Raw genomic sequence first — 115,156 nt, forward strand, 5'->3', positions numbered from 1 at the left:
CACTACGCTAACAATACGCTACGCTAAATACGCTAAAACTGTGCTAATGCTACACTAAACTAAATACATTAAAACTGCGTTAAAACTAAGCTATGCTAAATACGCTAAAACTGCATTTACACTACGCTAAATACACGAAAACTGTGCTAACACTACATTAAATACACTAAAACTGTGCTAACACTACGCTATGCTAAATACGCTACAACTGCGCTAACACTATGCTATGCTAAATACACTAAAACTGCGCTAACACTAAGCTACGTTAAATACACTAAAACTGCGCTAACACTAAGCTACGCTACAACTGCGCTAACACTACGCTGTTAAAAATACGCTACAACTGCACTAACACTATGCTACGCTAAAAACTGTAAAACCGCGCTAACACTAAACTAAAGCTACGCTAAAATTGAGCTAACACTACGCTAACTACTTTATACCTGTGTAAAACTACAACTCCCAGCATGCCTGGGCAGCCTTTAGCTGTCTGGGCATGCTGGGAGTTGTGGTGACTTCACTGCACTACAACTCTCAGCATGCCCGGGCAGCTTTCAGCTGTCTGGGCATGCTGGTAGTTGTGGTCCCTTCACTGCACTACAACTCTCAGCATACCCGGGCAGCTTTCAGTTGTGTGGGCATGCTGGGAGTTGTAGTCCCTTCGCGGTCTAATCTAAGCTAAACTACAACTACTAGCATGCCTTGGCAGCCTTTAGCTTTCTGGGCATGCTGTGAGTTGTAGTCCTAAACTACAACTCCCAGCATGCCTGGGCAGCCTTAAGCTGTCTGGACATGCTGGGAGTTGTAGTCCCTTTGCTGTCTAATCTAAGCTAAACTACAACTCCTAGCATGCCTGGGAAGCCTTTAGCTTTCTGGGCATACTGGGAGTTGTAGTCCTAAATTACAACTCCCAGCATGCCTGGGCAGCCCTTAGCTGTCTTGGCATGCTGGGAGTTGTAGTCCTTTTGCTGTCTTATCTAAGCTAAACTACAACTCCCAGCATGCCCTGGCAGCCTTTAGCTGTATGGGCATGCTGGGAGTTGTTGTCCTAAACTACAACTCCCATGCTGGGAGATGTGGTGCCTAACCCCCTTTCACTTTTAATACTAAACTATGCTAAACTACACTAACTACAGCCCTATGCAATTTGCGTAGTGCTGCGCATGTGCAGTACAAATTTAGCTGCGCTAGAACCTACGCATGCGCAATGGCTAGCGCTGCGCCCGAAGAACTTTAAATCTGTTTCCCGTTCCCTGAGCTAACAGGGAGCGGGGAACAGAGCCACGGGCGGGCGGGGTGGATGGCTCGCGCAGGCGGAGGACACACGTAACACTGCTAGCGGGCACAGCAGGGGTCCTATTAGCAGTGAACATTGCTCGCGCTGGCAGGTGACACTGACTGTCAGCTTGTGCGAGGGGCACACAAGCTGACAAGCGCAGCGGGGACACATAACACTGCTAGCGGGCACAGGGGTCCCGTTAGCGGTGAATAGTGATCGCGCTGGCGGGTGACACTGACTGTCAGCTTGTGCGAGGGGCACACAAGCTGACAGGTGCAGCGGGGAGGACACAGTAAATGGATTGACTTCTGTGGCTCCATTCCGCTCTCGGAATCGGGCCACAGACGCCATAAGAGCTCCGTGCAGTTTCGGGCTATCACAGGGAGAGATCCTCTCCCTGTGATAGCCCAAGTGAGACTGCCGTGAGCTGCGATGCCTGATGGTTAAATATGTCACGTGACACTCGCACCCCCCCCCCCAGCCCCCGCAGTAACCAATGGTTGGGGGGTGGTGTGCGAGTGTCAGCCTATAGAATGTGATGGAGGCGGAGCGCTCGAGCAGGGAAAACTGCTGAGTCACTCCATCACAATCTATGGCAAATGACAATCCACGGCACTGCACCGGGACTCTTAGATTTAAAGGGCCAGTGCACCAGTGATTGGTGCCTGGCCCAAAGTGGTTATTAAGGGTTAAGGTTTGTGAGAGGCAGTGCTGTTTTGACTTAATTAGGCATTCACCTGTGCACTGCCTATAAATACCTTTTCCTCCCACAGCCTCCTGCCGGATCTTTGTGCCTTGTGCCTAGAGAAAGCGTACCCTATTGTTCCAATGTTACCCTGCCTGTTGCCGACCCGTTGCCCGTGACTACCGCCTTAGAACCTGTGCTACCTGCCCTGACCATTGCTATGTCTGACTACGCTTCTGCCTATCCCTCCTGTACCGCGTCTATCTCAGCAACCAGAGGAGTTGAGTCGCTACCGGGTGGAATGACCTGGGGATTACCGCTGCAGCAAGATCATCCCGCCTTGCGGTGGGCTCTGGTGAAAACCAGTAATCCCTTAGACTCCGTTCCCCTGGTACGGCCCACGCCATCTCTCCTCTGGTCCAGTGGATCCACCTCTTGCCATCTGACCGGACCGTGACACTGGCCCGCCTGGATTGTAGACACAGGGACTGGAGAATGTAAGCAGAGTAGCAGCACAGAACTCACACTGTCACAGAGGATTAATGCTATATGTAAGTAAACCATTCTTTTCAAGTTTTCAATAAATTATGAACCAATCAGCCATAAAATTGAAATCACCTACCTAATATTGAAAAGATACCCTGTGTGCCATCCAAACAGCTCTGATCCGAGAATAAATTCCACAAGACCTCTGAAGGTGTCCTGGGGTATCTGACACCTAGATTTTAGTAGCAGATCCAGTAAGCTGTGGGGTGTAGCCTCTATAGTTTGCATTTGTCTTATCACATTCCACTGATGCTTAAAAGTACTTGAGATGGGGAGAATTTGGAAGCCAAGTCAACACCTTGATCCATTTGTCATGCTCCTCAGACCATTCCTGAACAATTTTTGCAGTAAGGAAGGGCGCATTATCCTTATAAAAGAGGTCACTACCCTAAAAAAAACTGCTGCCACAAATGGGTGCATTTGGTCTGTGCAATATTTAGGTTGGTGGTACACATTAAAGTAACATGCACATGAATTCCAGGACCAAAGGTTTGTCAGCAGAACATTGTCCAGAGTAGTTATACTGCCATCACCATCTTCTTTCATCTTTCCATGGTCCTGTTCTGGTGCCCATGTGCTTATTATACAGTATGTGCTTATGGAAGTGGATACAGTTAAGTATGGGGACTCTGACTGCCCTATATGTCTTAACACCCTATTATTCACCCTTTCATTATAGCAATCAGAAAACTTTTCAGCAAATTCTGTTGCAGCGGTTCTTCTGTGGAGTCAGACAACACAAATTAGTCTTTACTTTCAAGTCACGTCAATAACTCTTGGGCGCTCATGACCGTGTGTCTGGTTTAGCGCTTTTCCTTCTTTGAAGCACTTCTTGTAGGCATTAACCACTACATATTTGGAACACATTTAAAGCTTCATTCACACCCAGTCAATAACGGCCTTTAAACTCTCTTTTTTTAGTTTGACGGTCGACATTTTGACAGGGCTCGACGGGCAATAACGGGTTCCGATGGACCCTATTAAAGTCAATAGGGTCCGTCAAGCGCCGCTATTTTCAGAGAGAATAGCGGGAGAAAAAGATGGTGCAAACACTATTTTTCCTCCCGCTATTCTCCCCGGCGGTACTAATGGCCGTCACACTACCGGGTCATAACGGTAGTGTGAAAGGAGCCTAACAAGACCTGCTGTTTTGGACATTTTTTGAACCAGACATTGAGAAATGACAATTTTGGAATTGTTAAAATAGTTCAGATCCGTACAATTACCCATCTTTCTGCTACTATGCATGTCTGTATAAACTAAACTGAACTCTACAAAGATTTCAACCACAATATATGCCAGTTTTTTGTTGTAAATTATAGTAAATACAGCAAGCGTAAGATGCCATTACCTCTTTACGACCTGTCAACTTTCTAAACGGTAGCGAAGGCAGCATAAAAGGACAAAAAGCTTAAACATTTGGTGCATAGTGAGGCTTGCACAAAAAAAAAAAAATATACAACTTTAAGAAGCCAAACAATTGGCAAATGATTTTAACAAATTCCTCCATTAATTTTAAGAACTGACTATTTACCTACTGCCTAATTTAACCCATCTCGTGACAGGCGCCATTGTCACAAGATGTTCTACAGTGGTATTCACTTTACCTGACACTGGTTTTAATGGTCTGGTGCCATTTATTTATTTATTTATTTATTTTTTTTCTTCTTATTCGGCTTCGTAATACATTATATGATAAAATAAAGTAGGCCGATGAAGTACAACCTGACCCACAAAAATAAGCCTTACAACTTTTTCAGTGGAAAACTAAAAAAATTTTATGGTTGGTTCTTGGTGAGGAGGAAGAAAATTCAAGGCACAAATCATAATTTACTGGGTCATAAAGGAGTTAAGTTACATCATGAACTTTGTTGTTATCACATAGGAGGTATCATGAATAGGATCAGGTGGATTATCTATGAATCAGCCAAAGAAATAACCTTCATTGGCAAGTGTAAGGTCCAGAGAAAACTTCAACTGGGCTTGTCTTCTGCTGGAACTGGTACTCAGACCTAGATGGGCCAGTGTGACCCTGTTTTAAACAATAAAGCGTTAATTGTAAATCTACAGATACTGCATGGACTAATGGAAAAGCTATACAAATAAGCTGATGATCAGCACAATGCAGGGCTGGTGCACGGATTTTTGCCACCCTAGGCATAATCTCATATGTAAATCTCTCTTTTCTATCTGAATAACACTGACTTTCTAGAACAGAACAATATCACCATACCGTGACTGAATAACACTGCCATACCAGAACTGAACAATATCACCATACCATAACTGAATAACGTTGCCATTCCAGAACAGAACAATATCACCATACTGTGACTGAATAACACTGCCAAATCATGACAGAAAAATACTGCCATACTGTGACTGAATAACACTGCCATACCAGAACAATATCACCATACCGTGACTGAATAACACTGCCATACCAGAACAGAACAATATCCCCATACCGTGACTGAATAACACTGCCATACCAGAACAGAACAATATTACCATACTGTGACTGAATAACACTGCCATACCAGAACAGAACAATATTACCATACCGTGACTGAAAAACACTGCCATACCAGAACAGAACAATATTACCATACCGTTACTGAATAACACTGCCATACCAGAACAGAACAATATTACCATACTGTGACTGAAAAACACTGCCATACCAGAACAGAACAATATTACCATACCGTGACTGAATAGCATTGCCATACCAGAACAGAACAATATCACCATACCGTGACTGAAAAACACTGCCATACCGGAACAGAACAATATTACCATACTGTGACTGAATAACATTGCCATACCAGAACAGAACAATATCACCATACCGTGACTGAATAACACTGCCAAATCATGACAGAAAAATACTGCCATACTGTGACTGAATAACACTGCCATACCAGAACAGAACAATATTACCATACCGTCACTGAATAACACTGCCATACCGGAACAGAACAATATCACCATACTGTGACTGAATAACACTGCCAAATCATGACAGAAAAATACTGCCATACTGTGACTGAATAACACTGCCATACCAGAACAATATCACCATACCGTGACTGAATAACACTGCCATACCAGAACAGAACAATATCCCCATACCGTGACTGAATAACACTGCCATACCAGAACAGAACAATATTACCATACTGTGACTGAATAACACTGCCATACCAGAACAGAACAATATTACCATACCGTGACTGAAAAACACTGCCATACCAGAACAGAACAATATTACCATACCGTTACTGAATAACACTGCCATACCAGAACAGAACAATATTACCATACTGTGACGGAAAAACACTGCCATACCAGAACAGAACAATATTACCATACCGTGACTGAATAGCATTGCCATACCAGAACAGAACAATATCACCATACCGTGACTGAAAAACACTGCCATACCGGAACAGAACAATATTACCATACTGTGACTGAATAACATTGCCATACCAGAACAGAACAATATCACCATACCGTGACTGAATAACACTGCCAAATCATGACAGAAAAATACTGCCATACTGTGACTGAATAACACTGCCATACCAGAACAGAACAATATTACCATACCGTGACTGAAAAACACTGCCATACCAGAACAGAACAATATTACCATACCGTTACTGAATAACACTGCCATACCAGAACAGAACAATATTACCATACTGTGACGGAAAAACACTGCCATACCAGAACAGAACAATATTACCATACCGTGACTGAATAGCATTGCCATACCAGAACAGAACAATATCACCATACCGTGACTGAAAAACACTGCCATACCGGAACAGAACAATATTACCATACTGTGACTGAATAACATTGCCATACCAGAACAGAACAATATCACCATACCGTGACTGAATAACACTGCCAAATCATGACAGAAAAATACTGCCATACTGTGACTGAATAACACTGCCATACCAGAACAGAACAATATTACCATACCGTCACTGAATAACACTGCCATACCGGAACAGAACAATATTACCATACCGTGACTGAATAACACTGCCATACCAGAACAGAACAATATTACCATACCGTGACTGAATAACACTGCCATACCAGAACAGAACAATATTACCATACCGTGACTACTATGCCATACCAAAACAGAAAAATACTGCCATACCGTGACTGAGTAAAAATTTATGTGACCGTAGTGTGATTTAATACCGTAATTATATAAACACAGGCATTCAGTATCGTACAATTCCCAGCAGACTGGACAAATAATTTTTGTGTAAAGGTCATTTTCTGTGCTGTGAATTTTTGTTCATAATATTTTGGGGTAGATGGAACTTTCTTTTATCACTTTTTATTCATTGTTTTGTTAAATGTGATGTGATAAAAAAAAATTCTGACATTGGATATTTTTTCAAGTACGGAGTTCACCATGTGGGATCAATAATGCTCTATTTTAATAGATTGGACATTTCCATGTGTGCCAGTACCAAATATGTTATTTTATTTTTGCAGATTTGGATATTTTTTTTTGTCATTGCAATTTCTATGGGGGTATATTTTTGAAAACTTTTCTTCAATTATATGTACTATTTCGTACAAGCCATAATTCTGCATTATAAGGGTATGTTCACACCTGCATATTTTGCTGCAGGTTATCTTCAGTTTATTTTGCTAGTCAATGGGTAGTAAAATCCACTGCAGACAATCTGCAGCAAAATATGCACATGTGAACATACCCTTAGGCATAGAAATGTAAACCTGTTCTGAAAATCTTAAATACAAAGGCTGCTGGCTTTTACAGAAGTATGAATGTCAGTAGCTATTGAGTTAAGCAACCTTCCGTGCCACTGGTACCCCCCCCCCCTATATAAAGACCTAATAACAAGACCCCAATGAAGGTTTATAACAGTATTTTTTTTCCTTCATTTTGTCAGGTAGAGATAAGAAAGTTATAGAATTGTCTGCTGTAAAAAAAAAAAAAAGGAAAAAAAAAAAGCTATTCACGTAGGCGCATAGTATTATATTCTTCCTGCAGTTCTATGGGGTTCACTTGGCCAGTCAGGGAAGCTTTGGATATCAAGGCTTGAAGTTTTATCTCAGTGATTTTTGAAGCTCAGCACATAAGAATAATGCTGAGCTGTCATATAGTGATATCTGCTTGTACATTGACATTGGTTTAATACTTGAACGTTAAGTGGCCTGGAAATCCTTCTGAAGTCTGATGTCTTGTCTACTTACAAAGAAGAGGCAGAGATTTGGCCTTGGAAAATGTGTGTGAATATTCTGGCTGGAAGTGGACAGGAATATAGATATATTAAAAAAAAAGCATTACAATATACTTTAGGCTTTCAAGTAAAAGACAAAAAGGATGGAAAGGGAAATATTTATACACCATAATTGGATCAGCTCCATCTTATTGTAGCTATACAATATATGCATTTTCAACGGTTTATGCAAACAGTGTCCAAAGTACAGTTTACTTCCATTAAAAATGTTTCCATTTTTCCACCGTAACAAAACATGCTGTACCTGTTGTTAGGCTCAGTCAGTCTCCAATAACAAAAACACCAAGAAGGAACAGAAGAAGTGGGGGCAGGACTATCGTGATGATAGGCTCACTGCAATACGCAAAGCCTGTCCCAGCTGTAAGATTGCTCCTCTGTATCTGCTGAGAGTCATAGGATTGCTGCTTTGCTCAAATACAGTTACCAAACCCTTCCTCCTCTCATCTTATGGATCTACAAGCTTACTGTGTGTGTTTTCTGAGCTGTTATACTATAATGTGTCTGCTAGCACACATTTGTCTTAATAAACAGTTACAGTAAAACTTCTTTAGGATGACCACCCAAAATTGCTCAAAATTGTCTTGTTAGGGAGGTGATCAGAAGATAAGTATGCATAGGATATGATGAAACCAAAAAGTCACTGGAAACCTGTGTAGATTAAGTGTGTAAATATCGGATAGTTTTGAAGGAACCAAAGCCCCTTCATCAAATGAAGGAAGTCCGTCATGAGTATGAAAGGAAGAAGGGAAACTCAGGATTGGGGAAGGACAACATGTAGAGAAGCCCAAGCATAATAACTATGAAAAGCAAAAAATACAGACCACTTTGCAAAGCAATAATCGTCCATCACTGGATGGCATAAGAGAGAGAGTTCTTTGATGGTGAGAAGACTTCTGGGTTTTCCTCTGAGAAAGTCATTCTGGTGCAGGCTTCTGACGCTTCTGTATGAAAGAAAGTATCCAGAGCAGATCTCAGAGGAAGGCGCTTTATTTAGGCAAAGCCTGTAGGAAAAAAGACAAGTGCTCTGGTGAGTAGAGAGTCACGTTAGCATCCCCTTTGCTTACAAGCAAGGCAAAAGGGAAACCCCAGCTGTAAGGAATAAGTATAGTCATTGAAATCGCCAAAAGAGGATTCAAAGTAGACCTTCTTTCTATGAATAATAATGCAGTCTGCAGATAACATCTCTGGGATAAATAGGATCTGGATTCCTTGACCAATGAGCCCTATCAACAGCAACAGTGGAAGTAGGCAGGTGGCCAAGGATGTTATCGAATACAGCTGAGAGAACTAGCAACAGCTTCTGGGACACCCTGCATTCTTATTTTAGTTCTACAATTTTTGTTTTTGAGATCGACCATGTTTTATGACAGAGAATGCAAAACTTGACCATCTCTCTCTCCCTCTCTCTCTCCCTCTCTCTCTCCCTCTCTCTCTCCCTCTCTCTCTCCCTCTCTCTCTCTCTCTCTCTCTCTCTCTCTCTCTTCTCTCCCTCTCTCTGTTTTTGTTGAAAGTCCCATGTAAATCAATGGGAAATGTATGTTCTCACATAACTTCCGTACGACTGGAGATATTTCAATACCTGGTACACAAATTACTTATATGTCAAATAAAAAGATATGATAGTTAAATTAACCTTTATCTACACCCTTATATAAAAGATTGGTTTTTGTTTCAAGTCCCATGCAAGTATATGGGACTTCCAGTACCTTACTCCACAAGCTCTGCTCTGCATCTCCTGGTGAATGTGTCACACCCCATCTCACAAAGATACGCCCACATTTTAAGCCCCACCCCTTTTATTATCTACCCCTTTTGTGCATCGGTCTGACTTGCAAATCACGGCCAGTCCTACAAAGCCACGCCCCCTTCTATTTCTAGCTTACAGTCTCTTCATCACAAATCAGTCCCACTTGAGGACAGGATATGAGGATGGGACATAAGGACGGGATATTAGGTTGGAAATGAGGTTGGGATATGAGGGTGGGAAATGAGGTCGGGATATGAGGATGGGATAGGAGGTCAAGATAGGAGGACAGGAAATGAGGTCAAGATAGGATGACTGAATAGGAGGACGGGATAGGAGGTCGAGATATGAGGATAGGATATGAGGTTGAGATAGGAGGTCGGGATATGAGGATGGGATATAAGGTTGGGATATGAGGTTGGGATATGAGGACGGAATATGAGGACGGCATATGAGGTTGAGATAGGAGGTTGGGATAGGAGGTTGGGATAGGAGGTTGGCATAGGAGGTTGGCATAGGAGGTTGGCATAGGAGGTCGGGATAGGAGGTCGGGATAGGAGGATAGGATATGAAGTTGAGATAGGAGGACGGTATATGAGGTAGGGATATGTGAAAAGGATATGAGGATGGGATATGAGGTCGATATAGGAGGACGGGATATGAGGATGGGATATGAAGTTGAGATATGAGGACGGGATATGGGGTTGGGATATGACAACAATATATGAGGATGGTATATGAAGTCAAAAGCTTCCTCCTATGTTGATTTTCCTCCCCAACAAGGATTTGGAAGGAAAAACCGGGCCCCACCGGGTAACTAGCTAGTCTTATATGAAGGATAGCCTTATGCCTATCCCATGCATGTTTAAACTCCTTCACTGTATTTGCAGCTACCACTTCTGCAGGAAGGCTATTCCATGCATCCACTACTCTCTCAGTAAAGTAATACTTCCCGATATTACTTTTAAACATTTGCCCCTCTGATTTAAAACTATGTCCTCTTGTGGTAGTTTTTCTTCTTTTAAATAAGCTCTCCTCCTTTACTGTGTTGATTCCCTTTATGTAATTAAGTTTTGATCATATCCCCTCTGTCTTTTGTAATGAGATCTTAGACACCTCTAATTTGGACACTGCTGCCTTAGGTTGAACATCTTTTAGGACCACTTGAGGTCCACAGCCAAAGCTGACAATTCTGCCATAGTTGGATGCAAGGTCAATAAGGCTTAACCCCTTAAGGACCAGGCCATTTTACACCTTAAGGACCAGAGCGTTTTTTGCAAATCTGACCACTGTCACTTTAAACATTAATAACTCTGGAATGCTTTTAGTTATCATTCTGATTCCGAGATTGTTTTTTCGTGACATATTCTACTTTAACTTAGTGGTAAAATTTTATGGTAACTTGCATCCTTTCTTGGTGAAAAATCCCCAAATCTGATGAAAAAAATTTAAATTTAGCATTTTTCTAACTTTGAAGCTCTCTGCTTGTAAGGAAAATGGATATTCAAAATATATATTTTTTTGGGTTCACATATACAATATGTCTACTTTATGTTTGCATCATAAAATTTATGAGTTTTTACTTTTGGAAGACACCAAAGGGCTTCAAAGTTCAGCAGCAATTTTCCAATTTTTCACAAAATTTTCAAACTCACTATTTTTCAGGGACCAGTTAAGTTTTGAAGTGGATTTGAAGGGTCTTCATATTAGAAATACCCCATAAAAGACCCCATTATAAAAACTACACCCCCCGAAGTATTCAAAATTATATTCAGTGAGTGTATTAACCCTTTAGGTGTTTCACAGGAATAGCAGCAAATTGAAGGAGAAAATTCAAAATCTTCATTTTTTACACTCGCATGTTCTTGTAGACCCAATTTTTGAATTTTTGCAAGGGGTAAAAAGGAGAAAATTTTTACTTGTATTTGAAACCCAATTTCTCTCGAGTAAGCACATACCTCATATGTCTATGTTAATTGTTCAGCGGGCGCAGTAGAGGGCTCAGAAGGGAAGGAGCGACAAATGGTTTTTGGGGGGTATGTCACCTTTAGGAAGCCCCTATGGTGCCAGGACAGCAAAAAAAACACATGGCATACCATTTTGGAAACTAGACCCCTCAGGGAACGTAACAAGGGGTAAAGTAAACCTTAATACCTCACAGGTGATTCACGACTTTTGCATATGTAAAAAAAAAAATATATATTTTACCTAAAATGCTTGGTTTCCCAAAAATTTTACATTTTTAAAAAGGGTAATAGCAGAAAATACCCCCCAAAATTTGAAGCCCAATTTCTCCCAATACAGAAAACACCCCATATGGGGGTGAAAAGTGCTCTGCTGGCGCACTACAGGTCTCAGAAGAGAAGGAGTCACATTTGGCTTTTTGAAAGCAAATTTTGCTCTGGGGGCATGCCGCATTTAGGAAGCCCCTATGGTGCCAGGACAGCAAAAAAAAACACATGGCATACCATTTTGGAAACTAGACCCCTCGGGGAACATAACAAGGGGTAACGTGAACCTTAATACCCTACAGGTGTTTCACGACTTTTGCATATGTAAAAAAAATATATATATTTTTTTACCTAAAATGCTTGTTTTCCCAAAAATGTTACATTTTTAAGAAGGGTAATAGCAGAAAATACCCCCCAAAATTTGTAACACAATTTCTCCCGAGTACGGCGATACCCCATATGTGACCCTAAACTGTTGCCTTGAAATACGACAGGGCTCCAAAGTGAGAGCGCCATGCGCATTTGAGGCCTAAATTAGGGACTTGTATAAGGGTGGACATAGGGGTATTCTACGCCAGTGATTCCCAAACAGGGTGCCTCCAGCTGTTGTAAAACTCCCAGCATGCCTAGACAGTCAACGGCTATCTGGCAATACTGGGAGTAGTTGTTTTGCAGCTGGAGGCTCCGTTTTGGAAACAGTGGTGTACCAGACGTTTTTCATTTTTATTGGGGAGGGGGGTTGTATAGGGGTATGTGTATATGTAGTGTTTTTTAATTTTTATTTTATTTTGTGTTAGTGTAGTGTAGTGTTTTTAGGGTACAGTCGCACGAGCGGGGGTTCACAGTAGTTTCTCGCTGGCAGTTTGAGCTGCGGCAGAAAATTTGCCGCAGCCCTAAACTTGCAGCCGGATACTAACTGTAATCCTCCGCCCATGTGAGTGTACCCTGTACGTTCACATTGGTGTGGGGGGGGGGGGGGACATCCAGCTGTTGCAAAACTACAACTCCCAGCATGTACGGTATATCAATGCATGCTGGGAGTTGTAGTTTTGCAACAGCTGGAGGCACACTGGTTGTTAAACACCGAGTTTGGTAACAAACTCAGTGTTTTGCAACCAGTGTGCCTTCAGCTGTTGCAAAAGCTACAACCCCCAGCATGTACGGACAGCGGAAGGGCATGCTGGGTCTTGTAGTTATGCAACAGCTGGAGGCATACTACTGTGGCTGGGGATGCTGGGAATTGTAGTTATGCAACAGCTGGAGACACACTGGTTTGCTACTTAACTCAGTGTGCCTTCAGCTGTTGCAAAACTACAACTCTCAGCAGTCAGACAGCCAACGGGCATGCTGGGAGTTGTAGTTATGCAACCACCAGATGCACCACTATAACTCCCAGCATGCACTTTAGCTGATTGTGCAAGCTGGAAGTTGTAGTTATACAACAGCTGAAGGTACACTTTTCCATAGAAAGAATGTGCCTCCAGCTGTTGCAAAACTACAAGTCCCAGCATGCCCATAAGGGAATGCTGGGAGTTGTGGTGGTCTGCCTCCTGCTTTTGCATAACTACAGCTCCCAGCATGCCCTTTTTGCATGCTGGGAGCTGTTGCTAAGCAACAGCGGAAGGCTGTCACTCACCTCCAACGATCCAGCCGCATCAGGTCAGTCCCTCGTCGCCGCCGCTGCTCCTGGGGCCCCGATCCCAACAGGGACGCCGGGGATCGGGGTCCCCAGCACCCGGGGTGCACGTCCCGCACCCGCTCACATCCTCCAGAAGAGGGGCGGAGCGGGTTGCGGGAGTGACAACTGCAGCAGGCGCCCTGATTGGTCGGCCGGTAATCCGGCCGACGAATCAGGGCGATCATGAGGTGGAGCCAGTGCCACCTCACCCCTGCTGGCTCTGGCTGTTCGATCAGCCAATAATTCCGGGTCACTGGAGACCCAATTGACCCGGATTCCCCGCAGATCACTGGACTGCAGCCATCGCCGACATGGGGGAGCATAATGACCCCCCTGGGCGATATGCCCCGATGCCTGCTGAACGATTTCAGCAGGCATCGGGCACCGGCTCCGCTCCAGATGGTTGCGGGGGGCCAGTAAAACACATGACATTCTCATATGTCATGTGTCCTTAAGGACTTGGAAATGGAGACGTATGAGAACATCATGTGTCCTCAAGGGGTTAAAGGGGTACTCCGGTGAAAAACGTTTTTTTTTTTTTTTTTTTTTTAAATCAACTGATGCCAGAAAGTTAAACAGATTTGTAAATTACTTCTACTAAAAAATATTAATCCTTCCTGTACCTATTAGCTGCTGAATACTACAGCGGGAATTCTTTTCTTTTTGAAACACAGAGCTGTCTGCTGACATCATGAGCACAGTGCTCTCTGCTGACATCTCTGTCCATTTTAGGAAGTGTCCAGGGCAGCATATGTTTGCTATGGGGATTTTCTCCTAGTACTGGACAGTACCTAAAATGGACAGAGATGTCAGCAGACAGCACTGTGGTCATGATGTCAGCAGATAGCTCTGTGTTTCAAAAGGAAAATAATTTCCATTGTAGTATTCAGCAGCTAATAAGTACATGAAGGATTAAGATTTTTTAATAGAAGTAATTTACAAATCTGTTTAACTTTCTGGCACCAGTTGATTTAAAAAAAAAAGTTTTTCACCGGAGAACCCCTTTAAAGTTCAGGATAATCACTAAAATCTCTAAAAATATGGACTATGGGGGAGATTTATCAAAACATGTCCAGAGGAAAAGTTGCTGAGTTGCCCATAGCAACCAATTAGATTGCTTCTTACATTTTGCAGAGGCCTTTTCAAAAAATGAAAGAAGCAATCTGATTGGTTGCTATGGGCAGCCAATCAACAACTTTTCCTCTGGACAGGTTTTGATAATTCTCCCCCTATATCTTCAGATTTAAGTGATGGAGCGGAGGAAGTTGAGATCAGAATCAGGTTAAGGATTCATATCCAATCATCTGTGGCATACTGTACGTATGCTAGAACCAGAATGAGAGTAACTAGAGTAACAGAAAGAGTCCTCCATAGAAGAAGACCCCTTATAAGCATACTTAGTGGGAGTTTTTGGACTCCATCCCCAGCAGTGGCTCCTCATCTCAGCATTTCCCCTCAGTGGGGAATACTGGAATGAAGGAGATATGTGGTCCATTATGGACATTTCTCAACGGGTTTAGTCAGGTTTTCTTTACTATAATTGTCGCAAAATTGTCGCAACTGCGACTACGCGATTTTTCGTGCAACATTTTGACTGGAAAGCGAGAAAAACAAGTTTTCCAAAAATTAACTACGTAGTTATAATTTTAAAATGGACTACGGGTAGTCAGGTATTTATTAACTGCGACAGTCGCAACTGCGCAAAAAAAAGTCGCAACAGGGTTAAAAATTGACTAAATTTACTCCAGCTCAAACATGGAGCAGAAAAAGCTACTACCAAAGTAAAAAAGGAAAAATTGCTTACATGAAAGAAAATTATCAACAGGCTGAAACCAGTTGATAAATAAGTCACACATAAGCAAAAAAAAAGTAAGGAAAAAATTACTAAAAAAAAGAATACAAAAGCAAACATTGATAAATGTCCCTCCATATGTGTAGAGTCTGGTAGAGTCTGGCACAGGACTAGGACATGCCCTCTTTAGAATCTCCGGGTCAATCCCCTCACCAGGTAGTAGAGGGATAGCGACCTGGAAAGTGTCAGGTACTTGGAAGTCAACAGAGGGAAGAAGAGTGTCCTGGGTTAAGAGCTGCGCCGCTGATGCCACCAAGCTGAATGGAGGAACAGAAGCAGAGGGTAAAGACGTCAGTACTCCAGGAGAAGGCCACGGTGGACATAGGCCCCAATATGCGGACTGGAACTTCTGAGGAGCCCAGGTGGAAGAAGGAAGCAATGGAGGGCTACAGGCTTGGTAGGTGGGGCATGTTTACAATGCTTCCTATGTCTGTTCTTTAACATAAGCAGCTGTTAGGTCCCTATGAGGATCAGCTCCAGCAGGAGCTATATCTAGGTGCGCACAGCCGCCAGTGTGCCTAGCCACACCTTTTTTTTTCCTGTTTTGTTCACATTTTTCACTGTGTGGGATCAATAACATTATTACACTAGCTGAGAGCCTGGTCTTCCTACCTAAACCTTTTGGGAGAGGAAAACAACAATAACGCTCTTATCTTCATATCCCAACCTCATATTTTGTCCTCATATCCCATCCTCATATTCCTACCTCATATACCAACCTCATATCCCATCCCTGCACTAACTATTATCTGCACCTGCCTGCCAGACAATTGTCAGGATTTTTAAATGATCCAGGCAATCTCTGCAGCCTGAGAGTAACGTGATCAGGAGATGTACCGGAAGTCCCATAGACTTGCATGGGATGTCATACAAAACCCCCAACCATCACAAATGGATTAGGGTTTATTTAAGGGGGTACTCCCCTGGAAAACATATATTTTTTTAAATCAACTGGTGCCAGAAAGTTAAACAGATTTGTAAATCACTTTTATTTAAAAATCGTAATCCTTCTAGTACTTATCACCTTCTATTTGCTCAACAGGAAGTTCTTTTCTTTTTGAATTTCCTTTCTGTCTGACCACAGTGCTCTCTGCTGACACCTCTGTCCATTTTAGGAACTGTCCAGAGTAGGAGCAAATTCATATAGAAAGCCTATCCTGTTCTGGACAGTTCCTGACATGGACAGAGGTGTCAGCAGAGAGCACTGAGGTCAGACTGAAAAGGAAATTCAAAAAGAAAAGAACTTCCTGTGGAACAAATAGAAGCTAAAAAGTACTAGAAGGATTAAGATTTTGAAATAGAAGTAATTTACAAATATATTTAACTTTCTAGCACCAGTTTATTTAAAAATAAAGTTTTCCAGGGAGTATCCCTTTAACTCTACTTTATTTCTGGTTGACATATAAGTAACGTGTAACAAGGAGAGTACGTTGGAACATACACACATAAACGCACACATTTGGGGAGATTTATCATTGTTGTCTTTAGGAAGTGTGTTTTGAAGAAATGTTTTTGCTTTGGTTTTGCTTACATATGACATATTTATCATACTATTGAATGGGGGTTGATACATTTCTTGCATGTTAGTAAAAAAATAAAATAATTCAGAACACTACTATGATTCCTCCCCTGCGACACTTTGTGACCTTTAGAGATGAGCAAACTTTTGAAAAATTCAATTTGGCAGATTCGTCGAATTTTACCCAAAAATTGTTTTGGGTCGAATTTATTTGCGGCAAATCTATATTAAAAACGGCTATTACTGGCCTACAGAGAGCATCAATAGAGGTGTAGAACACTTTGCTTTGTTCTAACATGCATATGGAGTGTGCTGGGGTAGTGAAATAATACTGTTATTCAGTATGACATGCAGATTACAGGCATATCTATTAAAATTACCGTTGCAAAGGGGCACAATGACAGAGCATGGAGGTGGCATCAGTATGAGGAGACCATATAGTGGCTGAATGACACAGCGTGGAGGTGTTGGCAGCATGAGGAGACCATGTAGTGGCTGAATGACACAGCTTGGATGTGGCAGAAGCATGAGGGGACCATATAGTGGCTGAATGACACAGCGTGGAGGTGTTGGCAGCATGAGGAGACCATATAGTGGCTGAACGACACAGCACGGAGGTGTTGGCAGCATGAGGAAACAATATAGTGGCTAAATGACACAGAATGGCGGTGGCTGAAGCATGAGGAGACCATATAGTGTCTGAATGACACAGCCTGTAGTTGGCAGAAGCATGAGGAGACCATTGAAATTTAAGATTTTGAAATTTAAATAGACGACTTTGAAATTGAAATTGTAACTCCAAAGTTTTAGTGTCCCGGGCCCCAGCGTGTGGGTACAAAGGACCAAATCTAACAATGTCAAATGTCACATGGCAGCACAATGACAGAACCCGGAGGTGGCATCAGTATCAGGAGACCATATAGTGGATGAATGACTTCCTGGAAATTGTGGCAGCATGAGGAGACCATATAGTGTCTGAATAGCACAGCCTGGAGGTGGCTGAAGCATGAGGAGACCATATATTGGCTGAATGGTACAGCCTGGAGTTTGTGGCAGCATGAAGAGACCATATAGTGGCTGAATGGCACAGCCTGGAGTTGGCTGAAGCATGAGGAGACCATATAGTGGCTGAATGGCACATTCTGGAGGTGGCTGAAGCATGAGGAGACCATATAGTGGCTGAAAGGCACAGCCTGGAGTTGGCTGAAGCATGAGGAGACCATAGAGTGTCTGAATGGCACAGCCTGGAGTTTGTGGCAGCATGAGAAGAGACCATATAGTGTCTGAATGGCACAGCCTGGAGTGTGCTGAAGCATGAGGAGACCATATAGTGTCTGAATGGCACAGCCTGGAGTTTGTGGCAGCATGAGAAGACCATATAGTGTCTGAATGCCACAGCCTGGAGGTGGCTGAAGCATGAGGAGACCATATAGTGGCTGAATGATACAGCCTGGAGTTGGCTGAAGCCTGAGGAGACCATATAGTAGCTTAATAGCACAGCCTGGAGGTTGTGGCAGCATGAAACAACCATATAGTGGCTAGGTGGCACAGCTTGGAGGTTGCAGCAGCAGCAGCATCAGGAGTCCTGAAAGTAACTGAGTGTTGTGGTGGGTGGCAATACCAGCAACGAAGGTGGGTGAAAAAAGGTCTGATGTGGAGGAATGTTTGTAACGGGGGAGCAGCGCCTTAAATCTGTTTTGAACTATCCATATTTGTGAAGTGAAGTCAATCTACTCTGATGTATGAGGCATTGGTGGGTGGAAATCTTGGCTGATCCATGCCTGATTCATCTTCACAAAGGTCAGTCTCTCCACATTTTTCGGGGACAGACGAGTTCTCCTTGGGGTGACAATGGCCCCCGCCGCACTAAACACCCGCTCTGAGGGCACACTACTGGCCTGGCAGTACAGCTTTTTCAGGACAAACTCTGCTAGTTGTGGCCACAAATCAAGTTTGGCTTCCCAGAAGTCCAGCGGATCTTCAAGGTGTGTTGGCATGGGCAAGTCAAGGTCCTGCTCCAGGTGTACCTGCTGCTTAAGAGTTGCTTCAGTATGCGGGTGAAGAAAGCTACTCATCACCGACTTTGGACTCAGGCTGCTGCTGATGGAGATGATACTGCTCCTGCACCCCTCCCCTGCAGCCTTGGCAGTGGAAGGTGAGCGCAGAGGGCCCCCCGAGTCAGATCTACAAGAGGATGGACGATGGCGCTGACTACGTAGGATATCTCTGTAGTAGGTCAGTTTGCCCTCCCTCTCAGTGGGTGTAAAAAAAGGCCACCATTTTGTGCCAGTAGCAGGGGGGTCCTATAAGGTGGAGAGCCAGAAGTCATCCCGCTGCCGAATGGTGATAATTCAGTGGTCAATTCGCAAGCAAGTGAGCATGCATGGTGCCATTTGTGCAAGTGACTCGGAGGAACTCCCTGCCTCCATCTCTACTGCATACTGCCACGGTGTGTCGGGGTCCTCTGTCTCGCCTTCCTCATAACCCTCTAGCTGCTCATGCTACTGCTCTCCTGTCAGATGACAGATGAGAAAAACCGCCCATCTCACAAAACCTAAACTGTACTCCAAAAAACTGTACTGTGCTCCTCCTAAACTGTACTGTCCCCTCCTCCTCCTCCAGTTCAGCCCCCACAGAGCTCATGTGGCCTTCAAATGTAGGCGTCACGTCTCCAGTACCCTGACCAGCCATCATTTCCAACACATGTTGTAGTAGATGAAGCAGTATGAGCTCGTATGAGTTGCCACTGGTTCACATTGAAGTTACACAGGGGAGTCTCCCTATCCGCTTGGATCATGAAGAAATCCAACATATGGAGGGTGGAATTCCAACGTGTAGAAACATTGCAAATCAGACTATGTTGGGGGATGCCCTTCTGACGCTGCTGCTCAAGGAGGGTGTGCTTTGCGGTGTACAAGTGGCTGAAGTGCATGCAAAGTTTCCTTCCCATTGTTAGGATGTCTTGCAGATGGGGGAAACACTTCAGGAACCGCTTGACAACCAGATTGAACATGTGTGCCATGCAGGGCGCATGTCTCAGTCTTCCACTTCAGCTCGGCACAAGCCATCAGTTCTCCGAAAGGTGCAGAGTCCACCACTTGAAAAGGAATGGACTGCGGCACCAGCAACTTAGACTGGAGCACATTCAGCTTCTGCGCCTTTGGATGAGTGGGCGCATACCGTTGTCTCTTGGACATGGCTTCACCAATGGATTTCTGGCAGAATGACTGACTCACAGTAGGAGGAGCAAGAGCATCTGGAGCGACAGAATAATGCAGCCGACTCCAGGCAGTCATTCAGCCACTATATGTTCTCCTCATACTGCCACCTCCAGGCTCTGTCATTGTGCTGCCATGTGACATGTGACTCATTGTTAGATTTGGTCCTTTGTACCCACACGCCGGGGCCCGGGACACTAAAACTTGGGAATTACAATTTAAATTTCAAAATCCTCAATTTCAATTTCAAAATCTTAAATTTAAATGTCAAAATCTTAAATTTCAATGTACTCCTCATGCTTCAGCCAACTCCAGGCTGTGCAATTCAACCACTATATGGTCTCCTCATGCTTCAGCCACCTCCCGGCTGTGCAATTCTTCTGTGCCATTTGTGTACAACACCAGCCGGTGAGTACTTTTGCCAGGCTTTTCACAGTATCTAGGCCCTTGAGACTTAACAGGAACAAAATGGTATAACTGTAACGGCTGGTGGTGTGGATCTGCTGTACCTGTGTGGATGATGACGTGAGCCGCATCGGGGAGTGGAGTCTAAGAAGCCGCTGGTTTTCACCAGAGCCTGCTGCAAAGTTGGATGGACTTGATGCGGAAGGTGGCTCCCGGGTCGTTACCCCTGGCACGATTCGTCCACAAAGGCAGCCAAGGTGATGCGAGGCACATAAGGAAGAGATGTACTCAGAGTTGGGGAAAGGCAGGTAGGTCAGGGCTGGCAGCAAAGAACTGTGGTCAGGAAACATAGCAAGAGAACTGTTACACGGAATAGCAGATCACACAGGGAACGCTTTCACTAAGGAAGCATGGCACAAAGATCCGGCAGGGAACAGGAGGCAGTGCGGGGTTAAATAGGGTATTTTACAGGGAAATACCAATCAGTAGTGCACTGGCCCTTTAAATCTCTGAGAACCGGCGCGCACCCTAGGAGGCGGGTTCACGCGTGCCAGCCACCAGGGAGGACAGAGGAAGCAGGGAGATGGCAGGACAGGTGAGAACCGGTGGACCGAGCGCTATAGCATTGCATCATGTGAAGAGCATTGCGGTCCGTGCCAGGACAAGGGCAGAGAGTGCGCCCACAGACAGCAGCACTATACTTAACAGTACCCCGCCCCTTAGATCTTCCCCTTTTTTAGGATGCAGGAACCTACGCACAAGATCCTGGTCCAAGATGTTTCCATCGGGTTCCCAAGATCACTCTTCCGGCCCGAACCCCTTCCAATCAACCAGAAAGGACCGTCTCCCTCTGACAGTCTTGGTGGCCAGAATCTCCTTCACCTCAAACAAATGAGAAGGTGAAATGTCCCCCTGGGAAAAATGGTTAAGATCAAGAGGCTTAAGGAGGGAGACATGGAAGGAGTTTGGGATGCGAAGGGAAGAAGGCAGGCAGAGTTTGAAAGAAACCAGGTTAATATGGCGTAGAATTTTGTAGGGACCATGGAAACGAGAACCTAGTTTGTAACCAAGAATCTTTAAATGAACATATTTGGCAGACAGCCAGACTATCTCCAGGAGAAAAGATCGGGGTTGGTCTTCTTTTCTCATCCTGTGACTTCAAGACGGTTGAGGCATGTACTAAGGAATGCCGGGTTTCCTGCCAAATAGCCAGAAAGTGCTGGGCCTGAACATCCACGGCAGGTACCCTAGAAGAAGCTGGTAGAGGAAGAGGAGGGTGAGGATGGCGGCCATAGACTATATAGAATGGTGGATTTTCTAGTAGCCTCAGAATCACGGTGATTATAAGAAAACTCCACCCAAGGAAGTAGGTTGGACCAATTGTCCTGTCGTGCCGAAACAAAGTGTCGGAGATATTCTCCCTAAATTTGGTTCACCCTCTCTACCTGGCCATTGGTCTGCGGGTGGTATGCAGAAGAAAAGTTCAACTTGACTTTGAGGCGAGAACAGAGGGCCCGCCAGAACTTGGTGACACACTGGACCCCTCAGTCAGACACAATGTGTAACAGTAAACCATGTAAACAGAAAATATGCCGGAAGATTTGATCTGCCAGCTGTGGAGCTGAGGGAAGTCCAGGCAAAGTAACAAAATGGGACTTTTTGTAGAAATGATCTGTGACAACCCAGATGACCGTGTTGTTAGAGGAGGGTGGAAGATCAGTGATGAAGTCCATGGCAATGTGTGTCCAAGGACACTCCGGAATGGGCAGAGGTTGTAGTAGACCCACAGTTCTAAGTTGAGGCGTCTTGTCACGGGCACAGGTAACACAGGAACGGACAAAATCTGAAACATCTCGCTCCAAATTCGGGCACCAATAATGTTAGGAGATGAGCTAAGTGGGCTTTCGTATTCCCGGATGCCCGACCAGTCAATACCATAATTCTAAGGTGAGAGCGCACAAGTAATTAGCCTAATTGGCTACATTTGTGGGAGTGGTGTGGGGTATAAAACCTCCCCTATCCCACAGGTAGGGGCGTATGTATCGTTGGCGGTAGTTCTCTTGTCAGTCTACCGTATTAGGTCATACGTTCCCCGGAGTGTAAGTCGTTGTGGTCCGGTTCCGTCCCCTCGTGTTTTCCTGTTAGGTAAGTGATGGCTTCGGCCCCTGCTGTGCCCTGATGCCACCCGGCCCTGTCCTCCAGAACTGCTCCCCGCATTGCAATTCCAGCCCGGGGCGGGCCCCGCTCCTGCCGGGCCTGGTGCTCATCTCCACCCGCTGGCCCCGCTGCTTGTCATGCGTTCGGCCGGGGGGAGGAGGGGGGTTTTCCGTGTCCCCGCGGCGGGCAGCTCGCCCCGGCACTGCCTCGGCCTTGCGCTCATTTCCCTGCTCATTTCCGGTCTGCCCAGGGGAGGGGGGGGTGCGTTGCTGCACACCGGGCCTGGGGCTCCCCAGTCCTCCCGGTGGCTCCGCTCCACGAGCGTAGCCGAGCGGGGGGAGACGGGGCCCCCGGTTCCCCCGCGGCGCGACTCCAACCCAGGGGCCGACAACCGCGGGCAGTTCCCTTACCTGGTCGGTGCCCTGGTCCTGCCAGGGGGGGGGGGGAGGACCGCTCCTCCCGGGCTCAGGGCTCCGTCTCCTCCTCGCAGCTCCCGCCACTTCGTGCTCCCGGGCGTGGGGGCGGGGCCTCGGGTCCCACTGACACGACGTCATCCCCCGGCGCCGCAGTTAAACACTGCCAGCCGCGCCGAGACGTGGAAAACCCCCTTGGCACGGCCTGTCCTCTCCTCCACCAGCCCGCTGTAGTTCCCAGCGGGGGGGGGGGGGGGCAGGAGGTGTCATGACCCCGGTCCGCGGGCTCGGCTGCCGGACCAAGCAGGTTCGGCGACACCGCATCTCTGGGGCTCCCAGCAGCCGCAGAGATGCATCAGGTTCAGCAGGTGGCCCTGACTTCCCCTTCAGCCCCCCCCCCCTTTTCTGTTTCACCCGTATAACAAGTGTTGTCCATGGGGGCCACGGCAAACAGCAAACAACATTTGACATCATGTCATCTAGAGTACTGGGGGAGGGACGGGGGGGAGGGGGGAGAGAGCAAGTGGGGCGAGTGCAAATACTATGTTGGGGGGGTTCAGACTGTACAACGTCACCGTGTTTATGGGTCGGTGGAGGCTCCTTGCCAGTCTTCTCTGTCTATGCCTCCATCTCAGCGTTGTATTTTTTTTTCCTCCAGATTTTGTCTAGCTGGTTGTTGGTCCCAGTCCCCACAGTGACTCCTCTCTCAGTTGTCAGCTCAAGGTATTAAAAAAAAACACACACCCACACTCACTCCACCCACTCACTAAACCTTATTTCCACGGCGGTACACACCACGTCACGCAAACAAGCTGCTACTGACACGTCTTCAGAGCCACGGGCGTCATTTCAACTGTCAGTCGGCCCAGGTCTGACTCTTCTCCAGCCGGGGCGCTGGCACGTGTTATTGTTTCTTGACTCATCTTCAGAGCAATATGATGCATTACACATAAGCAGGGGATCACCGTGTCTGACACGCCTTCAGTGGGGTCCTCAGCGTATGCTGTTCTGACTCTTCTTAAGCGCAACAGAATACACATAGCCTTAGTCGCTTGCTCACGTTTAGCCTATCACACCCTCAAATACCCACGTACTCACTCAGTCTAACTGTCCAATGTAATTCCTCAGTTGGAAACCAGGTCGTGTGAGTCAGGCTTCTTGCTCAGAACAAACTCAGGATACGCAGCAGGTCAGTTGTAAACTCAGTTGCCAGGGTCGCATAGGAGTTCTAACCAGCCAATTTTTGTTTTCTATCGGCACCCTTTTCTGGCCCGGACAGGTTTTGCCAGAGACATGTCTCAACCTTCGGACATCGAGGAAGCCCTCTCCATCCCAGATAAGGGCAGCTTACCCTCCTACCGCGCCTGGACCATCCCCAGGCTGATGGAGGAACTTAGGAGGAGAGGCATCCCTTTCCCTGCCTCAGCCAGGAAGGGCGAGCTGTTCCAGTTACTAAACCCCGGTCAGGCCCCAGGGGGAGCCCGGGAGCTTCGGAGGCTCAAGCCTCAAGTGCCTCCCTGTCACAGCCCCACACCATGATGATGGAGGTGCTCACCTCAGTATCTGGGTTCCAGGCAAGACTGGAACTCATGGAGCGTTCCAGGAGCATGGAAGTAGCCACGACCTCGACCGCACCTACGGCTTCTACCTCTCAACTTCCACCTAACATTACACTTGCACACTTTATCCCAGCAGCCATTAAAAAGGACATCCTCGAGGGCAAGGACGTCAACCTTGCCTCTCTACTAATTGCAACTACTGACCTTAACAGCACCAAGACTGTCTCCTGCGGTGACCTAGCAGTTGCCTTTAAAATGCTAGGCTCAGCAGGAAGCTAAACGTGGCAGAGTTCATGATTGCCTTTGGGCTCTTCAGGGACGTCATCTGTTCCGTCAGCCCCGGCCGCAGGGAGGAATTAGACTTATAACTGCATAAAGTCACTCAAATGGCATACAAATACGGAGGATCCACTTTTTACGAATATCACAAATCGTTTTCTGCCAAGCAGCCGCCGCTCACGCGCAGTTTAACTATGCCACCAACTGGGGTGCTGTTGACACAGAACTGTACTGTGAACACTTTGCTGGTCTAAAAGCTCCTGCCTGCAGCTCATGCGGAGTCACAACCCCTACACCCCGCCAGTCCAAAGGAACACGGCCGCCCTACACAGACTAGGCAGGCCGGTGAGGTATCTGGGTAAAACCCAGATATGCAACAATTTTAACCTTTCAACCTCTCTGTACAGCAACTGCAGACTGTTACACGTATGTTTCAATTGTTTCAGGGCCCACCCCAGCTCCATCTGCTCCCAGAAGGGTCCTCAGGTGTGACTAGGCGTAGTGCAGGAACAGGTCCTAGCCCGGATCCTCGCTAGTCACCCTGATCCCAACTGGGTCAGTTGGCTGGTGGTGGGTTTCTGCGACTGTTTTCATACTGGTCTAGTCGCGTTGCCCCAATTCACGCATGAATGCGGTAACTTGTTGTCTGCCCTTTCTGAGCCAGAGGTCGTGTCCAGTCTGATCACCACTGAACTGACCAAAGGCTTTATGATTGGGCCATTTGATGTACCCCCCTTTTCCTGTTGGAGAGTCAGCCCACTGGGGCTCGCCACAGGGAAATTTTCAAATAAAAAAAGATTGATTTACGACCTTTCAGCTCCTTACTCCTCTCCTATCCCCAGCATCAATGCCCTAATCCCTTCTGATGAATTTTCCATGAAATACTCTTCAATCGACCAAGCGATCCAAGTAATCTTACACTTGGGCAGAAACACATGGCTGTCAAAGGCAGACATCACGGACACCTTCAAGCTACTCCCCATAAAGTAAGACCTCCGGCAATGGCACGGAGTCAAATGGCAGAACAAATACTATTTTGCAATTGAGCTCACGTTCGGGGCAAAGAGCAGTTCATGGCTCTTTGATCAACTAGCCACTGCACTACATTGGGCGCTACAGAACATCTCCAATTGCCAGCACACAATTCATTATCTGGATGATTTCTTATTACTAGAACATCCAGACTAGACCCCCAGCAACCTCGGTGCTCTACAGACTCTATTTTCAGAACTCGGAGTCCCAGTCTCTCCTCACAAGACTGAGGGCCCCGCCACGCAGCTTACTTTCTTAGGCATCATCCTGGACACCACGAACATGCAAGCCAGACTTCCTCAGGAGAAACTGGCCAGAACCCGTGAACTGATCCACAAGCTGTCCAGATGCCGCACAGTATCCAGGGTTGAGCTACAGAGTCTCTTGGGTATGATGGCTTTCGCCATGAGGATCATTCCTCAGGGCAGATCTTTCATATCCAGACTGTTGGATCTACTTCCCTCAGTCTGGGGTCAGAGGCACAACATACAGTTAGATAATGAGGCCATGGCAGACCACCTTATGTGGGACCACTACTTGGTAAATTGGAAAGAGGCCTCTTTCTTCATGCCCTCGGCAACTGAACAATCCCCCACAGTAGTTTCTGACGCCTCAGCAATGGGTTTCGCGGCCATACACGGAACCTACTGGCTGGCAGGCCCCTGGCCTGCAGACATCTTACTTATCCCCAACTTCAGAGAAACGTCAGCCTTATTTGAAACCTACCCCAAGGTTGCTGCCGCAGCGGTTTGGGGGCACTCTTGGACCAACACCACTGTTCGGTTCCTGTGCGATAATGCTGCCACCGTAGAGATCCTCAACAAGGGTCGTTCCAGATCCCCCCCAAATCATGCGTTTTGTCAGGAGGTTTGTTTTGCTTTCACTTCATCACAATTTTCATTTTATTTTTGAACATATTGAGGGTAGCAAGAATCTGACGGCAGATGCCTTATCCAGGGCTAAAATGAATGTATTTTTCCAGGTCCAGCCAGATGCAGACCAGGCTGGAGTTCCAGTTCCTCCACTCCAGAGCCTTCAGATGGATTAGCCAGCTACATCACCATTGCCAACGACCTGATCAGAAGGTCACTAGCACCCAGCACTACTCGAGCCTACGACGACGCCTATGCGTCTTTCACTTCTTTCATGCACAATCTAGTACTTCAAGCCACAATTTCCGTGCATTCTTTTCTAGCTTTTGTTGGATTTTGCCATTCTACACTGCATCTATCTCACAACTCCATGAAACTGCACTTAGCAGGGCTACAACACCATAGATCACTTGCGCATCCCAACGCTCCTTCACTACTTTCCGTCCGGCCTATCAAAGCAGCACTTAAAGGTATCTTCGTTCTCAGTCACCCTACTACCCCTTCTCGCGCACCGGTCACTGGGGATCTTTTTCGAGCCATGTCTTCTCTACTAGACACGCACCCCTTCGGCTATCACCTCCGCACTATCATCAAAGCCGCCATTCACTTTCTACCAGTTCCTTAGACCAGGGTAGTTCACACGTCACGGTCACAGGTCACCTGGTCTAACCCTGAGCCAACTCTCACCAAACGGACCAGGTTTCACACTCACCCTACTCACTTCCAAAACCTCCAGGTGGGGGGCCTCCATACTCTACTTCCCCACTGCACACCAATGGTGCCCTGTCTCCACTCTCACAGACCTCGTCCACATGCTGTCTGGACACGCGGCAGACAGTCCTCTCCTCTCGATCGATGGTCGGACTCTGTCTTCCTCGCAGTTCTTGAAACATGTCCGCTCACTAATTGTGATTCTGGGCCACGACCCTACTGGCATCACAGGGCACTCCTTCAGAATCGGAGCGGCCTCGGCAACCTCAAAACATAACGCGCCAGCACACATCATTAAGAAACTAGGCCGCTGGAACTCAAGCTGCTTTGAACGATATGTACCTGACCCATCAACTGAGATGGCAAACGTATTTAAAGTGTTAGCTTTGTGACTTCAATAAAATAGTGTTGCACCCTACTTCTGACTCTTTGCCCTCTATAGGCATACCCCCGCTCGCGGTATTTGGGCACACTTCATCTGCTTCTGTTCATCATTTACTTTCTATGTCTATCAAGGCTTCAAGTCTTAGGTTGGTAAGTACTGTCATACATGCTTATTCCATAGGTAAGCCACTCTCGGCCTTTTCAAGCCACGACCTCAAGTAATTAGCCTAATTGGCTACATTTGTGGGAGGGGTGTGGGGTATAAAACATCCCATATCCCACAGGTAGGGGCGCATGTATCGTTGGCGTCACCCACCCAACCCCCCCCCTTTTTCTATCAATTCACACCAGGGTATGCCCTCTATAGGCCTACCCACGCTCACGGTATTTGGGCACACTTCATCCACTTCTGTTCATCATTTACTTTCTAGGTCTATCAAGGATTTAAGTCTCAGGTTGGTAAGTACTGTTATACATGCTTATTCTATAGGTAAGCCACTCTCGGCCTTTTCGAGCCACGACCACAAAAGACTTTCCTGGTGGAACTTGCTGTAGGTCGAGAGGAGCGACTAAGATCAAACGCTCAGGAGGCACGATGTGCCGAGGGGGAGGAGTCCAGACCCACCACATTAGAAGCCCTGGAGAGAGCATCGGCCTTAATGTTCTTATCCACAGGCTGAAAATGAATAAGAAAATTGAATCTGGAGAAGAAAAGAGACCACCTGGCCTGCCGGGGATTCAGATGCTGAGCAGACTGAAGATACAAAAGATTCTTATGATCTGTGTAAATACTGACTGCATGAGAAGATCTTTCCAGTAGATGACGCCATTCTTCCCAGGGCGAGCTTAATGGCCAAAATTTCACGGTCTCCAATTGAAAAAATTCCTCTTGGCAGGCGAAAAGTTCTTGGAGAAAAACTCACAAGTCACAGTTTTACCCCTGGAAGTCTTTTGGGTCAGTATTGCTCCGGCTCGGTTAGCGTGTGCACCCTAAAGCACTAAACTCACGCCGGGCATGTGCGTACATATAACAAAAAAGGATCTCTCCGCAGCACACGTAGTATTGTGAAAAAGATTCAGTGATTTATTCCATAATAAAAAGTGTTTTCACAGCAAGCGACGTTTCGACCAGTCTTTTTCAAGCAGTGCACATTCAAAGGGTTTACACACATATTAAAATGGGTACCAATCAACTGATACCAAGGTGCATCAATTACATAATTATGTGAATAGCATTAGAATTTTTACAATATATAATATATATATATATATATATATATATATATTTATGTACACTTTATGCAATGTATGCACTATATACATATAATATATTTGGTGCATACAGTGCATAAAGTGTACATAAATACATATAGTAAAGTGCTCGTGATAAATGAAGTCATATTAAAAACTGTTACTGCCATAGAAAGTTAATAGATCATCATATGTACACGTGAAAAACAATTCCATGATCGGGGGGGTGGAGATATCATAACTAGTGTTGCTCGCGAATATTCGCAATTTGAATATTATTCGCGAATATCGCATATTCGCGAATTCGCGAATTTCGCGAATATAGCGCTATATATTCGTAATTACGAATATTCGTTTTTTTTTTTTTTTTTTTCTTCACAGTACACATCACAGTGATCATCCCTCTCTGCTTCCAGCTTGTGTGGTGTAAAGAAGGCTGTAATACTACTGTGTGAGACTGACGTGCGAAAATTCGCATATACGGAAATTCGCATATGCGAACATTAGCATATGCTAATTTTCGCATATGCGAATTTACGCGCGTGTTAATTTTGTATGCCAATATTCACATGTTAATTTTCGCATACGCAAATATTCGCATATGCGAAAATAAAACAAGAATATAACGAATATGCGAATATTCGCGAATATATGACGAATATTCGTCCATATATTCGCGAATATTCGCGAATTCGAATATGGCCTATGCCCCTCAACACTAATCATAACCCTCACTGATGCAAAGTTTGTATATCGGATCCACCATTACCAACAAACAGTAGCAGCTGTGCATGCCTGTGCCACGAACAGGCTCTCTATGACACACTAGAGGGCATGTGTGCTATCATCCAATCGGCATTCACGTATGGTCACGTGCCGCACGTACAAGGTATGCGCGCGCAAGTCACATACAGAGTGTCAGGCTACACTGTTTGCGCCTTCGCACTCCGTATTTAAGGCTCACTGGTGACCTATTTGATGTGGGAAAGCTTTACCATACATGTTTTTTTTTACAGAAGACCATAACTTTAAGGTAGCGGTTGTTAACTATACATAAGGCCTGCAGCAGCATCAACACGCACACAAGTAGAGCATTAGTATATTTATGGGCATGAACCCCATGATGTTATCAACATTCATGGGTCACTCCCTGTTTTAAGATCACGGCAAAGGCAGCCGGTCATGACACAATGAAGTGACAGGTCCAGCATGTCAGCCTACGATCTATCCCTTAACTCCAAGGCAAAAGTAGCACACAGAGCCTCATCATTACAGGCCAATTCAGAGGCAAGAGTGCAGAACTGGACCGCGTAGTCACCAACAGTAGAGTCCCCATGGCGGAGGTTCAGTAGTGCGGTTTCGGCCGAGGAGGCCGTGCAGGCTTTTCAAAGACACTGCGGAATGCAGAAAGGAAGGCTTGCAGATTGGAGGACACCGGATCATTTCTGTCCCAGAGAGGTGTGGTCCAGGCCAGGGCTTTCCCGGAAAGAAGACTGACCACGAATGCCACCTTGGCCCGCTCCATTGGGAACTGATCAGCCATAAGTTCCAAATGCATAGAACATTGGGTCACAAACCCCCTGCCCAATTTAGGGTCCCCTTCGAAACTTCGTCATCAGAGACAGATGTAACTGGGAGCCAACGGAAGCCACGGAAGCTGCAGACACCGGAGGAGCCACTGAAGCAGGTGGAGGCTGATGCAGCTGTTGAGCAGAGAGGAGCTGCTGAATCATTGCGGATAGCTGATTCAGGTGTTGCGCTTGTTGCTCAATCTGAAGAGATTGTTGTGCCACTATGGCAGATGGATCAGCGACATTCGGCAGATGAACCTTTGCGGGATCCATGGCCGGATCTTACTGTAACGGCTGGTGGTGTGGATCTGCTGTACCTGTGTGGACGATGATGTGAGCAGCACCAGGGAGCGGAGTCTAAGGAGTCGTTGGTTTTCACCAGAAGCTGCTGCAAAGCGGGATGGACTTGCTACGGAAGGCGGCTCCCGGGTCGCTACCCCTGGCACGATTCGTCAACAAAGGCAGCCAAGGTGATGCGAGGCACAAATGGAAGAGACGTACTCAGAGTCGGGGACAGGCAGGTAGGTCAGGGATGGCAGCAAGGAACTGTGGTCAGGAAATGTAGCAAGAGAACTGGTACACAGAATTGCAGAAAACACAGGGAATGCTTTCACTAAGGCAACAGGGCACAAAGATCCAGCAGGCAATGGGAGGAAGTGCGGGGTTAAATAGGGTTCCAACAGTTCCAAGGAAACACCAATCAGTGGTGCACTGGCCCTTTAAATCTCTGAGAACCAGTGAGCATGTGCCCCAAGAGGCGAGTATGCACGCTATGGCCACCAGGAAGGAAAGAGGACGAAGGAAGACGGCGGGGCAGGTGAGAACTGGCGGACCGAGCGCTATCGCATTGCATTATGCGAAGCGCATTGCAGTCAGTGCGGGGAGTAGGGCAGAGAGGGCTCCCACAGCCAGCGGCGCTACACGTAATAACACCACTTAGATGTTTGTATTTATGAGGGGAGGACAATGCGCTACAGTACACTTCAAAAAGTACTTTTGTACAACACCAACCAGGCCTTTCACAGTATCTAGGCCCTTGAGACTTTAACAGGAACAAAATAGTACACCACTGAGATGTACGCATGTGGTATGCACTTATGAGGGGAGTACAATGTGCTCCAGTAAACTTAAAAATGTATTTGTGTACAACACCAACCGGTGTGTACTTTTGCCTGGCCTTTCACAGTATGTAAGCCCTTGAGACTTTAACAGGAACAAAATAGTACACCACTGAGATGTACGTATGTGGTATGCACTTATGAGGGGAGTACAATGCGCTCCAGTATGCTTAAAAAGGTATTTGTGTACAACACCAGCAGTACACACCAGTGCTGCAGCACACAGTCGCTGCGTACTACACCCAAAATTGCACTCTCTCAATCTCACTCCCTTCCCTATCAGTGCTTCTAGGCAGGATTTATGCTGAGCTCAATCGCTGTTGTTCTGTGCAATACACTGCTCTCTGTCCCGCTCTGTAATAGAACGCTGTAGACAGTGACTGGGTGAATTGCTGCAGTAAGAATGCTTTTCTGTGCAACATACACTGCTCTCTGTCCCTCTCTCTGTGCAACAGAACGCTGACTTGACTAGGAGGTGAATCACTGCTGCAAAAAACGTTTCTGTGCAACACACAGCGCTGTCCCTATCTCTCTGCAGTGAAAGGTTGCAGTGGCTGCCAATTATATAGGGCTGTGACATCACAGGGGTGACTGGCTGCTGATAGGCTGCATGCTGCATGTAATTCAAGGTGATCCTGCCTACCCTTGTTCCTGCCTTCTCAGGATTCCTTGCCCCATGTTCTCACATGTGGATCCACCATTTTAGATTCCCTGGAACCTGGACTGCTCTAAATGGAGTTTAATGAAGAGAATTGTGGTGATATTCGCATTCATTGCGAATCAAATTATTCCTGAAATTCGTAACGAATTCAGATTCGTCAGAATCCCTAATAGCAATGTCTCTCAACAATAAACCAATCAGCTGAAAAGGAATGTGTTCAAATTTCCTGCAGGATCACCGCAGGATTCTTGAAGTATTACACAAGATATACTGAAATCAGTGGCATGTCCATGACATGCAGGGTCTTGCGGACTGAAAAATGTTGCATGTTTCCAATCTTTATGTTGACCATCACCCCCACCATCAACTTTTAAAGGGGTATTCCATGAAAAAACTTTTTTTATGTATCAACTGGCTCCAGAAAGTTAAACAGATTTGTAAATTACTTCTATTAAAAAATCTTAATCCTTTCAATAATTATCAACTGCTGAAGTTGAGTTGTTGTTTTCTGTCTGGCAACAGTGTGCAGTTCCCGAGACAAGCAGAGATGTCAGCAGAGATGTCAGCAGAGAGCAGAGTAGAAGAGGTTTGCTATGGGGATTTGCTTCTAAACTGGGCGGTTCCCGAGACACGTGTCATCAGAGAGCACTTAGACAGAAAAAAACATCTCAACTTCAGCAGCTCATAAGTACTGAAAGGATTAAGATTTTTTAATAGAAGGAATTTACAAATCTGTTTAACTTTCTGGAGCCAGTTGATATATATAAAAAAAATTTTTTTCCTGGATAACCCCTTTAACTTTAATTTTCTAAAAAGAGTGTTTAAAATAGTTTTTTCTCTAAATCTATTTTGAAACTATATATGCACAGGTTACTATAAATAGGTAAAAACATAGCATTTTGCTTAGATGCTTGGTTCAGCACAATGGACAGCTTTAGCGATTCCCATTTACTACTGCACAGCCATTAGTTGGAATTTAACTGACAGGACTATGACTGTTCATCAGCACTGTAATCACTGACTGACACAGATCCTAAATATTTACCCCCGTCTCCTTCTCCACTGACATAATGCCTTCACACCTTCACTACTCTACCCCACATAGTCTGGTACTACAAATCCGCCATATCAAGCGAGAATGCTAAATGGAAACTTAGCTGGAGTACCAAATGCAGCCAACTAAACTATGTCAGTACTGTGTTGTATATTGTAGTTCAAGGGGCCCTGGAACAAAATAGGGGTAAAGAAATCATAATATCCCCCATAACCCATAATCACCTGCAACAAAAGAATGTGTTGATGTTTGATCACCTATCTTTTTTCTTTGATTATTGGGTTAAGTTTCCACAATCTTGTTTGATTTAGAGCCTGTAGAGTGGGAGTCCCCATACAGGTTCGGCTTGGCCATAAAGAAGTTTCCAGAAAATTCAGACAAACTGAAAATGTGTAATACTGGTTGTCTGGTTACCCAATGGAAACCCCAATTATAGCTTTTCTGCTACCTTAGAGAAAAAATGATCCCCCCCCCCCCCCTTACTGGAAGTCATAATTAAAGGTTTGCATGCAGTAAATCTGTGGCGCAAAACAGTACCAGCAAAGAGGACTGTATATCTCTGATGTTATATCTCTACGTTATCTGGTGAAAAAGGATAGGGGAAAAGTATCTGATCACTGGGGATCTGACCTCTGTGACCCCCCACAATCTCCCGAATGGAGCCCAGTCTTTTACATCTGGGTGCTCCTTCTTCCCACTGGGCACTCCACAACTCCGGCCTCAACCTTCCCAGATGGCCTCTCAGCTGTTGATTGGCTGAGCGGACTGTCACTGCTGTTCATTACGTTTAAATCTCTGAAGTGGGGGCCAGAGCCCTCAGGAGAAAGCAGCTGATTGGTGAGTTGACTGGCGAGAGGTGGGCCTCGTTCAGGAGATTGTGGAGGTCCCAGTGATCGGAACCCCTGTGGTCAGACACTTATCCCTATCCTGTGGATAGGGGAATGATTTTTTTTCACCAGATAACCCTTTTAAAGGTCAATTAATACCACCACACTGACTAAAAATTATCACCATTCTGTTACTGCTTAAAACCCAGCATACCAATACAAATAATAACACTATACAAGGAACAAGTAGTATCATCCCATCCTGACCACATATTACTACTGCCTAATGACTGAAAAATACTGTTACTTATTAAAAAAATGTTATGCACAGAACAACATTACCCCCAAACACTTAAAGGGGTTATCCAGGAAAAAGCTTTTTTTTATATATCAACTGGCTCCAGAAAATTAAACAGATTTGTAAATTACTTCTATTAAAAAATCTTAATCCTTTCAGTACTTATGAGCTTCTGAAGTTGTTCTTTTCTGTCTAAGTGTAGGTTCCTGTGTCGAGAACTGTGCAGGGTAGAAGCAAGTCCCCATAGCAAACCTCTTCTACTTAGTGCAGTTCCCGAGACAAGAAGAGAGCACTGTTGCCAGACAGAAAAGAACAACTCCTCTTCAGCAGCTGATAATTATTGGAAGGATTAAGATTTTTTAATAGAAGTAATTTACAAATCTGTTTAATTTCTGGTGCCAGTTGATATATATATATATATATATATATATATATATATATATATATATATATAAATAAAAAAAAGTTTTTTTTCCTGGAATACCCCTTTAACACAGTATGGGAGTGATTTCAGTCAAGTTACATCCAGATACTTACAGGTAATGTCTTTCTCTGATCAGAGTTGTCATCTTTCCTTTCCTACTCCATCCAGCTCAGACCATGATATAAAATTATTTCTAGCCATGACTAGTTTCTGCAGAATATGTCAGACATCTAAGGCTCTGCACTTTTCCAAAACCATTCTCATCTTTTCCCCACCTATAGTTTCCCAAAATGGTAAGAAGGCCCCTTTAGGTAGATAGTTTGCCCTGCAGTAGGGTGGATAGTCATCCCCCAGTAGATAGATAGTTGCTTCCCTAGTATGTAGAGAGTTATTCCGACTTGGTAGATATTTTTTCTCTATAAAGTAGCTGTCCCCCACTAGAACGTAGTTGTTCCTTACTAAGTAGACAGCTTCTTCCCAGTAAACAGTTGCCCCCCACTAGGTTGGTGGTTTTCTCCCCCCAGTAACCAATTGCCTCCACTAGGTAGATAGCTGTCCCCCAATAAAACAATGAATCCTTACTAGGTCGGTAGTTGTACCCATATGAAACTGTTGCCCCCACTAGGTAGATAGTTGCCCCCTATATTGAAAAAAATGTCTACCACTATTTAGATAGGTCCCCCCATCATTAAACAATTGTTCCCCTAGGTAGATAGTTGACCGCCGCCCCCCCCCCCCCCCCCCACCACCACCACCACCACCACCATATTAAACAAATAATACAAAAAATAAACTATAGCAGGGCCTTTTCTTCTCTTTTCATTGTCCTCTATTGAAAGTGCTGCAGGAAATGCACAGATGACAACATCATTGTGCACAGCCTGAACCTTTGGTGCCTGCCACCTCTAAGAGGAGGAGGATAACTGTCAGACTATCAGTGATTGACGGTTGTCCAGTGCCAGATGGTTCTCCTTTACAATCAGACTGTGTCATTGCGGGCAGAGGGGAAAATCAGTACAGAAACAGCACTCCAAGCCCCACCACCCTCTCAGGGGACCCAGCAATCGGCCACCTGAGACAAGATGCTCATCTCGCCTCATAGCAGATGCGGTCATGTCTCTTAATTTATTATGCATTAGCTGTTTGCATAGTAGAGTTAACAATAGACTTCTCAGTAAATTGGAAGTAACATCACTGAAAATTCCCCACCATTAAATAATCCATCTCCCTGGACTTTCCTGCTGGTATACAGTACTAAACAGTGAGGAGAGCCATTACTTTGATATATGGGAACATGACAACTATAAAAAAAAATAACAGTATCTTGAGAATGTTTGGTGAAAGAAGTGGAGTTTACAGGACGTTAATGAGCTTAGTGACCACGCACCAGCCCACAGGCGGAGAACTCGTACACAGACATGGATCTGAGCAAGCATGTTAGCTGCTGTTATTTTTCAGTAGGGAGTCTATTATGCCTTAAAATACACCATGTTGTTAGAAAAACAAAACATTACTGGATTTATTCTTTACTTTATAGAAGTTATATAAGACATATACAGGATAATCTACCACTTACTGTTAAAATGAATCGCACAAAAAGTCAGATTACTCCAGCTGTGCTTCCAGGGTAAGAAAGTTTGCTGCTAATGTTACTAAATGTTATAGTAGGGGGTTGATTATGGATTATTGTTTTGTGACTACAAAATTAGAATATTTTAGTACAGTTAATGCCATGGTGATAAACAATTGTGTATAAGTTTACTGCTAAAGTTTTCAAGATTTTAATAAGAAAGAATGTTACTCTCCTCTGAGGTCTGTCTACTGAAGCATCACATATTGCTAAGAGGCACTTCAGGCATAACTAAAATTCCTATAACAGGGGGTCACTGGGGTGCCCTGTAATGTGATGGGATAGGAGCAGGGGGAGACACTAAAGCTAGGGAATAGGGAAAATCATACCTCTAATCCAGTGTTTCTCAACAAGATCCATTTAGAATTTGGTGGCTAAACCCCAGGATGAGGCCCCATTTTCCTTGCTTCCCACTGTATATTTCCAGTGCAAAACCCAGTTGTACACAATTGCATTACACTGGTCTCACACTGATACTGTGGAGGAGTGTGAAGCTCTGTTATATAGTGCCTGAAAATATACAGTGGGGAGCGGGGAGAACAGTGCCTTTTTGTTAAGGCTTAATGCACCAAATCTTTTACAGTACTGCACAAAAGTCATTAGACTAAAAGACATTAGAAGTGCCCTTTAAGCTTTAGGAAGTATCTTCGAACATTACCTCTTCAACCACAGTGCTCTAACCAGAGACTGTGGATGTTCACAATGTGGGTGTCTCTCCTGGGAGTGGAGGCACCTAACTCATGGATCTCATATAATGGGAGTCTGTGGGTCACAGTAGATGTAAACAACTACCACACAGAATCACTGAGGACTAATCTTTTAGTCTTTGGTTGCAAGTTGAGTTCAGTAAAATTCACCAAATGCCCCCATGTGGGTCCTTGTGGTGCTATTGCTGCCTTTTCTAGAATCCACTCTCACCTACAGCAGAAGCCAGTAGAAAAGGGGGCCTGCCAGCTTGGTACAGCACAGAAGCAATGGGAATCTAGTCACCAAATGATGAAAAGTCCATGAAATCTACTTGTGCTCACGAGACACTTTGTTTCATCCATATACCCGAGAGGAAATTAAAATAAAACATTTTGCTACCTGTGACTCGAAGAACGTGGTCTATGTAATTAAGTGCCCGTGCAGTCTCCTATACGTTGGGGAGACCACCCAGCGTGTAGGAGACCGCATAAATCGACATAAGTCAAGCATACCGTGTAGAAATTTATTAAATCCGATGCCCCATCATTTTGAAAAAGCAATTCATAACATCTCCCAACTAAAATATCAGGTTATAGATAAGGTGGAGCTCCCCAGGATGGATGGAGATTTAAAGAAATTTCTTTAAAAAAAAGAAGCTTATTGGATCCATAAGCTGGACAAGGTGGAACCATTGGAACCATTGTTCGTGGTTATGAGTTAACCCAGTTATTATAAATGAAATAATAATTATTCCCTCTTCTCTCCTTGATTGGTGTAGTTTTCTTTAATATAATGTACTGTATATATGATGTATTTATGATGGTCTAGTTGCTAATATTTAATGTATCTTATTTTAGATACAACGTAGAGAGTAATGTAAGAAAAATACAGTTAAGATGCAGTGACCTGGAATATAGGTTTTCACGTTCTTTTTAGTTGCTTTGTATATATCAGTAGATAGGATATCTATCCATCTCTCACCTAGAATAGAGATTTACCTGTACAGTATAGCATTAGGACTAAAGAGAAGCCAACCGGAAGGGGCTGGCCTCTACCAGTATAAATTACTTTCTATATCGACCTGTGAGCATAACAGTTGATAACGGCGTGCTAGCCGAAACGCGTCCTGTCTGTAAATCGTTTACATGTGTGAATAAACACAAAGAATTGCAAAGAACAGTGAGTGCCGAGACCTATTTTCTATACTATTGATCTGTTTGTCTGCGAGCACCACGACCTTAAACACGAGTGCCGACTCCATAACTGACAAATCATGTCCAACACTGACAGATGTCCTTTAATAATCGGATGTTACTAAAAAAAAAAAAAAAAAAGGGCACAATCCCAGACATGGATATCATATACTAATGATAGATAACATTTTGCTTTTACTATTTTTGTTTTAAGTATGAAACTATTTTTGGGCATTGCACACAGTAATTTGACTTTTTTGATTAAATATAGAGTGATGCTGCAAACTTTTTTGTGTATTTTGTATTTTCCATGGTAGCATGCATCGATGTGTTTGGTTGTTGTTGCGCTGGCTACTTCTATGTGCTTTTTGCAGTAGATTTTCAATTCTATATGGAGGTTACTTGCTCAGTACATAATATAATTAGATTATTTTCTCCTTCACATCTAATGCCCAGATATCACTCACTGCATTACACGTCAGGATTTTCTCACTATACTGTGAGCACCTGTTACATTACCACTTGGCTCTGTGTCCACTTCTCTATTATGTTGGTTGATGACTTTATCTAGACCATTTGTTTTAGGCCGCACTGTTAAAGACTATGTTAAATAGAGCTTAATTGAATCTAAAGTAAATAATGTCAGGGGAATATCATGTGTGAGACTCGCTGTCTTGGCAGAGGAATGAGGCTCATTTTCTGCGGCCTCGGATTTTAATATTTTAGCAAATGATTTCCTTATTCATTCCAAGCTGAATTAAGTGAAGAATGGCACAGATGGTAATTCTGCTCATGTTGCCAATGGTGCCTGGTCCGAAGGCACTGGCAGTACCAGAATACCTGGCAGGAAAAACTTGATTGACTCACAGTTTTATGATCATAGAACCTAAAAACATTATTGTTCAGCTGTCGCACCTCAGAAAGCATAATTCAGCCACTATGTTTTCCTTCAAAAAAATATCAACTAATAGACATCAGCAATCTGCTTGTCCTGTGATACTGTATCCCATCTGCAAGACCTGCTGCAACAAAGAGCTATCCCAGAGGCCCCATACATTGCCATCACACAAGCCTCATTTCTTACTAATGATAATCACATTGCATAAAAATGTATCCAATTTTCTTTCTTTCTTCTTTCCACAACAAAGAGTAATTTTGTAAACCAATGTAAATAATGGCCCATAGTATTTTGTATGGTTTTACTGGATATCTGCATAGCCCGTTGTGTATCTTATCTGTGGCCATGTCATACACCGTGGACAACAACATTACATTCTATACTACGCATCTATTATGCACCACCATCTTCTATATTCTATTTACTAAAATATCTACATAGGCAGAGGCAATTGTTTGAGTGTTTTAAACATTTTAAGGAGAGGTTCTGGGTAGAGATGTATGAGCCGAGCCCGTTCTTGCTCAGAAATTTAGCGTAAAAGTGGCTTGCTGAACTTTACCAGGCTCAGCTTGTGCAAGCCTGGCAACAGCGCTATTATATCCAAAGGGATGAGGAACATATAGGAGCACATTGGCATCTGAATGCATAAAAGGATGAGGCAGTAACACTAAGATGACATCAGGGTAGCCCTTTGAATACTACTTTGCAGCTACCAGCAAGATCCCATGAGCCCAGGTTAGCCAATCATTGCTTGCATTTGTCAGTATCATTGATCATACACAATGGTGACCCAACTTTTGCTCTAATCATTGATCTCGTTAAAGGACCTCCAAAAATTTGGGGAGTCCGCATACGGACCTCCTCATAATTGTGGGAGGAGATTATGCACAGTGAGACCAATATTCATATGTAAATCATCCCTGTGGGCAACTCCCTGAATATAGGACTAGTTCCCCCCACTGGATGACCCCCATATGAATATTGTGTCTATCCCACTATGGCAGGTGGTCATTACGTCATTGTGACATCATGACCACAGTCACCAGAAATGTAATATATGTGATCTTAAGAACTGCTAAAATATCTAAACAATGCAATTCATATCTCTGGGCCCAGCTATTTACCCAGAATATTTAATTGCTCATTGATTTACACTATGGCGGTATGTTTTGCAATATCATAAAATAACACACAAATATTATTAACTATGCAGATTTATTGGTTATGATTAATAAACAAAATGAGTATATAAAGACAAAGATTATGCATACAGCAGGGGGAAAAAAAGTATTCAGTCAGCCACCAATTGTGCAAGTTCTCCCACATAAAAATATGAGAGAGGCCTGTAATTTTCATCATAGGTATACCTCAACTATGAGAGACAGAATGAGAAAAAAAATCCATAAAATCCCATTGTCTGATTTTTAAAGAATTTATTTGCAAATTTTGGTGGAAAATTTGTATTTGGTCAATAAAAAAAGTTAATCTCAATACTTTGTTATATACCTTTTGTTGGCAATGACAGAGGTCAAATGCTTTCTTTAAGTCTTCACAAGGTTTTCACACACTGTTGCAGGTTTTTTATCCCATTCCTCCATGCAAATTTCCTCTAGAGCAGTGATGTTTTGGGGCTGTGGCTAGGCAACACTGACTTTCAACTCCCTCCAAAGGTTTTCTATGGGATTGAGATCTGTAGATTGGCTAGGCCACTCCAGGACCTTGAAATGCTTCTTAGGAAGCCACCCCTTTGTTGCCCAGTTGCTGTGTTCGGGATCATTGTCATGCTAAAAGACCCAGCCACATTTCATCTTCAATGCACTTGCTGGTGGAAGGAGATTTTCACTCAAAATCTCATTATACATGACCCCATTCATTCTTTCCTTTGAATGGATCAGTCATCCTGGTCCCTTTGCTGAAAAACAGCCGAAAAACATTATGTTTCCAAGCCAATGCTTCTCAGTAGGTATGGTGTTCTTTGGATGCAACTCAACATTCTTTCTCCTCCAAACACGTCAAATTGAGTTTTTACCAAAAAGTTCTACTTTGGTTTCATCTGACCATATGACATTCTCCCAATCCTCTTCTGGATCATCCAAATGTTCTCTAGCAAATTTCAGATGGGCCCAGGTATGTACTGGTTTAAGCAGGGGGACTGTCACGATGCCGGCTGGCAGGTAGTGGATCCTCTGTGCCAGAGAGGGATTGGCGTGGACCGTGCTAGTGGACCGGTTCTAAGCCACTACTGGTTTTCACCAGAGCCCGCCGCAAAGCGGGATGGTCTTGCTGCGGCGGTAGTGACCAGGTCGTATCCACTAGCAACGGCTCACCTCTCTGGCTGCTGAAGATAGGCGCGGTACAAGGGAGTAGGCAAAAGCAAGGTCGGACGTAGCAGAAGGTCGGGGCAGGCAGCAAGGATCGTAGTCAGGGGCAACGGCAGAAGGTCTGGAAACACAGGCAAGGAACACACAAGGAACGCTTTCACTGGCACTAAGGCAACAAGATCCGGCAAGGGAGTGCAGGGGAAGTGAGGTGATATAGGGAAGTGCACAGGTGAACACACTAATTGGAACCACTGCGCCAATCAGCGGCGCAGTGGCCCTTTAAATCGCAGAGACCCGGCGCGCGCGCGCCCTAGGGAGCGGGGCCGCGCGCGCCGGGACAGAACAGACGGAGAGCGAGTCAGGTAGGGGAGCCGGGGTGCGCATCGCGAGCGGGCGCTACCCGCATCGCGAATCGCATCCCGGCTGGCAGCGGAATCGCAGCGCCCCGGGTCAGAGGACGTGACCGGAGCGCTGCCGCGGGGAGAGAGAAGCGAGCGCTCCGGGGAGGAGCGGGGACCCGGAGCGCTCGGCGTAACAGTACCCCCCCCCTTGGGTCTCCCCCTCTTCTTAGAGCCTGAGAACCTGAGGAGCAGACTTTTGTCTAGGATGTTGTCCTCAGGTTCCCAGGATCTCTCTTCAGGACCACAACCCTCCCAGTCCACTAAAAAAAAATTTTTTCCTCTGACCTTTTTGGCAGCTAAAATTTCTTTGACCGAGAAGATGTCCGAGGAGCCGGAAACAGGAGTGGGAGGAACAGATTTGGGAGAAAAACGGTTGAGGATGAGTGGTTTGAGAAGAGAGACGTGAAAGGCATTAGGGATACGAAGAGAGGGAGGAAGAAGAAGTTTATAAGAGACAGGATTAATTTGACACAAAATTTTGAAAGGACCAAGATAGCGTGGTCCCAACTTGTAGCTAGGGACACGGAAGCGGACATATTTAGCGGAGAGCCATACCTTGTCTCCAGGGGAAAAAACGGGGGGAGCTCTTCTTTTCTTATCCGCGAACTTCTTCATGCGTGATGAAGCCTGTAAGAGAGAATTTTGGGTCTCTCTCCATATGATGGAAAGGTCACGAGAAATTTCATCCACAGCGGGCAGACCAGAGGGCAAGGGAGTAGGGAGGGGGGGAAGAGGGTGACGGCCGTACACCACGAAAAATGGGGATTTGGAGGAAGACTCAGAGACCCTGAAGTTATACGAGAATTCGGCCCATGGGAGGAGATCTGCCCAGTCATCCTGGCGGGAGGAAACAAAATGTCGCAAATAATCACCCAAGATCTGGTTAATCCTTTCTACTTGTCCATTGGACTGGGGATGATATGCAGAAGAAAAATTTAATTTAATCTTGAGTTGTTTACAGAGAGCCCTCCAGAATTTAGACACGAATTGGACGCCTCTATCCGAGACAATCTGCGTAGGCAACCCGTGAAGACGAAAAATGTGTACAAAAAATTGTTTAGCCAACTGAGGCGCAGAAGGAAGACCAGGAAGAGGGATGAAATGTGCCATTTTGGAGAATCGATCAACGACCACCCAAATAACAGTGTTGCCACGGGAAGGGGGTAAATCAGTAATAAAATCCATACCAATCAGAGACCAAGGCTGTTCGGGGACAGGCAGAGGATGAAGAAAACCAGCGGGCTTCTGGCGAGGAGTCTTATCCCGGGCACAGATAGTGCAGGCTCGCACAAAGTCCACAACATCCGTCTCCAGAGTCGGCCACCAATAGAAGCGGGAGATGAGTTGCACAGATTTCTTGATACCCGCATGACCTGCGAGATGGGAGGAGTGACCCCATTTGAGGATTCCGAGGCGTTGGCGAGGAGAAACAAAGGTCTTTCCTGGAGGAGTCTGCCTGATGGAGGCAGGAGAAGTGGAGATCAGGCAGTCAGGTGGAATGATGTGTTGCGGAGAGAGTTCAACTTCTGAGGCATCCGAGGAACGAGAGAGAGCATCGGCCCTAATGTTCTTATCGGCAGGACGAAAGTGAATCTCAAAATTAAATCGGGCAAAGAACAGAGACCACCGGGCCTGGCGAGGATTCAGCCGTTGGGCAGACTGGAGGTAGGAGAGGTTCTTGTGGTCGGTGTAGATAATAACAGGAGAACTTGATCCCTCCAGCAGATGCCTCCATTCCTCAAGTGCTAATTTAATGGCTAGAAGCTCTGGATCCCCGATGGAGTAGTTCCTCTCCGCTGGAGAGAAGGTCCTAGAGAAAAAACCACAAGTGACAGCATGCCCGGAAGAGTTTTTTTGTAGAAGAACAGCTCCAGCTCCCACTGAGGAGGCATCAACCTCCAATAGGAAGGGTTTGGAAGGGTCAGGTCTGGAGAGGACGGGAGCCGAAGAAAAGGCAGACTTGAGTCGTTTAAAGGCGTCTTCTGCTTGAGGAGGCCAGGACTTGGGATCAGCATTTTTTTTGGTTAAAGCCACGATAGGAGCCACAATGGTAGAAAAATGTGGAATAAATTGCCTGTAATAATTGGCGAACCCCAAAAAGCGTTGGATAGCACGGAGTCCGGAGGGGCGTGGCCAATCTAAGACGGCAGAGAGTTTGTCTGGATCCATCTGTAGTCCCTGGCCAGAGACCAAATATCCTAGAAAAGGAAGAGATTGGCATTCAAACAGACATTTCTCAATTTTGGCATAGAGTTGGTTGTCACGAAGTCTCTGAAGAACCATACGGACATGCTGGCGGTGTTCTTCTAGATTGGCAGAAAAAATTAGGATATCGTCCAGATATACAACAACACAGGAGTATAACAGATCACGAAAAATTTCATTGACAAAGTCTTGGAAGACGGCAGGGGCGTTGCACAGTCCAAAGGGCATGACCAGATACTCAAAGTGTCCATCTCTGGTGTTAAATGCCGTTTTCCACTCGTCCCCCTCTCTGATGCGGATGAGGTTATAGGCGCCTCTTAAGTCCAATTTAGTGAAGATGTGGGCACCTTGGAGGCGATCAAAGAGTTCAGAGATGAGGGGTAAGGGGTAGCGGTTCTTAACCGTGATTTTATTAAGACCGCGGTAGTCAATGCAAGGACGTAGGGAGCCATCTTTTTTGGACACAAAGAAAAATCCGGCTCCGGCAGGAGAGGAGGATTTACGGATAAAGCCCTTTTTTAGATTCTCCTGGACGTATTCGGACATGGCAAGAGTCTCTGGGGCAGAGAGAGGATAAATTCTGCCCCGGGGTGGAGTAGTGCCCGGGAGGAGGTCGATAGGGCAATCATAAGGCCTGTGAGGAGGTAGAGTCTCAGCTTGTTTTTTGCAGAAAACATCCGCGAAGTCCATATAGGCCTTAGGGAGACCGGTTACTGGAGGAACCACAGAGTTACGGCAAGGGTTACTGGGAACCGGTTTTAGACAGTTCTTGGAACAAGAGGACCCCCAACTCTTGATCTCCCCAGTGGACCAATCCAGGGTAGGGGAATGAAGTTGAAGCCAGGGAAGTCCAAGGAGAATTTCCGAGGTGCAATTGGGGAGGACCAAAAGTTCAATCCTCTCATGATGAGATCCGATGCTCATAAGAAGGGGCTCCGTGCGGAAACGTATGGTACAGTCCAATCTTTCATTATTTACACAATTGATGTAGAGGGGTCTGGCGAGACTGGTCACCGGGATGTTGAACCTGTTGACGAGGGAGGCCAAAATAAAATTTCCTGCAGATCCAGAGTCCAAGAAGGCCACTGTAGAGAAGGAGAAGGCAGAGGCAGACATCCGCACAGCCACAGTAAGACGTGGAGAAGCAGAGTAGACATCAAGGACTGTCTCACCTTTGTGCGGAGTCAGCGTACGTCTTTCCAGGCGGGGAGGACGGATAGGACAATCTCTCAGGAAGTGTTCGGTACTAGCACAGTACAGGCAGAGGTTCTCCATACGGCGTCGTGTCCTCTCTTGAGGTGTCAGGCGAGACCGGTCGACCTGCATAGCCTCCACGGCGGGAGGCACAGGAACAGATTGCAGGGGACCAGAGGAGAGAGGAGCCGAGGAGAAGAAACGCCTCGTGCGAACAGAGTCCATATCTTGGCGGAGTTCCTGACGCCTTTCGGAAAAACGCATGTCAATGCGAGTGGCTAGGTGAATAAGTTCATGTAGATTAGCAGGAATTTCTCGTGCGGCCAGAACATCTTTAATGTTGCTGGATAGGCCTTTTTTGAAGGTCGCGCAGAGGGCCTCATTATTCCAGGACAATTCTGAAGCAAGAGTACGGAATTGAACGGCATACTCGCCAACGGAAGAATTACCCTGGACCAGGTTCAACAGGGCAGTCTCAGCAGAAGAGGCTCGGGCAGGTTCCTCAAAGACACTTCGGATTTCCGAGAAGAAGGAGTGTACAGAGGCAGTGACGGGGTCATTGCGGTCCCAGAGCGGTGTGGCCCATGACAGGGCTTTTCCGGACAGAAGGCTGACTACGAAAGCCACCTTAGACCTTTCAGTGGGAAACAGGTCCGACATCATCTCCAGATGCAGGGAACATTGGGAAAGAAAGCCACGGCAAAACTTAGAGTCCCCATCAAATTTATCCGGCAAGGATAAGCGTATCCCAGGAGCGGCCACTCGCTGCGGAGGAGGTGCAGGAGCTGGCGGAGGAGAAGACTGCTGAAGCTGTGGTAGTAACTGTTGTAGCATAACGGTCAGTTGAGACAGCTGTTGGCCTTGTTGCGCTATCTGTTGTGACTGCTGGGCGACCACCGTGGTGAGGTCAGCGACAACTGGCAGAGGAACTTCAGCGGGATCCATGGCCGGATCTACTGTCACGATGCCGGCTGGCAGGTAGTGGATCCTCTGTGCCAGAGAGGGATTGGCGTGGACCGTGCTAGTGGACCGGTTCTAAGCCACTACTGGTTTTCACCAGAGCCCGCCGCAAAGCGGGATGGTCTTGCTGCGGCGGTAGTGACCAGGTCGTATCCACTAGCAACGGCTCACCTCTCTGGCTGCTGAAGATAGGCGCGGTACAAGGGAGTAGGCAAAAGCAAGGTCGGACGTAGCAGAAGGTCGGGGCAGGCAGCAAGGATCGTAGTCAGGGGCAACGGCAGAAGGTCTGGAAACACAGGCAAGGAACACACAAGGAACGCTTTCACTGGCACTAAGGCAACAAGATCCGGCAAGGGAGTGCAGGGGAAGTGAGGTGATATAGGGAAGTGCACAGGTGAACACACTAATTGGAACCACTGCGCCAATCAGCGGCGCAGTGGCCCTTTAAATCGCAGAGACCCGGCGCGCGCGCGCCCTAGGGAGCGGGGCCGCGCGCGCCGGGACAGAACAGACGGAGAGCGAGTCAGGTAGGGGAGCCGGGGTGCGCATCGCGAGCGGGCGCTACCCGCATCGCGAATCGCATCCCGGCTGGCAGCGGAATCGCAGCGCCCCGGGTCAGAGGACGTGACCGGAGCGCTGCCGCGGGGAGAGAGAAGCGAGCGCTCCGGGGAGGAGCGGGGACCCGGAGCGCTCGGCGTAACAGGGACATGTCTGGCACTGCATGACTTGAGTCCCTGGTGGCGTAGCGTGTTACTGATGTAGCCTTTGTTACTTTGGTCCCAGCTCTCTGCATGTCATACACTAGGTCCCCCGTGTGGTTCTGGGATTTTTGCTCACTGTTCTAGTGATCATTTTGATACCATGGGAAGAGATCTTGCGTAGAACCCCAGATCGAGGGAGAATATCAGTGGTCTTGTATGTCTTCCATTTTCTAATAATTTCTCCCACAGTTGATTTCTTCACACCAAGCTGATTGCCTATTGCAGATTCTATCTTCCCTGCCTGGTGGAGGTCTACAATTTAGTTTCTGGTGTCCTTCGACAGCTCTTTGGTCTTGGCTAAAGATGAGCGAACTTTAGAAAAATTCGATTCAGGCGATTTGCCGAATTTTCGGTCCGAATTTATTTGCGGCGAATCTGTATTAAAAACGGCTATTTCTGGCCTACAGAGAGCCTTAATAGGGGTGTAGAACACTTTGCTTTGTTCGAACATGCATAGGGTGTGTGCTGTGTTAGTGAAATAATACTGTTATTCAGTATGACATGCAGATTACAGGCATTGCCATTAGAATCACTGCCGCAGAGCGTCTTGATGTGGCAGATTTTTTATGTAATTTTATTTTATTTTATTTGAATTTATTTTAATTTTTTGATTACCCATTCTGGTGAGCATTGAGCTGGTGGTCTGCCTTGAGGCAAGCTACCACCTTTTCCAGACCCAGCCTCTCAGCGCACCCCCATACTCTGAGTGTCCACTTGAAAAGGGAGGGACTGCAGTACCAGCAACTTGAACAGGAGCACATTCAGCTTCTGTGCCATTGAATAAGTGGGCGCATAAAGCTAGAAGTGTCTGCAGTGAAAAAGCTTGTATTGTATCTTAAAATCGAGCTGGTGGTCCTCCGCCAGGCAAGATACCACCTGTTCCAGCCCCATGCCTCTCAGCGCCCCCCTTACTGTGAAAGTGCGTATGTTTCATTCAATCAGTTATGGTTCATTGTTATCGCTCCAAGCTGTTTCATTGGATTCTTTTAAAAATTCCACAGGTAATGTGACGGCGACGACCATAGGACCTCAGTCTTGAAGAGATTACATAGATTTTTTTAATTTAAATTTAAGATTCATATTAGATTCCCAATTTTAATGTCCCAGTGTTTAATGTTCCCTAATACCGTATGACCACAAAACCCAAACTAACAAGGAGTCATATGGTGGCACAATGACAGAACCTAGAGGTGACAGCAGCAAGAGGAGACCATAATCTGGCAGAATGTCACAGCCTGGAATTGGCGGCAGCAAGAGGAGACCATATAGTGGCTGAATGACACAGCCTGCAGCTCGCGATAGCATGAGGAGATCATAGGGCCTCACAGTCCCTAAGATTAATTTTAAAATTAAAATTGAAGATTTATGGTAGCTAGTGCTACCATGAAAATTTGTGGGTAATGCCCTAGGCCCAGCAGCATATTTAAACCATATAGTGGCTGAATGACACAGCCTACAGCTCGCGGCAGCATAAGGAGACCATAGAGCCTCACAATCCCTAAGACTGGCACAGCCTGGAGGTGGCTGAAGCATGAGGAGACCATAAAGTGGCTGAATGGCACAGCCTGGAGTTGTCTGAAGCATGAGGAGACCATATAGTGGCTGAATTGCACAGCCTGGAGTTGGCAGAAGCACGAGGAGACCATATAGTGGCTGAATGGCACAGCCTGGAGGTGTGCTGAAGCATGAGGAGACCATATAGTGGCTGAAAGGCACAGCTTGGAGGTGGCTGAAGCAGGAGGAGACCATATAGTGGCTGACTGACACAGCCTGCAGCTCGCAGCAGCATGAGAAGATATAGTGGCTGAATGAGACAGCCTGGAGGTGGCAGCATCAGGAGTCCTGAAAGTGAGCCGGTGACAGAGTGGTGAAGGTGGGTGAAAAAAGGTCTGATGAGGAGGAATGTTTGTAACTGGGGAGCAGCGCCTTAATTCTGTTTGGCACTATCCCTATTTGTGAAATGTTGGTGTGGCACCATGGTCATTCTACTCTGAAGCATCAGGCATTGGTAGGTGGAAATCCTGGCTGATCCATGCCTGATTCATCTTCAGAAAGGTCAGTCTCTCCACATTTTTTATGGACAGACGAGTTCTCCTTGGGTAAACAGCCGTTCTGATGGCACACTACTGGCCGGGCAGGACAGCTTTACCAGGGCAAAATCTGCTAGTTGCAGCCACAAATTCAGTGGGTGTAAAAAAGGCCCCCATTTTGTGGCGGTTGAGGGTCCAATAAGGTGGAGAGACAAAAGTCATTCCGCTGCCGAATGGTGACAATTCGGCAGTCACTACTCAAGCAAGTGAGCATGCATTGTGCCATTTGTGCAAGTGACTCGGTTGGACTCCCTGCCTTCATCTCCACTGCATACTGCCACGGTGTGTCTGGGTCCTCTGTCTTGCCTTCCTCATAATCCTCTAGCTCCTCCTGCTCCTCCTCTCCTGTCAGGTGACTAGAAAAACCACCCATTTGGCTAAACCTAAACTGTGCTCCACTGTGCCCCTCCCCCTTCTCCTCCTCCTCCAGTTCAGCCTCACAGGGCTCATTTGGCAGTGAGATGTAGGAACCATGTCTCCATTGCCCTGACCAGCCATCATTTCCAACATGTGTTGTAGGAAATGAAGCAGTGGAATGAAGTCGTTCATCCCGTAATCCTGGCGACTTACTAATAATGTGGCTTACTCAAAGGGCCTGAGCAAACGGCAGGTGTCACGTATGAGCTGCCACTAGTTCACATTGAAGTTACACAGGGGAGTACCCCTATCCGCATGGATCATCAAGAAATCAGTGATGGCTTTTCTCTGTTCGTATAGTGGGTCCAACATATGGAGGGTGGAATTCCAACGTGTGGCAACGTTGCAAATCAGACTATGTTGGGGGATACCGTTCTGACGCTGCAGCTCAAGGAGGGCGTGCTTTGCAGGGTATGAGTGGCTGAAGTGCATGAAAAGTTTCCTTACCATTGTTAGGATGTCTTGCAAATGGGGGAAACATTTCAGGAACCACTTGACAACCAGATTGAACACTTGTGCCATGCTGGGCACATGGCTTAGCCTTCCCTGTCGCAGCAAAGAGAAAATGTTCTTCCCATTGTCAGTCACCATGTTTCCTACTTCCAGTTTTCGTGGAGTAAGTCATGCTCTGATTTCTTTATGAATTACTTTTAGCAGTTCCTCCCCTGTGTGACTCAGAACAGCGTAACACCGCCCTGCACACATGGTATGCTGAAGGGGCACTGAGACTTTTCTGGGCAGTGGAGGCTGAGGACACGGTGGAAGATGAGGAGGCGGAGTCGCACACTGTCACAGGACCAACGGCCTGAGAGCGTGGAGGAGGAAGCAGTGTGACCTGTCCAAGTAGGTGTTGTGGCTGTGCAGGAACCACATTCTCCCAGTGAGCAATAAAGGACTGCTATGCGCTTTGGTACAAACCGACAGGCTTAAGGACTGGCCCACCTTCTCTTACACAAAATTGTGCAGGGCTGGTACTGCCTTCTTCGCAAAGAAATGACGGCTTGGCATTCTCCACCTCAGCTCGGCACAAGCCATCAGTTCTCTGAAAGGTGCAGAGTCCACCACTTGAAAAGGGAGGGACTGCAGCACCAGAAACTTGGACAGTAGCACATTCAGCTTCTGCGCCGTTGGATGAATGGGCGTATACTGTTGTTTCTTGGACATGGCTTCGCCGATTTATTGTTGGCGGAATGACTGACTAAAAGTAGGAGGAGCAGGAGCATCTGAAGAAACAGAAGGAGGGTATGACACACAGCTCCCTTCTAATTCGGTGGTGGAGCCTTGGCTGGCTGAAAGATGGAGCGGCGTGCCACAGGGTGATGCAGCAGGCTGGACCACTACATCGGAGCCCCGGTTCTCCCAGGCCTTTATTGTGGCGAAGCATATGTTGACGCAGGGCCGAGGTGCCAACATTGGGACCCTGGCCACGCTTCACCTTCTGCCAACACATCTTGCATGTGGCTATGTTAACTTCCTCCAGATGCTTGCTTAAAAAAACGCCACCCTGCCGAGTAGCTAATTTTCCCACCAACAGTCCGCACTGGTGGACTGCTACTGCCGCCGTCACCAGGAACCCCTGTTCCACTACCTTCCGGGAAGGTAGGCGAAGCGGGTGGTCTACCCTGGGCACATTTGGCTCCAGAAATTCCACTTTTGCCACCATGCTGACGCCTTGCTGGCTCCGCTGCTGCCTCACGGGCAACCTGCAACTCTCTTCTGATGATGATGAAGCCTCTTCTGCACCCGGCTTCCAATTGCGATCGGCTTCATCATCATCAACAAGTGTCAGCACGTCACTGATGTCCTCCTCAGGTTCCTCAACAGTGTCTGCTTCAGGACCCTGAATGCTGGCAACACCGCCTCCCACATCACTCTCCTCATCACTACTTGCCCACCTAGCGGAGGAAGCGGCAGATGTCTCTTCCACTTCTTGGCTGGGCCGTAGCTGCTGACTGTCCTCTATCAGATTGTCCTCACTGAATAGTGGAGCTGAACCCACAGCATAAGATACTTCTTTAGAGGAGGTAACAGCATAGGACACAGGCAATGGGAGGACTAGTGTTGAGTGGCATAGGCCATATTCGAATTTGCGATATTTCGCGAATATATGGACGAATATTCGTCATACATTCGCTAAATTCGCATATTTGTAATATTTGCATTTTATTTTGCATATGCAAATTAGCATATGCAAAAATTAGCATATAAAAAATAGCATATGTGAAAATTTGCATATGCAAATTTTCGCTTATGCGAAAATTCGCACGCCAGTCTCTCACAGTAGTATTAGAGCCTTCTTTACACCACACAAGCTGGAAGCAGAGAGGGGTGATCACTATGATGTGTAATGTGGGAAAAAAAACCGAATATTCATAATTTCGAATAATAGTGCTATATTCGCGAATATTCGCGAATTCGCGAATATGCGATGTTCGCAAATAAAATTTGCATTGCGAATATTCGCGAGCAACACTAGGGAGGACAAGGACTGCTCCCGGGCCATCCCAACTGAGGGTTGTGTCTGAGGAACCCACCGACTGTTGACTGGGGGTATCAGATGTCACTTGTGGTGAGGTGGATAACCAATCGATGACGGCAGATGGGTTGCTGGTCGAGACACGGCCGCTAGCTGATACCGGGAGCTCAGGCCTCTCGCTGCAACTCCTGCTGCCACTCGCCCCTAGTCTGCTGCGACCTCTGCCTGCGCTTGATGAATTTAGGCCTGTGCCACTTCTCTGTGCCCATCCTGTCACTTCTCTGCGTGACATACTTAGTGTGTATGTGAGGGGAGTACAATACGCTTCACTACACTTAAAACAGTATTTGTCTAGAACAGCATCAGGTGTGTACTTTTGGCTTTCCTTTCACAGTATATAGGCCCTTGACAGATTAAAAGGTACAAAATAGTATACTACTTAGATGTAGGTATGTGGTATGCACTTATGAGGGCAGAAAAATGAGCTACAGTATGCTTAAAAAAGTATTTTTGCACAACACCAGCCAATGATTACTTTTGCCTTGACTTTCACAGTATCTAGGCCCATGACAGATTAACAGGTACAAAATAGTACACTACTTAGATGTAGGTATGTGATATGCACTTATGAGGGCAGAAAAATGCAATGCACTACAAGCTTAAAAAACTTATTTTTGCACACCAGCAGTACACAACAGTGCTGCAGCACACAGTCATTGTGTACTAAACCCAAAATTGCACTCTCTCACAGACTATTAGGAATGGACTGCTGTGTATGTATTTTACCATCTACAGTCTAGTATAGCCAGCAGACCATTTGTTGTGGAACAAAGAGGGCAGGTTAATGACTGCAGGAAAAATTATTTTCAGTGAAAAACACACTGCTCTCTGTCCATCAGAACACTGCTGGAAAAAGTTTTACTGTGTAAGGCTGGGTTCACACCATGTTTTGTTAAATACGGTTCCCGTATACGGCTGGGAGGAGGGGGGAGGGGCTTAATCGTGGCGTCCGCACTCAGCCGTATTCGGGAACCATATTTAATGCATGTCTATGAGCCGACCGGAGTGAACCGCAGCCTCCGGTCGGCTTCGTTTTCGGCCGCATGCGGTTTCACGACCGCAGGCAAAAACTTGGTCGACCGCGTTTTTGCCTACAGTCGGGAAACCGCATACGGCCGAAAACGAAGCCGTCCGGAGGCTGTAGTTCATTCCGGTCGGCTCATAGACATGCATTAAGCCCCGCCCCCCCCCCCTCCTCCCAGCCGTATACGGGAACCGTATTTAACAAAACGTGGTGTGAACCCAGCCTAACGCAAACACAGGCTGTCCTTCCTATCTCTCTGCAGTGTAATGAATGAAGTTACTAGCCAGAATATGGCTGCCGATTATATAGGGCTGTGACAACACAGGGGTGGCTGGCTGATGATAGGCTGCATCCTGCATGTGATTCAGGGTCATACCGCCTACCCGCCTTGCCTTCCCAGAGTTCCTTGCCCCATGTCCTCACTTGTGGATCCGCCATTTTAGATGCCCTGGAGCCTGGACCGCACTAAATGGAGTTTAATGAAACTATTTACGCGATAGAATCGCGACAATATTCGCATTTGTTTTTATTTGAAATTCGTAATGAATTCGGATTGATCAGCTTCGATTCGCTCATCTTTAGTCTTGGTCATAGTGGAGTTTGGAGTGTGACTGTTTGAGGTTGTGGACAGGTGTCTTTTATACTGATAACAAGTTCAAACAGGAGCCATTAATACAGGTAATGAGTGGAAGACAGAGGAGACTCTTAAAGAAGAAGTTACAGGTCTGTGAGAGCCAGAAATCTTGCTTGTTTGTAGGTGACTAAATACTTATTTTACCGAGGAATTTACCAATTAATTCATTAGAAATCCCACAATGTGATTTCCTGTATTCTTTTCCCCCATTCTGTCTCTCATAGTTGAGGTATACCTATGATGAAAATTACCGGCCTCTCATCTTTTTAAGTGGGAGAACTTGCACAATTGGTGGCTGACTAAATACTTTTTTCCCCACTGTATATGCATCATCAATCAAAATGAACACATGTAGGAAGCCTATTTGGCTGAATTTGTGCGAGGGGGTGTGAATTCCCACGCCCCCCTGCACCTAGAGGCGGGGTCTTGCTGGAGGCACTACTATTAAACGCCCCTGCAACACACAGGCGGGGCGTACGTGGTTTCTAGGCACTTCGGCGGTCGTCCAGCGTGCAGAGGTCCCACCACGAGAAACCGGGTCTCCGGCCTTATGTCTCAGTCAGGTACCACCACACGCTCCAGGTTACCGGAGAGGACCGGAGCTCCGTCCCCGGTTGCCCCACTCAGGTCCCCTCGCCACCCTCCGCGAGGCCCCTGCCGCCCCCCTTTTGCCGTGTCACTCTACTGGGCCGGGCGAGACACGGAGGAGCGGGCGGCCGCAGGCGGCGGACATAGTCAGAGCCTCTGCCAGGGGCCCAGATTGCTTCCCCAAGAGTACCCCCCCCCCCCACTCCCGGGGGCCCGAGCGGCGAGACCAACGTCCCCACGCTCCGGAGCGTATCCGCTGGGCCACGGGGGGGCGGGGCCCACCGCCATCCAGGTGCTCGCCGGGCCCTCACCTGGCTTCGACCCGGGTCTCCTCCTCGGCCGCGGGAGGGGGCGGAGCCCACGTCCTAGCAGGGTGCCCGGTCCGGTCCGCACGCCGGGCTCTCTTCCGCCTCCATCGCTCCCCGTGGTCCCGGTCGGCAGGATGCGGCGTTCTCCCCGGCTGCCGGGGGCGGCGCCGCCGGGCCGTGGGGTGCGAGGGGGCGGAGCCAAAACGTGAAAAAAAAAAAAAAATAAAAAAAAAATTATAATAATAGTAATATATATGTCAAAACAAACAAGTAAATGTATAAATAACAAGTTGGCCGGGTGGATCACTCTGGCTTCCCAACAGTAGGGGGACTGGCGGCACCCCTGCACCATTCAAGGGCTCTGCTCCCCGCGGCCACCGGGCAGCTGGATGCCATAGGGGGAGACTCCTCTGCATTTCCCCTCCTCCACTTTTACACCCAGGCTTTCCTTTCGGTACCAGGGCCACCTCGGCCCAGGTTGGTGGGGGTCGACTCTTTACGTAGCGGCCATGCCTCGCAGCCGCGCACAAGCGTTGTGCCGTTCAGTCACTCATAACATTCTTTCTGCACAGTCGCCCTTAGATTTCTTTCTGTACAGTCACTCAGCTTTCTTACCTGACAGTCACCCGGCTCTTACGTCGTCCAGTCACTCATAGCATCCACACCATGCAGCCACTCATAGCATCCACACCGTACAGTCTTTTCATAGCTTTCACACTGTGCAGTCACTCATAGCTTTTTACATACTGCGCAGTCACTCACAGCTTTACACCATGCAGTCACTCATAGCATCCACACCGTACAGTCTTTTCATAGCTTTCACACCGTGCAGTCACTCATAGCTTTACGTACGGCGCAGTCACTCACAGCTTTCACACCATGCAGTCACTCTCAGCTTCCATGCCGTACAGTCACTCACTACGTCCCTCACTGTGCAGCCACTCCTAGCTTCATACCGTATAGGCACTCTTAGCATTATTCCGTCACAGTTCACGCACAGCGTTCTGCCGTGCAGTCACTCGTAGCATTCACAACGTGCACTCACTCATAGGTTCACCATGCAGCCGCTTATAAGCGTCATACCAGGCAGTCGCCCACAGCTTCTTGCAGTCCGCTCACTCATAGCGTCTTACTGCACAGTCACTCATATCATTGATATTGCACTGTCACCAGGCGCTCATACCTTGCAGTCACCCTTACCATCTCATTCTGTGCCATCTCCTTAGCGTTTCCACCATGCACCTACTCTCAGCACTCATACCATGCAGTCACTCCTAGACCGTTCCACACGTAGCTTCTCACGATTCATGTACTCATGGTTTCACACCGCACACAACACGTATACGGTTCATACAGTCACAACATTCACCACTCTTACGCAATGTCAGTACTACACTGTTCTTACTGAACCTACGCGCATGCATTTCACACCACGTATAAACATTCAGAAATTTCATCCTGCACAACAGGCGCTCTTAGCGGCACACGCAGGGCATACAGTTATAGTGTTGTATAGAGCACACACGTCATAATGCTTCATGCAGTGGGTACAGCAAGTCATTCACAGGTTACTCAAGTTCAGGGTCACTTGCCGCAAGCACAGTCACTTCATTGTACAAATACTCGCTCACAGTCTCACATACAGTAGGTACAGTTGGGGTACCGTGTACGGTATGTACGCTCTTGGTGTCATTTACAGTGAGTACAGTTGTTGTTGCATTCAATTCACACGCCCAGTCGCTCATAGTGGGTACAGTAGTATCACACACAGTACACACGCTCACTCTGTTACATGCAGGGAGTACAGTCACATTGTCGCATATAGCACACACGCTCACAATGGTTATGCTGCGAGTGCAGCGGTAGTACGGTCACAGTTCATGATAGTTCCATGCAGTGGGTACAGTTCCGTTTTACACGCTACACATACGTACATCACGCCACATACTGTGAATACAGTCGTAGTGCCAGACGTTCACAATTGCAGCACCACACCGTGCCCATCATGGTCATTTCGCACTCACATGTGCCGCTGCGTCAATTTCAGGCGCTCGCGGCTTGCACGGAACGCACACTCACAACCATCGTCGTGTCTAGCTCCTCACTGTGTTGCCGCACTTTGCTCATAGCTACTACTGTTTCATACGTACAACCTCACTCGGCACACCACACTCACGCTCGTAAACTTCTCACGGTTCAGATATTCTCAGGTGGCACTGTACAGTCACATATAGTTACCCTGCACATGGCGGTACCGGCGGTTGGTCCCTGTAGTTGACATGCCACATTCAAGTTACCATAGTAACTGCTCAGTCTCAGCCAAGCATCCGCGTCTTGCCATGCTCGCCAGTCACCTAGCTTGTCCTAACGGTTTATTGTTGTTGCGGACACGTCATTCTGCACATTTCATGCCACGACACAAGTGGTGTACACCCACTCCACCTGCCACGTCCTGCAGGAAGAGCCGCTTCCCATTCCTTGTTACTGTCATGTCTTCTGAATACAACATCACGACACATGGGTTTCCTCATCACACCTGCCACGCCTGCAGGGGACAGCACTTCACGGTGGCTGCTACTGACACTCCTTCAGAGCTACGACACCACGAAACACGGATGGTGGGCGTAGCCCTCATGCCCCCAGGGGGTTGCGCCGAGCAGCCATGGTTATACACACCGTCAGATCACACACACTTTAAAAAATAAATAAATAATAATAATATAAAAGAATGGGAAACATGTACACTCACGCATGTACTTCTCGACAGGTACCCACTGTTTCCATGTCACTTCATCACTCTTGTTTGCTTACCACAGTTACTCGTTCCACACACCGACGCTGCTACTGACACGTCTTCAGAGCCTCGCGCGTCCTCTCACCCACCAAGTTCCCAGGTCCGACTCGTTCCAGTCGGGGTCCTGGTAAAGTCCGTTGTTCCTGACTCTGCTTCAGTGCAATATGACTCGTCACACATAGGCAGTGGGTCAACCGTTGGCTGACACGTCGTCAGTGGGGGCCCCTGCGTATGCTGTTCTGACTCTTCTTCAGCGCAACAGCATACACTTAGTCTCATTTTCACGACACCATGCATACATCATGTCAGGCACTCAGCGGTCTTTCACTCCCGCTAAAAAAAAAAAATAAATAAATAAATAAATAAATAAATAAATAAATAAATAAATAAATATAAAAAGGAAGCATGCACACTCTTATATATGTACGTCGCAACACATACCCGATGATCCATGTTTCACTTTCACCTCTTTGTTGCTTACTACAGTTACTCGCATCACACACTGACGCTGCTACTGACACGTCGTCAGAGCCTCGCGCGTCCTCTCACCCACCAAGTTCCTCAGGTTGGACTCTCTTCAGTCGGGGTCCTGGTGAAGTCTGTTGTTCCTGACTCTGCTTCAGTGCAACATGATTCGATACACTTAGGTATGTGGGTCAACCGGCTGGCTGACACGGTTTCAGTGGGGACCCCTGCGTAGGCTGTTCTGACTCTTCTTCAGCACCACAGCATAGTTTCACAGCTTAGTCTCATCTCGCGTCACCACGCATACATCATGCCAGGCTCGAAGCTGCCATTCACTCCCGCAGTAGGAAAAAAAAAAAAATAAATAAATAAATAAATAAATAAATAAATAATAATAATAATAATAATTCAAATAAAAATGAATATGAACCCAGGGGTTGCATACCATCTCCACCTGCCACGTCTGCAGGGAGATTAATAGGCTTCATCGGTATTTCCCCAAACACAGGTCGTAGAGTTACTATGTCATGACTCATAGGCGGTTTATTTCACGCATCAATCTGTCTTGTCCGCGCATGTCAGCATCACATTAACAGCTATCTCTTCCACAGACACGAGGGCACTCTTAGACCTGTCACGCCACAGGCACGAGGTTCGAGTCAGACTGCCTTTCCAGGCACAGCAGTATTGCAGAGACCTGTCACATCCACAGGCACAAGGGTATGCGAGACCTGTCAGGTTACAGGTACGACAGTCACATATAGGCCTTCCACAGGCATGAAAGCATGCAGGACCTGTCAGAATCTACAGGCTCGATAGTCGTGTAGAGGCCGGTCTTGTCTGCGGACGCAGTGGTTCTGTTGATGCCTGTCTGCAGGCATGGCGGTCCTTAGGCTTAATTTGTTACTGGTATCTGTCGAGAATACAAGCGTGATCAGGGCTGGGAGGCCCGTCGTTCGCTACTGGTCATTACCTCGGAGACTATATTCGGGACGGTATATTGGCAGGGCAGGACATGGCTCACAGTACAGTCCAGCCAACTCTTCATATCTCTACACAATGAATTTTTTGCCACTCTTTAGCAGGGACAGGAGGACGTGTTGCCCGGCAAGCTCTATCGGTTCCCCTTTTCGGCAATTACATAGTGAGCATGCCAATATGAACGAATCAGCTAGCACGTAGTCAGGCCCCGTTCCAGGGCTGGGCCGTGACGCAGTAGGCGTCTCCAACATATTCTCTCCGTGTCAGACACTGCCTCAGGTGGTCGCCAGCCGGCAGGCACAACTCTCTTGGTTCCTTGAGTCTAGCATGTACAGTTTGGGGGAAGATAGGCATGACGAATTTTGGTTATTATGGTTAGGGATGTTATCAACTCTACTTCTTGATTTTTTGCCCTCTATAGGCGTGCCCTCATACGCGGTTTCGGGCACAATTCAACCGCTTTGCCAGTCATTTATTGATATAAGTACATAGGTTTGTATGCAAGGTGCAATCACAAGTACGGAACAACGCAAGCCGCTTGGTAAGTCAACGTTATGGTTTGCATAGTTGTGTTTCAGTCCTTGCCTTTACAAGCCCGAATGTAAGCCCTGAGCACAAGTAGGAAGCCTATTTGGCTGAATTTGTGCGAGGGGGTGTGAATTCCCACGCCCCCCTGCACCTAGAGGCGGGGTCTTGCTGGAGGCACCACTATTAAACGCCCCTGCAACACACAGGCGGGGCGTACGTGGTTTCTAGGCACCCTCCCAACCCGCCCTTAATTCTATCAATCCACCATAGGGTATGCCCTCTATAGGCGTGCCCTCATACGCGGTTTCGGGCACAATTCAACCGCTTTGCCAGTCATTTATTGATATAAGTACATAGGTTTGTATGCAAGGTGCAATCACAAGTACGGAACAACGCAAGCCGCTTGGTAAGTCAACGTTATGGTTTGCATAGTTGTGTTTCAGTCCTTGCCTTTACAAGCCCGAATGTAAGCCCTGAGCACAAATAGAACATTATTGAAGCGTTATTTAATATATAAGCACATGACCACATATATGAAGGCATGTAACATAAGAAATGTATAAACATATATAAAAGCATGCTGGTAGCTATATAGAGGCTACAGAATCACAGTAGCTACAAGTGATTGTGTTGTAATACACACCAGTCACCAGTCACGACACGGTCAGGAAATCAAATCTAGGGTATCACTCCCCGAGTAAATATTATACCAAGATGAATACAGAGCGGTCACCCCCCCCCCCTACAAGTGACACAATCGTTAAAGGGGTACTCCACTGGAAAAAAAAATAATCGACTGGTGCCAGAAAGTTAACCAGATTCTGTCCAGAGTAGGAGAAAATCCCCATAGAAAACCTATCCTGCTCTGGACAGTTCCTGACATGGACAGAGGTGACAGCAGAGAGCACTGTGGTCAGACAGAAGGGAAATTCAAAAAGAAAATAATTTCCTGTGGATCATGCAGCAGCTGATAAGTACTGGAAGGATTAAGATTTTTTTTATAGAAGTTATTTAAAAATATGTTTAGCTTTCTGGCACCAGTTGATTTAAAAAAAAATGTTTTACAGGGGAGGAACTCCGTGGATATATTTTTATTTATGACAAATAGGGTAGCGAAGGATTGTCAACTATGCTAAATGTGCACTAATGTTAACCTCTTAAGGACTCAGGACGTACGGGGACGTCCCCGCACCCTGGGCCTTAAGGACCCAGGACGTCCCCGTACGTCCTGGCGTTTTCCGGTCTCTGCCGCTCGCCGGGCAGAGATCGGAACTGGATGCCTGCTGAAATCCTTCAGCAGGCATCCAGGGCAAACGCCGAGGGGGGCCATGTAGGCCCCCCATGTCGGCGATCGCCGCAAATCGCAAGGGAAATCGCCCTTGCGATCTGCGGCGATACCGGGCTGATCGGGTCTCTGGGACCCGACCGCCCGGTAATTTCGCATGATCCTGGCTGTCACAGACAGCCAGGACCATGCTGAAGTATCGGAGCGAGGTGGTAAGCCGGCCACCTCCTCCGATCCCCTGCGATCTGTCGGTTAGTTAACCGACCAATCGCAGGAGGGGGGGCGGTTACTTCCTCCCGCCCTGCCCGGCCCCTGAAAGTCCGGAGAGGACGGGAGGAAGACCGGAGGACGCGGCGGGGGACGGGGGAGTGCTGGGGACCAGCCCCGGTACTTACCTCGTCCCTGAAGACCCGGATCCCGGCGAGGAAGATGGCGGCGGCGGCGACAGGTGAGTAGATCTTCAGCCGCGGTCGGGCCCTTTACAGCAATGCACGTCGCCGTAAAGCGACATGCATTGCTGTAATAGGACCCTGTAAACTACAACTCCCAGCATGCCCAGACAGCCCTTGGCGTCTGGGCATGCTGGGAGTTGCAGTTTTGCAACATCTGGAGGTCCACAGTTTTTGGACCACTGTGCCCTTCCATATGTTGCAAAACTACACATCCTCAGCATGCCCTTACTGTCCAGGTATGCTGGGAGTTGTAGTGCTGTAACATCTGGCCCTTCAGATGTTGCAGAACTACAACTCCCAGCATGCCTGGACAGTTTTGGCATACTGGGAGTTGTAGTTTTGCAACATCTGGAAGGGCACAGATTGGGAACCACTGTATTAGTGGTCTGCAAACTAGTCCTCCAGATGTTGCAAAACTACAACTCCAAGCATGCTGGGAGTTGTAGTTCGGCAACATCTGGCTCTAAAGATGTTGCCGAACTACTACTCCCAGCATGCCTGAGAATGTTTGGGAGTTGTGGTTTTGCAACAGCTGGAGGCACACTGGTTGGGAAACATTGTTTCCTAACTCAGTGTTTCCCAACCCGTGTGCCTCCAGCTGTTGCAAAACCACAACTCCCAAACATTCTCAGGCATGCTGGGAGTAGTAGTTTTGCAACAGCTGGAGGTTCCCCCCCTGTGAATGTACAGGGTACACTCACATGGGCAGGCGGCTTACAGTGAGTATCGGGCTGCAAGTTTGCAATGCAGCAAATTTTGCGCGGCAGCTCAAACTCGCTGTAACCCCCCCGCCCGTGCGACTGTACCCTAAAAACACTACACTACACTACCACAAAATAAAATAAAAAGTAAAAAACACTACATATACACATACCCCTACACAGCCCCCCTCCCCAATAAAAATGAAAAACGCCTGGTACGCCACTCTTTCCAAAATGGAGCCTCCAGCTGTTGCAAAACAACAACTCCCAGTATTGCCGGACAGCTGTTGACTGTCCAGGCATGCTGGGAGTTTTGCAACAGCTGGAGGCACCCTGTTTGGGAATCACTGGCGTAGAATACCCCTATGTCCACCCCTATGCAAATCCCTAATTCAGGCCTCAAATGCGCATGGCGCTCTCACTTTGGAGCCCTGTCGTATTTCAAGGCAACAGTTTAGGGTCACATATGGGGTATCGCCGTGCTCGGGAGAAATTGACTAACAAATCTTGGGGGTCTTTTTCTCCTTTCACCCCTTATGAAAAGGTGAAGTTGGGGTCTACACCAGCATGTTAGTGTAAAAAAAATAAACTTTTTACACTAACATGCTGGTGTTGCCCTATACTTTTCATTTTGACAAGAGGTAAAGGGGAAAAAAGCCCCCCAAAATTTGTAACGCAATTTCTCCCGAGTACGGAGATACCCCATATGTGGGCACAAACTGCTCTGGGGGCGCACAACAAGGCCCAGAAGGGAGAGTGCGCCATGTACATTTGAGGTGATTTGCACAGGGGTGGCTGATTGTTACAGCGGTTTTGACAAACGCAAAAAAAAAAAAAAACCACATGTGACCCCATTTCGGAAACTACACCCCTCACGGAATGTAATGAGGGGTGCAGTGAGAATTTACACCCCACTGGTGTCTGACAGATCTTTGGAAGAGTGGGCTGTGCAAATTAAAAATGTTGTACAGCCCACTGTTCCAAAGATATGACAGACACCAGTGGGGGGTAGATGCTCACTTTACGCCTTCTTACGTTCCTCAAGGGGTATAGTTTCCAAAATGGTACGCCATGTGGGGGTTATTTTGCTGTCCTGGCACCATAGGGGCTTCCTAAATGCGACATGCCCCCCGAGCAAAATTTGCTCTCAAAAAGCCAAATATGACTTCTTCTCTTCTGAGCATTGTAGTTCGCCCGTAGTGCACTTCAGGTCAACTTTTGGGGTACCTCCATACTCAGAAGAGATGTGGTTACAAATTTTGGGGGGTATTTTCTGCTATTAACCCTTGCAAAAATGTGAAATTTGGGGGGGAAACACACCTTTTAGTGATTTTTTTTTTTTTTTACGTATGCAAAAGTCGTGAAACCCCTGTGGGGTATTAAGGCTCACTTTATTTCTTGTTACGTTCCCCGAGGGGTCTAGTTTCCAAAATGGTATGCCATGTGTTTTTTTTTGCTGTCCTGGCACCATAGGGGCTTCCTAAATGCGACATGCCCCCGAGCAAAATTTGCTCTCAAAAAGCCAAATATGACTCCTTCTCTTCTGAGCATTGTAGTTCACCCATAGTACACCTCAGGTCAACTTATGGGGTACCTTCATACTCAGAAGAGATGGGGTTACAATGTTTGGGGGGTATTTTCTGCTATTAACCCTTGCAAAAATGTGAAATTTGGGGGGAAACACACATTTTAGTGAAATTTTATTTTTATTTTTTTGCATATGCAAAAGTCGTGAAACACCTGTGGGGTATTAAGGCTCACTTTATTCCTTGTTACGTACCTCAAGGGGTCTAGTTTCCAAAATGGTATGCCATGTGGGGGATTTTTGCTGTTCTGGCACCATAGGGGCTTCCTAAATGCAACATGCCCCCCAAAAACCATTTCAAAAAAACGTACTCTCCAAAATCCCCTTGTCGCTCCTTCGCTTCTGAGCCCTCTACTGCGCCCGCCGAACACTTTACATAGACATATGAGGTATGTGCTTACTTGAGAGAAATTGGGCTACAAATATAAGTATACATTTTCTCCTTTTTCCCCTTGTAAAAATTCAAAAATTGGGTCTACAAGAACATGCGAGTGTAAAAAATGGAGATTGTGAATTTTCTCCTTCACTTTGCTGTTATTCCTGTGAAACACCTAAAGGGTTAAAACGCGGATTGAATGTCATTTTCAATACTTTGGGGGGTGCAGTTTTTATAATGGGGTCATTTGTGGGGTATTTCTAAAATGAAGACTCTTCAAATCCACTTCAAACCTGAACTGGTCCATGAAAAATTGTGAGTTTGGAAATTTTGAGAAAAATTGGAAAATTGCTGCTGAACTTTGAAGCCCTCTGGTGTCTTCCAAAAGTAAAAACTCGTCAATTTTATGATGCAAATATAAAGTAGACATATTGTATATGTGAATAAAAAAAAAAATTATTCGGAATATCCATTTTCCTTACAAGCAGAGAGCTTCAAAGTTAGAAAAATGCAAAATTTTCAAATTTTTCATAAAATTTGGGGATTTTTCACCAAGAAAGGATGCAAGTTACCACAAAATTTTACCACTATGTTAAAGTAGAATATGTCACGAAAAAACAATCTCGGAATCAGAATGATAACTAAAAGCATTCCAGAGTTATTAATGTTTAAAGTGACAGTGGTCAGATGTGCAAAAAAAGGCCGGGTCCTGAGGTGTAAAATGGCTGGGTCCTTAAAGGGTTAAAGGGGTATTCCAGGAAAAAATAACTTTTTTTCATATATCAACTGGCTCCAGAAAGTTAAACAGATTTGTAAATTACTTCTATAAAAAAATCTTACTCCTTCCAATAATTATCAGCTGCTAAAGTTGAGTTGAAGTTGAGTTGTTCTTTTCTGTCTGGCAACAGTGCTCTCTGCTGACATCTCTGCTTGTCTCGGGAACTGCACAGAGTAGAAGAGGTTTACTATGGGGATTTGCTTCTAAACTGGGCGGTTCCCGAGACATGTGTCATCAGAGAGCACTTAGACACAAAAGAACAGCTCAACTTCAGCAGATAATAAGTACTGAAAGGATTACAATTTTTTAATAGAAGTAATTTACAAATCTATTTAACTCTCTGGAGCCAGTTGATATATAAAAAAAAGTTTTTTCCTGGATAACCCCTTGAATGCATTGATACACATAGGCCACTCCCCCTTTCTCTGCAAAAGAAAGTTGGATGATCTTTATACTAAACCTGCTACAATCTCAACATGTAGATTTAATATATCTATTCGCTATCTCGTTGCCATAATGACATCCACATCTTAACGCTGATTCTAAACATCTAAGAGTTAACTTGTTGTTACCAGCTGCATGTCCAAAATAGCTACTGTATATAGAAACAAAGAAGAGAGGAAGATATGTAATATGTAACTATTGTATAGTTACCGGGTATCTATCCATGACACACAGCAGCACCTGGGATGGTCTTAGAGCCCTCATCTTGGCATGCGCCCCCTCCCCCCCCCTTGGGGTGGAGACGGCTTACTACCTCATGGCATCTTCTGGTGTCCTCTGCTCCCATCAACCGACCCTACTTCCTGTCCCCAAGTGCTTTTCTGATCTCTCACTGTCAATCAAGTAACCAATGGGAATAAGTGGCCGCTCCAGGACAGAGGGAGACCCCCCCCCCCCCATGGCAGCACTGTACAATTCCCCTTCAGATGGCGCTATGCATTAACTTTAATATCACCATCTACAGGAAACATACCAGTGATCTCGCAGATATAATGAGACATGTGACCTCTACCAGTATGTCAACAACAGTCAAATATTTTGGCTTTATTAGACGATAGCGGCGGCCATCCTGTCTCATTAACTGTGAGATTTATCCATGACCTTTAGATTGTTTTGGAACTTTCTCATTATCGGCCTTTTGTTATTGTAGAAATGGGAACATGCTGGAATAGATATCAGCATATTCCAAGTAACTCAATTTACTGGGGAACTCTGGTGGGGAAAAAAAAATGTTTTCAAATCAACTGGTGCAAGAAAGTTAAACAGATTTGTAAATCCCTTTTATTTAAAAATCTTAACCCTTCTAGTACTTATCAGCTGCTGTATACTACAGAGACATTTGTGAATTTCTTTCCATCCTGACAACAGTGCTCTCTGCTGACACCTCTGTCCGTGTCAGGAACTGTCCAGAGTAGGAGAGGTTTTCTATGGGGATATGCTTCTAATCTGGACAGTTCCTGACATGGACAGAGGTGTCAGCAGAGAACACTGTTGTCAGACAGAAAATAAATTCCAAAATGTCTCTGCTTTATACAGTAGTTAATAAGTACTGGAGGGATCAACATTTTTTTTCTAGAAGTAATTTACAAATCTGTTTAACTTTTACACACCAATTGATTTGAAAACATTTGGTGAAAAGAACAAAAAACGGGGGGGGGGGGGGGTGTTCTCTCATTTAGTGTGCAGGATCAAGTAGAAGTGACCCACCACCACACCTATTGTGTCATACTAACTTGTTGGAGTTGTGCAACAGAGCAGGCACAACACTGTAAGAGGCTTAGGGTGGAATGGATTTACGCAGTTTGCAGCTCAATATCCCCTATGCATATCCCCAAGGGTATGGAATTTGGAATAAGGTTAAACAGCCCAAAAAATGGGGAGTAGGTAGAGCGCTGCTGCTTGCAAGAAAGGGACTCTGGATGCCATAGATGCAGAGGACGAATTATTAGAATAAGAGATACTGGACAACGCATTTCGGCGCTGGCACGCGCCTTCCTCAAGTCCACAAACAATTAGGTCTGATGTGTCCTGAAGTGTCTCCTGTGCATGTGCGTTGGTGGCATAGCACACGCAAAGGAGACACTTCAGGACACAACAGACCTAATTCTTTGTGGACCTGAGTAAGGTGCATGCCAGCTCCAAAACATGTTGTCCAGTATCTTTTATTCTAATAATTCATACTGTGCATCTGTAGCGTCCAGAGTCCCCTTTCTTGCAAGCAGCAGCGCTCTACAGACTCCCCATTTTTTGTCTATTTATCCTGACATCACATAGAAATGACTTGTCAGGGGCAAAATGGAGTCTTAAATGTTGGACTTAGCCCAAAACGACCGACACATTATGTGACATACAGCTCCCAGGATAAGAAGACAACATAGGGGTGGGTTTAAGAGGCTAAAAAAAACTATTGTGGCCGTAGAGAGAAAGCAGACACGCCAAAAGTCAAAGGATACCACATTTAGGCTAAAAAAAAAAAAAAGCTACTTGTTAGGTATAATAAATTTTCATTCATAATTTTGTATTTTAACCCCTTGGGGACAAAGCCCATTTTTACCTTTAAGGGGTACTCTGCCCCTAGACATCTGATCCCCCTAAGCAAAGTCACGATACTCCGTCCGCTGCATCACCTGTCAAGAAACGGGGGTGCTGCAGGAGAGATCGTGGGGGTTCCCAGCGGCCCCCGTGATCGGACATCTTATCCCCTATCCTTTGGATAGGGGATAAGATGTCTAGGGGCGGAGTACCCCTTTAAGGACGAGGCTAATTTTCGTTTTTGCACTTTCATTTTCTCCTCATCCCCTTCAAAAAATCATAACACTTTCAATTTAATACATACAGACCCATATTGCACTTTGTAATGACATCACTTACCTTAACATAATCTGTGACGAAACAAAAAAAACTATTTGTGGGGTGAAAGCCATTTAGTAAATTTTGGGGGCTTCTGTTTCTACGCAGTGCACTTTTCAGTAAAAATGACACCTTATATTTATTCTGTAGGTCCATACGGTTACAAGGATACCCAATTTATGTATATTTTATTTTATTTTACTACTTTAATTAATTATAAATTCATGCACCAAAATTTGTATGTTTAAAATTGTCATCTTCTGCCCCCTATAACTTTTTTATTTTTACGCATATGAGGGCCGTGGTCTGTCGTTTTTATTGGTACCATTTTCATTTTGATGGGACTTTTTGATGTCTTTTTATGCATTTTTTAGGGTATATGAAGTGACCAAAAAGCACAATTTTGGACTTTGGTATTTTGGTATTTTTTTTACAAGTACGCCATCGGCGGTGCGGTTTAACTAAGATGGTATTTTAAAAGTTCGGAGCTTTACGCACGTGGTGGAACCTCATATGAATTTTTTTATTTTTTAATTTATTATATTATTTAAAAATCGAAAAGGGGGGATTCAAACTTTTATTAGGAAGGGGTTAATTAACTTTTATAAACTTTTTTGAACACTTTTTTTTTTTTTAGCACCCATAGGGGGTTACAACATGCAATCTATTGATTGCATATACTGATCAATGCTATGCCATAGCATAGCATTGATCAGTGTCATCGGTTCTCTGCTGCTCCAGCCTGCTCAAGCATGGAGCAGCTGAACACCGATCGGACAGCGAGGAGGCAGGTGAGCACCTCCCACTGTTCTCTCAGCTGATTGGGACATTGTAATTTTGTGAACTGCCGGGACGTTTTACTTTCGTGTTTAGTCGCCACAATCAACTTTGATCGTGGCGTTTAAAGGGTTAATGCCGGGCATTGGCCCGATCGGAAGTGCCCGGAATTAACCCTGGGTCCTCGCTGCTGAGAGCAGTCAGGACTCAACGGGTTTGACGCGTGCTCAACTCGTGAGCGTGCTTCAAACTCTGGTAGTGGGATTCAGGGTGTACAGATACGCCCTCCGTTCTTAAGTACCTGGACACGAGGGCGTACCCCTACGCCCTCCATCCCAATAGGTTAACAAGACATCACTGTGATTGTTATTATTAACCTCTTAAGGATGAAGGACGTACTTGTACGCACTTGTGCCGCTCCCCTTCTATGATGTGTGTTGAGCAGATAGCCGCCAGGACATGTGGCTAATGCCAGACATCACCAATCCCAGTGATGCCCGGCACTAACCCCTTAGACGCTTCGATCAAAGTTGATTGCTGCATTTTAAACGGATATAAAAGACTTCCCGGCTGCTCAGCAGTGCTGATTGGGACCAATCCCTGATCAGCTGAAAGGATGGCAGAAGGGCCCTTACCTGCCTCTTTGCTGTCCAATCGGTAATCAAAAGCGCCAGTCAACCATTGCAGGCTGGATTTTACCTTTCTTTATTACACTTATTCAACATTTTTTAGCCCCCATAGGAGACTATTACTTGCAATCTTCAGATTGCATACACTGATCAATGCTGCTCCATAGGAGAACAATGATCAGCGTTAATGGTGCTTGATTGCTACAGCCTGCAATGGCTGGCTGCAGCAAAGGACCGCCGATCGGACAGCAGGGAAGCAGGTAAGAGACTTCCTTCCGCCCTTACAGCTGATTTGGACATAGCTATTTCCCCGCAATGGTCCCGATCAGCTACCCTGAGCTGTCGGCTGTAGTTTTTGCCACTTTTAGACACCTTTTCAGCAATGTCCGGCATTAGCCATGGGTCCTGGCTGCTGATAGCAGCCGGGACCAACTGCATATGAAGCGAGTTCAGCTCCTGAACTTGCTTCATGCCCCTGCCTCTCCACTTCGCCACTATGCCATTTAAGAACAGTGTTTTGCAGCAAGGGGTTAAAAAAAAGTCAGACCATTCCGTATATGTCAATATTAAATATATTTAAGTTGTTTTTTTTTTATTCATAGAAAAATGGGAACAGGGGGTGATTTTAATTTATATAAAGGTGTTTTTTAAATATTTCTAAAAACATTTTTCATTAGTTTGTTTATACTGATAAATGCTATGCTATTGCAGAGCTTTGATTAGATTGGTGCTTTAATATTAGATCGACAAGTGGCAGGCACAGAGACCTGGTGAAGTCCTCCAGCTGCCATGAAAACCTATCATTGCCCTGAAAACATGCTGCAGAGGTTCAGATTGGGGAGTTGACAGGCTCTGCACCTGTTAATGAATCTCTTAAATGCCACAATCACTATTGATCGCAACACAAGGGGTTGAATGGCCAACATAGACATGATTGCTGATGTTGGTCACTGACTGAAAGTTCCAGCTGCTGATGGCAGCCATCACTCAGTGTTTATAAAGCAAGTGCAACTTATGAGCTTGATTTATAGAAAAACACTGCACTACTGTAGCATATATGTACAGCACATGGTGACTATGCCACACATATATGCCCAGGAATGGGTTAAACCCTGCAACCGAGGACATGGGAAATTGGGCTACCTAGCTGCAGTCATACATGAGTCTGGAAACATAATTTCCAGATAAAGTTTTAATTTTAAGAGAAAATGCTTTCTTTAATTAACAGATTAATGATGACATCAGAAACCTCAACCAATTACTTCTACAAAGACATAAAAAGTTAATACACTTGGTGCTTTTTAGCAATATTATGACACTTGAATAACATCTTCCATCTCTGGAGACCTCATTACTGTGTGATATGGGCCTGTATTCTTTCCCAGAAACTCAGAATCAATCATTCAAGATTTTCATTAACACAAGTGAAGACTAGAAAGCCTGAACATGTGGAAAAGAAGACTCAGACTTTAAAGTGTTGTAATAAGGGATGAGCAAATCGAATCTGACAAATCCAAATTAATTACAAATTTCAGGAAAAATTTGATTCGCAATGAATGCGAATATCGCCGTGGTTCGATAGCATAAATCGCTTCATTGAACTCTATTTAGTGTGGTCCTGGCTCAAGGGCATCTAAAATGGTGGATCCACATGTGAGGACATGGGGCAAGCAACTCTGGGAAGGCAGGTAGGTGGGATGACCCTGAATCACATGAAGCAGAGAGGACTTAGACAGAAAAGAACAACCTTAACTTCAGAAGGTCACAAGTACTGAAAGGATTAAGATTTTTTAATAGAAGTCATTTACAAATCTGTTTAACTTTATGAAGCCAGTTGATATATAAAAAAAAGTTTTTTCCTGGATAACCCCTTTATACTGTGAAAGGCCAGCCAAAAGTACACACCTGCTGGTGTTGTAGACAAATACTGTTTTAAGCATACTGGAGTGCATTGTACTCCTGTCATAAGTGCATAAAACAAACGTACATCTATGTGGTGTACCATTTTGTTCCTGTTAAAGTCTTAAGGGCCTAGATATTGTGAAAGGCCAGCCAAAAGTACACACCTGCTGGTGCAGTAGACAAATACTGTTTTAAGGGTACTGGAGCATATTGTCCTCCCCTCATATATGCACAAAGTAAGTCAGGCAGAAAAGTGTCAGGATGCGCACAGAGGAGTGGCAGAGGGCTAAATTCATCAGGCGCAGGCAGTGGTTTCAGCAGACTTGGAGCGAGTGGCAGCAGGAGTCACAGTGAGAGGCCTGAGCTCATTCTGCCACTATATGGTCTCCTCTTGCTGCTGCCAACTCCAGGCTGTGTTATTCAGCCACTATATGTCCTCCTCATGCTGCCAACTCCTGGCTGTGCCATTCAGCCACTATATGGTCTGCTCATGATTCCGCCATCTCCAGGCTGTGTCATTGAGCCACTATATGGTCTCCTCTTGCTGCCGCCAACTCCAGCCTGTGTCATTCAGCCACTATATGGTCTCCTCATGCTGCCGCCAACTCCAGGCTCTGTCATTCAGCCGCTATATGGTCACTTCATGCTTCCGCCACCTCCAGGCTGTGTCACTGTACCGCCATGTGGTCTCCTCATGCTGCTGGCACATTAAATACAACTTTTTAGGTTCATGTACTTGAAATCTTCAATTTAAATGTTAAAAAATATCTTTAATCTTTTCAATTGTGAGGCCCTATGGTCTTGTCAGGCTGTTTCCACCTCTAGGCTGGGTCATTCAGCTACTATGTGGTCTCCTCATACTGCCACCACCTCCACGCTGTGTCATTCAGGCACTATATGGTTCAGGCACTATATTGTTTTCCAGTAGATTTTAGGTTGATTGATGTCATTACAAAGTAAAATTGCTTCCCTCATAAAGGTCTGTAGGTGGAAAATTTAAAGTGTTATGATTTTTAGAAAGGGAAAAAGAAAAAATTTTAGTGCAAAAATGAAAAATGGCTCAGTCCTCAAAGGGTTAAAATCATGAAGTACACAGACAACATAGTATCCAAGAATAAGCTGTTTATTTGAGGAACTTCCCCTCCTTTATAGTTGAGTGTATGACTACAAAGATTACACATCATGAGGAGGAAAAAATGAAAGTGCATAAATGAAAAAAGTTCTTAAAGAGTTAATATTTACCTCATGGCAGACAGAGGGTTTGTATGTATGTCTGAAAAAAAATGAATGTGGAAAAAACAGAGAGTAGCACATAACTAAACAACTAGGGGAGGGTAAAGCACAGGATGCTTATTAAGTAAACACTGTAACCAATAGTCCAATTGGACCCTTATCTTTCTTTTTACTCACTAAGAGGGACATTTATCAATGTTTGCTTATCTATTTTTTTTTTTTAGTAATTTTTTCCTTACTTTTTTTTTTGCTTATGTGCGACTTATTTATCAACTAGTTTCAGCCTGTTGATAATTTTCTTTCACGTAAGCAATTTTTCCTTTTTTACTTTGGTAGTAGCTTTTTCTGCTCCATGTTTGAAGCTGGAGTAAATTTAGTCAATTTTTAACGCTGTTGCGACTTTTTTTTTGCGCAGTTGCGACTGTCGCAGTTAATAAATACCTGACTACCCGTAGTCCATTTTAAAATTATTACTACATAGTACATTTTTGGAAAACTTGCTTTTCTCGCTTTCCAGTCAAAATGTCGCACGAAAAATCGCGTAGTCGCAGTTGCCACAATTTTGCGACAATTATAGCAAAGAAAACCTGACTAAACCCGTTGATAAATGTCCATATAAATGCATAGTAGCGGGTCCTAAACTGCACAAGAACCTCCTAAATTGTGGAGGGCTCTATAGAATAAAAGAATAAAGCCATATACTCCAATAAATGTTAAAAATCACAAATGTTTATTGATATCTCATTAAAAACATCCCATGTGAGGTATAACAGACAAAAACACTCCAATATAGAAACAGCAGTGTGACGCTGGGCTACATATTACAGGTAAAATACCATAACATTATAACTGAGGTGAGTACTTACTAAGGATAAAGATTCAGTACATATGTCACATAACGAGTAGACAGTGCTTGGATTAATGGGCATTCATTACATCCACTTCTCTTATGTGCCAGTTAGCAACCAGTCTGATTTGTTAATATTATTCGAGCTTTTGCTGGTAATGATGGATCCATAGTTTTAACTGTTTGTAGATGGTGGCAATGTTTGTAAAAATGTTGCCCAGTAGGGACACATTTGCTGTTTGCTGTGGATTGTCTTGTGGTTGTGACTTATTAACAAAGAATGATTCTCTGTTTATGTATTTTTTCTTTATTAAAGGGGTCTTTTAAAAGGCTTTCTGGATAGTGTTTCTGTATTTTGTATTGTCCAAGCTAATGTTGTGTTATTGCTTTGCTTCCTGTTTAAAATTGTCAATTTCGGAGGCCTTTTGTGTTGTCCATATGGGATATTGATAAGCCATTGATGTAGGTTACTATAAAATTTAATATAACTGCAGTATAATGGTGGGGTCCATTGGTCATCATCATAAATCCTAAACATAAGTATCTCATGCCATTGAATTATCTTTGATAAACTTTCGACTTTCAATGTTAAAGTGTATCTGTCATTAACAAAAACTTTTTATATGTAGATAATAACATTATATGTATATTTGTAATATGCATTAGTTTAAAAAAAGTGAATTTTTTTGTTCATGCAGCTAGTGTCTGTGGTTCTCTGTGAGGAGACCAAATACAGGAAGTGTGGGTGGACAAGCAGGGCTCTGTGCACTGAGGACAAGCAATGCTCTGTACACTAAGGGCTAGTGATGAGCGACAGGGGCCATATTCAAATTTGCGATATTTTGCGAATATATGGATGAATATTTGTCCTATGTTTATGAAATTCGCACTTTTTTTCCATGCAAAAATTGTAATGAAATTCATATAGTGCGCATGCACGATTATATCTTTCAACTAACTAACATTATCCCCAATTCTAGAATCTATCTGCTAAACTAACCAACCCTATCTAAAGCTAAAAGAAGGGAGGGATCAGTGTCCTCTGATAGTGCCAAGATTGGCGAATATTTGCATATTCGCATATACAAAATATTCGCGCTCCACACCGACACAGTAAATAATTTTGGAGCCTTCTTTGAACCACAAGCTGAAAGCAGGAAGGAATGATCATTTTTCTTTTTTACACAGTACACATCATTGTTGTGATACATTGTTGTGATGTACCGTGAAGAAAAAAAAACATATTCATTCCGAATATATAGCGCTATATTCTAAATATTCTAAAAATCTTGAAGTGCTGATATCAGCAGTAAAAATTAGCATTTCGAATATTTGCGCTCAACACTGAGGACAAGCAGGGCTCTGTGCACTGAGGACAAGCAGGGCTTTGTGCATTGAGGACAAGCAGGGCTCTGTACACTGATGACAAGCAGGGCTCTGTACACTGAGGACAAGCAGGGCTCTGTACACTGAGGACAAGCAGGGCTCTGTACACTGATGACAAGCAAGGCTTTGTACAGTGAGGCTCTGTGACATGCTATGGGCTCACACAGCAGTATGATTGACAAGCCAGGAGCCTGCACAGAGCCCTGCTTGTCCCACCCACACTTCCTGTATTTGGACTTTGTTTGTTTATTTATTTATTTTAGGATGGAAGTGCAGTAATCTGGTCCTTTATACCAGAGATCTTAATGGCCAAGCATATCTTAAAAAGTAGCCCAAAATCGTTTCTGATCATTTAAGCATCCAAAAGCATAGTTCCAAAAGTAAAGCCATAAAAATAATGTTCGAAAAGTTATGATAATAATAATCCAAAGTCACATAGCCACAGCAAATTAGAGTGTACATTTTGTTTTTAGTCTCCTATCCATAGTAAATGCTCTGAAACTGATGACATCAGAAGCAATTTCTCCATTCATAAGCTTCATTACACTCTCATTTTCTAGTGCAGTTTTTTATAGCCACCACAGACTATGTTAGAAATAGACTCTAGAATATGACATTTACTCATAGAATTATGAAGGGACAGGAAGACGTTTGGATATCAGTTTAGTATTAGACTTGATTATAATTCTTGTCCCAGATATAAGAGTTTTCTCATTTAATGAGACGTCTATGATCAGCTCTTCAACATTCATTTCAAAGTTATTTTGTTTCCAAGCTCATTTAATTTCCTGAGAGGTTTTATCATTACAGATCATGGGAGTTGAGGTCCACAATTAAAATAATGTAAAAATTCTTGAAAATTGAACTCCTTTTGGTAGTTGACCATTAACCCCTTCCTGCAAATGGACATAAATGTACATCCATTTTACCAGTGACTTGCCACAAATGGACGTACATTTACACCCATTCACGATCACAGCACAGCGCGTGTGCAGGCTCTGATCAGCCGGGCACCTGTAGCAACTGTCAGGAGTGGAGCTGCCCTGCAATGTGACTGCAGCACCCTGTTACGCTGAGCGCTCCGGGTCCCTGCTCCTCCCCGAAGCGCTCGCGGCGTTTCTCTCCCTGCAGCGCCCCGGTCAGACCCGCTGACCGGGAGCGCTGCACTGACATTGCTGGCGGGGATGCGATTCGCATAGCGGGACGCGCCCGCCCGCGAATCGCATCCCAAGTCACTTACCTGTCCCGGTCCCCGGCTGTCATGCTCTGGTGCGCGCGGCTCCGCTCTCTAGGGCGCGCGCGCGCCAGCTCTCTGAGATTTAAAGGGCCAGTGCACCAATGATGGTGCCTGGCCCAATCTTCCTGATTAGTTTCCACCTGTGCACTCCCTACTTATACCTCACTTCCCCTGCACTCCCTTGCCGGATCTTGTTGCCCTTGTGCCAGAGAAAGCCTTTCCTTGTGTGTTCCTAGCCTGTGTTCCAGACCTCCTGCCGTTGCCCCTGACTACGATCCTTGCTGCCTGCCCTGACCTTCTGCTACGTCTGACCTTGCTCTTGCCTTATCCCTTGCACCATGCCTATCTCAGCAGTCAGAGAGGTTGAGCCGTTGCCGGTGGATACGACCTGGTTGCTACCGCCGCTGCAAGACCATCCCGCTTTGCGGCGGGCTCTGGTGAAAACCAGTAGCTACTTAGAACCGGTCCACCGACACGGTCCACGCCAAACCCTCTCTGACACAGAGGATTCACCTCCTGCCTGTCGAACCGTGACACACCCAGTGTGGTCAATGGTCGGGCCCTGCCAATATGCCACCGCTGTATTGCTCACTGCTCTAAAGTGGCCGTGGTGCCAGCACAGCCTGAGCTGCTTAATAGTGCAGCGGGCACTTTAACACAGAGCTAACTGGCCCAGGTCTGACAAGGGATGTTGCACAAGTGACGTTCATCCACAGACCTGCGCAGAAGGACATCAGTGATGTCACTTGTGAAGCCACCACCAGAGAGAAGAAGCATTGCTCAGGCCAGGTGAGTCTGTGTGTCTTTGTCTCTGTGTGTGTCTGCCTGTCTGTGTCTCTGTGTGTGTTTGTCTGTGTGTGTCGGGGGAGGGGAGAACTATGCTACCTAATGTGGGGAAACTGCTACCTAATGTGGGGAAGCTATGCTACCTAATGTGGGGAAGCAATGCAACCTAATGTGGGGAAATTACTACCTGATGTGGGGAAACTGCTACCTAATGTGGGGAATCTTTGCTACCAAATATGGGGAATCTATGCTACCTAATGTGGGGAATATATACTACCTAATGCAAGGAATATATGCTACCTAATGCGGGGAATCTATGCTAGTGTAGTTCACGAAGATCCAGCTCGCTCCACCAATAAGCCCCCGACACGGATCCACACCCAGCCCGGTGCACACAGATTCAAACAAGAAGAGGAAATGATCCAGCGTGGATCAGTAGAAATCCAGACTTTATTAGAACTCACAGTAAAAGCAGTACAAGCAACCAGCAGTACAGACGCGTTTCAGGCGCATGCGCCCTTCGTCAGTGATGTCATCCATCTGCACAGGTGTCAGTTAAATACCGGACAGGTAGTGGGTGGAGAATTAGCCACCAATTACACTACACTGAAACCGCTGACTACGGTGCAGAGGAAAATACTAATACAAAACATGGGAGGGATGTCAGTAAAAGTACAAAATTCTAAAAAAAAAATCCACTAATATGCAAATTTGCATAAATGGCTTATAATAAATATAACACAGAAATATAACATGGTGAATAAATGTAAAAAAGAAAAACATATAAAATATACACCAGTTATAATCGACTGTAAAAATTATACAAACGTGTGTGTGTGTGAATATGGCGTTAGTAATGGAACAGCAATTCTCTCTTTAAATTCAAACCTTTTGGTGCACTAGTGCCCAAAGTGAATTGCCAAAATGCTTCACGTTCCAATAATTTTCGCCGTACACACCCACCACGAGGTCCTATGTGAACACGTTCTATAGCATAGATTTGAAAATGATTAATGTTACCACCATGAACGGTTTTGAAATGTAAGGACGCTGCCGATCGGTTTCTTACGGCATTACTGGTTATGTCATTGAGATGTTCCAGCGCTCTAACCCTAAGTTTCCTGGAGGTTGAGCCTACATATTTAAGTTGGCACTGCGAACACTCAATGACATAAATAACATTATGGTGGTTACAGTTAATGTAATCTTTTATATGGTAATTTTTAGTTTGCTCTGCATTAGAAAATTGTGAGCATAATTTGACATGGTTACATGTTCTGCAAATCCTGCCGCCACATTTAAAAAATCCTCTATTACTCAACCAGTTATTTCTGTTAACTGCATTGGACAATACCAAACTAGGAGATAAAATATCTCCAAGGGTTTTTGCCTTTTTTGGAACTATGTGACAACCTTTAGATAATATTTTTGCTACAATTTCATCCTGCCTCAGGAAATGGAGATGCCTATTGATAATATGCTTGACCTGTGTAAATTGGGGAGAATAAGTAAGTGCAATGACCGGTTTACTCTGAAAATTTGAGCGACTATGTTGTGTACAATTAATGGGTGGAGAAATTAAAATAGAGCGGTCCTTTTTGGCAACAATGGTTTTGGCTCTGGATAAAGTACGTGTGGTATAACCTCTGTCCGCGAGCCTGCGCGAAGCCTCACTGATTTGAGATTCGCAAGCAGAACCACTACAATTTCTCTTTATCCGTGTAAATTCTCCTACGGGAATAGCCCTGATGGTATGTGGCGGGTGATTACTGTCAGCTCTAAGAATAGTGTTCCCTGCAGTGGGTTTATGGAACGTGGAAACAGAAATAATTTGGTCTGGCACTGAACTAAATTCAAGGTCAAGAAATGAAATATTGAGTGGGTGTGAATGGTGAGTAAATTTGAGATTGAAGGAATTGTCATTAATGTATTCCAGGTACAGTGGTATGGCAGACATATCACCCCTCCAAATAAGGAGGAGATCATCTATGTATCTGCCATATCACTGCACGTGGGACACAAATGGATTAGATGCTGAGAAAAGGTACTTGGATTCCCAATATGACATAGTCAGATTGGCTAAGGAAGGTGAGTGTCTAGCGCCCATTGAAACACCACTGGATTGAATAAAAACCAATCAAACCAATCATGTCAATGAATATTGTGGTTTGCATTTCCCTGAGCAGGTGGCTTTATGCACATTACAAGATCTGGCTGGGGAGCAAATGGACGCAGACACCAATAGCAACCCTGCTCACAGAAATGCAAACCCATATTTCTATCCCATTCAATCCAGAACTAATGGTATGGATCTATTCCAAAATGCAGTTGAGACAGATCTAATTGCGTTGGGTAACAGTCGATCAGGACTGTTCAATAAACATCGTAACCTTTCGCGCAGTAAAAGTGCCGCCCTCAATGAGCTTAGCGCTGCAGAAGACATAGTCATCAAAATGTCTGATAAGGGCGGCACAGTCACTGTGATGGATAAGGTTGTTTACATGTAACAAATAAATTATCTGCTCTCAGACACAAATGTGTATAAAAGATTGAATACTAATCCTACCGCCAAGTTTTAAAAATGAGTTGGATAGATTACTTAGCGAGGGTGTTAGCTTGGGTGTCATCTCAACCAGGGATAAGGAATACATGCTGGTGGATGAACCCATTATCCCCATCATTTATTATAAGCCATTTATGCAAATTTGCATATTAGTGTATTGTTTTTAGCATTTTGTACTTTTACTGACATCCCTCCCATGTTTTGTATTAGTATTTTCCTCTGCACCGTAGTCAGCAGTTTCAGTGTAGTGTAATTGGTGGCTAATTCTCCACCCACTACCTGTTCGGTATTTAACTGACATCTGTGCAGATGGATGACATCACTGACGAAGGGCGCATGCACCTGAAACGCGTCTGTACTGCTGGTTGCTTGTACTGCTTTTACTATGAGTTCTAATAAAGTCTGGATTTCTACTGACCCAAGGGGAATCTATGCTACCTTAATGTGGGGGAACTGCTGCCTACCTAATGCTTTTTTTCCCTTTGGCGTGGCAGCATTTCACTCTTGGACCAAGGCAGCACAATGTCTTGGGCCAGCCCTGGCAGCACCGATCAAGATGACAGAGGGAGGGAGCTTTCTCTGTTCCCTATGTAAACTCTGCGATCGTGTGGTCCCCCATGGTAGCCCTGGCAACCAGAGACCTCTAAACAGTCTCTGATTACCACACTACGGAAGCCAGTCAGGCTCTGCTCAAAGCTGAGTCTGATCTCATGTGTGTGTCAGAATGACACTGACAGGTATAATGGTTTGCAGCACAGATTTGTACTGCAATGTATTATAAGTGTCAAATTCCCTAGTGGGACAGTAAAAGAAAAAAAAGTCAAATAAAGAAAAAAAAACAATTAATAAACAAAGGTGAAATGAATTATGAATTATGTTTGTTACCCCCCCCCCCCACACACACACACACACAAACACCAATTTTTATATATATATTACACTCTGCGCTCCAGCCGCAAGCTCTGGCCGTGACCGTAGTTTCCCTGCGTCCCCGTCTACCGGCGGGGCTGGGATTCGCATCGCGGGACACACTCGCATGCAAATCCCAGCCCGTCACTCACCATGCTCCGCTGCCGCCTCCTCCTCCTCTGTGTCTCAGCTCCGGCGCACGCATCCCCATCTCCCAGGGCGTGCGTGCGTCCGAGCTTTGAAATTTTAAGGGCCAGTGCGCCCATAATTAGTTGCTGCACCTGACACTACATTATAAAGTCCCTGCACCTCCCACACTTCCCTGCCAGATCTTCAGTGCCCCTAGCCTGAGATTAAGCATTCCATATTGCCTGTTTGCCTTACCCATGTATCCAGACCTTCCCGCTACGTTATTTAACTTCGCACCTTTGCCGCCTGCCTTGACCTTCTGCTATGTTTGACTATGCTACTGCCTTATCCTTCGGTACCTCGCATTGCCCAGCTACCTGTGTGGTCGAGCCATGTCGGGGTAGTGATCTGGGTGTCGCCTGCTGCAGCAAGCCCATCCTGTCTTGCAGCAGGCTCTGGTGAAGACCAGCGGCACCTTAGACTCCGCTCCCCGATACGGTCCGAGTCATCAGCCGTACAGGTTAGAGGATCCACATCCAGCTCCGTAACAATATATATATTATATATATATATATACACACACAGTATATATACACATATTTGGCATCAAGGCATCCATATCAACCCAAGTAAGAAAGCACTCACCTTATCTAACTTGTATGTCGAACGGCGTAAAAAATTTAACAGTAAAAACTCAACAAATTTACTGCTTTATGTCAATGCTGCCACTGTTAAACTTAAATAAAAAGTGATAAAAATTTCACATGTACACCCAAATGGTACCACTAAAAACAGCAACTGATCCTGAAAATAATTTTCCCTTACACAACATTGTCGGTAAAAAAAAAAAAGAAACTACAGCTCTCAGAAAATGGCAATGCACAAACATGATTATTTTAATCAACAAATATACCGTATTTATCGGGGTATACCACGCACCGGCCTATAACACGCACCCTCATTTTACCACGGATATTTGGGTAAAAAAAGTTTTTTACCCAAATATCCATGAAAAAATGAGGGTGCGTGTGTGCGCGTGTATACCCCGATATACCCCCAGGAAAGGCAGGGGGAGAGAGGCCGTCGCTGCCCGCTTCTCTCCCCCTGCCTTTCCTGGGGTCTAGAGCCCTGCTGTCGGCCCTTTTCACCCCCTGGTTATCGGCGCCGCTGCCCGTTCTGTCCCCCTGACTATCGGTGCCGGCGCCGATAGCCAGGGAGAGAGAAGCGGCGCCGACAGCCAGGGGGAGAGAAGGGGCAGCGGCACCCATTGCCGGCGCCGCTGCCCCGTTGCCTCCCCCCATCCCCGGTGGCATAATTACCTGAGTCCGGTCCGCGCTGCTCCGCTGCTCCAGGCCTCCGTCGTGCGTCCCCGGCGTCATTGCTATGCGCTGAACGGCGCGGCGCTCTGACGTCATGCGCCGCGCCGTGCATAGCAATGACGCCGGGGACGCACGACGGAGGCCTGGAGCAGCGGAGCAGCGGAGCAGCGCGGACCGGACTCAGGTAATTATGCCACCGGGGATGGGGGGAGGCAACGGGGCAGCGGCGCCGGCAATGGGTGCCGCTGCCCCTTCTCTCCCCCTGGCTGTCGGCGCCGCTTCTCTCTCCCTGGCTATCGGCGCCGGCACCGATAGTCAGGGGGACAGAACGGGCAGCGGCGCCGATAACCAGGGGGTGAAAAGGGCCGACAGCAGCGCTCTAGACCCCAGGAAAGGCAGGGGGAGAGAAGCGGGCAGCGACGGCCTCTCTCCCTCTGCCTTTCCTGGGGGTGTATCGGCGTATAACACGCACACAGACTTTAGGCTAAAAATTTTAGCCTAAAAAGTGCGTGTTATACGCCGATAAATACGGTAATATAATAAACCATGAAATAAAGTACATAATTGAGGTATCTTACCCTATCTTACCAATCTTCCTTATCTTACCGATCTGCCACATGCTGAACACTCCCCAAAAAATTTTTGTCATGTATCGTATTTATTGGTGTATAACTCACATTCTCATTTTAACAGGGAAATCTGAGTGAAAAATAAATAAATGTTAAACTAATGCCTTGGAAGCTCTGAACTAAATGCCACATCATCCCCCAACTTTGAATCTCCCTGGCTCCTCAGTTTGGTCCCTCCCCCCGCAGTGCCATATTATTCCTCCCCCTTTATCAGCCCCATGTGCTACATTTACCCCCCCCTCTGCTGTGTGCCTCATTATTTTCCCTTTCTGCCTCCATTCCCCTGTGATTCCTCCTGCCTCATTATCCCCTGCTCATTATTCCCCCCTGCTCATCACCCCCCCCTGCTCATTATTCCCCTCTGCTCATCACCCCCCCCTGCTCATTATTCCCCTCTGCTCATCACCCCCCCCCCTGCTCATTATTCCCCTCTGCTCATCATCCCCACCCCTCTGCTTTTTTTTATTTTTTATATTCCCTTACCTGGCCGCTCTCCAGCAGGCTCAGGTCAGGCGGCGGGTCTTGCGGGCTGTGCCTGGGCGGCCAGTAAAGAAAGATGAGTGACATCTCTTGCCGGCTCCTCTGCGTGGCGTCAGAGACATCACTCATCATTCCCTACAGATGCCGCTGGTCAGAGTGGCCGCAGTGCCAGCTGATTGTTAAAGTTCAGCAGCCCGGTCGCAACCACTTTAGAACAGTGACTAGTGGCGGCTGCAGGGAATGATGAGTGACATCCCTGATGCTGCACAGAAGAGTTGTCAGGAGACGTCACTCATCATTCTTTTCTGGCTGCACAGGCACAGCCCGCAAGACCCGTTGCCTAACCTGAGCCTGCTGGTGCGTGGCCAGGTAAGGGAATATAAAAAATGTAAAAAGCAGGGGAGTGTTGCCCCTAGCAGCCGCTGCTGGTCACTGTTTTAAAGTGGCCGTGGCCGGGCTGCTGATCTTTAACAAGCAGCAGATGCTGCGGCCGCTTTAAATCAGTGACCAGCCCATTTATCGGTGTATAACACGCAGGTAGGTTTTTGCCTCAAGTTTAAGTTTAAGTGCCGGTCAAAACGCCGATAAATATGTTAAATGTGATAAACCATAGAAAAATGTATAAAAATCAGGTATCATCATAATCGTACTGAACCACAGAATAAAGAAAACATATGATTTATACTGCATAGAGAATGACCAAAAACAACTAAATAAAAAACAATGGCAGAACTGTTTTTTTATTGGTACCACCTCATAAAAAATTGAATAAATAATGATCAGTGTCACATGTACCCCAAAATGGTAACAATGAAAACATAAATTTGTCTCATAAAAATATTTTAGGACCCAAAGGCCTTTGCGTCATGAAATGATGCCTACAAAATATGCTAAATAAACGGAAGACCCAAAATCCACACAGTGCTCCTTTATATCTGAGGCCTGTTTATGAGTTATGGAGCACTCTAGGGTCACATATGGGACATTTCTAAATACATCAGAATTAGGGGAATAAATATTGAGTTGCAATTCTTTATCAGCACCCGCTGTGTTACAGAAAAGAATGTGGCAAAATGACATATCTGCTAGAAATTTTTTGGGGGGAGGAATTCCAATTCCACATTGCTTTCATTTCTGTGAAACACCAGAAAGGGTTAATAAACTTCTCAAATCTCATTTCGATTATGATGAGGGGTGCAGTTTTTATAATGGGGTGATTAATAGGTGGTTCTTACATACATGCCGCTTAAATCTTCTTCAGAACAGAACTGAAAAATATCTGATTTTGAAATTTTCTCTAAAATTTAGAAAATTACTGCCAAACTTCTAAGCCCCGTATCATTCTAAAAAAGTTTAAGTACATTTAACAAATGATGCCAACATAAAGAAGAAATATTGTAAAAGTGAATTAATAACTAATTCATAAGGCATGAATATCTTTATTACAAGTAGAGAATCTGAAATTCAGAAAAAATGCTGACTTTTTTACAGAAATTTGGGCTTTTTCACACAAAAAATCAAAATGTATTGACCAAAATGTACCACTAACCGAGTACAACATGTCACGAGAAAAAAAACCTCTGAATCACTTTAAAAAGTTTAAGCATCCTAAAGTTATCTCAAGCTAATGTGGATCAGGTCAGATTTGAACAATTTGCTTTGGTCCTTAAGGCCAAAATTGGACTGGTCCTGAAGGGGTTAATAAATAAATTTATAAATTTAGCTATTTCTAAAAAGAAAAACAATATATCATGTATCTCAGAATATATATATATATATATATATATATATATATATATATATATATATATAACATCCGCGCTCCGGCCAGACACGCTGGCCGTGAGCGCTCTGTCATGTCCCCGCTGCCGGCGGGGCTGGGGTTCACATAGCGGGACACGCCCACGTGCAAATCCCAGCCCGTCACTCACCTCCCTGTCCTTGCAGCCCCGGTGTGCGTGCTCCCGCCTCCTAGGGCGCGCGCATGCCGGAGCTCTCACTCTTAAAGGGCCAGTGCTCATTTAGTCAAGTATTTGCATCTGCACCCTGGTCCTTAAATATCAGCTCCTCCCTTGGGTCCCTGCCGGATCTTTGGTTGTCTATTGCCATAGTGAAAGTTCTGTGTTTCTGCTACTGTGTACCTGTTCCTTGCTACCTTCCTACCCTACACCTGTGTTCCTGCCCTGACCTACTGCCATCTTGTCACGTCCTGCCAGTCTCCTTCTGTGCCACACCACCTCCCAGCTACCTGTGTGGACGAGTCGTGCCAGGGATAGCGACCCGGGTGCCGCCTGCCACAGCAAGACCATCCCTCTTTGCGGCGGGCTCTGGTGAAAACCAGCGGCACCTTAGACTCTTCTCCCTGGCATGGCTCACGTCATCATTGTCAGGATTCGGCAGGCTGGTGGTGGATCCTCTTTGTCAGTGAGGGATTGGCGTGGACCGGTTTTAAGTTGCTACTGGTTTTCACCTCCGCAAAGCGGGGTGGTCTTGCTGCGGCGGTAGCAACCAGGTCGTGTCCACCGGTAGCGGCTCAACCTCACTGACTGCTGAGACAGGCGCGGTACAGAAGGACAAGGCAAGAGCAAGGTCGGACGTAGCAGAAGGTCGGGGCAGGCAGCAAGGGTCGTAGTCAGGGGCAACAGCAGAAGATCTGGAACACAGGCTTGGAACAAACACAAACGCTTTCACTGGCACTAGGCAACAAGATCTGGCGATACCAGGAAGGGGAAGTGGGTTTATATAAGGAGTACACAGGTGCAGGTATTGATTGGGCCAGGCGCCAATCAATGGCGCACTGGCCCTTTAAATCTCAGAGAGCCGGGGGCAGGATCAGAGCTGGGCTGCTTGCCAGTAGTATTCCCACAGGGTTTCCTTTCCCTTACTTATCCAACAAATCACAGCACATCACATATTACTCTTAGCTGATGGCTGTGTGCAAAGTTATACAATTATGTTTTACATCTAACCTCAGGGGTCCTGGACACCATGAGTTGGAGCATGCATGCCTCGTGGAGGTGGCTCAGCATGGCCAGTAAGAACTTTGAAATAAAACAGGATTTCATAACTTTTCAAAAGTTATGTGTTTTTTCTCCTATAGGCTACCTGCCCTTGTCTGAAGCTCTGAACTTGATAGGGGAGATTTATGGCCAACTCTCCTTTCCTCTAGACAGGCTTTGATAAATCTCCCCGGATATGTTTATACCAACCTACAAGTGCCAGTGGGAATCCATGCAAAAGGCAGTTCAGAAACATTGGAGTATTTTCAAAACTGGTCAACCCTGTCCACTCTGATTCCAGAGAGAGTGCCCTTTACTGCAAGAAGGGAGTGGAACCTAAAAGACCATATGGTTAGGAGCCACTATGTGGCAAAGATGCCACACTTATTCAGAATATCCATCCTGCAGGTAGGATGCTTCCCATATGGAGGTTGTATAGTGTGTAACAATATAATTTTGACAAAAACTTTTAAATCAGCGGATGGGTCCAAAGAGTATTTCATCTGCCATTCTGTCTCATGCAGTACTAAAAATGTGATCTAATATGCAACATACCACGTAGAATGTACAAGACATTTTGGCGGCAAGGAAGGCACAGGATTTTTCAGTCTTGAAAACGATACCACGGCACTTCAGAACCACAGATGACAGTGATCCATCGAGCCTACAAGTAAGGGTGTTCTTAACAAACAGAAAGTAAAAGTCTGGCACTACTAATATCAGTAGTAGAGACAGTCCTTCCATACATGTTCTAAAGGGGAGAAAAAGGAGAGCGCTTTTTGGTGAGATAAAAGAGAGATCATCAGTATAAAAGTGAAATAAGACAGCAGCTCACCAGATGTGGTTGTGTAGCGTCATACATAACAATGGTAAGCACATCAAGAGGTAATGTATCCGCAGATCTCCAGGTAGGCAAGGTATTCAATAGGTCTGGCTTCAAGGAGAATGCCGGCTCCACATGGCACAGGATACAAAAGGAATGGAAATCAGATAAAATCGAGATAATTTATTTCCCAAGATGCAACGCATTTTGCTGCAGGAAAGCAGCTTCATCAGGCATGTCTGATGAAGCTACTTTCCTGCAGCGAAACGTGTGGCATCTTGGGAAATAAATCATGTTGATTTTATCTGATTTCCATTCTTTTTGTCTCCTGCACCACGTGGAGTCGGCGTTCTCCTTGAAGCCAGACCGATTGAATACCTTCCATACATGTGGCATATAGCAGGTGGGCCTGTATATATTAGAAAATGGAGCTAAGGAGGTGCTCTTATTTGGAAACAAAGTGTCTCAGCAATAGGATATACTGTAGAAAGTAGATGGATAACGCACTCACCCAGGGCTCTGTAGAAAATGTCAAGCTTTATTCGGCATGCAGAGAATCCAAAAATACAGGTACACAGGGAGCTGGTGATGGTGCAGGCAAGGCTGGGGGCAGCAACTTTTCACGCACTACGGTGCTTCGTCTGGCCGATGCACAAGTAAGGGTGATTGAAAAAGTCAGTATGGGTGTGCGGGAAGGGGGGGGATGGGGTCGTTGATGTAAAAGAAAAAAGTCCAATAGACTTGCATTGAGGAGGCATGGCCGTGACATTTCGAGTGGGGTGTGACCATGATGTCACGAGCCTCCGCCCCACATCGACATTCATCAACAACAGAGCAAAGTTCACACAGTGAACCGGATGTCTGGGGTGCTGCAGCCGAGATTGCGGGGGTCCCCACCAACAGGACCCCAGAGATCAGATTTTCAGCCCCAGCAGCAGGTGTTGGGGCCAAAAACGCCACACTACCACTCAGCCTATTGCCGGCCTAGGTGGGACTTCACTGCTGAGTGCAGTATGACTCACCGACCACTGGAAACCAGGAAGAGGGTTGCGGCAGAGGCCAGAGCGGGTTACTGGAGGCACCGGGGGAGTGACGAAAGTTATATATCTCTTTATTTTTTTACTGCCGGCAGTATGAATGACAATTTTCCCATTCCAGAGTACTCCTTTAACACTAAGTCTATAGATTCAGATACAACACATTACAGAAAACCTATCCAATGGGTCACAATAAGTCACCAACGACTTGATGGCATTTTACAACATGGCAATATTAATTAAAATGTACATCTCATGCTTTTAACCCCTTGGGGACTCGGGTTTTTCCGTTTTTGCACTTTAGTTTTTATTCCTCACCTTTTAAAAATCATAACCCTTTCAATTTTGCACCTACAGACCCAAATGCTAGCTTATTTTTTGTGCCAGCAATTCTACTTTGTCATGACATCAGTGATTATACCCAAAACCGCGAAACCAAAAAGAAAATCATTGTGCAACGAAATTGAATAAAAAGCGCAATTTTGTACCTTTTGGGGGCTTCCAATTCTACAAAGTAAATTTTTCGATAAGATGACACCTTATCTTTATTCTGTAGGTCCATAAAATTAAAATTATATCCTAATTATGTAGGTTTGATTTTTTATTACTTCTGAAAAAAATCATAACTACATGCAGAAAAATTTATACATTTAAAATTGTCATCTTCTGACCCCTATAACTTTTTTATTTCTCTGTGTATGGGGCAGTATGAGGGCTAATTTTTTGCGCTGTGATCTGAAGTTTCTATCGGTGAAAAATAAGCTATTTTGGAATTTTTTTGCGCATATGCCATTGACTGTGCGGTTTGATTAACAATATATTTTTATAGTTGGGACATTTATGCATGCGGAAATACCACATATGTTTATATTTATTTTTATTTACATTTTTCTTTTAATGGGAAAAGGGGGGTGATTTGAAAATTTTTTAGGGAAGCTGTTAAATCACATTTATTAACTCTTTTTTTGATACACTTTTTTTTTTTTTTTGCAATGTTATAGCCCCCATAGGAGGCTATAACATGCAATACATTGATTGCCAGCACTGTTCAATGCAAAGCCATATCATTGCATTGATCAGTGTTTTCGGCGGTCGATTGCTCAAGCCAGGATCTTAGGCTTGGAGCAATCAATCGCCGATCGGAAGCACCAGAGGCAGGTAAAGGACCCTCCGCTTACGTCCTAGCAGATCGGGATGCCACGGTTTCACTGCCGTGGTCCCGATCAGCCTGACTGCGCTGCCTGGAATGCTTTTTTTTTTTTTACAGTTTAGACATGGCGATCAACTTTGGATGCCGCGTCTAAAGAGTTAATAGCGCATGTCATTATCCCCGGGTCCTGGCTACCGTTAGACGCTGGGACCGACCCGATATGACGCGGGGTCACCGCGTGACACCACATTATATTACAGGAGCGGGACCAGGACGTATCGGTACATCCTGAGTCCCCAAGAGGTGAAGACAAAGTACTGTGGAGGTAAAGCGGGAAGCCTAGTTTTCTTCTACACAGGAGCAGGAAGCTTCATCCTTAGTCGTTTTCTTTGTCTCCTACTACATAGAAATATACATTAGGGAAAATGACATCGTATACAGCCAAGGCCAGATTAAGGCTGCCTGTAAGACGGAGCACTACATTATGATGGCCTACCCCCCCCCCCCCCTCCCAACAGTCCCCCTTCCCTTCCACTAAGAGTTGTTGCGGTCCTGTCAAGTAAGGAACAGACTGAGACAAGAAAAAAAGGCCTGGGCATGTTAGACTAGGTCACCTTTTTTTTTTTGGTGGGTGTCACAGGAGTCAGGCCCCTGTTAAAATAAAATGGTCTGCATGATCTAAAATCACTTCAGTTCAAGCCACTCTTTCCAGCTGTTGCAAAGCTACAACACTCATTATGTCTGTAGAGCTTCACGCATTATAGGAGTTGTAGTGTTGTAACAGCTAAAGCCTCAAATTGGGATACATTTTCATCCATTATTACTGCAAAACTTAGAAGTGACGAGAGACCTAATGGGACAGTCAGGAGAATACACAAACATAAAATGACTCACAGGAGACGTCTTCTCTGTTGTCTTTACTTTTCTTCTTCTTCATCTGGTCCAGACGCCATGTCTTCTTCCAGCTCCATCTTCCTCTGTAAAGTTCGACGCCTGGACACCATTGGTTTCTCACTTTGCCAGCCGATCCTCATCCTCTGTATAAAGACAACAATCATTATAACCCTTCAAGAGACTGTCCTTCCTAAATATAACACTGCCAAACTCTGTGTACCCTGTATATTATACTGCCAAACATCATGCCCTCTAAAAATAATACTACCATACAATGTCTTCCATGGTGTGCACAGAGCAGCAGCATCCCATTGAAAATAAGCGATATTCTGCTGGCGGAAGTTCATAGTATGGACAAGCTCTAATTCCCCCAGACCCCTAAGTCCTCCTTCAGACTCCTGCTCCCTGAGGCCCCTAAGGCTAGGTTTCTCCCTTTTTTTACCTGCAAAAACACAGAAAACTGCTACTGCTTTTTCCTGTGTTATGGTAATTTTTTGTCATTTTTTTCTTGTGCTTTTACCTTCTCTGGAAACTTAGCCTCAGTCTTCCCCTGGTCCTTAAGTGGAATAGTGAAAAGTGAAATAGTGGAGAAGGACCAGGAGTGTTGAAGGGGGGCTTCAACTCTCCTGGTCCTTCTCCACTACCGTATATGCTGGTGTATAAGACAACTTGGCATGTAAGACGACCCCCAACTTTTACAGTTAAAATATAGAGTTTGGGATATACTCGCCATATAAGACTACCCCTCCTACCGCGATGTACGGTACCTTGTAGTTCCCCCCACATTAGGTAGGCATCATGTTTCCCCACATAAGGTAGGCAGTATAGTTCCCCCCACATTAAGTTGGCAGTTCCCCCACATTAGGTCGGCAGTTCCCCCACATTAGGTCGGCAGTTCCCCCACATTAGATCGGCAGTTCCCCCACAATAGTAGGCAGCTCCCCCACAATAGGTTGGGAGTTCCCCCACATTAGGTCAGCAGTTACCCCACATTAGTAGGCAGCTCTCCCACATTAGTAGCAGTTCCCCCACAATAGTAGGCAGCTCCACCACATTTGTAGGCAGCTCCCCCCACATTAAGTCAGCAGTTCCCCCACAATAGTAGGCAGCTCCCCCCACATTAGATTGGCAGCTCCCCCTAACAGACATACAGCTTCCAGCCATATACAGTGTATGGCTGCAGGCTGTACTGGTCTGCCCCCACAGTGTTCCGATCACCGCTCCTCCAGGCCCGGGTCACCATCTACTGCTATGGCCAATGGACCATAGCAGTAGGTGCCCGGGCCGGGGAGCGGTGACCGGATCACTTAAGATAGCACGGCCGGTCACTCACCAGGCCCTGGTCGGCACGCGTCCTCCTGCGGTCCTCCTGGTCCTGCGCTCCTCTGCCTCTATGGTTGTAGTCACGTGACATCACTGACGTCCTGTGCGTACAACCATAGAGACAGAGGATCGGACCGCAGGAGGAGCGAAGGAGGATCGCAGGAGGACACGCGCCGCCGGGGAATGGTAAGTGACCGGCGGACATCCTTATGTCCCGAAAAGATTTTTCGGGACACAGGGATGTCCGGCATAGGAATACCTATGATTATCTGCCCGGGCCGGCTCCCATGTGTGGCTGCAGGCGGGGGCCAGCCAGAGAAGGTAAAAACTAATACTGTATACTAAAAACCAGGGGGCTTCCAGCTGTTGTAAAACTACAACTCCTAGCATGCCCGGACAGCCTTTGCCGTGCTGGGAGTTGTAGTTTCACAACAGCTGGATGCACCCTGGTTTTTAGTATACAGTATTAGTTTTTACTTGCTCTGGCTGGCCCCCGCCTGCAGCCACACACGGGAGCCGGCCTGGGCAGATAATCAGAAGTTTTACTATCCCGGACCACAATACCAGGCGTATAAGACGACCCCCGACTTTTCAGAAGAAAATTCGGGGTTAAAAAGTCATCTGATATGCCGGGATATACGGTATTCCACTTTTCTGCACCCCCTACCCCCCTCTCTCAGTCCCCTTCACACTCCTCTGCCCCCTTTACCAAACCCACACTTACCTTACCTCAACCCCCAACCCCCCAAACAACCTCACTTCAGCCCCTACTTGCCCTCCTGGTCCTTCTTCACTACACTTTTCTTCAGCAACCCCACCCCCAGTTCCCCCACATTATGTTGGCAGCATAGTTCCCCCCACATTAGGTTGGCAGTATAGTCCCCCCCCCACATTAAGTTGGCAGTATAGTTCCCCGCATTAGGTTGTAGTTCCCCCACATTAGGTGCACAGTACAGTTCCTCCACATTAGGTGCACAGTACAGCTCCCCCACATTAGGTGCGCAGTATAGTTCCCCCACATTAGGTGCGCAGTACAATTCCCCCACATTAGGTGTGCAGTACAGTTCCCCCACATTAGGTGCGCAGTACAGTTCCCCCACATTAGGTGCAATACAGGTTCCCCCACATTAGGTGCAAAACAGGTTCTCCCACATTAGGTGCAATACAGTTTCCCCCACATTAGGTGCAGTATAGTTCTCCACATTAGATGCAGTGTATGGCTGGAGGCTGTATTATGAATCTCCCTTCATCATCAGAAATGTTTTTATCAATTTCCACTGTTAAGGAGTCCTTAAAAGCTATTACACCTCCAGCATCTTTTTTGTCAGAGTTTGCCAAATAGATGTTAGGATAGTTTCTTTGTGATAAGTTAGGATGGGATTGATGTTTAAAGTAAAAACAGGATTTATGCATTAGAGTTAAGTGCTTCTTTCCACATGAATGCCCTGTGTTTGGGACTGTTCAAACCCTTACAGTTCAAGCTGAGTATTTTGTGAGTCATTGTGGTGTCTATTTCCTGTCTGTGGGCCAAGAAGTTTTCTCTGTCCACAGAGGGGGAACCAGAAAAGGTGTGTGTGATTTACTTATACCTTGTAGGAGCATGAGAGAGGGGGATCTTCCAGGTCCGGATGAGGGAGCATACGGCTGATCCGATTCTGAGTGATTATTTCACGTCTTGGTATACAAAATATAAAATCAGCAGTTATTAAACCGTAAACAATATAACAAGAATTAGTCTCGTGTACAAAAGAATAAATACAAAGGAAATTGAACAGCAATAATAGCTAGGAAAACATAGTATAGTAAAGTAAGTGAAGAATAGGGGCACACGCACGGGACGTCAGTGACGTCCCTGCGTGCGCTACCTACCGGCGGCCTCTGCGTTTTTAAAGTTAACGCAGAGACATAACAGGGACATCCTTGTGTCCTGAAAAGATTTTTCGGGACACAAGGATGTGCCGAATGTGACGGGGGCCCCCTGTAGGCACGGGGCCTGGAGCAGGCGCTCCAGGAGCGCCAATGATGATCCGGCCCTGTATACAGAAGGGATTTCGGCATCAAATCTGATGCAGCTTTTTCAGAAAATTGGCCAAAGCATGAGAGGTATGCCTTAAACACTGCTTGATCCTCCAGGCCCCATTTTCTATAAAACCAGTGGTATACAAACCATATTTCCAACATATACTGCAACAATCAGAGAGTCAAAAAGTAGTAAACATTATTTGCCAAAATAATGTTGACACCTTGTTTTCTGTATAATGCAATAAATACAATATCATGTGTAGAATAATATAATCCATCAGGACACTCACTGTTACTCTCTGTACTATAAAAACACTATGTAAATACATTGCTTCGGTTTGTCATATAAAGTTGGCATAAGACAAAATTGATGGTTTATTTCTTGGTGTAGCTGGTTAAAGCTTTAACATTGGATGCACAATCTACAGGCCGCTCCCCAGGGGATCAGATAGTTCTGCTGCATAGGATTCATTCTGTACTTTGATTTGCCTGTTCACAACATGACTCTTTTTGTATTACGGTATAATTTCATAAGCCTTCATAAATAAAAGATTATAGACACCCAAATAGAAGTTTCTTTTTATATGAATAAGCCAGTTACCATCTCCACACACATAAAACAGCCAATTTAGGGTTATTTTATTGTTGTTGCTTTTCTGAAGTGAATTATGCAGAAATCTTCAGCAACAAGAGAGAAGAACAAAAGACCATTCATTTGGATTATCCCCGCTGTCATTCTCCTTTTCATTTATTTTTGTTTGTTTTAATAATATTTGAAATTAATTGGAATAAACATCAGAAAAATGTATAATTCCCATTTAATTATGTTCAATACGCTGCTTATTTTTAAACCTAAGGTAAAAAAAAGAATTATCTATGTTGTAAAATAATGGCTGTGTGAGTCCTACGCCTGCCTGCGATTTACTGTGTATAATTTTTCCTATCAGCATTTGCCAGACACAGTTGGAGAACTGAAATATTCCTTAGATAGACGCCTTGTTGTGGTATCTACTGTTTGCTCGTTTCGGAAGCGCCGCATCCACAGCATAAAGGACCATCATAAGAGTCAGCTTGGAATTTTCATGAGATTGACTTATTGAACCGTCCTCACAATATTTCTTCTTTTTCTAATAAATCAATTGGTGGCTTTCAAAGTGTTCCTCACAAGGAGCTAACATGGGGATAAACTGATGAGATATTTAGTCAAGGTGTTTGCAAAAGCCCATTCCAAATTACACCGAGCAATACTTCCTCTTGTGAGACACCGATTGCTAAATATGTACCTGAAAGCTGAGGATTTAACGCTTCTATACTTCCATTATTGTTTACAGGAGCTTGTTGTTGCATTACTGGGCAGTATGTCTTGTAGAAAAAACTGGCTGAAAAGGAAGAATTGTCTTGATTCCATTACAACCAATTTAGAAGCCCTTGTACAATAGAAGAATGTAGGATTCTTACTGCTCAATAGTTTGAAGGTTGGTACTTAGTTTTAAAGTGCACATATTTTTATTTTACCCCATATAGGTCTAACATTATCTGTTTTTTTCTTTTACAAATCTCTTTATTAATCATATTTCCATTCATATAGTTATAGAGTTAAAATCCTTCTTAAAGGGGTACTCCGGTGGAAAACCTTTTCCTTTTAAATCAACTGGTGCCAGAAAGTTAAACAGATTTGTAAATTACTTCTATTAAAAAATCGTAAACCTTCCAGTACTTATTAGCTGCTGAATACTACAGAGGGAATTATTTTCTTTTTGGAACACAGTGCTCTCTGCTGAATCACGAGCACAGTGCTCTCTGCTGACATCTCTGTCCATTTTAGGAACTGACCAGAGCAGCATGTTTGCTATGGGGATTTTCTCCTACTCTGGACAGTTCTTAAAATGGACAGAGATGTCAGCAGAGAGCACTGTGCTCGTGATTCAGCAGAGAGCTCTGTGTTCCAAAAAGAAAATAATTTCTTCTGTAGTATTCAGCAGCTAATAAGTACTGGAAGGATTAAGATTTTTTAATGAAAGTAATTTACAAATCTGTTTAACTTTTTGGCACCAGTTGATTTAGAAAAAAAAAAAGTTTTCCACCGGAGTACCCCTTTAACTTGCAAAAATTGCTTTAACTCTTATCAAGGGAAAACGATGGTTTTGGAACACTTCAATAAAATAAGAAAACGTAGAAATGGAGAGAAGTAGAATTTTTTTTTATCAGAGCTGAAGTTTGGATCTATAGATATATCCTTCCTTACCTTTCCAAATGGGTCAACATTACCCGAAATGTGTCTATTTATATGACTATCTTACAAAAAAACTGGATATTGCAGTGTTCGGTTATAAAATATACTGTAATTATACACATATAATACACACTTTTAAAACGAAAATATCGGGCAGAAAACCTACGTATGCTAAAAATGCATGTTATGTGGGCCAAAATGTGTAAAAAATTGTTAAAGTTTTTTTTAAAATACAAACCACCTCAACCAAATAAAAATTTAAATCACCCACCTTTTCCATAAAAAAATTAAAATAAAACACTGTAAAAAAAAAAAAAACATACCGTATTTGGTATCACGTACGCAATTGTCCGAACTATTAAATTATCACATTTCTGATCCTGCACAATGAATGGGTTAAACGCAAAAAAATTCCAAATGCCAAAATTGCTAACTTTTGGTTACATCGCATCCCTGAAATTTTTTTTTATGAAAAGTGATCAAAAAGCCAGGATTACACAAATATGGTACCATTAAAAACTACAGCTTATGGTGCAAAACAAAAACATGGCTCAATAGATGGAAAAATAAAAAAAAAAGTTACAGAAGTCAGAATATGACAATAAACAGAGTTTCCAAGTCATTTATTTTATAATTTTTTTTTTTACTCAAATATACTTGTTAAAAATAAGCGTGTGTGTTGTATGCCAAAAAATACAATATATGCTGTATGTAGCCAAGTGTAGTTGTTATGTCAACGATAGTCTGTCTAAGGAATGGTAAACCTTAAAGATTTTTATAAACCTGCATGTTTTTGTCTTATTAACCCTTACAAGGTGATTTTAGTGCTCTCACTGCTGTTATTTAGCTCCTGAGAGTCCCCTTCATGGTGCACAGCTATTTATTATTTTAGCCATTTTGAGAGGTAGAACCAAGGATGAACTGTTTGCCAGCAGTACTTACACCTGTACTTATTTTCCTTTACTTCTCTGGACAATGACAGAAAAACACCTACTCCTTTCTGCAATGCCATGAAATAGTTCTGGAGGAATGCATCGGTGTACTGAGTTGGCAAGGTGCTAAGTGAAATCCCAGAGACACAACCTACCCTTAGGCTAGGTTGAGACTACATAATCTCCAGGCAGAAAATTTCCGCCCGGAGATTCTGAGTACGGCCAGCGCTGACTGAATAAGTCGGCGCCTGGACCGCGCGGACACTGCAGTCTCCCATAGACTGCAATGTGTTCCGCAAGGAATTCCACCTGAAGAAAGAGAACCGCCTTTCTTCAGGTGGAAATTTCTAAGCAAATTTTCAAAGCGGATTTTCCGCTTCATAAATTCCGAAGTGTGAATTTGTGAACGGAAAACCATTCACTACACTAGACATTTTAGCAAGCGGAATTTCTGACGGAAATTTTACGTCTGAATTTCTGTCGGAAATTCCGTAGTCTGAACCTAGCCTTAGGGAAGGATAAAAATTCAACTTTAATGAAAGCTAAAATAAAAAGGTACCAAAATGGACAACAATGGTCACCTCAACAATACAAAAAGATCATAATAAATGGACACAAAAACTATGAAAAGTAATAAAATTTTGTGTAAGGGTGAAGTTAGGTACAGTAGATGATAAGTAGTCAAATGCAATAGGGTGGGAAGGATGAACGTGCCCACCCTACAAGCTGTATCCCCCAATGGTACTTACCCTGCCTTTTGAGGGACTTATCTCCCTAACAGGATGGCCTCAACCGCGGAGACATTCCCTCTTTGGCGCTAATGTGCACAGGATAAAAATGTGAAAAGGGAGGGAGGGAATGGCAAGACTGTAGTTGGTAATACCCAGGTGTCCTAGATGGTAAATGGAGACCATTACACAATTAACAATAATAAAAAAATAAAATAAATAGAAAAAAATGTGTCTGGGGCCCAAAAATTTAAGTTAGAAAACACAAAAATTGTGAAAACACAAAGTAAAAAGCTTAAACCCTCATGGATGATGGGTACAGCTAGAATTAAAATTCCTTAAAGGGGTACTCCGGTAGAAAACTAATTTTTTTTTTTTTTTTTTTTTTTTTTTCAATGAACTGGTGCCAGAAAGTTAAACAGATTTGTAAATTACTTCTATTAAAAGAACTATGGGGGAGATTTATCAAAACCTGTCCAGAGGAAAAGTTGCCCAGTTGCCCATAGCAACCAATCAGATCGCTTCTTTCATTTTTAACATGGCCTGTGAAAAATGAAAGAAGTGATCTGATTGGTTGCTATGGGCAACTGGGCACCTTTTCCTTTGCACAGGTTTTGATAAATCCCCCCCCTATATCTTTCCAATACTTATTAGCAGCTGTATGCTACAGAGGAAATGTTTTGATTTTTGAAATTTTTTTTTTGTCTTGTCCACAGTGCTCTCTACTGACACCTCAGCATCAGGTGTCAGCAGAGAGCACTGTGGACAAGACAAAAATGAAATTCAAAAAGTAAAGAATTTCCTCTGTAGCATACAATTGCTAAAAAGTACTGGAAAAATAAAGATTTTTTAATAGAAGAAATTTACAAATCTGTTTAACTTTCTGATTAAAAAAGAAATAAATAAAATTTCCACCAATGTAGCCCTTTAACTTTTATAGTGTACAGAACTATAGGCACTATAAAAAAAATCTGACTATTTTCTCCTGCTAGGATACACAGCGGGGTTCATCACGGATAGGGATAGGAAACAGCATGTAGTAATGGAGCAGTGTGTATCACATAACCAAGGGAGACCAATTATGTTAACTTTGTACCCTAAAAATTATTTAAAGAGATAACTAACAGCCAATATAATTACATTGGAAATGTATAGTGTTAGCCTTGATGACAATAGCTAAGTAAGGGATAATAAAAGTTAGCCTAGGTGTGTGCAATAGAGCCCCGAAAGAGAATAGACATGAAATGGGTGCTAGGGATATGTATAATAAGATTAAGTGAAAGGGTACAATGCACTAAATATTAGTGCTATGGATGTCAAAACTGCATCACTCACTGAGACACTGAGAGACAATAATAGTAACTATGTAAACATAAACAAGAAATGACCAATGGTATGTCAGTAATCAAATATAGATGTAACACTCACGTTTCTGAAGACAGGAACCCCAGTGCATGTGGATCTGCTGGACCTGTGTGGCAGATGACTCGGACCGTACCAGGGAGCGGAGTATAAGGTGCCGCTGGTTTTCACCAGAGCCCGCCGCAAAGCGGGATGAACTTGCTGCTGCAGGTGGCACCCAGATCGCTACCGCTGGCACGGCTTGACCACACAGGTGGCTGAGAAGATGCAAGGCACAGGAGGGATAAGGCAGCTGGTAGTCTGGATAGCAGAAGGTCAGGGCAGGCAGCACAGTAGCGTAGTCAGGACATAGCAGGAGGTCAGTAGAATGGCGGCAGAGGAGCAAGGTCAAGTCACAAGAGCAAGAGATCTGATACATGGCAAGGCAATACTGAGGAACGCTTTCGCAAAGGCACAACGCAACAAAGATCGGGCAGGGAACTGAGGAGGGTGGATGAATTTATAAATGAGCATACTGGCCCTTTAAATCTTAAAGCTCCGGTGCGTGCGCGCCCTAGGGGATGGGGACACGCGCGCTGGAGCAGAGAGGCAGAGGCAGGAGAAATGCCCGGAGAGTGACGGACAGGGGCTCGCATGCGGGCGCATCCCGGAATGCGAGTACCAGCCCCGTTGGCAGCAGAAGGTAAGGGGACCAATCAACTAATGTTGATTGCAATAACAATATAAAGGAAGGGGGTATTTTAATTAGAAGATAACGCTATTTACATAGTAAGACAACAAGTATTTACATTAAGAAGCTCCCTGGGACTTTATAGATTTAAGACATTAAAAGGAAAACCTTGATTTACCTTTCAGGCACAATATGGACCCTCTGGAGGAGGCAGAAAGACCAAGGATGACCCCACACAGTCCAAGATCTTTCCTACATATAGCAATAACTTTGTTTTCATTTTAAATTAGCTGCTGCTAGAAATAGAATTTCCATATGAATAGACATTGGACAGCAGTTTCTACAGAATTAAGACTCCTAGTGACCAAGAATTTTTTACTGGGTAAGGGATTATTTTTGATAAATTGAGTTATTTACAAAAAAATTACAACTCATGTGGAGGGACATTGTGTTTAATTTAAAGGGGTACTCCGGTGGAAAACTTTTTTTTTTTTAAATCAACTGGTTCCAGAAAGTTAAACAGATTTGAAAATTACTTCTATTAAAAAATCTTAATCCTTCCAGTACTTTTTAGGGGCTATATACTACAGAAGAAATGCTTTTCTTTTTGGATTTCTCTGATCTCACGACAACAGTGCTCGCTGCTGACCTCTGTTGTCCATTTTTGGAACTTTCCAAAGCAGGAGAAAATCCCCATAGCAAACATATGCTGCTCTGGACAGTTACTTAAAGCATTTCTTCTGTAGTATATAGCCCCTAAAAAGTACTGGAAGGATTAAGATGTTTTAATAGAAGTAATTTACAAATCTGTTTAACTATCTAGCACCAGTTGATTTAAAAAAAAAAAAAAGTTTTCCACGGGATCACCCCTTTAATAATACTGAGCAGATGTGTCCACTTTTACGTTTCTTTGAATAAAGTTAAAGGGGTACTCCCGTGGAAAACTTTTTTTTTTTTTTTTTAATCAACTGGTGCCAGAAAGTTAAACAGATTTGTAAATTACTTCTATAAAAAAATCTTAATCCTTCCAATTAGAGATGAGCGAACTTACAGTAAATTCAATTCGTCACGAACTTCTCGGCTCGGCGGTTGCTGACTTTTCCTGCATAAATTAGTTCAGCTTTCCGGTGCTCCAGTGGGCTGGAAAAGGTGGATACAGTCCTAGGAGAGTCTTTCTTAGGACTGTATCCACCTTTTCCAGCCAACCGGAGCACCGGAAAGCTGAACTAATTTATGCAGGATAAGTCATCAACTGCCGACCTGAGAAGTTTGTGACGAATCGGATTTACTGTAAGTTCGCTCATCTCTACTTCCAATACATTTTATGGGCTGTATACTACAGAGCAAATGCTTTTCTTTTTGGATTTCTCTGATGTTTAGAGTTTTTTTTTTTTTGTTTTTTTTACTGGGTAAGGGGTTATTTTTGATAAATTAAGTTCTTTACAAAAAAATTACAAATCACGTGGAGGGACATTGTGTTTTATTTAACCCCTTCCCGACCTATGACATACCTGTACGTCATGGGTGGCAAGGTGTTCCCGACCCATGACATACAGGTACATCATGGACATTACTGCCGCTACTCGCGGCATCCCGCAGCGCCCGGAAAGATGGTGGCTATCACTGATAGCCAGCCATCTTACCGTGCGACCACGGGGGGTTTCGTCCCCCAACCCCCCCAGCGATCGCTGCTATCAGCTGGTCAAATCTGACTAGCTGATAGCAGCGCGGTGTGTGAGTTCCGATCACGGGGATCGGGACACACACCGCTCTGCTAAGTGTCCCTGACCCGTCCCCCGGCGTCACTTACCCGTCGGAGCGGTGTCCCGAGCGGTCCCCGCGTCCTCCAGGCGGTCCCGGCGTCCTCCGTGCGGTCCTGGCTGCGCTGCGTCCCGGAGGTGAGTTTCCGGCAGCAGTGCGGCATCTTCATTGGCAGCAGTGAGATCGCCGTAAAGCGATCTCACTGCTGCCTCTGAGAGTTTCAAAACTGCAACTCCCAGCATGCCCAGACAGCCTTTGGCTTTCTGGGCATGCTGGGAGTTGTAGTTTTGCAACATCTGGAGGTCCACAGTTTGGAGACCACTGTATAATGGTCTCCAATCTGTGCTCTTCCAGATGTTGCAAAACTACAACTCCCAGCATGCTCAGTCTGTCCAGGCATGCTGGGAGTTGTAGTTCTCTAACATCTGGAAGAGCACAGATTGGAGACCATTATACAGTGGTCTCCAAACTGTGGACCTCCAGATGTTGCAAAACTACAACTCCCAGCATGCCCAGACTGCCCAAGCATGCTGGAAGTTGCAGTTCGGCAACATCTGATCCTTCAGATATTGCCGAACTACAACTTCCAGCATGCCTTGGCAGTCTGGGCATGCTGGGAGTTGTAGTTTTGCAACAACTGGAGGCACACTAGTTGGGAAACATTGTCCGTTTCCTACCTCAGTGCCTCCAGCTGTTGCAATTGTTGCAAAACTATAACTCCCAGCATGCACTGACAGACCATGCATGCTGGGAGTTGTAGTTTTGCAACAGCTGGAGGCACACTGGTTTGGAAACACTAAGTTTGGTTGCAAAACACTTGAAAGTTTATTACTTAACTTAGTGTTTCCAAACCAGTGTTCCTCCAGCTGTTGCAAAACTACAACTCCCAGCATGCACGGACAGCCAAAGGGCATGCTCGGAGTTTGCAACAGCTGGATGTTTGCCCCCTCCCCCCAATGTGAATGTACAGGCTACACTCACATGGGCGGAGGTTTACAGTGAGTGCTGCAAGTTTGAGATGGCGCAAATTTTGCGCTGCAGCTCAAACTTCCAGCGGCAAACTTGCTGTGAACCTCTGCCCATGTGACTGTACCCTAAAAACACTACACTACACTGACACTAACCTAAAATAAAAAGTAAAAAACACTACATATACACATACCCCTACACAGCCCCCCTCCCCCCAAAAAATGAAAAACGTCTGGTACGCTACTGTTTCCTAAACGGAGCCTCCAGCTGTTGCAAAATAATAACTCCCAGTATTGCCGGACAGCCATTGACTGTCCAGGCATGCTGGGAGTTTTGCAACAGCTGGAGGCACCCTGTTTGGAAATCACTGGCGAAGAATACCCCTATGTCCACCCCTATGCAAATCCCTAATTCAGGCCTCAAATGCGCATGGCGCTCTCTCACTTTGGAGCCCTGTCGTATTTCAGGGCAACAGTTTTGGGACACATATGGGGTATCGCCGTACTCGGGAGAAATTGCCTTACAAATTTTGGGGGGCTTTTTCTTCTTTAACCCCTTATGAAAAGGTGAAGTTGGGGTCTACACCAGCATGTTAGTGTAAAAAAATAAATTTTTTACACTGACATGCTGGTGTTGCCCTATACTTTTCATTTTCACAAGAGGTAAAAGGGAAAAAAGACCCTCTAAATTTGTAACGCAATTTCTCCTGAGTACGGAGATACCCCATATGTGGGCGCAAAGTGCTCTGGGGGCGCACAACAAGGCCCAGAAGGGAGAGTGCGCTATGTACATTTGAGGCGATTTGCACAGGGGTGGCTGATTGTTACAGCAGTTCTGACAAACGCAAAACAATAAATATCCACATGTGACCCCATTTTGGAAACTACACCCCTCACGAAATGTAATAAGGGGTGCAGTGAGCATTTACACCCCACTGGTGTATGACAGATTTTTGGAACAGTGGCCTGTGAAAATGAAAAATAAAATTTTTGATTTGCACAGTCCACTGTTTCAAATATCTGTCAAACGCCAGTGGGGTGTAAATGCTCACTGCACCCCTTATTAAATTCCATGAGGGGTATAGTTTCCAAAATGGGGTCACATGTGGGGGGGGGTCCACTGTTCTGGCACCATAGGGGCTTCCTAAATGGGACATGCCCCCCAAAAACCCTTTCAGAAAAACGTACTCTCCAAAATCCCATTGTCGCTCCTTCCCTTCTGAGCCCTCTACTGCGCCCACCGAACACTTTACATACGCATATGAGGTATTTCCTTACTCAAGAGAAATTGGGTTACCAATTTTAGGGTGATTTCTCTCCTTTTACCCCTTGTAAAAATTCAAAAATTGGGTCTACAAGAAAATGCGAGTGTAAAAAATGAAGATTTAGAATTTTCTCCTTCACTTTGCTGCTATTCCTGTGAAACACCTAAAGGGTAAACACACTTACTGAATGTCATTTTGAATACTTTGAGGGGTGCAGTTTTTATAATGGGGTCATTTATGGGGTATTTCTAATATGAAGATCCTTAAAATCCACTTCCAACCTGAACTGGGCCCTGAAAATTTACGATTTTGAAAATCTTGAGAAAAATTGGAAAATTGCTGCGGAACTTTGAAGCCCTCTGGTGTCTTCCAAAAGTAAAAACTTGTCAATTTTTTAATGCAAACACAAAGTAGACATATTGTATATGTGAATCAATATGTAATTTATTTGGAATATCCATTTTCCTTTCAAGCAGAGACTTTCAAAGTTAGAAAAATGCTAAATTTTCAAAATTTTCATGAAATTTTTAGATTTTTTACCAAGAAAGGATACAAATATCAGTGAAATTTTACCGATAACATAAAGTAGAATATGTCACGAAAAAACAATCTCGGAATCAGAATGATAAGTAAAAGCATTCCAGAGTTATTAATGTTTAATGTGACAGTGGTCAGATGTGCAAAAAATGCCCAGGTCATGAAGGTGAAAATGGGCTGGGTCATGAAGGGGTTAAAGGGGTACTCCACTGGAAAACATTTTTTTTTTTTTTTATCAACTGGTGCTGGAAAGTTAAACACATTTGTAAACTTCCATTTAAAAATCTTAATCCTTTCAGTACTTATCAGCTGCTGTATACTACAGAGGAAGTTCTTTTCTTTTTGATTTTCCTTTCTGCCTGACCACAGAGCTGTCTGCTGACACCTCTGTCCATTTTAGGAACTGTCCAGAGTAGAAGCAAATCCCCATAGGAAACCTATCCTGCTTCAGACAGTTCCTAAAATGGACAGAGGTGTCAGCAGAGAGCACTGTGGTCAGACAAAAAGGAAATTCAAAAAGAAAAGAACTTGCCTGTGGAATATACAGCAGTTGATAAGTAATGGAAGGGTTAAGATTTTTAAATAAAAGTAATTTACAAATCTGTTTAACTTTTTGGCACCAGTTGATTTAAAAAAAATTTTTTCCAGGGGAGTTACCCCTTTAAGAATCAGCCTTTTTTATGTGGTTTTATAGGGGTACTCTGCTGGAAATTTTTTTTTAAATCAACTGATGCCAGAAATTTAAACAGATTTGTAAATTACTTCTATTTAAAAATCTTAATCCTTCCAGTACTTATCATCTGCTGTATACTACAGAGGAAGTTATTTTCTTTTTGAAAATCCTTTCCATTTGACCACAGTGCTCTCTGCTGACACCTCTGCCCATGTCAGGAACTGTCCAGAGCAGGATAGATTTGCAATGGGGATTTGCTCCTACTCTGGACAGTTCCTAAACTGGACAGAGGTGTCGGTAGAGAGCACTGTGGTCAGACAGAAAAGAGCTACACAACTTCCGTTGTAGTGTACAGCAGCTGATAAGAACTGAACGGATTAAGATTTTTAATAGAAGTAATTTACAAATCTGTTTAACTTTTTGGCACCAGTTGATTTAAAAAACAAATAACAATAACGTTTTCCAGCGAAGTACCCCTTTAACTGGATCAGCTGCATACGGGCACAAAAAATGTCATTGGCACAAAAAATGTGATAACAATGGTGAAGGTTGAGTCAAGATATGAGAACATACATTGTAAAATTGAAGACAGCTGTAATGGGCAGTAGTTGTGGACCCATCTTACTTTGAGCCAAATACAGGAGTGGGATGTAAGTGCCATTTGGGTTTTTACCCTTTATTCTTCTTTTTGGATGTTGGAGTTGGTCTTAGCTGCCAAAGTGTACTATTGCAAGGCCAGCCATCCACTCCTGTGAGTGTGTAGCTGCAAGCCTAGTGGACCAGGGATCAAGCGGACCACTAGAAGGTGGCATGCAGTCAGACAATGAGAGTTAAAGGGGTAATCCGGCGCTAATCCACCCCCTGAATGCAAGCCTATGTGAGGGGGCGTGGCAGCTGTCACGCCCCCTCACATAGGCTTGCATTCAGGGGGCGGAGTGTGACGTCACACGGGGGCTGGGCTGTGACGTCACGGTGCTCCTAACTGATTCTAACAGGGTGCTGCATGCAAGATCACGGGGGTCCCCAGCGGCGGGACCCTCGCAATCAGGCACCTTATCCCCTATTCTTTGGATAGGGGATAAGATGTCTTAGTGCCGGAGTACCCCTTTAAGGTGACAAAGTGGCAACACCAAGCACAGACAGCAAATAAGCAGTGGACGGCACTGACCCAGAGACGGCAGTCTAGACACTGGGGTGGGAAGTCAGCAGCTAAGGTGATCCATAGGAGAGACAGCACAGCACAGGAGGTGAATCCAGAAGCTGGTGCAGGAGTAGCCTAGGATACAGTTGGAGAATCAGCACAGCATAGGTTAATCTGCCCAGAGCTGGTGCAAGAGAACCTCTCACAGGTTAATCAGTCTAGACCCTGATGATATAGCAGAGCTCAGCAGGTGCAAGTAGCAGGATCAAATGTTGGTAACTCATGAACATAGAAAACAACAAATGTACCTTTTGTTATGGTAAACAATAAAATTGCTCAGGCACCAAGCGGGACGGCCTAAGCCAGGACAGGTGAAGGGGAGCGGTTTTCTGAGTATGCACAGCTAGTATAAGAAACACATCAAAATCTGTCCAGAGGAAAAGATTCCCAGTTGCCCATAGCAACCAATCAGTTCGCTGCTTTGATTTTTAACAAGGCCTGTGCAAAATGAAAGAAGCAATCTGATTGGTTGCTATTGGCAACTGGGCAACTTTTCCTTTACACATGTGGTGTCCCGGTACCATATTGCATACTGTACCTTGTGTGGTGGTCCCCAAAGTCAGAGTTACTATGTTCAGGTGGGGTCCCCCCAGGTGGGACAGCCCCTAGTCGCCTCTCTTCTACTCTAATTCTATAGTGTTTATATGTGTATATATTCAATAATGTGTGTATTTAATAGAATGTATATAAGAGTATTTACCTTGATAGTGTCGCAGGACCTTCGGTCATGTTACTATGTTAATTCCTCTATGGTATGTTGGAGGACCTTTGGAGGTCCTTGGGTCACATGCTACCCATAATTCTATGTAAAGGTGATTGACAGAAGTATTGGACCAATTATCACTAGTCCAGGCCCTGCCCATATAAGGGAGCTGTAGCCAATTATCGCTCTCTTGAGTTGCTGCTCTCGTGGATGCCGGACTAGCAGGATGGATCTGCGCAACTTTAAAAGACACACTAGAGCAGAAAAACCTACCGGCCTCAGCTGAACTAAACCGTGAGTTCTAAACTAATCCCCGCTAAAGCTAGCGTGACTACTGGACCGCAACTAAATCCCCTAAATCCAGTGGAACAGCGCATATCAGCCTAAAGACTCTAAATTGCTTAAGGTCCCAACCTTTGTCAATCTCCAAGAGAAGTTGCATGTATAGAGACTGTTCCGGTCATGAAGCTTGCATAAAATCTTCAGTATAGTTCCAACTGTTTTCAGCAAACTCTCCAGTTGTGGACATTCAGTTATTCTATACCTCCCTATCGCTCTTGGGAAGGTCATGAATAGCAAGGGTTAACCAGACACCCTTTAGTCATCGGACAGCTACACCCCATATACCCTACTCCCCCAGGTATCACACACAGGTTTATCAAAACCTGTGCAAAGGAAAAGTTACCCAGTTGCCCATAACAGCCAATCAGCTTGTTTCTTTCATTTTGCAGAGGCCTTGTTGTTTTTGGGCACAGTAAGAGCAGCCTTGAAGAAGGAGGTAGCATGGCAACAACCAGAGAAAGAGAGCAGGGCATGGACAGAGACTGGGGGATAGGGAGCGACCGTGGACTGGCGCTTTCTGAGAAACAGCTTTACAGCAGCAGTAGTTTAGATCAGGACTGTAAAACAAGCTTAACGTGTCCTCAGGGGGTTAATAAATAATTGTTGCAGCACTAATTAACATTAAAATTAGGAACTTAATATAGGCCATGATTGGAGTAGGTCCAGATACATTTTAAGAAATATCAAAGTAATAAGGCGCAACTTCTAGGTCAATGCTGGGATTTATAAAACTCAAAGGGGTTCTCCGCTGCCCTGCCTTCCAGAGCTCCGCCAGCAGCGTCCAGAAGTTTATTACTCCGAACTCTGTGTGCAGGCTTCCATGTTTGAGGCCGCCCCCTCGTGACGTTACGTCCGCCCCCTCAACGAAAGTCTATGGGAAGGGGGCGTGGCAGAGTTCGGAGTAATAAACTTCCAGACGCTGCGAGCGGAGCTCCGGAAGGCAGGGCAGCGGAGAACCCCTTTAACTATCTGAGATTGTAACTAAAGAAGTATAGTACAAAAGCATTATAGTGCTACACAAATTACACTGCCATCTCAAAAGGTTTAGAGACTACATGATGGCAGATTATGGAGGAATTGTTTAAAGGGGTACTCCGGCGCTAAACATCTTATCCCCTATCAAAAAAGGATAGGGGATAAGATGTTAGATCGTGGGGATCCTGCTGCTGGGGACCCCTGCGATCTCTCCTGTAGCACCCCCCTTTTTCGCTCTGTGGCTAATGACAGGCAGTGCAGGGGACGGTGTATCTTGATGTCACGTGGCGGATGTTATTAGTATTATTATTACTAATATTACATCCACATTATTTTAATAATTATTTTTACAATATATTTTTTTATTATTAGGTCCACACCATTTATTAATATTAGGTCATATCCTTTATACTTGTAATTCATTGTTTCCGTTGCTGCGACTATTTTTAGACTGCAGACCTTACATAAAGATTTTTTCCTTTCATGTATATATATATATATATATATATATATATATATATATATATATATATATATACTGCTCAAAAAATAAAGGGAACACTAAGATAACACATCCTAGATCTGATTGAACTAATCGTATAAAATACTTTTGTCTTTACATAGTTGAATGTGCTGATAACAAAATCACACAAAAATGATCAATGGAAATCAAATTTATCAACCCATGGAGGTCTGGATATGGAGACACACTCAAAACCACACTACAGGCTGATCCAACTTTGATGTAATGTCCTTAGAACAAGTCAAAATGAGGCTCAGTAGTGTGTGTGGCCTCCACATGCCCTTATGACCTCCCTACAACACGTGGGCATGCTCCTGATGAGGTGGCGGATGGTCTCCTGAGGGATGTCCTCCCAGACCTGGACTAAAGCATCTGCCAACTCCTGGACAGTCTGTGGTGCAACGTGGCATTGGTGGATGGAGCGAGACATGATGTCCCAGATGTTCTCAATCAGATTCAGGTCTGGGGAATGGGCGGGCCAGTCCATAGCATCAATGCCTTCCTCTTGCAGGAACTGCTGACACACTCCAGCCACATGAGGTCAAGCATTGTCTTGTATTAGGAGGAACCCAGGGCCAACCGCACCAGCTTATGGTCCCACAAGGGGTCTGAGGATCTCATCTCGGTACCTAATGGCAGTCAGGCTACCTCTGGCAAGCACATGGAGGGCTGTGCGGCCCCCCAAAAAATACCACCCCACACCAATGCTGACCCACCGCCAAACCGGTCATGCTGGAGGATGTTGCAGGATGCAGAACGTTCTGGAACAGACAACAGGTGGAAATTATAGGCAATTAGCAAGACACTCCCAATAAAGGAGTGGTTTTGCAGGTGGTGACCACAGACCACTTCTCAGTTCCTATGCTTCCTGGCTGATGTTGTTTTGGTCACTTTTGAATGCTGGCGGTGCTTTCACTCTAGTGGTAACATGAGACAGAGTCTACAAACCACACAAGTGGCTCAGGTAGTGCAGCTCATCCAGGATGGCACATCAATGCGAGCTGTGGCAAGAACGCTTGCTGTGTCTGTCAGCGTAGTGTCCAGAGCATGAAGGTGCTACCAGGAGACAGGCCAGTACATAAGAAGACGTGGCGGAGGCCGTAGGAGGGCAACAACCCAGCAGCAGGACCGCTACCTCTGCCTTTGTGCAAGGAGGAGCAGGAGGAGCACTGCCAGAGCCCTGCAAAATGACCTCCAGCAGGCCACAAATGTGCATGTGTCCACTCAAACAGTCAGAAACAGACTCCATGAGGGTGGTATGAGGGCCCGACATCCACAGGTGGGGGTTGTGCTTACAGCCCAACACCGTGCAGGACGTTTGGCATTTGCCAGTGAACACCAAGATTGGCAAATTTGCCACTGGCGCCCTGTGTTCTTCACAGAGGAAAGCAGGTTCACACTGAGCACATGGAGAATGTTTTGCTACCTTCAACATCCTCCAGCACGTCCAGTTTGGCAGTGGGTCAGTAATGGTGTTGGGCGGCATTTCTTTGGGGGGGCCGCACAGCCCTCCATGTGCTTGCCAGAGGGAGCCTGACTGCCATTAGGTCCCGAGATGAGATCCTCAGACCCCTTGTGAGACCATATGCTGGTGCGGTTGGCCCTGGGTTCCTCCTAATGCAAGACAATGCGAGGCCTCATGTGGCTGGAGTGTGTCAACAGTTCCTGCAAAAGGAAGGCATTGATGTTATGGACTGGCCCGCCCGTTCCCCAGACCTCAATCCGTTTGAGCACATCTGAGACATCATGTCTTGCTCCATCCACCAATACCACGTTGCACCACAGACTGTCCAGGAGTTGGCGGATGCTTTAGTCCAGAAGGACATCCCTCAGGAGACCATCTGCCACCTCATCAGGAGCATGCCCAGGCATTGTAGGGAGGTCATAAGGGCATGTGGAGGCCACATACACTACTGAGCATAATTTTCTTGTTTTTGACATTAAATCAAAGTTGGATCAGCCTGTAGTGTGGTTTTCCACTTTGATTTTGAGTGTGACTCCATATCCAGACCTCCATGGGTTGATAAATTTGATTTCCATTGCTAACTTTTGCGTGATTTTGTTGTCAGCACATTCAACTATGTAAAGACAAAAGTATTTCATACGATTTGTTCATTCATTCATTCAGATTTAGGATGTGTTATCTTAGTGTTCCCTTTATTTTTTTTGAGCAGTATATACAGTGACCCCCCGACTTATGATGGCCCCGACATATGATCATTTCAACATATGATGGCCTCTCAGAGCCCATCGTATGTTGAAGGCAGCATCGACATATGATGCTGCTGTGTGTCGGGGCCATCGTACAAACAGCTATCTGACAGCGCTGACAACTTCAGCAACTGACAGATAGTTGTATAATGTCCCCATGTGCCCCGTTCTGCCTACTGTCATGCTGTCCTGCTAACTCATGCAGGCTTCCACTGTGAGCTCCGTGTAAGCCCCGCCCCCCCAGTGCAGCCATAGCCAATAGCCTGCAGCATCTTGCTGCAGGCATCCAATGAGCTGCTGGCTGCCCTCCCCTTCCTTTCCTATAGAGCTGTAGTCGGCAGGATGGTAATGGAGGACATTCTGTCCCCCCTGAAGGTATTTAAAGAACTGTACAGTACTGTATGCAATGTCACACATCACATACAATACATATACACACTATACACCCCATACATCAATGTTTCCCTATCAGTGTGCCTCCAGCTGTTGCAAAACTATAACTCCCAGCATGCCCAGACAGTCAATGGCTGTGCATGCATGCTGGGAGTTGTAGTTGTGCAACAGCTGGAGGCACCCTGGTTTGTTAAACACTCCCCATACACTCATCATACAATGGTCATCCCAGAACCAATTAGCAGTTTCCCATAGAGATATGTATTCAACATACAATGGTTCCAGGGCCCCAGAACCAATTACCATTTTTACATAGACATATGTACTCGACATATGATGGTTTCAACATATGATGGTTCTCCTGGAACCAATTAATATCATATGTTGAGGGACCACTGTATATATGTATATTTTTTGGATTCCCTTTATCCTATAATTTTTATATATTTTTTCACATATTTTTTTCACAAATGTTTATGCATGCCTATCAAGGCTATCTATGTCCAGTTGTTCCAATCTAGTATTGCCATTTTGTTGACACTATCTGTGTTGAGTTCACCCATGATTGATGTTAACCTAGAATTAATATTTTTGTAACATATATAAACCAAGCCTGTGGTTTATTTTGTGTATGCCTGATGAAGAGCCCAGTTCAGGCTGAAAATGCTCTATTGTTGCGTTGCATGTTATTTTTCAACAAAAGATTACAGTGAAGCGCCTGATCTAGTTGTCCCGTTTTTCCTGTGTCCTAAAGTTGGGCCATGTATGTTGAATCCCATAATGTTAAATACATTGATTTAATTCCTTCATGACTCTTGCTTGATTTCTGCTCACGTTTTTTTCTCCTCACCTTTTAAGACCCATTACTTTTTTATTTTTCCACTTCCAAAGTTTTATTAGTTTGGGCATTTACACATTTGGCGATACCACATATGCTTATTTTTATCAGTTTTTTCCTTTTTTTAATTCATAAAATGGGAAAAGGGGGGTTATTCAAACTTTTATTAGGGAAGATGCTTATACATATGTGTTACTGAATTTAAAAAAAATGTTTTTTAAATGTGTTTATTGCCCATAGGGGACTAGTATATGAACTATTTCTATTCCTAACACTGTTCAAGTGCTGTGCTATTGCACAGCATTGATCAGTGTTATCTGTGCTCTGTTGCTCTAGCCTGCTAAAGCAGGTAAGAGCAACACAGAGAAGATCGGACGGCACGAGGCAAGTAGGGACCCTCCAGCCAACATATAAGATAATCATAAGCAACATAGAATTGCCAGCTTTAGGTCCCACAATCTGCTTTCATTGCAGTATATAAAGGGTTAATATCTTGTCTCAAGGATTGTCTCTACAGGCTATTATCTGCAGCCCCTGGCTGTTGATTCCAGCTGGGGTCCACACGGTAAGGAGCAGGATAACATCATAATGTTATCTGCCCCCTCCCCTTCCAAGGATGTACCCATATGTAATGGGGAGGGAAGGGGTTACTCTTATTAGCCCTCCTTTAGACAGTATTATAGTATCAAAGAAAATTGAAAATATCTGCCAAACTGACGTTTTGTGTTTTATAAGCAATGCAATGCTCCATGGGAAAAATATACAATGTAGCTATTTTCCATGTGGAAAAAAGCTTGTGCCTCATGGCCACCTGTTGGCAATAACTGTGTACACAGTGGGCGAGATGGTATTCAGTTATACTGTCCAAGCATTATCAGACCCAACAGGGTAATAACTCACGATTCAGCAGATCGTTTCCAACGCTTTAAGTTATTTATTTCATACTTCTGTAGATGTAGATATTCTTCAACAAAGTGGAGCAAAGCTTGTTAGCAGACACAGAGCGCAGATCTTCCATCTGCTCGACACCTTGGATGCGACAGCATTTCGGGGGCGTGCACCCTTAGTCATGCGTGCCAGGTGTAGAGGGAGGGAGGATTATATAGGAATAGCAGGTAGGTTCTTGTTCACATTGAAATTAAAAAACGCATGAAATGTTACAAAATTACTACAAATCTTATATAAATAGAAAAAAGCATTCTATAAAAATGCTCTAAAGTTGCACATCTCATTGAGACCCTGTGGGAAAATACAATTTAATTCTGAAATCCAAAAACATTCTCTTTGTAACAGGCGTCTTTTGTTCAGATTCTCATTTGCTTGTACTGGTATTTCTTCTAAAACTAACCATTTTAATGTAGTTACAGGATGGTTACATTCACAAAAGTGTCTTGCCACTGTGCTTTCACCGAATGTAACAATTTCTTCTTTTTATCTCTGAATTAAAAAATCTTCTAATAACCGATTTATGTTCAGTCAGTCTGGTCTTAATCATTCTAGCTGTCTGACCGACGTGAGTCCATACGGACATTTGAGCAAATAAATTAATCAAGAAATTTCGGTACTGAATAAAGGACTCAATTTTGTGCCTCTGTTTGAAAAAACTAAATTTGAACATAAAGTGGACTTTTACACATTCTGGCGCGGGATAAGGATGAAGATGTTCCTATATGATGTGAACAAGGGCCAAGAGCGTGCCTTACTGAAAGATATCCCCGTTAACCTTAGAAAATCATCTTCATTCGATCCGGATATAAAAAAAACGGGACATTGGATACATTTACTCAAGTTGTCATGTCTGAATTCGACTCTAAATGGACATCGGCTCCATACATACAACCTAACCTTACTAAAGAGGAACATTTTGCACTAAAGATCCTCAGCAGGGACCCCTCCCTGGTTGTGAAGAGAGTCGACAAGGGAGGGGCTTCTGTAGTGATGAACAGGGTTAATTACATAGATGAAGCTATAAGATAATTGTCGGATAATAATGTATATAGAGTACTAAAAGAAGATCCTACCTTGCAATATAAACGCCTAGTTGATGACTACATTGTTTCTAATGTAGAAGACGGTATTATTTCACAAAAGTTAGGAAATGCTTTGATCACTGAATACCCCAGAATACCTGTGTTATACCTTCTCCCCAAGATCCACAAGGACCGCAACAGGCTTCCAGGGCGCCCGGTCGTTTCAGGATCGGGCTCCCTCTTGCAACCTCTCGCGGTCCTTGTGGATAATTACTTACAATCTTTTGTTAAAAAACTCCCCAGATGTCTAGTTGACACTTCAGAGTTTTTAAGACTCCTAGAAACCATACAGACAGAAGAGGTGGACTATTTGTGTACTTTAGACATCCAAAGTCTATACACAAATATTCCACTTGATGAAGGAATGTCTCGCATTCGTCAATTATTGTCCACTGATGCTTCACTGGACAAAAAAAAATGTTTCCTTATGGGTTTATTGAACATGGCACTTACTATTAATTATTTTCGCTTTGATCAAACCTTCTATCTTCAGACTTATGGAGTCTCAATGGGCTCATCTGTGGCACCTAGTATCGCAAATATTTTTATGGCCGAATTTCAGTGTCGTCATGTGTTTGGTGACTCCACAAACACGCCGCCATGCAGCTTCGCTACGTGGACGACGTGTTCATGACATGGAGGGGAGACGAACAGTCACTTTTGAATTTTGTCGCCTACTTAAATGAATGTCATTTACACTAAATTAAGATCGGAATGTTATCCACTTTCTTGACGTGGAAGTAAGACGCACATCTGGGGACTTCCATACAGCTATGTATGTAAAACCCACTGACGTCAATAATACCCTCCATAAAAAGAGTTTCCACGCACCGACCACATTCAAAGGTCTGCCACGAAGCCAATTTATTAGAGCTAGGCGCATTACTAGCACGGATCAGGAATATGCATCAGTCAATGTAAATTAATAAAGAAATTCACGGAAAAAGGATATGACTATAGAGAAACGAAGGTGGAAAGTGAAAAAATTCTGAAAATAAAAAGAGAAGAATTATTAAAATCCAAACCAGAGAAAACGCGTGAAAAACCTGACCGTATAATGTATTTGGGTACGTACTACAAAAGAGCAAATATTGTTAAAAATGCTATTTTAAAAAACTGGCATCTCCTGCAAACTGATAAAGTTTATGGTAAATTGTTTAAGAACCCTCCTATGTTTACTTACAAAAAAGGCCAATCCATAGGCGAAAAATTAATTAGGAGTGATGTATCTAAGAAAAAAAGTAGTCGCCAGACATTTTTAGCAAGTAAGCGCAAAGGCACTTATCCGTGTCTGAATTGTGGCCACTGTAGTGGTATTATAAAAGGAGAAAAATTCAACCATCCTTCTAAAGGCTATCCAATTGTACATAAAGGTTTTTTTACCTGCTCATCAAAAAACTTAATTTATTTGCTCAAATGTCCGTGCGGACTCACATCGGTCAGACAGCTAGAATGATTAAGACCAGACTGACCGAACATAAATCGGTTATTAGAAGATTTTTAAATTCAGAGAAAAAAGAAGAAATTGTTACATTCGGTGAAAGCACAGTGGCAAGACACTTTCGTGAATTTAACCATCCTGTAACTACATTAAAATGGTTAGTTTTAGAAGAAATACCAGTACAAGCAAATGAGAACCTGAACAAAAGATGCCTGTTACAAAGAGAATGTTTTTGGATTACAGAATTAAATTGTATTTTCCCACAGCGTCTCAATGAGATGTGCAACTTTAGAGCATTTTTATAGAATGCTTTTTTCTATTTATATAAGATTTGTAGTAATTTTGTAACATTTCATGCATTTTTTAATTTCAATGTGAACAAGAACCTACCTGCTATTCCTATATAATCCTCCCTCCCTCTACACCTGGCACGCATGACTAAGGGTGCACGCCCCCGAAATGCTGTCGCATCCAAGGTGTCGAGCAGATGGAAGATCTGCGCTCTGTGTCTGCTAACAAGCTTTGCTCCACTTTGTTAAAGAATATCTACGTCTACAGAAGTATGAAATAAATAACT

General features: G+C 44.8%; 1 long non-coding RNA gene across 1 annotated transcript; it reads right to left on the reverse strand.

Annotated features, from left to right (window-relative positions):
- Nucleotides 1-7,896: 7,896 nt before the first annotated feature.
- LOC130276815 (uncharacterized) lies at nucleotides 7,897-92,446 on the reverse strand. Its single transcript, XR_008845254.1, has 3 exons — nucleotides 92,361-92,446; nucleotides 89,449-89,591; nucleotides 7,897-8,817 (listed from the first exon to the last, which is right to left on the reverse strand). It is a non-coding gene; the product is annotated as an uncharacterized LOC130276815 (long non-coding RNA).
- Nucleotides 92,447-115,156: the final 22,710 nt, after the last annotated feature.

Source organism: Hyla sarda, chromosome 6 (assembly GCF_029499605.1).
Source record: "Hyla sarda isolate aHylSar1 chromosome 6, aHylSar1.hap1, whole genome shotgun sequence".
NCBI classification, from domain to species: domain Eukaryota; kingdom Metazoa; phylum Chordata; class Amphibia; order Anura; family Hylidae; genus Hyla; species Hyla sarda.